Source organism: Erythrolamprus reginae, chromosome 2 (assembly GCF_031021105.1).
Source record: "Erythrolamprus reginae isolate rEryReg1 chromosome 2, rEryReg1.hap1, whole genome shotgun sequence".
NCBI lineage: Eukaryota > Metazoa > Chordata > Lepidosauria > Squamata > Dipsadidae > Erythrolamprus > Erythrolamprus reginae.
Window position 1 is genome coordinate 9,006,979 of NC_091951.1, and position 124,741 is coordinate 9,131,719.

Genomic DNA, 124,741 nt, shown 5'->3' on the forward strand with positions numbered 1-124,741 from the left:
ACACAAGGAAATCCATTAAATAATTGCGCAGCAAACTATTAGGTTATTGGTCTATTTTCTTACTTATAACCAATAAAATCATGCAGCACTTGAAAACCTCATTTGCATATGGGGTCTAAAAAACTCTGCTTTACTACAATAAAGTGTCATTCTACCCAGAGAACATTTGTGTCCATGTGGTTTCTCTAGGCTTGGTTTCGTAGTTGACCCCATTTGGCTGTGGTGTCCAAGGGTCGTCCCGGAGACGCTGTTTCCTCCGGGGACTGACCGCGACACCTCAATTCCTAACATTGAACACTTCAATTAATTGGTTGCAAGTCATTTTCTTAACGAAAAACTTCCAGTTTCTAAGTAGGGCAAAGAAGCATGTTGGGATATTGAATTTAGTAGCTGAAACAGTGAAGTCTACAATAGGCCGGAACAGAATCGTAATTGATTAGTTAGAGAGTGCTGACTCATGCATGATGCAATCTATGCTGTGATTGGTTGCTGTAGGTATAAAGGGGGAGTTTCCCTTTTTCCCCTCCTTTTTTTCTTCTGTGTGTTCTGTAAGTTTTAGATTTACCTCATGATGTCCTCCTGTTCCTGACTACATTATGTTTTTCCTTTTCTGGATGAAAAGGGGTGACATGACAACTGTATTACAATATCTGAGAGGCTGCCACAAAGAAGAAGGGGGGGGGCTCTTCCAAAGCACCCAGAGGCAGGAAAAGAAATAATAGATGGAAATTAATCAAGGAGAAAGGCAACCTGGAAGTAAGAAGAAACATCCTGACAGTGAGAACAATCAACTAACACAATGGGTTGCCTTCAGAAATTGTGGGCTGGAGGTTTTATGGAGAGACTGGACACTCGTCTTAAATGGTATAGGACTGGGGTAGGCAAAGTTGGCTCTTCTATGACATGTGAACTTCAACTTCCAGAATTTATGAGGTAGTATGATTGGCTCAGGAATTCTGGGAGTTGAAATCCACCAGTCATAGAAGAGCCAACTTTAGAAACATAGAAACATAGAAGACTGACGGCAGAAAAAGACTTCATGGTCCATCTAGTCTGCCCTTATACTATTTCCTGTATTTTATCTTACAATGGATATATGTTCATACCAGGCATGTTTAAATTCAGTTACTGTGGATTTACCAACCACGTCTGCTGGAAGTTTGTTCCAAGGATCTACTACTCTTTCAGTGAAATAATATTTTCTCACGTTGCTTTTGATCTTTCCCCCAACTAACTTCAGATTGTGTCCCCTTGTTCTTGTGTTCACTTTCCTATTAAAAACACTTCCCTCCTGCACCTTACTTAACCCTTTGACATATTTAAATGTTTCGATCACGTCCCCCCTTTTCCTTTTGTCCTCCAGACTATACAGATTGAGTTCATGAAGTCTTTCCTGATACGTTTTATGCTTAAGACCTTCCACCGTTCTTGTAGCCCGTCTTTGGACCCATTCAATTTTGTCAATATCTTTTTGTAGGTGAGGTCTCCAGAACTGAACACAGTACTCCAAATGTGGTCTCACAAGCGCTCTATATAAGGGGATCACAATCTCCCCCTTCCTGCTTGTTATACCTCTAGCTATGCAGCCAAGCATCCTACTTGCTTTCCCTTCTGGTGTTGTACTGTCCCACTGTGTCCATCAAATTAGTCTGGACTCATTGCCTACTTGAAAAGGGGTTAGATTACAAGATCTCCAAGATCCCTTCCAATTGTGCTATTCTGTTATTGGGAGATTGACCCAGGGTTGGGGGAGGGGAGAATCCTCCTACCTTTGTTAGAAGCTCAACCGCTGTTAATCCTTCATTACAACTTGAGGCTTCAGGAGATGAAGACAAGGCCGTGAGAGTGTCTAACAGTGAAAAAAAATCAAGAAATAATTTTCTGTCAAACAACCTTGCAGCTACAGTGCAGAAGGCTGATTTTAGTCTATTTCTAAGCTAACTAGGAAAGCACTTTGAGTGCCTTCAAGCTACAGCAACAATACATAGAAGCTCACCCTGGGTGAGAAGAAAATGGAAAGGTGTGGAAGGTATTTGATGGAGAGGCCACTCTTTCAGCCATGAGTGTATTATAAACTTTAATACCATATCTCTTTTTATTCGTTTTTAAACTAATAGAATATATATCATACAACTCATCACTACTAATACTTACTAACAATGATTACAATTACTATACTTTCTTTTTCTTTTATATACAAAAATACATTTACTATACTATACATATACTCCTCCCACTATCTTCCCACATAATGTCGTGCATCGAAACGTCTGCGTTACACGCAGATTCTTTTCTTCTTTTTCATATTTTTCATATTTTTCCTTTTCTCCTTTTCATTTTCTCCTTCTTTCCCCCTTTTACCTATCTCCCTTCCTACAAATCTGGTACCTTTCTCTTTTTACATTTAGAAAATATTCTCATTTATTTGTTATTACCTAATATATATAGATACGGGATGTAACATTTATTATTGAAATTTAAGAATTTTTTTTGATAATACTAAGGATATTGTTTAGTTACTGTCTATTTACAATGTTTAAGAAATACAACAATGATATTAAGAACTATATGTATTATGATTCACAACCTATAATGTACAATCTTATCACTTACCTGAACCCCTTGATTTTGTATTTCCCTTCCCCATCGCCCCTTTTTCATCCTTCCCCCCTTTTTTTCTGTTCATTCCTTCCCACTCCCTACCTCCCTCTCCCTTTTTTCTTATATTTATAAATAAAGTATATTTAAAAAAAAAAACTCTGTTAAACTGTGATTCTATAATGTTCACCTTCCCTTATCAGATAATAAAAGGAAGACAACAAAAACTCTTTTCACACCTGGGACTTGTCTTTTGGAATAGCCTAAGCGAGAAGTGGGGAACTGGGGCCCTTTTGTGACTGGTGGACTTCAACTCCCAGAATACCTGACACAGATGGCTGAGGAATTCTGGGAGTTGAAGTTCACCAGTCCTAAAAGGGCCATACTTCCCCATCCCTGGCCTACAGCAATGTTTTGCCCTCTTTAGGTGGACACTTCAACCCACACTTGAAATTCTGGGAATTGAAGCCCACAGTATCACAAAATTGTATATATAAAATTATACTGTTGACTATATAAAATTATATAGTCTCCCCTTTATCTCGTATTTCTTCTCTCCTATATCCTCTATATAACCTTCATTGTGTATTGGACAAAATAAATAATAAGGTTGAAAAACAATGGCCCACAGGAAAAGGGCGATATATTTTTAAATACAAAAGCTTTTAAAATAGAAACATAGAAGGATGAGGGCAGAAAAAGACCTCCTGGTCCATCTAGTTTGCCCTTATACTATTTCCTGTATTTTATCTTAGGATGGATCTATGTTTATCCCAGGCATGTTTAAATTCAGTTACTGTGGATTTATCTACCACGTCAGCTGGAAGTTTGTTCCAAGCATCTACTACTCTTTCAGTAAAATAATATTTTCTCATGTTGCTTCTGATCTTTCTCCCAACTAACTTCAGATTGTGCCCCCTTGTTCTTGTGTTCACTTTTCTATTAAAAACACTTCCCTTCTGAACCTTATTTAACCCTTTAAGGTTAAATAAATACACACAAGACTTTAGAAATCCAGCTTCATTGAATTAAATTGAATAAAGTCAAAGGAAAATGGAAACGAGTTTAGCGACGGAAGCAACACGGGCAAAGGGATTGAAAGGCAGCCGAAAGAGGCTTTTACCCGACGCTCTCTCCGGAGGCGGCTCGTCCTGAACAACGGCCTGAAACAACGGCTCCTGGGAGGGATCGCTCCCTTGTCCTCCGGCCGCTTTAGCCGCCATGGAACTTCCACGCCCCCTGAAACAGCAGCAGAGAAAAGGAAGCGACGGGAAACGGTCAGGAAGGGCCGGCAAAAATCAATCAATAAAATAAAAGGATAATAATCTCCCCAGGGAGAAAGTGGGGGCTGCGGGAGAGCTCGGAGCAGCCCCCGCAGAAGCTGCATGGAAGGGTCTCCTGGCCAAGCTTTTCCCCCGGTGGGAAGACGGACGGAGGGACGGAAGGAAGGAAGGAAAGGAGCGAGCTTTTTACCCGGCGCCGGCAGGGAAAGGTGGCTGGGTTCCTCGTTCCGAGAAAAATCCACTTTCCTCGCTGTCCCGGCGGCGAAGTTTTCTTCCTTCCGCCACGCACGTGAACCTCCCCTCCCCGGAAACACCCCAGCCAGGAGTTTGCTGATCCCAAGCAGGAAGCGCTTATAAGCTCCTCCCCTTTCCGTCCAGCTCCTACCATTAAGCAATGTTTTCCAACCTTGGCAACTTGAAGATATTTGGACTTCAACTCCCAGAATTCCCCAGCCAGCGAATGCTGGCTGGGGAATTCTGGGAGTTGAAGTCCAGATGTCTTCAAGTTGTCAAAGTTGGGAAAGACTGCGTCTAAAGGTCGGAGTGCGCCGCCCACTGGGGAGTCCCCGTTTGCCTCTTCCCCTGCCCTCCCCCATCCTGGATGTGATGGGCAGCGAACTCCATTGCTTCTTCGCCCCTGGCAATCAGAGAAACGAGACAGAGAATGGGGATTGGGCCCAGGCATGGGAGGAGGGAAGCGATTGCAGAGCAGTACATAGAAACATACAAGATTGACGGCACAAAAAGACCTCGTGGTCCATCTAGTCTGACCTTATACTATTTCCTGTATTTTATCTTACAATGGATATATGTTTATCCCAGGCATGTTTAAATTCAGTTCCAACCACGTCTGCTGGAAGTTTGTTCCAAGCATCTACTACTCTTTCAATAAAATAATATTTTCTGACGTTGCTTTTGATCTTTTCCCCAACTAACTTCAGATTGTGTCCCCTTGTTCTTGTATTCACTTTCCTATTAAAAACACTTCCCTCCTGAACCTTATTTAACCCTTTGACATACTATTTCAAAGTTTCAATCATGTCCCCCCTTTTCCTTCTGTCCTCCAGACCAGTGTTTCCCAACCTTGGCAACTTGAAAGATATCTTTGCTTTTTGTTATTATGTTATTATTCTCTTCCTTACTAGTATCTAGTACGAGTCCGCGGAGAGGGGCGGCATACAAATCTAAATAATAAATAAATAAATAAATAAAATCTATCTCTTCATACTTATTTTATTATTTCAATTTCTATGCCTCTCTCCTCCAGAGACATTACTATAACCAAATTACTTGTATCTTTCAATTATATTGTCTTTATTTATTTCCTACTGTAGTAAGATTGGATAGCTTATTAGTAACCTTGACTATCATTAAATGTTGTATCTTTTTATTCTTGAAGAATGCATTTTATTTTCCTTATGTACACTGAGAACAGATACAAATTCCTTGTGTGTCTAATCACATTTGGTCAATAAAGAATTCCAGTGTTAACAACTGCAATGATTTACATAACAACTATAGTAAGAAATATAAAATGGGACAAAAATTGAGTGATCAAATTTCTCACTTCACAACATTTTTGTGAGTTGAGGACAACCTGTGTTTGAAGTGTTGATGGGGTGTGTATGAGAACAATATGATTTTGGGATACATTCAACAATTGTGCAGGCCAAAATGTCTTTCTCCAAGAGAATAAAACTATAACAGGAAACAACAATTACTTAATCTGCTTTCTTTTTGACATTATCCCCAAGAAATGCAATCAAAAGCCCGCTTAATGCTTCATATGAGAGTCCCATTAACTATTCCATTTTGAAGGGGAAGAAAATGTCTATGCTATGAAATATTTAACTATTTAAAAGGCCTGAGCTAGAAAGATGTAATTCCTCCATTTAAAAGTATATGAAGTTCCCAAGAAAAACTGTGAGTACACAGTACAGGTAGTCCTCCCCTTACTACAGTTATTTTAGTGACCGTTCGAAGTTTCAATGGCACTGAAAAAAAGTAACTTACGACCCTTTTACACACTTATGACAGTTACAGAATCCCCATGGTCAGGTGATCAAAATCCAGACACCTGGGAACTCAATCGCATTTATAAACACTGTAGTGTCCCGGGCTCATGTGATCCCCTTTTGTGATTTTCCGACAAGCAATGTGAATGAGAAAACCAGATTTAACAACTGTGTTGCTAATTTAACAACTGTGGTGATTCGCTTAAGAATCATAGCAAGAAAGGTCACAAAATGGAAAACAATTCACTTACGAACCATACCACTTAACGACAAAAGTTTTGGACTCCCTTGTGGACGTAGGTTCAGGATTACCTGTACAAGATATTTCTCCTATAGTAAAACAGCTTCAAGCCTAACAGAGCCTGCCTCAAGTTTGCAGAGAGGGTTCCTGGCATATTCCCCATTTCCTTCTAAAAAATTGCTCTTCCAAAGTGGTTGAAAGAAGGAAAGAGATCCTTTTGGACCCCAAGTTACTTCTGGTTTTCTTTACTTTTCCTACTCCAGGAGTGTTACCAGATGTGCCCATGCCTCCAATTGATCACACTGAAGACAAGGCTGTAAGAAAAAACTTTATTGTGTAGAAAAAAATAACACAAGGAAACGTCCCTGAAAGCCTTTGCACCCCACCAACATCCACTGGAGGGCTTTACCCAGCATTCAACATACTCAAACTCAACCCAGATAAGACGGAGTGGCTGTGGGTTCTGCCTCCCAAAGACAATCCCATCTGTCCGTCCATAACCCTGGGGAGGGGGAATTATTGACCCCCTCAGAGAGGGTCCGCAACTTGGGCATGCTCCTCGATCCACAGCTCACATTAGAGAACCATCTTTCAGCTGTGGCGAGGGGGACGTTTTCCCAAGTTTGCCTGGTGCACCAGTTGCGGCCCTATCTGGACCGGGACTCACTGCTCACAGTCACTCATGCCCTCATCACCTCGAGATTCGACTACTGTAATGCTCTCTACACTTTGAAAAGTGTTCGGAAACTTCAGATCGTGCAGAATGCAGCTGTGAGAGCAATCATGGGCTTTCCTAAGTATGCCCATGTTACACCAACACTCCGCAGTCTGCATTGGTTGCAGATCAATTTCCGGTCACAATTCAAAGTGTTGGTTTTGACCTATAAAGCCCTTCATGGCATTGTACCAGAATATCTCCGGGACTGCCTTCTGCCGCACGAATCCCAGCGACCGATTAGGTCCCACTGAGTTGGCCTTCTCCGGGTCCCGTCGACTAAACAATGTCGTTTGGCGGGACCCAGGGGAAGAGCCTTCTCTGTGGCGGCCCCGACCCTCTGGAACCAGCTCCCCCTGGAGATTAGAACTGCCCCCACCCTCCTTGCCTTTCGTAAACTCCTTAAAACCCACCTCTGCCATCAGGCATGGGGGAACTGAGATAACCTCCCCAGGCCTATACTGTTTATGTATGGTATGTTGTGTGCATGTTTTTTTTAATTATGGGTTTTTAGTTTTAATTATTAGATTTGTATTATATATTGTTTTCTGTTACTGTTGTGAGCTGACCCGAGTCTATGGAGAGAGGCGGCATACAAATTTAATAAATAAATGTCCCCTTCTCCCTATCTCCTCCTCCCATCTGTCTCTTCCTCTCTGTATCTCTCTCACCCTCTATCTCACCCTTACTCCTATCGCCTGAGGCTGTTAGCACCACCATCAGACAAAAGGGGAAGATTGCTTGTTGGAGTTACAGTAGATTCTCAATTATCTGTCCTTTGGTCATCTGACATTCTGGATCATCTGATGTCGTCGCGGCTTGGGGGCATGGCTGTAGGCATTTCCACACACCCCAGACATGCCCCCAAATATGGCAGGCGCGATGGGGAAGCAGTCCCAAAGGACTGACTTCTCTCTGCAAAGCCTAATTGGGGGGAAAGAGGCGGGAAAGTGGAAATGGTGGGAGGGGGGAGGGCCACTTCTCACCCCTCCTCCGTACACAGCTCCTCTGCAGGCACTGGCTGCCCAGTCAGGAGGAATGTGCTACATAATCCTCCTACCGCCCCGTTCCCAGGCACGTCAACCTGGCACCCCAGTGCCACCTTCCTGGCAGAAGGGTGATGCTAAGAGGAGCCAGGGCGGGGGAGGTTCAGGCTGCTGCAGTGTCCAGGCGGGTGGGTGGGTGGTGAGCGAGCTGGGAGGAGCGAAGTGGAGGGCAGCGCACTTCCCCAGGCAGGAAATGTTCATGCCGGCGGGAGTAGCAGTGGCTTGGGACAAGCGGAGGAGGGAAGGAAAGAGCGTGCGAGGGGCAGACAGAATACCCATAGGCTTTTAGTAGTTCTCTTGCCTTGATTTTGAGTCAGGTCAAGGCCACATAGAGTCTGGATCAGGGGTCCCAAACTCAATTTACCTGGGGTCCGCTGGAGGTAGAGTCTGGGTGAGGCTGGGCCGCATCAGGTTTTCCCCAAGAAAAGCTCTTACAAAAACATTCCAATGTTATCAAATGTCTTTACTTTTTCATCTTATTTTGTGTTTAAAAATAAAAACAAATTAACAAATTTATAAGAAAAAAGTAAATAAATCAGTCATAAACAAACAAATGAAATATTATTATTAGAAACATAGAAGACTGACGGCTGAAAAAGACCTCATGATTCATCTAGTCTGCCTGTATACTATTTTCTGTATTTTATCTTAGGATAAAATTATTCAGAATCAAATGTCTGTATTAACAGTTCTTTAACATTTAACTTTCTGAACATGTTTTTAACATGGCTTCTTCTGCCTACTTCTTGCTGCTAGAGATCCGGCACCGCTTACTCTCGCATAGCCGAGCCACATTTGGCTTAAGGGAGGAAGCAGTTGAGACCCTCAGTAGGGCTCGAAGATGCTCCTCAGTAAGTCTGGACCTGTACTTGGACTTATTGAAGTTCAAGGTAGAGGAGAGCTTTTCGCACAAGTATGTGCTCCCAAAAAGACATAGGGTCCGCTTGAACATTTGGGAAAGCTCAGGGAAGCTGGGGGCCAATTTTCTCAAAAATTTCCCAAGCTTGTCTGCTTTCCCACTCATCTCCCTGAACTTGGCTTTGAGTTTGGAGTTGCACTGCAGGTCAATGAGCTCCATTTGAAGCACAGGAGGGGCATCTTGCACATCGAAGGAGAAGGGGTCCGCAAAAATTTGAAATGTGGCTCTGTGCGTCTTGAAGTCTGCAAATCTGTCATCAAATTCCTCCTGCAGCTTCAAAATGGCATCCACATACTCCTCACCACTGAATGGTGTGCCTGCATCCATGAGTTCCTTGCATGCTGGGAAATGGCAAAGGTTTGCCTGAGAAAGCTGGGATTTCCATAACATAAGTTTTGTATGGAATGCTCTCATGTTATCATAGGCAGCACTGACAAGTTGCCCCTGGCGTTGTAACTTCTTGTTCAGTACGTTAAGCTCATGTGTGATATCAACAAAGAAAGCTAAGTCCATAAGCCATTTGGGATCACTTAGCAGAGGAACAGCAACCCCATCTTTCTCCATGAAGGCTTTCACGTCCGCTCTCAAGTCAAAAAATCTCTTCAATGTGTGTCCCCTGATGAGCCAACGTACCTCGGTGAAGTAGAGCGCATCCCCATATTCTGACTCCATTTCCTCTAAAAAACCACAAAGCCTTCTGTGCTTTAAGCCCCTGGATTTGATTTCGTCGATGCATTTCACAACGAAAGACATCACATGGTCAAACTTCATGCATTTGCTGCAAAGTTCCTCCTGATGGATAATACAGTGCAGAGCAATGGCCTCCTCCTCCACACCTTCCTCTTCCAGTTTTTTTTGAACAAGGGCCACCAGTCCATTTTCCCTCTCTGTCATTGATGGCGCTCCATCCGTTGTTATTCCAACAAACCTCGTCCAAGGCAAACCGGCATTCTCAATAGCATCGCACAGCTGGTGAAATATCTCCCGAGCGGTGGCCTGGCCATGCATTGCAATCACAGTGAGCAACTCCTCTAGGACTTCAAAATTGTCATCAACACCCCGGACATAGATTGCGAGCTGGGCAGTGTTGGCGATGTCTGTGGTCATATCGAGAGCGACCGAGTATACACGGAAACGTTTTGCTTTCTCACACAGTTGATCGTAAATGTCACTTGACAGGTCCGAAATGCGCTCTGCTACGGTGTTGGCAGAAAGGCTGATGTTGCTAAACTGACCATTCTTTTCTGGAAAGACAATACTTGCAGCCCGCAATATGCAGTTTTTTACAAATTCGCCTTCTTTGAATGGCTTTCCTGCTTTAGCAATCATCTCACTAACCACATAGCTCGCTTCGACTGCGGCATCGTTCTCTTTGGTTGCTTTCTTAAAGAAATCTTGTTGCCTTAGTAGATATGTTTTAAGATTAGCAACCTGGTTTGCTCTCTCATCTCCCTGGTATTTTGCATACTCCTCAGCATGTCTAGTTGTGTAATGACGTTTCAAATTGTATTCTTTGTGCACTGCAACTTTCTCTGTGCAAATAAGACACGTAGGGATGCCCTTGTGCTCAACAAAGAAATATGGCACTTCCCACTTTGCCTGAAATTGTCTGTGGTCACCACCAACCTTTCTCTTCACTGCAGGCTTTGAAAAAGACATGTTTGGGGCTGTGTCCCGGGGAGTAGCAATTTCCGCGGCCACATCTGCTTCTGAGCCCGGGGTGATGGCACAAGTTCGCAATAACCCTGTAAAAAAGGCATATCTTGAAATTACATGACTGTGTCTCATTTGAGGGGTTCTTTCTAAGGGGTGTGTGTGGTTTTTTTTTGGTAGTTTAGTTTTTGCTGGGCGAAATGACTTACACTTGTACTCCTCCGGGTCCTTTTAGACCCGGAGTAACAAAAAGGTTGGCTTTAGTCTTTGGAGAGGGGCGGCATACAAATTTAATAAATTATTATTATTATTATAGAAACATAGAAGACTGATGGCAGAAAAAGACTTCATGATCCATCTAGTCTGCCCTTATACCATTTTCTGTATTTTATGTTAGGATGGATCTATGTTTATCCCAGGCATGTTTAAATTCAGTTACTGTGGATTTACCAACCTCGTCTGCTGGAAGTTTGTTCCAAGGATCTACTACTTTCAATAAAGTAATATTTTCTCATGTTGCTTTTGATCTTTCCCCCAACTAACTTCTTCTTCTTCTTCTTCTTCTTCTTCTTCTTCTTCTTCTTCTTCTTCTTCTTCTTCTTCTTCTTCTTCTTCTTCTTCTTATTATTATTATTATTATTATTATTATTATTAACCTACTGGGCATGTTTTTTGAATACTTTTTTCACTAGTATACTTATCTGAACATTTCTGAACACAAAGAAATGAAAAACGAAATGAAAAAATTAATGCTTATTTGTTTATTTTTCTCAGAAAAGTCTCCCCCCAGCTGTGTGCAATTTTTCAATTGGTAGATTAGCCTGCAAAATCAGAATTTTGAGCAAAATAAACAAATAAGCATTCATTTTTTTCATTTCATTTTTCATTTTATTGTGTTCAGAAATGTTCAAATTAGTATACTAGTGACAAAATGTTCAAATTAGTATACTAGTGACAAAACCTTTCATCCATATTTTCAGTTTACTGTAAAATCTTGTAAAACCCTTCTGTTTCTAGTGGTCAGGCTGTCCTTTGGGAGCAGCTAAACTATTTTATTTATTTATTTATTTATTTAATTTGTATGCTGCCCCTCTCTGTAGACTCGGGGCTTTGATCGTTATAGCAGTCTTTTTGGCATCAGCCAGATAAGAAAGGAATTTTTTCCAAAATTTGGTCACCACAAGCCTTTGAGGAGTGCATTTGTAAAGCACAGATATTTTGCTTTTAAAAACAAAGACATTGGATTTGGGAACACAGTAGATTGGGACCTCCAAATTTGGACGCCGCCCAGAATTCACAAGGTGTTGACGGGCCCTAAAAGTCTAATAAATTAAGTTACACCAACACTCCGCAGCCTGCATTGGTTGCAGATCAGTTTCTGGTCACAATTCAAAGTGTTGGTTATGACCTATAAAGCCCTTCATGGCACCGGAGCAGATTATCTCAGGGACCGCCTTCTGCTGCACGAATCCCAGCGACCAATTAGGTCCCACAGAGTGGGTCTTCTCTGGGTCCCATCAACCAAACAATGCCGCTTGGCGGGACCTAGGGCAAGAGCCTTCTCTGCTGCGGCCCCAGCCCTCTGGAACCAACATCCCCCCAGAGATTAGAATTGCCCCCACCCTCCTTGCCTTTCGTAATCTACTTAAAACCCACCTCTGCCGCCAGGCATGGGGGAATTGAGATACTCTTTCCCCTAGGCCTCTACAATTTTATGCATGGTATATGTGTATGTATGTTTGGTTTTTATAATAATGGGTTTTTAATTGTTTTTAGTATTGGATTATTATTGTATGCTGTCTTGTTATTGCTGTTAGCCGCCCCGAGTCTTCGGAGAGGGGTGGCATACAAATCAAATCAAATCAAATCAAATCAAATCAAATAAATAAATAAATGTTGGGAGGAGAGATGTGCCGAAAAAGAAAAGTCGAAGAAGCGGGTGGGCAGGTCGGCAGGAGAGAAAAGTGGAAGAAGAAAAACTGAAGAAGCGGGCGGGCAGGTGGGGAGGAAAGCCAGAGCCACAGGCCTCACCTGCTGCCAGGGGGCGCCGGCGGTAGCAGCAACCTGCAGAGGAAAAAGGGAAGCGGTATTTGTGATTCAGGAGGAACCACAGCATGCTTTCTGCCCCAAAAACCTGCCGTGCGCAAGTGCCCTTGAGTCGGCAATTAGATTTATTAGATTTGTATGCCACCCCCTCTCCGGAGACTCGGAGCGGCTATTGCCGATCTGGGGTTGTCCCCAACCCCTGGTCACCTCGGGCTGCACTAACATTATTTAGGCGGGGGCCACAAACTATTGTCCTGCGGGCCGCAGGTTTGATACCCCTGGTCTGGATTATTCAACATTTTTGGCCATCCGACTATCAGCCTGCCCGTTTATGTCGGATAATTGAGACTTTAATGTACTTTGCTCCCCCCCCCCACACACACAAACCTTCCATTCCTGCTAGCTTCAACATTCCCCCTCCAAACCTTTTGGATGTATTATTCCACCAGTATGTGCACAAATCAAAGCAACATTCCCAGTAGATTCCACCAAATTAAACTTCCAGGATTTAATTGTTTACTAAGTACATTCATGATTAGTTCCCAGGAAAAAAAGAGTGGAGGGGGGAAAGGAAATAGGCAAGGGTCAAGATGGAGAGTGAAGGCTGCTGCTCCCCTATGGAATGAAGGGAAACAGCCCTTCCCCAGTGGGCCGACCTCTAGGATGGCACAGGATGCCATAATTGCCACATCAAAGTGAAGCAGTGGAGAATATTTTCTCAGTGAGATGACCTTGATTGAATTGAGATCGCTCCTTTTATTGTACAGTGTTCCCTCGATTTTTGCAGGTTCGAACTTCGTGAAAAGTCTATACCACGGTTTTTCAAAAATATTAATTAAAAAAAATACTTCGCTGCTTTCCCCTATATTACGGTTTTTCCCGCCTGATGACGTCATATGTCATCGCTAAACTTTTGTCCGCCTTTACTAAATATTTTTAAATAAACTTTAATAGATAAACATGGTGAGTAATAATCTAAATGGTTGCTAAGGGAATGGGAAATTGTAATTTAGGGGTTTAAAATGTTAAGGGAAGGCTTGCGATACTGTCCATAGCCAAAAATAGTGTATTTACTTCCGCATCTCTACTTTGCGGAAATTCGACTTTCACGGGTGGTCTCGGAACGCATCCCCCGCAAAAGTCGAGGGAACACTGTATTTCACTTTTCCTGACATGTGGTACAGAATAACCAATCCGCAAATGCTGTATATCAAGTTAATTATTTTCCACGTGATCATGGATTTTGCAGCTTGCTCCCTTTCTATAGAGGAGGAATAAGGTTTTTCTCAGCACCCATTAGGCTAAAACATCACCCTGCAGTAATATTTTATCCCAGTGTTCAGTGCCTAAGAACCTATGATTACAACAATGGAAGTCAATTCTAACCAAACAAAGCCAGACTTTCAGCCCAAGGGACACGAACTGGGTAACCATGACTTAAATTTCCACTTCAATTCCAAGGTTGATCCTATGTGGCACTATTTCCCAGAGATTCAGACTTTTGCAGCACAAGGAGGTGTTCAAAACCCTCACCAACTGACCCCCTTGCTGCGGGTTGTCTTTCCCACTTGGTGACTTTTAAAGTACCCCCCGGAAGGGTAAGGAAAGTTGGCTCTTTTATGATTTGTGAACTTCAACTCCCAGAATTCCTGAGCTAGCAGGATTGGCTGAGGAATTATGGGAGTTGAAGTCCACAAGTCATTAAAAACCCCCAATTTTTCCCACCCTTGCTGGCACGGAATGCAATGAAGTGCTTTATTCCTGCTTGGGGGAAAAAAAATCCTGCCCAGATTCGTACGAAAGGCCCACAAGATGTCTTGCTAAGCTCTCACCTCGCTTGCCCGGGACTCTGCTCTCATTGGAGGAAGCTGCAAGACTCACACTTCACCTGAAAATCTCTGATTTCACCAAGCACTTCCTAAGCGGGGCGTGAAAATACCACATGCGTGCCTGCACATGGAAGAGCAACACTCTAGGGGCCAAAGAGCCACATGCGGCTGGCGAGCTGTGATTTTCCGATCCCTGCCCAGGTCTAGGACTGTTTGCCTCCTCTTCCTGGCCACAGCTGTTTAGTCTCCAGGCTTTCGCTTTGGACAATTGGGCGCTGCCTTTTCTCCCTTGCTGAAAGGCCCCTAGCTCTTTGGCCCAGCCTTCTGTCACAGCCCCTCCTGTCACAAGCACACCATTCACCCCGGACTTTAGGCTGCACGGGACACTTTGCCGCCAGCCAATCAGAGCAGTGCTCACATCTGAAAGCTAATTTGGAAACGAAAAAGGAACTGGAATACTGTGTTCAGTTCTGGAGACCTCACCTACAAAAAAATATTGACAAAATTGAACGGGTCCAAAAACGGGCTTATATACTGTATATAGCTTAAAAGACTTACTGAAGATTTAGAAAGTCATAAATAACATTTTTTCCTTTTGGCGGAGGTGTAATAGTTAAAGGAATTATATAATACCACTCTTGAAATTTGAGAGAGGAGATACTCTGGAAAGATTTAAGAGGATGAAAGAGGACGTAGAAAGGGGGGAGGAGGAGAGAGAGGTAGAGAAGGAGTGATGAAAGAAAGAGGGTAGTCTGAGAGAGAGTGATGGAAAAAATAGACTGGGGGCAGCAAAGGAAGAAGGGAAGGGAATTATGACTCTAAAGTGTGCAATAGGGTTGATATTCCTGGAGGCATCTGCAATATGGTAAATGATTTAACTTTACTAGATAAATGGTCAAAGCAATGGAAACTGCAGTTTAATATTTCCAAATGTAAAATAATGCACTTGGGGAAAAGGAATCCTCAATCTGAGTATTGTATTGGCAGTTCTGTGTTAGCAAATACTTCGAAAGAAAAGGATTTAGGGGTAGTGATTTCTGACAGTCTCAAAATGGGTGAACAGTGCAGTCAGGCGGTAGGGAAAGCAAGTAGGATGCTTGGCTGCATAGCTAGAGGTATAACAAACAGGAAGAGGGAGATTATGATCCCGCTATATAGAATGCTGGTGAGACCACATTTGGAATACTGTGTTCAGTTCTGGAGACCTCACCTACAAAAAGATATTGACAAAATTGAACGGGTCCAAAGACGGGCTACAAGAATGGTGGAAGGTCTTAAGCATAAAACGTATCAGGAAAGACTTAATGAACTCAATCTGTATAGTCTGGAGGACAGAAGGAAAAGGGGGGACATGATCGAAACATTTAAATATATTAAAGGATTAAATAAGGTCCAGGAGGGAAGTGTTTTTAATAGGATAGTGAACACAAGAACAAGGGGACACAATCTGAAGTTAGTTGGGGGAAAAGATCAAAGGCAACATGAGAAAATATTATTTTACTGAAAGAGTAGATCCTTGGAACAAACTTCCAGCAGACGTGGTAGATAAATCCACATTAACTGAATTTAAACATGCCTGGGATAAATATATATCCATCCTAAGATAAAATACAGAAAATAGTATAAGGGCAGACTAGATGGACCATGAGGTCTTTTTCTGCCGTCAGACTTCTATGTTTCTAATTACAGTATACCAGTCTGCAAACCTGAGAGGGGAGATGCTCTGGAAAGGTTTAAGAGGGTGGAAGTAGAAAGGAAGAGAAGGAGAGGTAGAGGAGGAGTGAAGGTGTAAGTAGGTAGGAGGAGTTGATGAAAGATAGAGCGGAGTTCGAGAGAGAGAGAAAGATAGAAAAAAATAGACAAAAGTGAATTTTTGATTAAATGATAAGAAAAATGTTTTTGTATACAAATTCTGTAATATTTGGATAATATATGAATTTGTGTATGGTGAAGAAAACAAAAAATTCCAAAAAAAGAAAAAGAAAAAAAGAAAGCTAATTTGGGAATGAAAAGCTCCCTCTCTGTGTGTGTCGTGCGTGAATGGGAGGGGGAAGCAGATCCATGAAAATCCCACCCACTTCTCTTTCCTTCCACGAAGAGTGAGAGAGGACAGTGGGAGATTCATCCCTTAGAGCAGTGATGGTGAATAGTGATGGGCGAACCCAACGGTGTTCGGGTTCGGCAAGTTCGGATGAACTTCACACAAAGTTCGGCCGAACCCGAATGGTCCATGTCACCCAAGCTCCGCCTCCGGAATCCCATCGTTTTTAAACGGATTTTTTATTTTTATTTTTACAAAAAAGGACGCCGCAGCGGCGCCGCAAGCAAAGGGAGGTCCTTCCACGTAAATATATATATATATTTATTTTTACGTGAAAAGACCTCCCTTTGCTTGCAGTGCTGCTGCGGCGTCCTTTTTTGTAAAAATATATATATTTTAACATGAAAAAACCTCCCTTTGAAGGAGCTGGGGAATCCCACGAAGAGATTCCGGGGGCGGAGCTTTGACGTCACGTATACCGGCAGGTTGCTAAGGATGCCAAGGTGATCCCTTCCTGGATTCCATGGAATCCAGGAAGTGATCACCTTGGCGTCCTTAGCAACCTGCCGGTATACGTGACGTCAAAGCTCCGTCCCCGGAATCTCTTCGTGGGATTCCCCAGCTCCTTTGGTGCCTCCCTCCCAGCCGACAGCTCCCCGGTGTTCGCCTTCCTCCGCCGCCACCAGCGCCCGGCTCCTCCTCCTCTTCTCAGCAGAGGACAGCCAGGCGGTGGCTTTCGCGGTGTTCAGCACGAACGCCGAACCGAAGCACAATTTTTTTAAAAAAATTCGGCTTCAGGTCCGGCATGCCGAACATCACAAAATTCGGTATGGACCTGAATTGTGCAGGTTTGGTTCGCCTAACACTAATGGTGAACCTATGGCACGGCTGCCACAGGTGGCACGTGGAGCCATATCTGCTGGCATGCAAGTTGTTGCCCTAGCTCAGCTCCAACGTGCATGTGTGTGCTAGCCAGCTGATTTTTGCCTCACAGAGGCTCTCGGAGGGTATTTTTGGCCTTCCTGAGAGCCTCCGGGGGAATGGGGGAGGGCATTTCTACCTTTCCCCGGCTCCAGGGAAGCCTTTGGAGCCTGGGGAGGGTGAAGCACAAGCTTACTGGATCCCCAGAACATGGGGAACAGGCCGTTTCCGACCTGCAAAGGACCTCTGGGGAGTGGGGGAAGCTATTTTCGCCCTCCCCAGGCATTGAATTATTATTATTATTATTATTATTATTATTATTATTATTATTATTATTTGTATGCCACCCCTCTTCGTAGACAATTATGGCCGTGGGCACTTGCACATGGGCAATACCATGCAAGCACGCTCTTTTGGCACTCAAGGAAAAAAAGGTTCGCCATCACTGCCTTAGAGGTTCACACTATGTTAAACATATACCAGAAACAAGGTCACTTAAAACCAGCCTTTATTAATCTATTTGGTAACTGTCTGCAATGGCCCGCAAATAATCAATATGGTTCCGGTTGCCATATTCACTGACAATCTTGGCAATCCTTTGGTCTGCTTTGTAGTATTTCCTCAGTTTCAACGGAGGGCTTTCTCCCGATAAGAGTTTTTCATAAAACGCATCCCTGCCTCGTTGGACCTTGCGCAGGCCGTCCATAAATTTCCAAATGGTTGGGTGGCACAGCCCCAACTGAGCTCTAAGCCTCCGGTGAGCTGCTTCCGATTGATTGTTCGTACAATCCTCTGCCATCTGTGTCCTGTTGAAAACATTCCACACGGCTGCTGGGAACAAAGGCGTCTGCCTTCCAGGATGCCGCCTTGTAGGACGACCGACGTAGGTATCCTCAAACCAGTGCAGGAGATGGAGCAGCGGTTCCGGAAGATAACTTTCCAGAGCAGAAATATAGTCATCCAAATCTGGGACAGACACGAAAGCCAAGGCCAGGACCATTTTGGCCCGCACAGCAAACTCAGGATCTGTATTGTAGTCATGTGCCATTCCATCTCTAATCAAACGCTCCCTTATATTTTCTGCTAGATGAAAAAGGGACCCTTTCACAGCTACCTCGGGAAAGCATTTCCTAATGGCAGGAATAGCCGCCAGTTCAAAGTCACAATGAATGTTCCGTAGCTCATTGTGAGGTATCAGGTTCTTAACAAAGTCAAAAAGCCTTTCATATGTAGCCGTCTGTTTATTTGGCAGAAGTGCATATAAGACCGGATGCACTTCTTCGTACTTCTTGGCTAATATGACATACACCTGTGAAAATAATTTTGGAGCTCTGGCAAAAGTCCCATCCACGAACCAGGTGTCGGATGACTGCAAGATGTTCAGCCAAGTCCTTCTTCCAAATACTAGGATCCTCATTGGTCCCTCTCCAAAATCGCCTAGCAAGAAAGGCTCTTGCAACCCTGGAATTGGTGAATATGTCTTGTACTCCTCAGATAAAATGAAGTTATCAAGGCTTAGTGGGTCTGCGGGTTCTACCTTTATTTTGTTCCTTTTTCTTTGAATGGTTTTTCGTAATGCTTGCATTCCCGGCATTGCAGAGTACACCGCGGGGCTCACGTTGGCAAGGCATGTATGGATGACCTCGGAAGGGCCCTCCATTGTCTCCTCTGCCCGTTGTTTCATACCGCTCAATAAATGGGCAACGGCAACACGTTGGGCAGAGGCAGGGTGAGAATGGTCATGGATTCTTTTTATTACTTTTCCAAGCCTTGTGTGAATTCTGGCATGGCACCTATCATGCTGCTCACAGCGCCAAAAGGTAAGGCAAGAATCGACCACGCTCTTCTTATCAAATACGTACAGGTAGCCTTCCGAGGCAAACTTCTCTCTTCCTCTCTTGCTTCTTATAGTCAAATCTGTCTTGCAGGCTGGCAGGCTGGCAGGAGCAGTAGCAGGAGAACAAATGCTTGTCCTCGGTGAATGCGACGGAGCTGTTGGGAGGAAAATGACTGCGGATGAGATGAGGATTCTTTCATCTGGGAAACAATGCTTTATAAACAGAATAGTAAAACACAGCTGCAGCAAAGAAGTCATTTAATGACAAGAAACCAAGAGGAGCGACAATCAGCAACGTTTCTTGGATAGCGAGGCTGACTGCCTTCCAAATGCGAGGTTATCTTTATCTTTATCTAGATTTGTATGCCGCCCATCTCCGCAGACTCGGGGCGGCTCACAACAAAGTGGAAACAACAGTTTATAACAAATCTAAATTTCTACTAAAAACATTTAAAAAACCCCATTTTCTAAACACGCATACATACACACATACCATTCATAAATTGTATATGCCCGGGGGAGCTGTCTCAGTTTCCCCATGCCTGATGACACAGGTGGGTCTTAAGAAGTTTACGAAAGGCAAGGAGAGTAGGGGCAGTTCTAATCTCTGGGGGGAGTTGGTTCCAGAGGGCCGGGGCCGCCACAGAGAAGGCTCTTCCCCTGGGGCCCGCCAACCGACATTGTTTAGTTGACAGGACCTGGAGAAGGCCCACTCTGTGGGACCTAATTGGTCGCTGGGATTCGTTATATACAGTGTTACCTTGTCTTACGAACTTACTTGGTTCTGGGAGGAGGTTTGTAAGATGAAAAGTTCGTAAGACGAAACAATTTTCCCATAGGAAACAATGGAAAACCGATTAATGCGTGCAAGCCCCCCCCCAAAAAATAGCAAAAATGGGCGCTCTGCTGGGTGCCGCCGCCCGGCTGTCACCTTCTGAAATAGCTGGGCGCTTCTCGGTGTTCTCCTGAACCTGAAAAGTTTGGCAAAAGTTCAGGAGAATGCCAAGAAGTACCACCGCCTGGCTGTCACCTCCTTCCCGGCCGGTCGGGAGGCTCAAACGGAGGTGGGGAATCCCAATAGGGAATTCCAGGGGCGGAGCTTTGACGTCACGGAGACGTCCTTCCTGGTCGGCCAAAACGGGGACTCCAGGAAGGACGTCTCCGTGATGTCAAAGCTCCGCCCCTGGAATTCCTTATTGGGATTCCCCACCTCCGTTTGAGCCTCCTGACTGACCGAAAGCTCCACGGCTCTTCTGAGAAGGTGGCAGCCGGGCAGCGGTGCTTCCCGGCGTTCTCCCGAACTTGAACCTTTGCCGAACTTCCGGGTTCAGCGTTTGGGAGAATGCCGAGAAGTACCCCGGCTGTTTCAGAAGGTGACAGCTGGGCAGCGGCGCCCAACGGAGCGTCCGGTGGCTGGGCATCCCGGCAGCGGCGGGTTCGTAAGGCGAAAAAAGTTCGTAAGAAGAGGCAAAAAATTTCCGAAACCCAGGTTTGTATCTCGAAAAGTTTGTATGATGAGGGGTTCGTATCACGAGGTACTACTGTATACAGTGATCACTCGATTATCGCGAGGGTTCCGTTCCAAGACCCCTCGCGATAATTGATTTTTCGCGATATAGCGGTGCAGAAGTAAAAACACCATCTGCGCATGCACGCCCTTTTTTCCATGGCCGCGCATGCGCAGATGGTGGAGCGACGACAGTTCGGAGGCTGGCAATGGTTGTTTTTCATGCCGGCCACCCCCCCCAGCGCCTCCGGGCTCCTCGCCGCTACCCCCCGCCCGCCCGATTCGCCCCTCTCACCGGCTTTCTTGGGGCACGAGTCCTCCTTCAGCAGCGCTTGTGGCAACGGCTTCTCGGCTTTTTCCTTCCCTCCCTCCCTCCTTCCTTCCATCCCTCCCTCCTTCCCTTCTCTCCCTCCCTCCTTCCTTCCTTTCGTAAAAAGCACTTAAAACAATGACAGAATAAAAACCCCCAGCCCTCACCTGTGTTTGAATTTCAATCACTCAGTCATTCATTCATTCTTCTGTATGCCACTCAGTCCCAACACTTTCAACCCACAAATTACCATTTCCCATCCCCTTAATGTACTGTACTGTACCTCTACCTGTACCTGTACTGTACACATTGAATAACACACTTAGTCATCCTGATAGAAACAATAACAATATTTATTTACATTTTTACATTTTTTGGGGGGGGGGTTAGCATAACTAGGATAAATCGGGATCTTCTTCTATCACCATGTCTACAATGGACGCTGCAGGTGATGGTGTGACAGACCTCGTGGTTTTTGTGACAAACATAGTTATGGGCAGTTGTTGGCACATTTTCTTTTTCTTGGCTAACATGGCTCTGTATGGTGCAAAGGTGTTGTCAAGGGAGGCCTTAAATTGTATAGAGCGAGTCATGTTGGGATCCCAAAGTTCCACCATGCGTTGTACATTTGCAGCAGCTCTGTTCAGTTCTGCAAGCCGCTCAAGCGTTAGGCCAACATCTTCTTCTTCCTCAGCTTCTTCAGCTTCCTCTTCCTCAGCTTCTTCACTCGCTGACCTGGTCAGCTCCTCCAGATCTCTGTCTGTCAGCGGTAGGCTATGCTCATCAAGCAAACCATTGACTTCCTCTGGTGTCATGTCAACGAAGCCTTCTCCACCCAGTGCCTGTGCCAGCTTCACAGAGTTCTGGACTGCAGCATCTTGAATTTCTTCGGGAGCAAATCCCCTGTAATCATGCACCACTTCTGGCCACAATTTCCTCCAGCAGGCATTCATTGTCTGTGACTTCATATCCATTAAGGCATTCTGAATGTTCTTCAGACAAGATGCAATTGTGTACTGACGCCAGTAGGCCTTCAATGTGAAGTTTTCATCAGCATCCATTGCTTCCACGATGCTTCCAAGAGAATTGCGCGTGTACAGTGCCTTAAATGCGCGGATAACACCTTGATCCATCGGCTGGATAAGCGATGTGGTGTTTGGTGGCAAGAATTCGACTTGCACCCCATCATGTTCATGTGCCAGGTCATCATGGCCTCCAGCATTGTCCATTAGGAGAAGCACTTTGAAATTGAGTCCTTTGGCAGCCAAATAATCCTTCACCTGTGGGATGAAGCACTGATGAAACCAGTCCCGCGTGAGGGGTTTTGTAATCCATGCTTTAGGATTATGCATCCAGTACACTGGCAATGCATTCTTATTTCTGTTCTTGAGGGCTCTTGGATTTCGTGACTTATAAATTAGCCCTGGCTTCATCAAAAAGCCTGCTGCATTCCCACACATGATCAAAGTCACCCGATCTTTCATGGCCTTAAAGCCAGGGGTTTTGGCTTCATCTTGCATCAAGAAAGTCCGTGAAGGCATCCTCTTCCAGAACAGGCCTGTTTCGTCCATGTTGAACACCTGTTCTGGAAGGTAGCCCCCTTCTGCAATTAGGTCTTTAAACGTGCGCTGGACAAAGTCGGCTGCACCTGTATCTGCTGAGGCAGCTTCTCCATGCAATGACACACTCTTCAGGCCATAGCGCCGTTGAAATCTGTCAAACCACCCTTTGCTTGCTGTGAATGTGGCTGGGGCTGAAGAAGCGGAAGATGTTGATGGCTGGGGGTCTTCAGAGTCACCAGCACCTTCATCTACAGAGAATGACAGGAAAGGGAGAGAGAAGTGACTTGAATGAAAGCATACAGTCCTTCCTTCCTTCCCTCCTTCCCTCCATCCCTCCCTTCTTCCATCCCTCCCTCCTTCCATCCCTCCCTCCTTCCATCCCTCCCTCCATCTTTCCTTAAAAAACACTTAAATAATGACAGAATAAAAAACCCCAGCCCTCACCTGGGTTTCCCTCATCTGCATCGCCTCCTTCTGTGTCTGCAAGACGGTTGTACAGTTGCTGCGCCTTGGTTCGTATAGTGTTCGTATCCAAAGCAATGCTCTTTTTGCGGCAGTCTTGTACCCACACGGACAAAGCAGCTTCCATCTTCATATGGTGTTTGTTTCTAGGCGTCACCATTCTTTTTGCAGCCTTGTTGAATGTTATCAGAGAAGTTTGCCTTATCTTCTTTTCGGCTTTCCGAATGTATCGCACAGTCGATTCGTTGATCCCATAATGCCGACCAACATCTACATTAGAACGTCCCGCTTTCAGCATGTCCAAAAGTTCAATCTTCTCCCTAATTGTCAGCATCTTCCTGCTCTTTTTAGCATCGCCGCCTCCACTCCGCATGCAACGTTTAGGAGCCATCTTCCAAGAAATGTTCACAAGTTCCAACAGCTCCAACAGTTCTAAAAGTTCCAAAAGTTTCAAAGCAAAGCACGCTGAGCAAACAACACTGATTGGCCGAGATTTCTGTCCATCAGCATTGTCGGGCGAAATGTTTGCAATGACAACGCTGATTGGCTGAAATTTTGCTGTATCACCGTTGCCGAGCAAACTTATTGCAACGGCAAAGCTGATTGGCCGAGATTTCGGTCAACCAGCAATGGTAGACGTCAGTTTGGTGATGACGCGTGACATCATCGGGCGTCAACCGCGCACGTATTTTTAATTTATTATTTTTTGAAAAATCGCGATATAGCGTTTCGCGAAGATCGAGATCGCGAAAATCGAGGGATCACTGTATACTCTTTCTGAGCCTTTCATCTTACCATATGCTTTTGATAATTTGGTGATTTTAATTACATATTTATTGATGATCTTGTTTCTGGTATGTGTTTAACATAGTGTGTACCTCTAAGGCAATGTTTCCTAACCTTGGCAACTTGAAGATATTTGGACTTCAACTCCCAGAATTCCCCAGCCTCATTACCTCGAGGTTCGACTACTGTATTACTCTCTACATGGGGCTACCTTTGAAGAGTGTTTGGAAACTTCAGATTGTGCAGAATGCAGCTGCGCGAGCAATCATGGGCTTCCCTAGGTACGCCCATGTTTCACCAACACTCCGCAGTCTGCATTGGTTGCCGATCAGTTTCCGGTCACAATTCAAAGTGTTGGTTATGACCTATAAAGCCCTTCATGGCATTTGACCAGAATATCTACAAGACCGCCTTCTGCTGCACAAATCCCAGTGACCAGTTAGGTCCCACAGAGTTGGCCTTCTCTGGGTCCTGTCGACTAAACAATGTTGTTTGGCGGGACCCAGGGGAAGAGCCTTCTCTGTGGCGGCCCCAACCCTCTGGAACCAGCTCCCCCTGGAGATTAGGATTGCCCCCACCCTCCTTGCCTTTCGTAAGCTCCTTAAGAACCACCTCTGTTGTCAGGGATGGGGGAATAGAGACATCTTCCCCAGGCCTATATAATTTATGTATGGTATGTTGTGTGTATGTTTTTTAAATTATGGGTTTTTAGCTCTTTGAAATATTAGATTTGTATTTTACATTGTTCTTTGTCATTGCTGTGAGCTGCTGAGTCTACGGAGAGGGGCGGCATACAATTTAATAAATAAATAAATAAGTTGCCACGGTTGGGAAACACTGCTCTAAGGCAGTGGTTCTCAACCTTTCTAATGCCGCCATCCCTTAATACAGTTCCTCATCTTGTGGTGACCGCCAACTATAAGTTTAGCACCAATCCTTCCAACAGATCTTTAAGCTGATTGGCAAGGTCAGAAGGACAGCCTTCTGTAAATGCCCGATTGGTTGGATTGTAAAAATATGTTCCGAGATGCCAGAATAGAAGCTTTAGTTACTAACACCATTGGAAATTTGTCTTTTCCCATGGTCTTAGATGACCCCTGGGAAATGGTCGTTTGACCCCCAAAGGGGTCCTGACCCCAAGGTTGGGAACCACTGCTCTAAGGGATGAATCACTTTCCTCTCTCGCTCTTCCTGGAATGAGGGAGAAGGGGGTGGGATTTTTGTGGATCTTCTCCCCCCCTCCCACTCACGCATCAGTGAAAGAGAGAGAAAGAGAGAGAGAGAGAGAGAGAGAGAGAGAGAGAGAGAGAGAGAGAGAGAGAGAGAGAGACCCTCTTTCATTTCCAAATTAGCTTTTGGATGTGAGCACCACTCTGATGACAGGAGCAAATATATAGTTGGTTCCGGGAGAAGTAGCCTAGCCCAATCCAGCTGGTCGTTTTCCCCTCTCTTCCTTTTTCAGTGCTACTTCCTTCTCTGGATTAATTTCTCCTCTCCTATCATGAGCTGTTCGTTCAGCCTCTCCCCACCTCTTCCTCTCCCACCCTGCCACATCAAGCCCAGCAACGTCTTTTCAGGTGGGAGTAATTAGGAGCATTGTTTTGGAGAAAGTTTAGCTATTATTCTAAAATTGTTTAAGCTCATCCTTCCTTTGGGCAACCGCGCCTTATTTATTTTTATTTTATTTATTTATTTTGTCCAATACACAATGAAGGTAATAGGGGACACCTTCGAGGAAATAGAATTAGAGAAAGAATAGAAGAGAGAGTATAGGATAAAATAATCAATGAGAGAATAGAAGAAAGATATAGGGATAGAAGAGAAGATATATGGCATATAAGAGAGACAATAGGGCAGGGGTCGGAAGGCACTGTAGTGCACTTCTGCACGCCCCTTACTGACCTCTTAAGAATCTGGAGAGGTTAACCATGGACAGTCTAAGGGTAAAATGTTGGGGGTTAGGGGCTGATACTATGGAGTCCGGTAATGAGTTCCACGCTTCAACAACTCTATTACTAAAGTCTCAGAGTCTTCGGAGAGGGGCGGCATACAAATCTAATAAATTATTATTATTAATTATAAATTATTATTATTAAAGTCGTATTTTTTACAGTCAAGTTTGGAGCGGTTAATATTGAGCTTGAATCTGTTATGTGCTCTTGTGTTGTTGTGGTTGAACTCTTCTTTTCCATCTCTCTCTCTCGCCTCCTACTCACGAACTAGAAAGAAGAGAGAGAGAGACCCCCTTTTGTTCCCAAATTATCTTTCAGATGTGAGCACCACTCTGATTGGCTGGTAGCAAAGTGTCCTGTGTGGCCAAAAGCCCAGGGTGAATGGGGGAGCTGTGATGGGAGGACTGGTCCGAAGAGCTAGGGGCCTTTCAGCGAGGGAGAAAAGGCAGCACCCAATCGCCCAAGGCGAAAGCCTGGAGGCCAAACAGCTGTAGCCAACAGGAGGAGGCAAACAGTCCTATTCTGCTCCTGCCCTAGGTCAAACACAACCCTGATGTGGCCCAAAATGAAATTGAGCTTGATACCCTTGTTCTAAAGGTAACTCGGAGTCCTTGGAGAGGGGCGGGCGGCATAAAAGTCCAATCCATCCATCCATCAATCAATCAATCAATCAACCAATCAACAAACAGAACTTTCTTTTTTGCTTGAACATGTTTTTGCTTCTCCTCCAAGAAGCTTCTTCAGTTCTGACTCTTTCTGACCAGGCGTGCAAATCCTAGTGATAAACCCCGTCTTAAGTGTAAACATTACAGTGTTCCCTCGATTTCTGCGGGGGATGCGTTCCGAGACTGCCCGCGTAAGTTGAATTTCCGCGAAGTAGAGATGCGGAAGTAAATACAGTGATACCTCAAGATACGAACCCCTCGTCTTACGAACAACTCGTGATACGAACCCGGGGATTCAGAAAAATTTTGCCTCTTCTTATGAACTTTTTTCGAGTTATGAACCGGCGTTCGGAGACTGCTGGGAAGCCGCGCGGCTGTTTTAAAAGGTAACAGCCAGGCGGCGGGGCTTCCCAGAAGCCTCCCGAACGCCGGTTCGTAACTCGAACAAAGTTCGTAAGAAGAGGCAAAATTTTGCTGAACCCCGGGTTCGGTTTGGGAAGCCCCCCAGGCCGGCTGCGACCTTTTAAAACACCCGCGCCGCTTCGCAGCTGTCTCCCGAAGCCGAACGCGGAAGTTCGGCTTTAGCGTTCGGCTTCAGGAGACAGCTGCGAAGCGGCGCGGGTGTTTTAAAAGGTCGCAGCCGGCCTGGGGGGCTTGCCAGCACTCCCCCGAACCCCGAACCCGGGTTCGGGGTGGTGGTGGCAAGCCCCCCAGGCCGGCTGCGACCTTTTAAAACACCCGCGCCGCTTCGCAGCTGTCTCCCGAAGCCGAACGCAGAAGTTCGGCTTTAGCGTTCGGCTTCAGGAGACAGCTGCAAAGCGGCGCGGGTGTTACCTTCCCTCCCAGGCAAAAAGATGCCGGGGAGAGGGGCACGCCTTCCGCCTGGGAAGTCCGGCCCCATCATCCCAGAATGCCGGCATCTTTTTGCCTGGGAGGGAAGGTGAAATGCCGCTCGTGGCAACTGCTAGAGCCGCCGGCATTTCACCTTCCCTCCCAGGCAAAAAGAAGCCGCGCTGCTGCTCCAGTCGCCCGGTCCTCTCCTGCCTCCCGCGCCGATGTTCCCCACTGCGTCGGGGGCCGCCAGCCCCGAATCGGACGCACCCTCGCCGCTACCGCTGCCGCCGCGCCCACTGCCCGCCCCATTCTCACTGGAGGTCTAGCCGGAGCCGGGTCCGCTCGGCCGCGCCTCCTCGCCCGCCGCCGGCCCGATCCTGCGCCTCCTGCTTCCCCCCCCAGCCAAAAATACAAAGGCGGTCTGCCGCTCCCGCGGAGCAATGGGAAGCTGAAGCCGGCGGCGGTTTCAGCCTCCCTTTGCTCCACGCTGCTCCGCCCTGCCTGTCTTTGTGTTTTTGGCTGGGGAGGGGAGCAGGAGGACCTTCCTGACTCCCTCCCCCCAGCATTTCACCCAGGACAACAGGCAGGGCGAAGCAGCGTGGGGCAAAGGGAGGCTCAAGCCTCCTTTGGTGGTGGCGGCCGGCTTCCCGGTTTCTGAGTTTTGGGCTTGCACGCATTAATTGCTTTTCCATTGATTCCTATGGAAAACAATGTTTCATCTTATGAACTTTTCACCTTACGAACCTCCTCCCGGCACCAATTAAGTTCATATCTTGAGGTACCACTGTACACTATTTTTGGCTATGAACAGTATCACAAGCCGTCCCTTAACACTTTAAACCCCTAAATTACAATTTCCCATACCCCTAGCAACCATTTAGATTACTACTCAACATGTTTATTTATTAAAGTTTATTTAAAAAAATATTTATTAAAGGTGGATGAAAGTTTGGCGATGACATATGACCTCATCGTGTGGGAAAAAATGTGGTATAGGGGAAAAACCGCAAAGTATTTTTTAATTAATATTTTGGAAAAACCGTGGTATAGACTTTTCACAAAGTTCGAACCTGTGAAAATCGAGGGAACACTGTATAGATTAAAACAAACAAACAAATGGAAGCAACCTCTAAAAAGTTCTCTAGAAAGTGGCTAGGATTGAAAACTTCATGAAGAATATATGGAGGTTTTAGGCTATTATATCAGACTAATTAGGAGTGTAAAGAAAGACACTCTTATCTACTGCATACATCAAACAAATTAGCCTTTTATCTGAACTGCTCACCTCCACTACCTTTTCAAACCAGGGGGAAATATCTGTCAGGGAATTGATCAGTCGGTATCCAAATGAAGTCAGAGAAGTTTGCTGACACAAACTTTATATAAATGAATGTATTTTACTGGCCAATTAGGTCCCACAGAGTTGGCCTTCTCCGGGTCTGTCGACTAAACCAATGTTTTTCAACAAGTGTGCCGCGAGACACGGTCAGGTGTGCCGTGAAGAAGGAAGCTCAGGTTTCAGTCTCACAACTTTTTGCTGAGAGAAAGAAAGCGAGAGAGAAAGCAAGCAAGAGATAGAGAGAGAAAGAAAGCAAGCAAGAGAGAGAGCAAGAGGGAGAGTGTGTGAGAGAGAAAGCAAGAGAGAGAAAGAAAACAAGAGAGAGAGAAAGAAAGCAAGAGAGAGAGAAAGAGAGAAAATGAGAGGAAGGGAAGGAGAGAAATGAGCAAAAAAGGGAGGAAAAAAAGAGAAATGAGAAAATGATTGAGACAGAATGAGAGGAAAGAGAGAGAAACAAAAGAAAGAGAAGTGACTCTTGATTTAAAGCATATGATAAAAAGCACCCAAAGAATAAGGGAGAAACCCCCCCCAGCCCTCACCTGTTTTTGGAAATGGTTCAAGAATGTGTATACACACACACACACACACACACACACACTGGGGGGAGGAGACGGGGATGGAAAAAGAGAGGAGAGTGTCTTAGGGTGTCATTTTGTATCATTTTGGTTGGTAGTATGCCCCAGGATTTTGTAAATGTAAAAAATGTGTCGTGGCTCAAAAAAGGTTGAAAATCACTGGACTAAACAATGTCGTCTGGCGGGTCCCAGGGGAAGAGCCTTCTCTGTGGCGGCCCCGACCCTCTGGAACCAGCTCCCCCTGGAGATTAGAACTGCCCCCACTCTCCTTGCCTTTCGTAAACTCCTTAAAACCCACCTCTGCCGTCAGGCATGGGGGAATTGAGACATCTCCCCTGGGCCTATACAATTTATGTATGGTATGTTTGTGTGTATGTCTGCTTTAATAACGGTTTTTTAAAATGTTTTTAAATTATTAGATTTGTCTTGAATTGTTTTATTGTTGTCGTGAGCCGCCCTGAGTCTACGGGGAGGGGTGGCATACAAATCTAATAAATAAATAAATATTCTCTCTGTGTGTGTTTTTTACAGTAAATAGCATTTCAAAATTGCTGCCTGCCTTTGCCTCAATCAGATAAAGACTAATGGGACTTCTTTTTGGGATCTGATCGTCAATCCAAAACAGAAGGAGTTTTTGAAATGAAGCCTGTTTCTGTTCCTGGAGCTGATTTAATTGCCTTTTTTATTTTTCATTTACTCTTAAGAATCCTGCGTATGCGGAGAGGGGCGGCATACAAATCTAATAAATAATAATAGTAATAGTAGTAGTAGTAGTAGTAGTAATAATAATAATAATAATAATGAGGCCAGTTCTTCTTCTTCTCCTAAAGTCTTTACCTTCTTCCCCACCTCATGGGCTTTAATTAAAGAATAGAAACTTAGAAACATAGAAGACTGACAGCAGAAAAAGACCTCATGGTCCATCTAGTCTGCCCTTATACTATTTTCTGTATTTTATCTTACAATGGATATATGTTTATCCCAGGAATGTTTCAATTCAGTTACTGTGGATTTACCAACCACATCTGCTGGAAGTTTGTTCCAAGGATCTACTACTCTTTCAGTAAAATAATATTTTCTCATGTTGCTTTTGATCTTTTCCCCAATATATTTTAAAGTCCAAATTGACATTTTTCCTTTGTTTCTTACCTTCATCTTGAGCCAAGATAGAATTTGGTTGCTTCTCTTGGGAAGATTCTTCCAGCCTAAGAAAGAGTTGATCGAAAAGTCCAGTATCTTGTCCTGTAGAGAGAGAGAGAGGGAGACTGGGTCAGAGGTGTTTCATAAGATCAATGTTATGGTGAGTGGAGGCAGTACTGTAGTGCAGGAATGTGTTTTCCTTCTCTGTGGACCATTTCTTTCTCTTGACAAAAGCACAGCAATGGTCACTGTTAGCAGCCGTTTAGTGCACAATATTTGAAAGTCTTTTATTTACAGCAGTGTATTAAACTTTGGTTTATATATTTATTGATTTTATTTATTGGATTTGTATGCCGCCCCTCTCCGGAGACTCGGGGCGGCTAACAGCAACAATAAAGCAGTGTACAATAGTAGTCTGATGTTAGAAACAATTAAAAACCCATTAATATAAAAAAACCAAACATACATACATACATACCATGTATAGAATTGTAAAGGCCTAGGGGGAAGGGTCTCAATTCCCCCATGCCTGATGGCAGAGGTGGGTTTTAAGCAGCTTACGAAAGGCAAGGAGGGTGGGGGCAATTCTAATCTTTGGGGGGAGTTGGTTCCAGAGGGCTGGGGCCGCCACAGAGAAGGCTCTTCCCCTGGGTCCCGCCAAGCGACATTCTTTAGTTGACGGGACCCAGAGAAGATCCACTCTGTGGGACCTAACTGGTTGCTGGGATTCGTGTAGCAGAAGGCGGTCCCTGAGATAATCTGGTCCGGTGCCACGAAGGGCTTTATAGGTCATAACCAACACTTTGAATTGTGATCGGAAACTGATCGGCAACCAATGCAGACTGCGGATATTCCATCTTTGATCTTAACATGCTCCACATGGTTATTTTTCCCCCTTCATACACAGCATGTGTGGGAAGAAGAGATCGCTGCTTAATAACGATCCCTTGTTCCGGTTCCGTGATCTCAACCCAGGGTGGTGGTGACGAGTGTAATTCTGGCCGTGGGCTCAGGCTGCTGCTACTCAATGCCAGATCGGTGGTAAATAAAGCTCTCCTCTTCTGGTATTTGATCCTGGATGGAGGCCGACCTGGCATGTGTGACTGAAACCTGGCTGGGCCCAGAGGGAGGAGTTCCTCTCTCTGAAATTTGCCCAGCCGGGTTTCAGGTATGGCATCAGCCTCGACCCCAGGGAAAGGGGGGGGGGAGGAGTGGCTATTATACCCAGGGAGAGCCTTTGCCTGCGTACTCATTGCTCCAGAGATTGCGGGTTGTGAGTCCCTCCTGGTGAAATTGGACTTAGGGGTTCAGGTGGGCTTGTTGCTTATCTACCTGCCTCTCAGCTGCATGTCAACAGCTCTGCTTATGTTGCTCGAGGGGGTGGCCGGGTTGGCGGTGGAGTTCCCCGGCTGGAGGGGTTGGGAGTGGGAGGCACTGTTCTCCAGTGGTTCTCCTCCTACCTCTCCTGTCTGTCGCAGTCGGTGTTAGTGGGAGGTCAGAGGTCGATCTCTAGGCTTCTCCCTTGTGAGGTGCTTCAGGGATTGGTTCTCTCCCCCCTGCTATTTAATATCTATATGAAACCGCTGGGTGAGATCATCCAGGGGCATGGGGTGAGGTATCATCAGTATGCTGATGATACCCAGTTGTACATCTCCACCCCATGTCCAGTCAACAAAGCAGTGGAAGTGATGTGCCGGTGCCTGGAGGCTGTTAGGGTCTGGATGGGTGTCAACAGACTCAAACTCAACCCTGATAAGACAGAGTGGCTGTGATTTTGCCTCCCAAGGACAATTCCATCTGTCCGTCCATTACCCTGGGGGGGGGGAATTACTGACCCCCTCAGAGAGAGTCCGCAACTTGGGCGTCCTCCTCGATCTACAGCTAACATTAGAGAAACATCTTTCAGCTGTGGCGAGGGGGGCGTTTGCCCTATCTGGACCGGGAGTCACTGCTCACTTATGCTGTCATCATCTCGAGGTTCGACTACTGTAACGCTCTCTACATGGGACTACCTTTGAAGAGTGTTCGAAAACTTCAGATCATGCAGAATGCAGCTGCGAGAGCAATCATGGGCTTCCCTAGGTATGCCCATGTTACACCAACACTCCGCAGTCTGCATTGGTTGCCGATCAGTTTCCGGTCCCAATTCAAAGTGTTGGTTATGAACTATTATGATCTATAAAGCCCTTCATGGCATCGGACCAGAATATCTCCGGGACCGCCTTCTGCCACACGAATCCCAGTGACCAGTTAGGTCCCACAGAGTTGGCCTTCTCCGGGTCCCGTCGACCAAACAATGTTGTCTGGCGGGACCCAGGGGAAGAGCCTTCTCTGTGGCGGCTTCAACCCTCTGGAACCAGCACCCCCCGGAGATTAGGATTGCCCCCACCCTCCTTGCCTTTCGTAAACTCCTTAAAGCTCACCTCTGCCATCAGGCATGGGGGAATTGAGATATCTTCCCCAGGCCTATATAGTTTATGTATGGTATGTTTGTGTGTATGTCTTGTTTTTAAATAAGGGTTTTTTTAGATATTTTTAAATATTAGATTTGTTATTGTACATTGTTTTTATTATTGCTGTGAGCTGCCCTGAGTCTACGGAGAGGGGCGGCATACAAATCTAATAAATAATAATAATAATAATAATAATAATAATAATAATAATAATAATATATTAGATTTGTATGCCGCCCCTCTCCGAAGACTTGGGGCGGTTCACAACAATGATAAAAACAATATTATAGCAGCACAAATCTAATATTAAAAGAAATAACTAAAACCCTATCATATTAAAACCAAACAACACATACATACCAAACATAAATTATAAGGAGCCTGGGGGAAAGATGTCTCAAATCCCCCATGCCTGCCATACAAACAATAATAATAACAATAACAATAATAATGTGCAAGATTGAATCTGACTCTTAACAAATGGGACCGAGTGAACTGTGAAGGACAGTAATCTCCATACTGTCCATTTGTGAAGGAAAGCCAAGCTTCATAGAAAAAAGATGAAAACCTCAGATAAATAGCTTGCAAATTTGAAAATCAGCAGTTTACAGAAGAATACAGTAACAAAAAGCAAATAATAATGCTGGAGGACTACACGTGTGTTAATTTTTAAAAAAAATACTTTGCACTACATTATCCTAACGGAATCCCTTACCTAAGGAGGCCAAGTTCCTCTTGTGTTCCAGCATGACCTCTCGGTACAGGGCTTTTTGCTTAGGATCCAGCAGGGCCCACTCTTCCATGGAGAAAAACACAGCCACATCCTCAAACGATACCAAATTCTGATACTGGCAGAGGGGAAAAAATCCACAACGTATTCCATGACACAAGACATGATTTCAGTCTTTGCTTATTGGGCCATATCAAAGTGCAAAATTCCAGAAACAAATTGATATCGCTTACTAAGGATAGCTATATCATTTTATTTATTTATTGGATTTGTATGCCGCCCCTCTCCGTGGACTCGGGGCGGCTAACAACAGTGATAAAAACAATACGTAGCAATCCAATAATAAAACAACTAAAAACCCTTATTATAAAAACCAGACATACATACTGACATATCATGCATAAACTATAGAGCCCCAGGGGGAAAGAATATCTCAGTTCCCCCATGCCTGACAACAGAGGTGGGTTTTAAGGAGCTTACGAAAGGCGAGGAGGGCGGGGGCAATTCTGATCTCTGGGGGGAGTTGGTTCCAAAGGGTCGGGGCCACCACAGAGAAGGCTCTTCCCCTGGGTCCCGCCAAGCGACATTGTTTAGTTGACGGGACCCGGAGAAGGCCAACTCTGTGGGACCTAATCAGTCGCTAGGATTCGTGCGGCAGAAGGCGGTCCTGGAGATAATCTGGTCCGGTGTCATAAAGGGCTTTATAGGTCATAACCAACACTTGGAATTGTGACCGGAAACTGATCGGCAACCAATGCAGACTGCGGAGTGTTGGTGTAACATGGGCATTTTTGGGAAAGCCCATGATTGCTCTCGCAGCTGCATTCTGCACGATCTGGAGTTTCCGAACACTCTTCAAAGGTAGCCCCATGTAGAGAGCGTTACAGTAGTCGAACCTCGAGGTGATGAGGGCATGAGTGACTGTGAGCAGTGACTCCTGGTCCAGATAGGGCCGCAACTGGTGCACCAGGCGAACCTGGGCAAACGCCCCCTCGCCACAGCTGAAAGATGTTTCTCTAATGTGAGCTGTGGATCGAGGAGGATGCCCAAGTTGCGAACCTTCTCTGAGGGGGTTAGTGATCCCCCCCCCAGGGTAATGGACGGACAGATGGAATTGTCCTTGGGAGGCAAAACCCACAGCCACTCTGTCTTATCAGGGTTGAGTTGTGGTTCTACATCCTTAATTTTTTGGACAGACCTTTTTTTGAGTTGTTCTCACACGCAAGTGACAAGAGGGCCACGGCTTCTTACAAAACTTGTTAGTTTGGTGATCTGAGAGATTTGTGATTGTAATTTTGTTTGCTCTAGTAGACATAACCTGGGGCACATATCATTGATTTTCCACCGGTAGTTATATGCCCTAATTTTGGATAGTGCATAAATTCTATAAATTCTCGATTCAGCTTTAACAGCTGTAGCAGATGTTCTTGTATCTACACCCAAAAAACATCTCAAATGCTGTGACTGTGGTTGAGCATAGACCAAAACTCTGCTCCATACAAGAGCATAGGGGTAACCTTAACTTTATAAACTTTAATTAATGGAGCTAGGGATCCTGAGTAACTGTGATTCAGTAAATTCAAATGAGCTTTTTGCTCTAAATGTACTCCGTTGATGGCAAGCCCAAGATCCAGTCTTTGAAAAGGTTACGCCTAAATATTCAAAATAACCTGTTCAATTGGTTCACCATCTAATTGCCACCTAAATTGCACCTTCCAAAAACACCATTATTTTTTATTTAGATTTACTATTTATTTATTTGATTTTTTTAAATGCCACCCTTCTCCTTACTCAGGCCGGCCCTCTGGAATCAACTCCCCCTGGAGATTCGTACGGCCCCCACCCTCCTTGCCTTCCGTAAGAGTGTGAAGACTCACTTATGCCACCAGGCCTGGGGATATTCGATCTTTGCCCCCTGCCCAATGAATGTGTGAGAGAATGTGGAGTGAATGGAATGTTTTTTATGGGGTTTTTTTTGGTGTGTGTGTGTGTGTGTGTGTGCGTCTAGAATTTTAATTAGTTAATTGCATTATATTATTTATTTATTGGATTTGTATGCCGCCCCTCTCCGGAGACTCGGGGCGGCTAAGAGCAATAACAAAACAGCATATAATAATAATCCAATACTAAAAACAGTTAAAAGCCCATTATTATAAAAAACCAAACATACATACAGACATACCATGCATAAAATTATATGCCGTGAGCCACCCCGAGTCCTCAGAGAGGGGCGGCATAGAAATCCAATTAATAAATAAAGAATAAATAAATGTTAGCAGTAGCGCTTTTTAACAGAGCCAGCATATTAGGGAGTTATCCTGGCAATAAGAGTCTCGGTGATGCTGTGGTTAAGAGTGCCATATTGCAAGCTACTTCTGCCGATCACCATCTGCTGGCAGTTTGGCAGATTGAATCTCAGTAGGCTCAAGGTTGACTCAGCCTTCCATCCTTCCAAGGTCGGTAAAATGAGGACCCAGATTGTTGGGGGCAATACGCTTACTCTATGTAAACTACTTAAGAGAGGGCTTTAAAGCACTGTGAAGGGGTATATAAGTCTAAATACTAAATACAAAAGCAGCAAAAAAGGGTCTCCTTTTATATGATTAATGATTAAATTGGATCAATGTGGATGATTGTATAAGAGTTTTCATCAGGAGTCTAGGTTGTATTTTAAGAAATTAGAGCACTAGTTTACTCCACAGTATTTCTCCGTTTATAATATCAAGGGGTCTCCTTTTATACGTTTAAATTGGATCAATGTGGATGATTGTATAAGGGTTTTAGGGTGGTTTTTTTTTTTTTACTAATTTCACATATGTTTTTAAATAATTAGAATTCTCATGTATATTGTTTGTGTTTACAATGTTGTACGCAGCCCTGAGTTGCTTCAAGAAGGGCGGCATGGAAATCTATTTAATAAATAATAATAAATAAATATGCATATTTGGCAATTAGATGGTTCAAATCAGTTATCAATAGTAGGTGGGCTTTGTCTAAAACCTGCTTGTTCTTCTGTGAAGATATTGTTTTCTTCTACCCAGATTTCAATTTCTCTTCAAAAGGTACCTACCATATCTGTTTGCTGCAATGTCAATCGAGCAGTGGAAGTGATGTGCTGGTGCCTGGAAGCTGTTGGGGTGTCAACAGACTCAAACTCAACCCTGATAACACGGAGTGGGTGTGGGTTTTGCCTCCCAAGGACAATTCCATCTGTCCGTCCATCACCCTGGGGGTGGAGTCATTGCCCCCCTCAGAGAGGGTCCGCAACTTGGGCGTCCTCCTCGATCCACAGCTCACATTAGAGAAACATCTTTCAGCTGTGGCGAGGGGGGCGTTTGCCAAGGTTCGCCTGGTGCACCAGTTGCGGCCCTATTTGGACCGGGAGTCACTGCTCACAGTCACTCATGCCCTCATCACCTCGAGGCTCGACTACTGTAATACTCTCTACATGGGGCTACCTTTGAAAAGTGTTCGGAAACTTCAGATTGTGCAGAATGCAGCTAAGAGAGCAATCATGGGCTTCCCTAAATGTGCCCATGTAACACCAACACTCCGCAGTCTGCATTGGTTGCCGATCAGTTTCCGGTCACAATTCAAAGTGTTGGTTATGACCTATAAAGCCTTCATGGCATTGGACCAGAATATCTCCGGGACTGCCTTCTGCCGCACGAATCCCAGCAACCCCAAAGTTGGCCTTCTCCGGGTCCCATCGGGGCCCAGGGGAAGAGCCTTCTCTGTGTCGGCCCCAGCCCTCTGGAACCAACTCCCCCCGGAGATTAGAATTGCCCCCACCCTTCTCGCCTTTCGTAAGCTCCTTAAAACCCACCTCTGCCGTCAGGCATGGGGGAACTGAGATACAATTTATGCATGGTATGTTTGTTTGTAGGTATGATTAGTTTTACAATAAGGGGTTTTTAGTTGTTTTAGTATTGGATTTACATGTTGTTTTTTATTATTGTTGTTGGCCGCCCCGAGTCCACGGAGGGGTGGCATACAAATCCAATAAATAAATAAATAAATAATTACTAGGGTCCTTTTTAAAACGTAAGAACATAAGAAGAGCCATGCTGAATCGAGCCAAAGCCCATTCTGTGTCACTCAGTGGCCCGCAAATTGTACATGGGAATCTTGAGCAGAAAGAGAAGGCAAAACCCTCCCTTTCTCTTGACTCCCAACAAATACCCAAGGGAATCCTGCCTGCCTCAACCAACATAGAAGCGGCACTTGAACCATTTTTATTTCCTGTTATATATACAGAATAGAATAGAATAGAATTTTATTGGCCAAGTGTGACTGGACACACAAGGAATTTTGTCTTGACAACTATATATCGGACAACTATTGCCATCCTCCACCCATCTGGTATATGGCAGGTATTATTTATATGTGTTAAAAAAAACTGCCAATATTGGACCCCACCAACTGGGAAATTTCTTGAATAATTCTGCTGGTAAAAAATCCTCACCTGGGACTTTATTGTTCTTTAAGCTTTTAATGATGGGTTGTATTTCCTTTTCTGAGATTGGTGGCTAAAGGGGGGGCAGTTCTACAGTTTACTAATCACTGCTTAAAGACAGGTTCCGTGAAAGCAAACAAACACTGATAATTCTCATATGAACATTCCTAACAATGAAAACTTCCATGAATTACATGTGAGTCTTCTCAATGAAAAATCTCCAGACCTTCCCAGTAGAGAAGGGGTCCCCAAACTTGGCAACTTTAAGACTTGTGGACTTCAACTCCCAGAATTCTCCAGCCAGCTATGCAGTCCACATGTCTTAAAGTTGCCAAGTTCGAAGACCTCTGCAGTAGAGCAAATGAGCATATTGGATATTGGATTTAGTAGGATATTTTGTAGGGCATTGAATTTAGTAGTTGGAACATTAAAAGGTACCCGGGGGGAGGAGAGAATCCTCCTACCTGCATTGGAAGCTCAACCGCTGTTGATCCTCCATTAGAAAGAACTGAGGTTTCAGGAGATGAAGGCAAGGCCATGAGAGAGTCTAGGAGTGAAAAAAAGAGCAAGGGAATAATTTGGTATCAAACATCCGTGAGAAAATATTATTTTGCTGAAAGAGTAGTAGATCCTTGGAACAAACTTCCATCAGACGTGGTTGGTAAATCCACAGTAACTGAATTTAAACATGCCTGGGATAAACATAGATCCATCCTAAGATAAAAATACAGGAAATAGTATAAGGGCAGACTAGATAGACCATGAGGTCTTTTTCTGCCGTCAGTCTTCTATGTTTCTAAACATCCTAAGGATACTCTTGCAGCTATAGTGCAGAAGGCTGATTTTAGCCTATTTCTAGGCTAGCTAGGGAAGCACTTTGTTGGAGTTCCTTGCAGCCACAGCAACAATACATAAAAGCTGGGCGAGAAGAAAACAGAAAGGTGTGGAAGGGATTGGATGGAGAGGCCACTCTCTCAGCCATGAATGTATTAAACTCTGTTAAACTGCGATTCTATAATGTTCACCTTCCCTAGATCAGACAAGTGATCTAGGGAAGGTGATAAGGGAAGTGTTTTTAATAGGAAAGTGAACACAAGAACAAGGGGACACAATCTGAAGTTAGTTGGGGAAAAGATGGAAAGCAACATGAGAAAATATTATTTTACTGAAAGAGTAGTAGATCCTTGGAACAAACTTCCAGCAGACGTGGTAGATAAATCCACATGCCTGGGATAAACATATATCCATCCTAAGATAAAATACAGAAAATAGTATAAGGGCAGACTAGATGGACCATGAGGTCTTTTTCTGCCATCAGACTTCTATGTTTCTAAATTAATATCTAAAATGTTCTTCACAAGTAAGATAATTTCAATAACTTTTTATAGACAAGAATTGGAATAGTTTTATAAAATGGTTATATATTCAGGAAGACTACAAAAATTCTTTTCCACAGCTGAGACTTGCCTTTTGGAATAGCCTATCCCAAAATGGGGAACTAGGGCCCTTTTATGATAGGTGGACTTCAACTCCCAGAATACCTGAGCAAGCTGACTGAGGAATGCTGGGAGTTGAAGTCCACCAGTCCAAAAAAGGCCACACTTCCCCACCCCTGGCTTACAGCCATGTTTAAAAAATAAAAATAACTTGGAAGCTGTAAAATACATGGATTTCAACCCACATGGGGAATTCAGGAAGTTGAAACCCACAGATCATAAATTTGCCAAGGTTGAGAAATAATGGTTCCCAGGAAAAAAATGACGATACTGCTGTGCGGGTCTGTGAGACCCGAAATCAAAGTTTGAGACCCTGTAAAAAAATTTCCCTGCATATCTGAAACTTGAAATTTCATGACTTTGCATCATTTCAGGAGTTCTCTCTATGATAATTTTTTTGGGGGGGTGTGGGGGCTTCTTTCTTGCTGAAAAAAAAAGTCCCTAGAGTTCTGTTCCTGGGTCACCCTGACCCGGACCGAAAATTTTTCATTTGAGGTGCTTATGTTTGGTCAATTTGAAAACTTTTTTCACTTGGAAAGTAGTCTGAATATTTCTGCACACAATATGAAAATTGAACTGAAAAAATTATGCTTATTGGTTTATTTTGATCATAAAAGGCAGTCCCCCCCCTTTATTTGTGAACTTTTTTTCAATTTATAGATAGTTTAGCTTGCAAAATGCGTTCAATTTTACTAAAGTTGTTGTGGGATTGGTAGTTTGAATATTTCTGAACATAAGAAAAATATAAATGAACTGAAAAAAATGATGCTTATTTTATGTGCAAAATAAACAAATAAGCATCCATTTTTTCCAGTTCAATTTTTATATCATTATGTTAAGAAATGTTCACGCTACCATTTCCACACCAACTTTAGTAAAATAAAATGCATTTTGCAAGCAAAACTATCTATAAATTGAAAAAAAAATTCACAAAAACAGGGCGGGTGCATTTTATCAGCAAAATAAACCAATAAGCATTGATTTTTTCGTTTCAATTTTCATTTCATTGTGTGCAGAAATTTTCAAACCTGTTTCCAAGTGAAAAAAAGCTTTCAAAAAGACCAAATGTATTGAGCAGCACACCAGGGTTAAATGCACTTAAGGCTATTTAAATGCACACAAGTTTAGCAATGCAGTTAAACTGAATTAAATTGAGTTAAATTAAATGGAAGGGAATTTAGCGATGAAAGCAACGAGGGTAAAGGGATTAAAAGGCATCAGAAGGAGACTTTACTCGACACTCTCTCCGGAGGCGGCTCCTCTTGACCAACTCCCCCAAACAATGGCTCCTGGGAGGGATGGCCCCATTTTCTTCCCGCCACTTTCGCAGCCATTAAACCTCAAGCCTCCTGGATCTGAAACAGACAATTGAAGCGACGGGAAACGATCAGGAAGGACCAGCAAAAAAAGCAATAGATAAAATAAAAGGATAATCTCCCCAGGGAGAAAGTGGGGATTGTAGGAGAGATATTAGCAGTTCCCCCAAGAAGCTGCATTGAAATGTGCAAGCATTTCCCCAGATGGGAAAGAAGGAGGGAGCTTGTTACCTGGCGCCCGTAGGAAAAGGCGGCTCGGTTCCTCGTTCCAAGAGATGCGCGCGCCGCCTAAGCGTCCTTCTTCCTGACCCCCCTGACCGGAAAGACCCCAGCTAAGGGTTTGCAGAGCTCATTGCAACTGGAAGGCCTGATAGCTCCTCCCCTCTCCGTCTAGATCCTCCCATTCCCTTAAAGGGCGGAAAGCGCCGATCACTTGGCGTTCCCTTGCTTTTCCCGCCTTCTTCCCCGCTCCTGAGGGCCAGGGAAGGGTCAGCCTGGCAGCGAGTCCAGAGTTCCTTTGTCCCCGGCAGTTAAAGAAAGAGGGGGAGAGAGGGAGGGGACGAAAGTTGAAACCCAGGGAGGAGAGAGGCGGAGGGAAAGGGAAGCGGGGCCGCAAAATTAAGAAGGGGAATCGCCCTTTAATAGAATAAGAGTTGGGAGGGTCCTTGGAGATAGAAACATAGAAACATAGATCTTTTAGGTCTAGAGCAGTGTTTCCCAATTTCACAAAATTGCACACTAAAATGTGGTAGGAAGGGAAGATTCCCCCCCCCCCCACGCTCCTGCACCCAGCCCTTGCCTAAAATGATGGAACTGTGCCCCCAAGTTCCTTTCAGTGGGACAACAGCCCCAGTCCGCCCAGCCCAACCCATTAAACGGGGGAAGAGGGACCTATGGGGGAGCCTGTTAAGGAGTCCATATGTTGCCTGTTTTATTTATTTATTATTTATTTATTTATTTATTATTAGAGTTGAAAGGGACCTTACATGTCATCGAGTTCAACCCCCTGCCTGAGCAGGAAATCCTTCATCACCCCAGCCAAATGGCAGTCCAATCTCCTCTTGAAAGTGTCCAAAGTTGGGGAGTCCACAACCTCCGCTGGCAGGACGTTCCACTGGTTGATTGCTCTCATCTGCCTATCTTTAACTGACCCCAGTTTCACCAGTTCCCTGAACAAATGACTTCTGTTTGGAGTAAAACAGCATTTACTGACCTAGAAAGGAAGCAAAACAACACATGCTTACATTACGGAAACTCACATAAGGCAAAAATCATAAGGAGGATTTTTCAAAGGGCTGTTCAGTTTAGTGGTCTGACTGAAAACACTTGCTTTCTCTTGTAGTGTGTTAAAAGGTTTCCCCTGTTGCTAGAAAGCCTAACAGTTGAATTTTGCAAAGTCCTAAAGTCAGCTGGTCTGTTCTATTCCAGGTGATGCCAAGCTGGCTGGGGAATTCTGGGAGTTGAAGTCCAGATATCTTCAAGTTGCCATGGTTAGGAAACACTGGTTTAGAGCAGGGGTAGGCAAAGTTGGCTCTTCTATGATATGTGGACTTCAACTCCCAGAATTCCTGAGCTTGCCTGATTGGCTCAGGAATTCTGGAAGTTGAAGTCCACAAGTCACTGAAGAGTCAACTTTGCCTACCCCTGGTCCAGAGGGTCATTAGAAGCTCTCCAAGGTTATTTTATTTAATTTGTCCAATACACAATGAGGGGTTTAGTAGGTGTGTGTGTGTATATATATAGACTTCAACTTGTGGACTTCAACTCTCAGAATTCCTGAGCCAATCAGGCAAGCTCAGGAATTCTGGGAGTTGAAGTCCACATGTCATAGAAGAGCCAACTTTGCCTACCCCTGCTCTAGACCTAAAAGATCTAGACCATATTTGGACTTCAACTCCCAGAATTATATATATATATATACACACATAGTATATATATACTATATACATATATATACATATACACACATAATATATATATACACACATAGTAAAATACATGATGAAGGTTATAGAGGAGATACTCATAGTAAAATATATCCAAGAAAGAATAGAATAGAAGTTATAGGAATAGAACATAGCAATGAAAGAATAGAAGAAGAGATATAGGAATAGAAGAAAGGTATAGGAGATATAGGAGAGCAGTAAGACGGGACAGAAGGCACTCTAGTGCAGTGTTTCCCAACCTTGGCAACTTGAAGATATCTGGACTTCAACTCCCAGAATTCCCCAGGAGGAAGGAACTATAAGCATTTCTTGCTTGGGCTGTGCAAAGTCCTAGCTGGGGCATCCACGTGCGAAGCGGAGAAAGGAAGGAAGGAAGGAAGGAAGGAAGGAAGGAAGGAAGGAAGGAAGGAAGGAAGGAAGGAAGGAAGGAAGGAAGGAAGCGTGGCCGGTGGGGCTGCGAGGACAGAACCCTGTGGTACCCCACTGCCTACATTCTTCCATGTGGATTTGGAACCGTTGAGGACAACTCGTTGGGTGATCATATTATCTTTTAATATCCAGCCTATTGTCTTGTAGTTTACTAAATATTTATACACCTTCCCAATCAGTTTCCCTTGATTTTGGATTAATAATTTCCCTAATACTGTATATTATTATCTTTCTTAAATATAAATATTCTTACAGGACTTCCAATGTTAGTAGAGGGAGCCCTCTAGTGGCTTTTGCTGCTAAGAATTGCCAATATTGCAGGAATATTGCATGTGTGTGAGAGTGTGATAAGGAGAAACAGTGCTTTTATTTCTCAAGCGTTTCTCACAATCAAAATTAGCAACTGAGAAAATGAATTATGGGTGTGGGCACTCGTGCAGGCATGATAGTGTGTGCGCATGCGCTTTCGGCACCTGGGGGTAAAATGGTTCGCCATCACTGACCTAGGTGCTGGAAATGCAAAAAGGAAAATAGATCATTCTATCGGTGTCCAAAAACAAGAACTTATTGGAACATGATAGGGAACTGGTTGAAAGAAATTATGAAGGAGGAAATTGAGAAAAATCCAGAATTTTTTCTATTAGGAATTTCTTCTTCTTCTTCTTCTTCTTCTTCTTCTTCTTCTTCTTCTTCTTCTTCTTATTATTATTATTATTATTATTATTATTATTATTTAGATTTGTATGCCGCCCCTCTCCGAAGACTCCAATAAAATGTATAAAAAAGAAATCAAATAATTTTATAGCAGCAAGGATAACCTATGCCTAGTTAAAAAGAAACGATAATTAAAACAATAATGGAATGTGCCAAAATGGACATTTTGACCAAGAAATAGAAGGGAAGGAGGACTGAGACTAATTTTATAAATTTTATAATTGGCTAAAAAAGAGAAATGTACGAAGGAAGTGAAAACAGAAAGCCAAAAAAAAGATTTATAATGGATTTTCATATTTTGAATTGCAAACAAAAATTATGCAAGCATAAACATTAACAAAACAAACATTATGTATATGTATATGTATATACACACACACACACACACACACACACACACACACACTATCTCCATTAAAGCTTCTGATTGAAATTGGGATGTAAATATCCCAACTATGTGTATTTTGTGTTTGTCTTGTATGTGTGTTTTGTTTTAAATTAAAAAAAATTAAAAAAAAGAAACTCTAGAGAAAGTGCAGAGGAGAGCAACCTGGATGATTAGGGGACTGGAAACTCAACCTTCCGAAGAGCGGTTACAAGAACTGGGCATGGCTAGTCTGGAGAAGGATCAGGGAAGACATGATAACAGTGTTCCAATACTTGAGGGGCTATCACACAGAGGAGGGGGTCAGACTGTTTTCCAAGGCATCAGAAGGCCAGACAAGGAAAAATGGATGAAAACTGACAAAGGAGAGATTCAATCTGCAAATAATAATAATAATAACAACAACAACAATAATAACAACAATAATAATAATAAGTGGAACACTCAAAAAGGAGACAGAAGGACTAATACTGGTGGCACAAGAACAGGCCATTAGAAGAAATGCTGTCAAAGCAAGAATTGAAAAATCAACAGACGATCCAAAGTGCAAACTCTGTAAAGAAACAGAGGAAACAATCGATCACATACTCAGCTGCTGCAAAAAGATCGCACAGACTGACTACATGCATAGACACGATGCTGTGGCATAGACGATCCACTGGAACTTGTGCCGGAACTACCATTTACCAGTGGCAAAGAACTGGTGGGATCATAAACCCGAAAAAGTGGTCGAAAGTGAGCAAGCAAAACTACTGTGGGACTTCCGACTTCAGACTGACCGAATTCTGAAGCATAACACACCAGACATCCTGATTGTGGAGAAAAAGAAAATATGGATCATCGACATCGCAATCCCAGGAGACAGCAGAATTGAGGAGAAGCAGCTAGAGAAATTAGTGAAATACGAAGATCTAAAAATCGAGCTGCAACGACTCTGGCATAAGCCTGTGAAAGTGGTCCCAGTGGTACTTGGCACGCTGGGCGCAGGGCCAAAGGATCTCAGCGGACATTTGAAAACCATCGGAATTTATTGCAAAAGGCCGCTTTACTGGGATTGGCAAACATAATTCGCTGCTACATCACACAGTCCTAGGTGCTTGGGAAGTGCCCGACTGGTGATGAAATACGAAATCCAGCATAGTGATCTCGTTTGCTGTGTTGTATTGACATAATAATAATAATGATGATGATGATGATGATAATAATAATAATAACAATAACAACACAAAAACAACAACAACAGAGTTGAAAGGGTCTTCTGGAGGTCTTCTAGTCCAACTCCCTGCTTAGGCAGGAAACCCTACACTAGTGTTTTTCAACCAGTGTGCTGCGGCACACTAGTGTGCCATGAGACATGGTCAGGTGTGCCGTGGGAAAATTAAACATGGGTCCCCAAAGTACGGCCCGTGTGCCGGATATGGCCCGTGGAGGCCATTTATCTGGCCTGTCGCCAGCTGCCTCCGTCTGAACATAAACATTCCCCTCACAATCCCTCCAGCTATCAGCGACAGAAAGAGTGGAGGCACAGGGAATGCTCACTGACCAATCACCTTCTAAGATTCATCCCAATCACTAGTGATGAACCAATAGCAGGCTGCCTCTCATCCACACTCAGGAAGGTCCCCGCTCGGGCTGCCATGCACTTGTCATTGTGTGGTCGCTGCGAGTAGTTGAAACTGCTACTCTTCCCCATGGTCCCAATTTCTAATCCCGGTCAGGACTGGAGGTAAATGTTGCCACCACTAGATGAAGCTTCAGAGGGCCTCAGCTGGTTATGTCTATCGTGATGGTGTATATAGATATTTGACCTTTTTCTTTTTATAAGAGGCCCCTGCAGAGGGTGATATACAATGCATCACAATGTTATCTATATTGTATATGGCCTCTTGAAAGGTCATCTTCTTAAACAGCTTGTGTCATTTTGGTTGATGGTGTGCCCCAGGATTTTGTAAATGTAAAAAATGTGCTGCGACTCAAAAAAGGTTGAAAATCACTGCCCTACAGTACTTCAGACAAATGGTGAGAGACCTCTGGCCACCTCTCCATCCCCATTCTGCACCCCGTCCCCTAATAACTCCACATCCCCGCTCCTTGCAGCCTGCCAAGACAGTCCTCTTCTAAATGCAGGAAACGTTAACTTACCTGGTATATTCTGGCCCATTTTACCCTGTGAGAGGCCTGCTTGCTTGCTCTGATCTTCAACCTCCTTTCTCTTATCCTCCCTCACCGCCTTGAGAAGATAGCATGCAGGCAGTGTGGGGAGCAGGCTGGATGGCCGGAGCTCAGCGCTGCCGCTGTTGCTGGACCTGGACCTCCTGAAAATCTTGCGGTCGCAAACATCAAGTGAAATTACGCTTCCTGAGCATGAGCAGGAAGCAAATCTCACTTTGGGCACATGTGCCTGGCCACCAGTCAGCAGGATATGCAAGCACAGTACCATTTCTGTTACCAGAATGGCATCTCCCCCGTCCGGCCAGCGGTCCCCTCACTGTTTATATCCCACCTTTGTTGTTTTTACACATAACTCAAAGTGGCACACCCATCCAGCAGTGTTCCCTCTAATTTTTTGGGGGGGTGGGCAGAAAAGTATAGTGTCTGAGTGGCAGTCCCTTTGGGACTGGGCGGCACAGAAATAATAACTAAATAAAAAACAAACAAACAAACAAACAAACAAACAAACAAATAAAAAACCCACCCTGTTTTGCCTCAGAGAATTTCAAAATAAAATACTGTACTGTGTGTCTATAACAGTGAGCTCATAATAGGGCAACTCTATCAATATCAAAATGCCACTTAAATAGTTGAGCTAGTTTCAAACTAGATTTTGATTTTCTTTCTCTCTTCCTTACTCCCATTCTTTTTCTTTCTCTTTTCCTTCCTTTCTTTTTTCTATCTGTTTCTCTCTCTTCCTCTCTCTCTCCTTCCCTCTCACTCTTTCCCTCTTGGCTTCTGGACAGGTTTGGAAAACTCTGAGTTGATGATGATTTTTAAGTGAGCGATTGTTCACTGCTCAGCTTAGAGGGAACTATGCCATCCAGCACATTTTCCTCCTGTTTTCATCAAGACAATAACCCCGTGAGGTAAGGTGGGCCGAGAGAGAGTGATTGGCTCAAGGCCACCCAGCTCGCTTTCATGGCTAAAGCAGGACTTGAACACAGGTTGTTGTGTTTTTTTCCCTGACAACTTCTGGAGACAAGCTGTTCTACTGATTCATTGTTCTCAGAATCAGGGCATTTCTTTTTAGTTCTAGGTTGGTTCTCTCCTTGATTATGTTCTGCCGGCGTGTTTCAACCGCCCGTAATTACAGGGTAATTATTCCAGGAAGACACACACCACACGATAAAAGGAAAACCCAAAAGTTTTTATAAACAGAAAAACAGAAACAGCTCCCTTTTTAAATGTCAAAAGGATTTTCTGGTACACACAAGGCACAGGTTAAATGCAATCCAATTGCTCACCCAATAACTGGGAAATTGAGTCCAATTCTAAAGTCCAGAGAGTCCACACACAATCTTGAACAGCACAAGAACCATGATCTTGATGAAACAATGAATCAGATAAACTGCCACGAGGCTAAACCAGCACGCTGTTCTTTTTATCTGTAGCACTAATTACAGCAGCCCCACCCAACCACAGGTGGCCTCATTTTCTCTTGTAATAATCCTTCAGTTGTTGTCTTCTATGCATCACTCTACGCATGCGTGGATGTGTCATTAATTCTTGTTCAGAATCCAAGGATGATACAGATGATTGATCTCCTCCTGGGCTGTCTGCCAAACTCCCCTCTTCTCTGTCACTCATGCTTCCTTGGTCAGAGGAGGCTTTGTCGACAGATTCCATCGGGAGCAAAACAGGCCTGTGGCACGTGGATGTTTCCCCCACATCCACCTGCACATTCCTTGGGGCAGGAGCTGGACCAGAGCTAACCACAACAGATTAGTTTCCATTCATTGCTTCTTCTCCTGCCTTCAGATGCTTTAGAAAATAGCTTGAGTCTTCTTGTGGCAACCCCATAAATATTGGAATGCTGCTCTCATATCATCCACTAATTCTTCTTTTTATTTAATTACACGTGCCCAACCCTGAAAGAGTTCTTCATGTGTTTTAGCCTTCAGTCCCCCAATCATCTTTGTTGCTCTTCTCTGCACTCTTTCTAGAGTCTCAACATCTTATTTATATCATGGCAACTCAACCTGGATGCATTATTTCAAGTATAATCTTACGAAGGCATTATAAAGTCATTCTATAGTAATTGTTCAGCTTTTGGGTAAGAGATTCCTCTATATATAATCACCTAGAAAAGCAGGCTCAGAAACATAGAAACATAGAAGACTGATGGCAGAAAAAGACCTCATGGTCCATCTAGTCTGCCCTTATACTATTTCCTGTATTTTATCTTACAATGGATATATGTTTATCCCAGGCATGTTTAAATTCAGTTACTGTGGATTTACCAACCACGTCTGCTGGAAGTTTGTTCCAAGGATCTACTATTCTTTCAATAAAATAATATTTTCTCATGTTGCTTTTGATCTTTCCCCCATCTAACTTCAGATTGTGTTCCCTTGTTCTTGTGTTCACTTTCCTATTAAAAACACTTCTCTCCTGGACCTTATTTAACCCTTTACCATATTTAAATGTTTCAATCATGTCCCATTTCCCTTCTGTCCTCTGGACTATACAGATTGAGTTTATTTATTTATTGTTAGAGTTGAAAGGGACCATGCAGGTCATCAAGTCCAACCCCCTGCCTGAGCAGGAATCCTAAAGCACCCCAGCCAAATGGCAGTCCAATCTCCTCTTGAAAGTGTCCAGAGTTGGGGAGTTCACAACCTCCGCAGGCAGGTTGTTCCACTGGTTGATCACTCTGACCGTCAGGAAGTTCTTCCTTACTTCTAGATTGAATCTCTCCTTGGTCAGCTTCCAGCCGTTGTTCCTCGTCTGGCCCTCTGGTGCTCTGGAGAATAGAGTGACCCCCTCCTCTCTGTGGCAACCCCTCATATACCTGTATATAGCTATCATGTCCCCCCTGGCCCTCCTTTTCTCTAGGCTATCCATGCCCAGTTCCCAGTTCATTAAGTCTTTCCTGATACGTTTTATGCTTAAGACCTTCCACCATTCTTGTAGCCCGTCTTTGGACCTGTTCAATTTTGTCTTTTTTTTTAAAATATAATTTTTATTGATTTTTTTAGAATTTTACAAAAAGCAAAAGCATAAAACATAAAAAATGTACCATCACCAAACAAGAGAATAAAAATACCCTTCACCGGGGAAGATTCCATTCTGTATCATTCATTTGCTTTATCTCTGGATTACATTATTCATTCTTTATAAAGTGATTGAATTTTATTTTTTACATTTGCATCGCTTGCTGATGTTGTTAATATATAATTCTTAACCTTCTCCCACTGCCTCATTGTAGGTGATGTCTCCAAAAATATATTGACAAAATTGAACAGGAACAGACTTTCCCCTGAAAAATAATTAATGAACTGAAACACTGGGTGGGAATTATGCTGTTAAAAAAGTTGCATCAGGCTCAGTTTCCCATTTTGTTTTTCAATATTAGCTGCTCTTTTGTATTTAGATCTGGTCTTAGTAAAATAACATAGCACTTTGGGATGAAGATACATCCCAGCAGACCAGCACTGGAAGCCAAGATGGAGAAGACCTGCACTGCCACCATATACTTTCCCTTGGTGCTCAAGTAGGTGGGTACAAAGGATATCCAGACGCTGCAGAAGACCAGCATGCTGAAAGTGATCAACTTGGTTTCGTTGAAGGCCCCTGGGAGGTTTCTAGCTAGGAAAGCCACTATGAAACAGATGATGGCCAGGAAGCCCATATAGGTGAGAGCAACGTAAAACATAACAGTGGAGCCTGCATTGCACTGCAGAATGATCTCTCCAGACTGTGAATGCATGTCAGAACCAGGAAATGGGGGAAAGACTCCTAACCAGATGGAACAAAGGATGACCTGGATACTAGAACAGGAAATAATGATAGAATTGGCCAAACGTTTCCCCAACCATGTCCTCACTCTGTTCCCTGGCTTTGTGGCTAGGAAGGCCAGCACCACCATGATTGTTTTGGCCAAGACAGAAGAGACAGCAACTGAGAAGATGATGCTGAAGACAGTTTGTCGAAGAAGGCAAGTGGCTCTCCTTGGCCGACCAATGAAAAGGAAGGAAGTGCCGAAAGAAAGCAGTAGGGAGACCAATAGAACGTAGGAGAGATCCTGGTTATTGGCCTTGACGATTGGAGTTTCTCGGTATTTATTGAAAATTCCCAAAACAAAACTTGAGGTTAAGACTAGGAAGAGGGCAAAGGAGGTAAGGACGACCCCCAAATTCTCCTGATATGATAGGAAGGTGATGGTTTTGGGGATACATTGGTCTCGGTTCTTGTTCTGATGTTGATCTTCTGGACATCTGGTGCAGTGGTCTGCATCTGCAAAGGACAATAACATCTTCCATAAATGTATATAGTGGGAATTATAATTTATAGTACAGGAGTCATATTTTGAGCTCAGAAAACTCAAACCTAATATTTCACTCATAAGAGCCCTTCACTCCTCCACTCGAAATAGAATACTCTACGAGACTAGACTTTCAATCCTGGGCCTAGAACGTTTAGCACTAAGACGCCTTAAACAAGATCTAAGTATTGCCCACAAGATCATATGCTGCAACGTCCTGCCTGTCGGCGACTACTTCAGTTTCATCCACAACAACACAAGAGCACACAACAGATTTAAACTTAATATTAACTGCTCCAAACTTGACTGTAACTCATTACCGGACTCCATAGTGTCGTCCCCAAACCCTCAATACTTTATCCTTAGATTATCTACGGTTGACCTATCCAGATTCCTAAGAGGTCAGTAAGGGGCATGTACAAGTGCACTAGAGTGCCTTCCGTCCCCTGTCCTATTGCTCTCCTATATCTCATATACCTTTCTTCTATTCCTATATCTCTTCTTTTATTCTTTCATTTATATGTTCTATTACTATACCTTCTTTTCTATTATTTCTTTTTTACTATGAGTATCTCCTCTATAACCTATGAGTATCTCCTCTATAACCTTCACCATGTATTTTACTATGTGTATACAGATATATACCCACTAAAACCCTCATTGTGTATTGGACAAATAAATAAATAAATAAATAAATAATAAAATAAATACTTTGTGTGTCAGGAGTTATGAGTGCATGTTGGTGTATGTCTGCACAGGTAAGTCACCAAAGCTAATAAAGAGAGAAAGAATAGCTGGGTGATGTAGGGACAGAGTTTGAAGAAAGACATACAGTGGTACCTTGGTTCTCGAATGCTTTGGTTGTCATACATTTCGGATATCGAACAAAATTTTCAGCAAAAATTTCCTTTGGTATCCGAACAAAAAATTCGGATACCGAACAGCCACAGAAAATTTTGTTCATTATCCAAAATGTTACTGCCGGGGGCGGCTGCAATCCCGGCAGCTTCGGGGGGCTGAGGAGCTCTATAAGTGCTCCAAGCTGCAAGAAGGGTGGGGGCGGCTGCAATCCTGGCAGTTTCAAGGGCCTCCTTTCCTCAGTGCTTTGTCTTGTTACAGTACCTGTAGGCAGCTGCACTAATTTTCTCCTTCCCGGCGGTGGCAACGGCGGCAACTTCCCTTCGAGGAGCAACAGTGCCGGGAACGTCACACGATGAAGGGAAGCCACCGGAGCCATCTCAGCAGTTGCCGCCGCTCCAGCAACTTCCCTTCATTAAGTGATGTTCCTGACGCTATTGCTCCTCGAAGGGAAGCCGCCGCCGTTGTCGCCGCCGGGAAGGAGAAAATTAGTGCAGCTGCCTACAGGTACTGTAACAAGACGAAGCACTGAGGAAAGAAGCCCCCCGAAGCTGCCACGATTGCAGCCACCCCCACCCTTCCTACAGCTTGGAGCGCTTATAGTGCTCCTCAGATTTTTTTATCCCATAGGAAATAAAGAAAATAGATTTAATTGGTTCCCAGCGAGTCAACAGGGGCTGGGAACCAATTAAATCCATTTCCATTATTTCCTATGGGATAAATTAATTCGGTACTCGACCAAATAGGTTCTCGACCACACTTCTGGAACGAATTGTGGTCGGGAACCGAGGTACCACTATACTTTGTTTGCCAAGAAGTCTTGTTTTCTGGGGGATTTTTCTGCCTTTTGCCTTCTCTGGAGGAATTTAGGACTAAAATATGAGAAGTTAAATATAGGAAGAGGAAGAAAAGCAAGGAAAAAATATCTCAATGACAAAAAGGTTTCCTAAAAAAGATCTCTGCTACTTTGCCAAAGACTACCTTGAGTCTTTAGCCACCCACCTTCCTGAGTGGAGATGCTTCCTTCTGCACAGGGGATGCAGTCATAACAGCAACTTGGTTTTCTCTCCTGGACCACCTTAAAGTATCCAGGTTGACAAGCCTCCACACACCGAGAGTATGGCCAGGGCTGAAAGTGAAGAGAATTGGCATTGAGAACCATCTGCACAACTGATCAGTTATGAAATGAGACATAGAGTTGGAAGGGTGTCGACAAAATAGGAACAAACTGTAGTGGAGCAGTGGTTAGAATGCAGTATTCCAGGCTAACTCTGCCCACAGTCAGGAGTTTGATCCTGATGGGATCGAGATTGACTCAGTCTTCCATCCTTCCAAGGATAGTAAATTGAGGACCCAGATTTTTTACAACATCACCCAATACATTGATGTTGAAAACTGTCCAGAGAGTGCTGTAAAGCACTATGGAGTGTTATATGAATCTAAGTGCCATTGCTAGGTTGTGCAAAATCGACCATTCCAGAAATGGAATATTCTGGAAAACACTGGAAGATTCATTTCTCTTTAGGACCATATTATGCTGGCCATTCCAGGTTTGGTCCAATAATTTTCTTGAAAGTCATTCTTGAACTTGGAAAGCATTTGTGATATCCTGGACAACGAAGACCTGTTTTGGGGTTGGCCTATGTTTGGAACAGTACCAACTGCTTCCCATTTGGAGGGCTAACTTTTTGGAATATTGCCAAAGCAACTCTGGAACAACTATAGTATTATTATTCTGAAAAGAAATGGAAATTCTAGAATTCTCCAACTCCCGTTCTATCAAATCTCTGACTACAGCTTCAACTTGTTGAATCTATACACAATCAAATGAACAAATACAGTTTTACTTCTCTTAAATCTTCCCTCCGTTTCCTTTTATTCTTATGTAATTTCTCCGTGTCTTTGGGACAGAGAGCTTTCTTCTTTGAGTCTAGAAAACACCTTGCCCATTGTTGATGTTTAATAATAATAATCATAATAATAACCATAATAATAACCATAATAATAACCATAATAATAACCATAATAATAACCATAATAATAACCATAATAATAACCATAATAATCATAATAATAATAATCATAATAATAATAATCATAATAATAATCATAATAATAATCATAATAATAATAAGTTGGGGGAAAGATCAAAAGCAACATGAGAAAATATTATTTTACTGAAAGAGCAGTAGATTCCTGGAACAAACTTCCAGCAGACATGGTTGATAAATCCACAGTAACTGAATTTAAACATGCCTGGGATAAACATATATCCATCCTAAGATAAAATCCAGAAAATAGTATAAGGGCAGACTAGATGGATCATGAGGTCTTTTTCTGCCGTCAGTCTTCTAATAACAACAACAACAACAACAACAACAATAATAATAATAATATATTAGATTTGTATGCCGCCACTCTCCGCAGACTCAGAATGAAAGGAATATTAATGTACTTCAATTATTGCTGATGCAAGCTACATAATTGGGGAAGCCAAACAATACTAAGAAGACAGTATCAATTATTAAAAAAACCCTTTAAATTGTGCCAATCGAAACAAGCTGTGGAATCTGTCCTTAAAAATGAAATTGTCTTCGTTTCTCATTGTCTTCATGAAAAACGTATACACAGATCAGAAGGACTGGGGTGATATGATAGCAGTTTTCCAATATTATAAAAAAGATGTTGAGACTGGAAAGAATTATTACTATTATTATTATTATTATTATTATTATTATTATTATTATTATTAACTAGATTTGTATGCTGCCCCTCTCCGTAGACTCGGGGCGGCATACAAATGCAGAGGAGAGTAATAAAGATGATTATGGGGCTGAAGGCTAAAATATATGAAGAACAGTTTCAGGAATGGCATCTTAGTATAGTAAAAAAAAAGGACAAGGGATGACATGATAGCAGTGTTCCAATACTACTACTACTACTACTACTACTACTACTACTACTACTACTACTAGTGAAATACGAAGATCTAAAACTCGAGCTGCAACGACTCTGGCATAAGCCAGTGAAAGTGGTCCCAGTGGTACTTGGCATGCTGGATGCAGTGCCAAAGGATCTCAGCGGACCTTTGGAAACCACCGGAATTGACAAAATCTCCATCTGTCAATTGCAAAAGGCCACTTTACTGGGATCGGCAAACATAATTCGCCGCTACATCACGCAGTCCTAGGTGCTTGGGAAGCCCCCGACTGGTGATGAAATACGAAATCCAGCATAGGGATCTCGTTTGCTGTGTTGTATTGACATAATAATAATAACAATAACAACAACAACAACAATAATAATAATAATAATTTATTATATTTGTATTTATTATATTAGAGGGGCTGCCACAAAGAAGAGGGTGTGTGTGTCGACCTGTTCTCCAAAGCACCTGAAGGCAAGACAAGAAGCAATGGATGGAAAGTAACTAAAGAAAGAAGCAACCTAAAACTAAGGAGAAATTTCTGGACAGTTTGAACAATTAATTGGTGGCCCCGGTTGCCTCCAGAAATTGTGGGGACTGCATCACTGGAGGCTTTCAAAAAGAGATTGGATAGCCACTTGTCAAGAATGGTATCCTGTTTGAACAGGCTGTTGTACTAAAGACCTTCAAGGCCTCTTTCAACTTTGTTATTATTCCTTCCTTCCTTCCTTCCTTCCTTCCTTCCTTCCTTCATTCATTCATTCATTCATTTATTTGATTTGTATGCCGCCCCTCTCCGTAGACTCGGGGCGGCTTTATGTTATTATGTTATATTATGTTATTCTTCACCTGGTTGTTCCATTTAGACCACACAATGGCTTCCTTGTTAATGCTGAATTTGACACCTGCAGATTTCTCTCTTGCTAGACTTCCAAATTTTACACTGGTGGTTGATCTGTTATGAAACCACAACCACCTCAGGATGTCAAAGTCAGCCATCAGATTTCCATTTCCATCCGCATACATTCCCTCCATGGTGTTATTGTAAATCTGGGGGTTCTTCAGGAAAGGGTGGAGCTACAGACAGAAAATGGAACAATGTAGAAGGCACATTATCAGTTTTGTTATCTTAGTTGTGGAAATGCCACATCTACATCTCTAATGGTGTCATATCTATGGAAACCCATTAATGTAGAAAAGGGACGGTTTCATTCTGAATTTTATTTATTTAATTAATTTATTTATTGTTAGAGTTGGAAGGGACCATGCGGGTCATCAAGTCCAACCCCCTGCCTAAGCAGGAACCCTATAGCATCCCAGCCAAATGGCAGTCCAATTTCCTCTTAAAAATGTCCAGAGTATTGGAGTTCACAATGTCTGCTGGTAGGTTGTTCCACTGGTTGATCGTTCTTCCTTATTTCCAGGTTGAATCTCTCCTTGGCCAGCTTCCAGACATTGTTCCTCGTACGTCCCTCCGGTGCCCTGGAGAATAAAGTGATCCCCTCTGTGGCAACCCCTCGTATACCTGTAGACTGCTATCATGTCCGCTCTGGCCCTCCTTTTCTCTAGGCTATCCATGCCTAGTTCCCGCAGTCTTTCTTCGTAAGTATTGGTTTCTAGTCCCCTGATCATTTTGGTTGCTCTTTTCTGCACCTTCTCCAGAGTTTCCATGTCTTTTTTGAAGTGTGACCAGAACTGAACATAGTACTCCAGGTATGGTCTGACCAGGGCGTAGTCTTGGAGTGTATTCCCCTGTTGATGCAGCTTAGGATTGTATTGTTTTGAATTTTCAAATGTGGGTGTGTCTGAAATTTGTACCTGTGAATTTTTGGGAGGATTCTACCAGAGAGCCCGACAGAACAGATGCAAACCATCCCTCTTAAATAACTCTCTATTAGACCACCTACTAACATCATGGCTAACATGGCCAAAAAGTTCAGCTTTAGCACACTGCCTTAACCACACATTAAACTCTGCGATACAAGTTATCTTATCCTTCTGACCACAAACTGGTAACACCTCTGAGAAAGTCACTGAATTAGTTATTTTGCCCAGTCCCACTCTAAGACATTGGAAATCTCTTTTTACTAGATTAATATTTCTCTGGGACAAATCATTCATAATTAACAACAAGGAGTGTTGATTTACCACTGGCTGATCAGTGGTATGCATAGAACAGCTTGGAAGAATAAACCTGTGGTCTTGGTGACTGAATCAGATTGGATCCTGCAACATCATCCTGATGTTTATACATATATATTTAATCTCAGGTTGGCAAAAGAGGGCTTAGTTTAAGTGAATTTTCATTATAAAGAACATTGTTTTGTATTTTCAAACGTGTGTGTGTCTGAAATTTATACCTGTGAATTTTTGGGAGGAGTCTACCAGAGAGCCCGACAGAACAGGGAATATTAAAAGTTTTTAGTGCCCCCAGGCTTGTTGACAGAGATGTGTTTTCAGGACTTTGGGAAAGACTGAGAGGGTGGCTCCCCCCCCAAGTTGATGGATGGACAGGTGGGATTGTTATTGGGAGGCAGGACCCACAGCCACTCTGTCTTGTCAGGGTTGAACTTGAATCTGTTGACACCCATCCAAACCCTAACAGCCTCCAGACACCAGCACATCACTTCCACATTTTGCAATATCCTTTCCCCTGGATTTTGCAGTATCCCTTTTGCGGTATCCTTCCCCCTGGAGCAGGGAGGGAATGGAGGTTTTGCAATATCCTTCCCCTGCCACGCCCATCAAGCCACGCCTACAGAACCGGTAGGGAAAAAAATTGAATGTCACCAACCCATATGTTTCACCCTTTTGTAAGAGATGGGGAAGGGAATACCTGCCACGGCTGAAGCTTTTGAACTTCCAACCTATCTTTTCTCGCCATCATCGTCCTCAGGGATTGGGAGGAATAGGCTGCATTTAAGGCATGGGCCACTGTCCAGATGCCATTGTAAGTTAAGGAATTATCTAGTGAAAAGATCCTCTCAATTGTCTCTTGAGCTAGAGTCTCCAAGTTCTCTTTCTCTGAACACCTTGTCCGGCCTTTCACAGAATGGGCAGACTTTACATATGAACAGTGAAAATGTTTATGAGTGAACTGCTGCATAAGATGGTAGAAGTATTTAAAACCATTATATCTGGTCCTTTTCTTTGTCTGGATCAGAAAAGAAAAAATACTATGGGTATTTCTGAAAGGGAAGTCACTATATATTATCTCCATAGTTAGGTCCCATGAAGCTGTTGTGATCCAGACCTTCTCTAGAACACGTTCTCTCAAGAGCTTAAATATATAATCGGTAATAAGTATTCCATCTAGGAAAGTGGTAAACTCTGTGTAGTAAACAAATACATTGATTTGCCCCCATTTGTGGAAAGCAGAAATCAGATAGTCAAAGTTCTTGGTATTCAGTAAGGTGGGTTGTGCGAAAACAACACAAATGCCATTCTGGGCCAGAACAGGAGGGAAAGTCCTAATGAAATGTTCTCCATTATCAGTGTTTGCAGCAAAGAGCCCCGTGAATGTCCACCGAAAGTATTGGAGCAATTTAATAATGCCCAAATATTGGGTACCTTCTTTGGGGACGGTGCGGGAGAAAAAAGGAAACTGACGTTTATCACTTATGGATGGTGCAGTAAAAGTGTAGCTGATCTGAAATAGAAAACAGCAGAACATGGTATGATGTTAGTAATGATATGGTAGGAAAAAAAAGTAGCATTAGAGCTTAGATAATGATTGGATGAGTCCAGACTAATTTGATGGACATAGTGGGACAGTACATCCATTTATAATATTGTTTTTATCGTTGTTGTGAGCCGCCCCGAGTCTTCGGAGAGGGGCGGCATACAAATCTAATAAATTGAATTGAATTGAATTGAACACCAGGAGGGAAAGCAAGTAGGATGCTTGGCTGCATAGCTAGAGGTATAACAATCAGGAAGAGGGAGATTATGCTCCCGCTATATAGAGTGCTGGTGAGATCACATTTGGAATCCCGTGTTCAGTTCTGGAGACCTCACCTACAAAAAGATATTGACAAAATTGAACGGGTCCAAAGACGGGTTACAAGAATGGTGGGAGGTCTTAAGCATAAAACGTATCAGGAAAGACTTCATGAACTCAATCTGTATAGTCTGGAGGATGGAAGGAAAAGAGGGGACATGATCGAAACATTTAAATATGTTAAAGGGTTAAATAAGGTCCAGGAGGGAAGTGTTTTTAATAGGAAAGTGAACACAAGAACAAGGAGACACAATCTGAAGTTAGTTGGGGGAAAGATCAAAAGCAACATGAGAAAATATTATTTTACTGAAAGAGTAGTAGATCCTTGGAACAAACTTCCAGCAGACGTGGTTGGTAAATCCACAGTAATTGAATTTAAACATGCCTGGGATAAACATATATCCATCCTATGATAAAATACAAGAAATAGTATAAGTGCAAGCTTGATGGATCATGAGGTCTTTTTCTGCCGTCAGTCTTCTGTTTCTATTATTTTACTGAAAGAGTAGTAGATGCTTGGAACAAACTTTCAGCAGATGTGGTCGGTAAATCCACAGTCACTGAATTTAAACATGCCTGGGATAAGCATATATCCATCCTTAGATAAAATACAGAAAATAGTATAAGAGCAGACTAGATGGACCATGAGGTCTTTTTCTGCCGTCAATCTTCTATGTTTCTAAGACAAGAAGCAGTGGATGGAAACTAATCAAATAGAGAAGCAACCTAGAACTAAGGGGACATTTCCTGACAACAATAAATGAGTGAAACAACTTGCCTTCCAAAGTTGTGGGTGCTCCATCACTGGAGGCTGTTTTAAAAAGCATCTCATCAATAGACATTATGAGGGCTAAAATTGAGAGGAAATCCATGTCTCTTGTAGGAGATGACCAGACTGAGCCCAAGGAAGGAGTCAAACATGCAAACAGCTTCAAGTTACTTCATGCCCACAAATGATCTACAGCAAATTCAGGTTCGCCTGGTGCACCAGTTGCGGCCCTATTTGGACCGGGGGTCACTGCTCACAGTCACTCATGCCCTCATCACCTCGAGGCTCGACTACTGTGTCTGCTGGAAGTTTGTTCCAAGGAACTACTACTCTTTCAGTAAAATAATATTTTCTCATGTTGCTTTTGATCTTTTCCCCAACTAACCTCAGATTGTGTCCCCTTGTTCTTGTGTTCATTTTCTTATTAAAAACACTTCCCTCCTGAACCTTATTTAACCCTTTAACATATTTAAATGTTTCGATCATGTCCCCCCTTTTCCTTCTGTCCTCCAGACTATACAGATTGAGTTCATTAAGTCTTTCCTGATACGTTTTATGCTTAAGACTTTCCAGTATTCTTGTAGCTTGTCTTTGGACCCGTTCAATTTTGTCAATATCTTTTTGTAGGTGAGGTCTCCAGAACTGAACACAGTACTGTATTCCAAATGTGGTCTCACCAGCGCTCTATATAGCGGGATCACAATCTCCCTCTTCCTGTTTGTTATACCTCTAGCTATGCAGCCAAGCATTCTACTTGCTTTTCCTACCGCCTGACCGCACTGTTCATCCATTTTGAGACTGTCAGAAATCACTACCTTAAAGTAACTTAAAGTAAACTGCTCTAAACTCGACTGCAGGAAATATGACTTTAGTAACCGAGTAGTTGATGCATGGAACTCACTACCTGATTCTGTAGTTTCATCAACTAACCCCAAAAGCTTTATCCATAGACTATCCACTGTCAGGGCCGCTGTCAGGAATTTTGGGGCCCCATACAGCCTAAGTGTCTGGGCCCTCCACCACCATTTTAAAACTACTTTATTTTGCAACATACCAATTATGTATTAAATTTACCTTAAAAAAAAATTAAACCCTGCCACTACAACAAGGTACACTTGTTTGACAGGTTAATAATATGTTAATAATGCAGAAAATATATTCAAGTGACATCAACATATTACATACATATAAATAATTAACCAGAACAGTGCAAATACACCAAATTAACAAAATATTATTAATTTTGCCATCAACAATATTAAAAGCAGCAATAAGATGGCACAAAGGATAAAGACAAAATACTCCTGCATCACACTAGAAAACTATTTGTTTTCACAATAATACCAATAAATAACAGGTAACCAGAAGATAAATTATATGCAATAATGTTTAAAACTATAGTAAACTCCACCATAGGTGTAAAAAGCACGGTGCAAGAAAAAAGAAGAGAAAGAGGAGGGAAGAGCAAAAAAACCTTCCCTCTTCTTCTCATTAACCTCTCCACCTATCTCCTTATAGCATTTTCCAAAGTTTGCAAAATTTTAAAATTGCTTTATAAAAAAGAACATACCCTCATGTATCATCAAATCCACATTATGCAGCAAATGTGCAAAAAATCCACGATTCTTTCTCATACATGTACCTGCTATTGAGTTCCATAACTTAACATATTTAAGCTTTTAAATGTGTAATGTATAATGTCTCTTAACAAATAGCATGTCCATGGCTCTAAGGGCAACACCTTTTTTCCCTCTTTATTCTTTCTTCTTTTCCTAGGATGTTATCATATCTATTAAACGTATGGTGAGATATTACTGTGTATGCATTTAATATAATTTAGAATGTGAAATTTAAAATACCAAACTCCCACTTCAGATCTTCTCTGCACAAGTCTCAAAATATGATGTGGTTGTTTGTTTTTTGAAAATACTTAATCCTTAGCTCTACATAGCTTTTTCTTTGCATATTCAAATCTTCCTATTTCCCAGAATGCTTGCTTCTCGAATCCAGGATGGTGTTTGTTCTCAAATCTAAAATGGCGAGATGGCTCCAAAAAACATGTCAACTCCAAAGCAACACATCTTTTCCTCACACTTAGAAGGGAACAATTTCGCAAAAAACCTAACAACATAATCAAAATGTACACCAAATTAGCTCTGATCCAAACTTCATCTTTAACAGCTATGAAGCTCTTCAGGCAGAATAGAGAAAATTAGGCATTTTTGCTGACTTGTGCTCTTGCCTGCTCCCGATTGTAACAATTTTGCAACTGAATCCACGCTCGCCGCCCCCCCCCTCATTTTTCAATTTGGCCGGGCCCGTGATGCCTGTACCAGTAATACTGCCCTATCGGCGGCCCTGTCCACTGTTGACCTCTCTTGATTCCTAAGAGGTCAGTAAGGGGTGTGTATAAGTGCACCAGAGTGGCTTCTATCCCCTATTCTAATGTTTCTCTTTTACTAGTATCATGCATATAAATATTATTACATCTTTGTATTCCACAAATACATACAACAAACAAATACATAAATAAACAATTTTGTTATTATATGTATGTCTTGAGGTTAGGAATGTAATTCCATAAATGCCCAGCATTTGTAGACATTTCTGAGTAAAAATCAAATTTAGGAAAACAGTAAACATTCCTCCACTCGAAACAGAATACCCTACGAGACTAGACTTTCAATCCTGGGCCTAGAAAGCCTAGAACTAAGACGCCTTAAACATGATCTAAGTATTGCCCACAAGATCATATGTTGCAACGTCCTGCCTGTTGGCAACTACTTCAGCTTCAACCACAACAACACAAGAGCATACAACAGATTTAAACTTAATATTAACCGCTCCAAACTTGACTGGGAAAAAAAGCGTGGAACTCATTACCGGACTCCATAGTGTCATCCCCAAACCCCCCAACAATTTACCCTTAGATTATCTATGGTTGACCTATCCAGATTCCTAAGAGGTCAGTAAGGGGCAAGTACAAGTGCACTAGAGTGCCTTCCGTCCCCTGTCTTACTGCTCTCCTATATCTCCTATACCTTTCTTCTATTCCTATATCTCTTCTATTCTTTCATTGATATGTTCTATTCCTATATCTTCTTTTCTATTCTTTCTTAGATATATTTTACTATGAGTATCTCCTCTATAACCTTCATCATGTATTTTAATATGTGTATATATATATAATTCTCTCCCTTACAAGGCAAAGGTTGCAGGTTCAAGTCCCAGTGGGTATGGCTAGCTGATGAGGCCAAAATAAGGCTGAAATAGATCTAGCCTAATCTCCCTTAATTTTCAAATTCAGCTTAAACATGTGACACATACAGAGAGAATTGTCGGCTATCAATAAAATTAACTGCCTTGGAAATGGCCCTGGGTTGGGCCGAGAGGCAAAAAAGGAGCTGTGATGTTCCTTCAATATACCAGGGTGATTCGACACAAAATGTAACCCTTCCCTGGTACAGAGCTGAAGGGATTGGATACTGTAGCCTAGAGGATAATTCTCTGCCTTACAAGGCAAAGGTTGCAGGTTCAAGTCCCAGTGGGTATGGCTAGCTGATGAGGCCAAAATAAGGCCGAAATAGATCTATCCTAGTCTCCCTTAATTTTCAAATTCAGCTTAAACATGTGACACACACATACACACATATATATTTGTTTTCGTAGATTTTCACGGGTATATGTATGTAGATTGTTCTAAGTTCGGGTTTTGCCCCGTGTAATATTTTGAGTGTCTATGCGACGTTTCGGTGAAATCACATTCACCATCATCAGGCTGAAGTTTTAAGCTTCGTGCTGCTGTAAATATGGAATGTTTGCAACTGCCATTTGTTCCTTATATATAGTGTTGGGGGTGGAGATTTGGTTTGAATGTAGCAAATAGATTGGGTGACTATGTTTTAGTGATTTGATTGGTTGGTCGAATCACAATTACTTGAAGGATTGACATGGTGATTATTATGATATGTTTTTTTGTTTAAGGCTGGTTTCCAAATTTCTGGTAGGCGGGACGTGTCATCCCGTTTGTTCATGCTGAAGGGGTGCTTCTCTATTTCTATGGCTTCCATAGTAATTCTTCTGTATAAATTTTCTGTTTTGGAAAGTAATTTAGTTTTTTCAAAGTCAATTTCGTGCCCTGTTTTTTTAATGTGCTGGACAAGGGAGGAAGTCTTTTCTTCTTTTTTAACTGCAATGTGTGCGCTCACTCTTCGATTGGTTTGTCCAATGTATGTGGCTGCACATGTTTTGCAAGGGATTTCATAGATTCCTTGGTTTTCGAGTTGGATTTTATCTTTTGGGTTTCTCAGGATGTTTGATATTTTTTGGTTAGTGACAAATGAAGTTTTGATATTATGTTTGTGTAGAATTTTACTAATTTTGTCTGTGGTGCCCTTGATGTAAGGGAGGAGGGTGGTACCATTATCCTGTTCTTGGTCTTGATTTTTGGGGGGTGTCTCTTTTTTGATTAGGTTTGGAATTGTTTTCCTTTCGAATCCATTAGAAATTATATACCCACTAAATATATATACCCACTAAAACTATAGTGGGTATATATACCCACTAAAATTATATACCCACTAAATATATATACCCACTAAAACCCTCATTGTGTATTGGACAAAATAAATAAATAAAATGAAATAAATAAATTCCATTCACCTACCTGTGCTATTTTGTATATGCCCAATAAAGCAGCAATGTGGATGGATGTGTCAGAATCAGCCTCTTCCAGGAGAACCAGTGTGTTTTTCTTCCTTCCACAACTATAGTTGGGAACATTGACATCTCCAGTTGACAGAAGGTCCAACAGACCATCCAGAGTCATTCGACTGTTTCTAAAGTTGTCTTGGAGACTGTATCCCAGAGTGATGTTGGGTAAGAGGTGGGAATCTTTGTTGATCTCCTGAATGGCAAAAAGGAAGGACAGAATTTTCCAGTACATCACATCTCCTTCCCTGAAAATATATGCACATTGTGTCATCATTCTGCATTGAGGAAAATTAATGTTCCTGAATTAAGGATTAATTAAGGATTAAACATAGGGGAAGGTTTGGTAGGGAATGTTTGCCTATTTGCCGATGACTCTAAAGTGTGCAATAGGGTTGATATTCCTGGAGGCATCTGTAATATGGTAAATGATTTAGCTTTACTAGATAAATGGTCAAAGCAATGGAAACTGCAGTTTAATGTTTCCAAATGTAAAATAATGCACTTGTGGAAAAGGAATCCTCAATCTGAGTATTGTATTGACAGTTCTGTGTTAGCAAAAACTTCAGAAGAAAAGGATTTAGGGGTAGTGATTTCTGACAGTCTCAAAATGGGTGAACAGTGCAGTCAGGCGGTAGAGAAAGCAAGTAGGATGCTTGGCTGCATAGTTAGAGGTATAACAAGCAGGAAGAGGGAGATTGTGATCCCGCTGTATAGAGCGCTGGTGAGACCCCATTTGGAATACTGTGTTCAGTTCTGGAGACCTCACCTACAAAAAGATATTGACAAAATTGAACTGGTTCAAAGACGGGCTACAAGAATGGTGGAAGGTCTTAAGCATAAAACGTATCAGGAAAGACTTAATGAACTCAATCTGTATAGTCTGGAGGACAGAAGGAAAAGGGGGGACATGATCGAAACATTTAAATATATTAAAGGGTTAAATAAGGTCCAGGAGGGAAGTGTTTTTAATAGGAAAGTGAACACAAGAACAAGGGGACACAATCTGAAGTTAGTTGGGGGAAAGATCAAAAGCAACATGAGAAAATATTATTTTATTGAAAGAGTAGTAGATCCTTGGAACAAACTTCCAGCAGACGTGGTAGATAAATCCACAGTAACTGAATTTAAACATGCCTGGGATAAACATATATCCATACTAAGATAAAATACAGAAAATAGTATAAGGGCAGACTAGATGGACCATGAGGTCTTTTTCTGCCGTCAGACTTCTATGTTTCTATGTTTCTAATTCCACATCTCTGCATCACTGAATTAAAAACAGAAGTCTAGTCCAGAAGTCTTCAAACGTGGCAACTTTAAGACTTAAGAACTTTCCATTTTGCTTAGTTAAAAATGGGGGAGAAATATAACTCAGAAATCACTGAACTATCCAAAGTTTTATGGTCTTTCCTACATCAGTTGAGTGAGGAAACCAAAAAGTTGTAGAAGATAGAAGATAACCAACATAGCAGTGTAAAATGTGGACAGCAACAAAACAATGAACTACAAAAAATATTGCTGTAACTTAAAGAGCAAACTCACGAAAGGGAAACATGTACTGGAAACACAAGCCAACTCCAAATCTCAATTAGCAAATGCTCTGTCCTACACATTGGGAAGAATCTGAACTCCAAATACGAACTGAATAATCAAATTATCACAGATAATCCCCACTCGGTTAAAGACCTTGGTATACTAATAGCAAAAGATTTAAGTGCCAAATCCCACTGCAGCAATATAGCCAAGAAGGCTTCAAGAGTTGTAAACCTAATCCTACGTAGCTTCTGCTCTGGCAATCTCACACTACTTACCAGAGCTTACAAATCTTTTGCCAGACCCATCCTCAAATACAGCTCATCTGTTTGGAACCCATATCGCATCTCAGACATTAACACCCTTGAAAATGTCCAAAGATACTTCACCAGAAGAGCCCTTCACTCCTCCACTCGAAACAGAATACCCTATGAGACTAGACTTTCAATCCTGGGCCTAGAAAGTTTAGAACTTAGACGCCTTAAACAAGATCTAAGTATTGCCCACAAGATCATATGCTGCAACGTCCTGCCTGTTGGCAACTACTTCAGCTTCAACCACAACAACACAAGAGCACACAACAGACTTAAACTTAATATTAACCGCTCCAAACTTGTCTGTAAAAAATATGACTTCAGTAACCGAGTTTTTGAAGCGTGGAACTCATTACCGGACTCCATAGTGTCATCCCCAAACCCCCAACACTTTACCCTTAGATTATCTACGGTTGACCTATCCAGATTCCTAAGAGGTCAGTAAGGGGCGAGTACAAGTGCACTAGTGTGCCTTCTGTCCCCTGTCCTATTGCTCTCCTATATCTCCTATACCTTTCTTCTACTCCTATATCTCTTTTTCTATTCTTTCATTGATATGTTCTATTACTATACCTTCTTTTCTATTATTTCTTAGATATATTTTACTATGAGTATCTCCTCTATAACCTTCATCATGTATTTTAATGTGTATATATATATATACCCACTAAATCCCTCATTGTGTATTGGACAAAATAAATAAGTAAATAAATAGGAAAATCATTGTGTGCAATGCGATTGCCTCTTCTGAAAAGTTCAATTCAGCAATTATTTAATAAATATTTGCATTTTAAAAAGAAAACCAACTTCACACAACACCGGTTTGCTTTAGACATAAAAATAGTAATACTGCCAAGGTCAGATAAAAAGTGCAGGCAATGCTGTAGCTCCATGGGATGACTTACCCATAAAATTTTGTAGAGGGACTCACGTTGAAACTAAATGGCTGAATTGTAGCAAGATTGGTTGCAGAGAAGAGTCCGCTAATGAGAGAGTGTCCTGGCTTGTAATGATTGAATGGGTCTACTGCGTCCCTCCCCAAAGTCAAGAGGCATTTGGCACTGAGCATCCTACAGGTAGCCTGTGGCAACAGGAATAGCAGCGTGAGGAGCAGAAGCAGCAAGACCATTTCTGATCTGATGGATTGTATCAAAAGTCTTTCAATGGGTTTTCTAGCCCGCATGAAGTCCAGCAAGGCTTTTCCAGGGATAGAACCAGTGCCAATACAGTCACACTATACCTGTTGGCTGTGAGGCTCAGTCCAGCTTCCCAGTGGAATGGGATGTATTTATGCACTAACTTTACTGCTGGTAAATATTACTATATGTTGTCCCCGAGTCTGCTGTTTATTTTAAGACCAGTTTCCAGAGGGGAAAAGAATCCCTTGGCATAAAGGCAATGAAGAAAACGGAGTTGTGTTAATAATTACAAGGAGGAGTGTGACCTTTGTGAAATCTTCAGGCTTGGGTGAACCCACATGCTGGAATCAGCTGGAAAATTACTAATGCAACTCTTACTACAAACCAAGGAAGGAAGCCGGATGAGTTTGGGCCAATTTTTTCTGGTGGAACTCTTTCAAAATGGGCAAGACCAAGGGTGTCAAACTGGCAGCTTATGGGCCGGATGCGTTGTGTGCAAGTCACGCCCATCCCTAGCTCAACTCTAACATGCATGTCTGTGCCAACCAACTGATTTTTGGCTCACACAGAGGCTCTAGTGTTCCGTCAAACTCTCTGGTAGAATCCTCCCAAAAATGCACAGATATAATTTCAGACACACACACGTTTGAAAATTCAAAACAATGTTCTTTATGATGAAAATTCACTTAAACCAAGCCCTCTTTTGGTATAGCAAAGAGCACTTGTCTCCAAACAAACTGGTAATTTGTACAAGTCCCTTATCAGTTCTGTGATATTTATCTTGCAGTTGTGAGGCAATTCACAGTCCTTCTTCTTTCACAAAGTGAAACACACTTTGCCCTGGTTTAGTTTCAAAGAGGGGAAAAATCAGCACACAAAAGGTCAGTCAGTAAAGCAGTCACGAAACACAACGATCAGATAATCCTCCACAATGGCCAAACCCACAGGCTGCTATTTATAGCAGCCTCACTAATTACCACAGCCCCACCCAACCGCAGGTGGCCTCATTTTCTTTGATAATAATCTCTCAGTTGTTGTTGCCTATGCATCACTCTCCGCATGCGTGGCTGTATCATTAACTCTTCTTCTGAATCCAAGGAGGAGCTAGATAATTGATCTCCTTCTGAGCTGTTTGCCACACTCTCCTCCTCCCTGTCGCTCATGTCTTCTTGGTCAGAGGAGCCTTCATCAGCAGATTCCACCAGGGGCAAAACAGGCCTGCAGCATGTGGATGTCTCCCCCACATCCACAGTCCTTGGGGCAGGTGCTGGGCCAGAACTAACCACAACATCTAGGAGGGTGTTTTTGGCTTCCAGAGGCCCTCAGGGAGATGGGGGAGGGCATTTTTACCCTCCTCTGGCTCCAGGGAAGCCTTTGGAGCTTGGGAGGGTGAAACACAAACCTATTCAGCCCACCAGAATTTGGGAAACTGTCCATTTCCAGCTTCCAGAGGGCCTCCGGGGGGGGGAGCTGTTTTCACCTTCCTCAGGCATTGAATTAGTGGGTGTGAGCACTCAGGTATGTGTGATAGCACAAATGCACACTTTTTTTGCACCCGAGGAAAAAAAAGGTTCACCATCACTGCCCTACTCCTTCATTTCATTAAATGAGACATACCCAATTCCTGGAACTCTTCTTCATATACAGCGATACCTCGTCTTACAAACTTAATTGGTTCCGGGACGAGGTTCGTAAGGTGAATCAATGTTTCCCATAGGAATCAATGGAAAAGCGATTAATACATGCAAGCCCAAAACTCACTCCTTTTGCCAGCCGAAGCGCCCGTTTTTGCGCTGGTGGGATTCCCCTGAGGCTCCCCTCTGGACTTCTGTGTTTTTGTGATGCTGCAGGGGAATCCCAGCAGGGGAATCCCAGCAGCACAAAAACAGGCAATGGAAGTCCAGAGGTGGGGTTTCCCAACAAGGGGAGCCTCAGTGAAATTGCAGCATCGCAAAAACATGGAAGTCTGGAGGGCGGCATCCCAGCAGTGGTGGCTTGGGTTTGTAAGATAAAAATAGTTTGGAAGAAGAGGCAAAAAAATCTTAAACCCCGGGTTCGTATCTCGAAAAGTTTGTATGATGAGGGGTTCGTAATATGAGGTATCACTATATTTTATCCTCCAGTCCCCTAATCATCTTTGTTGTTTTTCTCTCCACTCTTTCTTAGACTCTCAACATTTTATTTATATCATGACAACCAAAACTGAATTAGTTTTCATCCATTGTTTCTTGTCCTGCCTTCAGGGGCTTTGGAGAATAGGTTAATCTGACCCTTCTTCTTGGCAGCCCCCTAGATATTGGAATACTGCTATCATGTCATCTCAGGCTTTTTTTCATTAAACAAGACATGCCCAATTCCTGCACCCATTCTTTGTATATTTTACCGTAGCCTTTGTTGCTCTTCTCTGCATTCTTTCTAGAGTCAAAACATCTTTTTTATATCATGGCAACCAAACTGGATGCAACTCATTCGAGACAATGATGAATCCGCATACAGACGGGAAGTTGAACAACTATCCTTGTGGTGTGACCAGAACAATCTAGAACTGAACACACTCAAAACCGTAGAAATAGTGGTAGACTTTAAGAGAAACCCTTCCACCTCTCACAATACTAGACAACACAGGATCAACAGTAGAGCCCTTCAAATTTCTAGGTTCTATCATATCTCAAGACCTAAAATGGTCACCTAACATCAAAAACATCATCAAAAAAGCACAACAAAGAATGTTCTTTCTGCACCAGCTCAGGAAGCTCAAACTGCCCAAGGAGTTGCTGATACAGTTCTACAGAGGAATAATTGAGTCTGTCATCTGCACCTCTATAAGGACCGACACAGACTTCAGAGGATAATCAGAACTGCAGAAAAAACAATTGCTGCCAACCTGCCTTCCATTGAGGACCTGTATGCTGCACGAGTCAAAAAGAGGGCGAGGAAAATATTTACTGAGCCCTCACATCCTGGACAAAAATTGTTTCAACTCCTACCCTCAAAACGTCGCTACAGAGCACTGCAGACCAAGACAACTAGACACAAGAACCATTTTTCCCCCCGAACGCCATCACTCTACTAAACAAATAATTCCCTCAACACTGTCAGACTTTCTACTAAATCTGCACTTCTATTCTCCTAGTTTTTCTCATCATTCCTTTCACCCATTTCCTCCCATGTTGACTGTATGACTGTAACTTGTTGCTTATATCCTAAGATTTTTATTAATATTGCTTCTTCATTGCTTCTTTGACCCCTACAACAATCATTAAGTGTTGTACCACATGATTCTTGACAAATGTATATTTTATTTTATGTACGCTGAGAACATATGCACCAAGACAAATTCCTTGTGTGTCCAATCACACTTGGCCAATAAAAATTCTATTCTATTCTATTCTATATTCCACATGTGTTCTTAGCAAGGCATTACAAAGTATTACTAACACTTCACAGGATCTTGATTCTATCACTTTCTTAATGCAGTCTAGAAGTAAATTCTGTTTCTTACATACAGTTGTGTGACCTCATGAGGTAAGTCCAAAAAGAGTGGATTTTTTGTCATTACTGTGAGTAAAAATGGGCACATGTGCAGGATGCTAATATTGCTGGAGAGAACATAACTCATCTCATGATGTGGTTAAGTTTTTCTATGCTGTGGTTGAGTTTTCTCATGCTTTGGTTGAGTTTTTCCAATTCTTGCTCTTTAGTTTAACAGATACCAAAGTTACCAAAGCACTTCCTGTCCTATCTCTGATATTGTCAATAGGGGCCAATAAAAGAAATGGCAGAAAATGGGTGTGAAAATTAAAATTGAAAACAAAAACCCAAGCAAAACATAAATACTTAAGTGCTTGTTAATATTATTTTTACTAGTTATTTTCAGATAAATATGTATACACTCCACAGGCTTCTGTTGTTACTTAAATGAAAAAAAAAACTCCTAAAGCAAAATTCACTGTTGGTTGTTCTAAAGTAATCAACTTTAGATACTAGTATTCCACACCAATTCTCACAATTCTATGAATGTTGGAATCTACTCTACCACTGGTTAGAAAATAGAAAAAATCCTTGCTAAGTACACTACGAACATGTAATTGAAAAAAAAAATATACCTGATGAAAGCAAACAGAGCAAATAAGATAAAGGTATGAATTTCTAAACGAACATCTGATCTCTATGTTACTTATATATTCCGCTTCTATTTTCTTTTATATGTTATTTTAAAAAAAAGACAAATTGAATTTTGATACTAACTGTAACTGGCTAAAGAAAATTTACATAGTTTCGGAAGAATTTATAGACTGACCCCGTACTCGCCCATATTTTAATATGCATTTGTGATGTACTGTTTTTCTTTCTTTCTTTCTTTCTTTCTTTCTTTCTTTCTTTCTTTCTATATATGTTTTTTTCTTTCTTTCAGTGTATTATATTTGTAAATAAAATTTATATATTAAAAAAAACACCTAGTATTGTGAAAGCATTCCGCCCTCCCCCGGTGGGTCGCCCTCTAGGGAGGCACAGCATGCCATGATTGCCACATCAGAATGAAATGACAGAGAGAAAGTTTTCTTGATGGGAGGACGACCTCAAATGAATAAAGGTCTCTCCTATTTATTGTGTTTTCACAGTTCTGACATGTGGTACAGAATAACCAATTTGCGAACGCCACATACATTAAGCCAGCACCATATAAAGCAAACTTCTCTTGTGGCTTCCCTATAGATAATTAATGGAAGCTACATTCTTTGCCCCTTTCCTGGAATGTGTGTTTACTGGTGATTAACAAAGGAATGTGTAAGGCATATATTTCCTTATCATGATTCTGCAGGATGCTTGCTCAGCCTGGACTTTGCTTCCTGCCTTTCCATAGAGGAAGAATAAAGATTTTATTCAGCACATAATTTAGGCTTAAAACATCACTCTCCAGCAATATTTTATTCCCAAATTTCAGTGCTTAAAAACCTATGATTACAACAGTATTCCACACCAAACTTGGACAATTTACAAAGTGTTTTAACTCAGTGGGTAGGACTCTGCCGGCTTCTTGTGTTTTCAATGTTTACCTTAAGCTTTGAATCAGATCCAGTGATTAAGCACAATATTCTGGAGGGCATATACCATATTCTCCTTAACACCATTTTTGGGACTCGTCAACCCAAGGTGGAGGTTCAGAATAGCTTGGAGTGGCAACCTTCAATCTTTGCAAAATTCTAACTTTTGTCCAGTGATTCTACTTCCTCGGTGGTGGGATTCAGCTGGTTTGCACCAGTTTGGACAAACCGGTTGTTAAATTACTCCTCCCGCACACTATCAAAGTGGATCCTAGGTGCTATGTCACACTGCAATGTAGAAAAAGCAGCAAAGCAGCTGATGCAAGGGTAGGAGAAGGCCACTTTCCCCCTTTCTTCTCCCTACACCTCCTTCCTTCCTTCCAGCCGGCCACTCCATTACCCATTTATCCATTTCAGTTCAGCTCAGCACCCAGGATCCACTTTGATAGCAGGATGGGGCAGAGCGGGGTAATTTAACAACTGGTTCACCCAGGATCAGGTTGGGCTATGCACAGTAATGGGCAGACAAAATTTTTACTGCCACTTTGTGGGTGTGGCTTATTTTGTGGGGGTGGCTTAATGGTCATGTGAGTGGGTAGGAATGGATTGCCAGCCATGTGACCAGGTGGGAGTGGCTTGAACAATCATCGTTCAGGTGAACTGTTAAGTCCTCGACTTACAACCTTACCAGTGTCACTTGCTGGGTGACAATTTGCTTCGCGTTTCCCGCACTTTCTTTTCTAGGTCACCCCCCCAGCCGCCTCAGGTGAATGGGTGCTGCCAGAAGTATAAATGATGCCAGTGCCACCTCCAACCATGCCTTCTGCTTGCACCTCAGGCAGGATGTGGCCGTGTGAGGCTAGAGGGGCAGAAGCTCGTCTGAGGCCAGGAAGGAGGAAAGAGGAAAAAAGCAAGGAGCGCAGACGCAGCAGGAGGAGCAGTAGGGGAAAAAAGGAGAGCCAAGCCGAGAAGGGAGCTGAGAAGCCGAGCCAGGAAGCGACAGCTGCCAATCAGCTGGAGCTGTGCATGCATCTTCATTTCTGCCGGTGGAACTGCACTCCACCCCGTCCTTCCTGCTGCCCACCCCTTGGTATGCATCCTCCTTCTACAATTCTGGGCATCGTCCCAAAGATACTTTAGAAAAGTTAACTGGATTTTCTTTGTTTCTTCTTGAAAACATTTTGCTTCTCATCCAAGTAGTTTTTCCATTTCTTCAGAACCTAAGAAGCTTCTTGGATAAGTAGGAACATATTTTCAAACAAACAAACAAAAAACCCTAGTCAACTTTTGATCTGAATGATTGAGAATCGCCAGAGACAATTCTGGGTATCCAATCTGGATCCTTAAAAGAGCCATGGTGGTGCAGTGGTTATACTGCAGTACTGCAGGCTATTTCTGCTGACTGCCAGCAATTTGGCAGTTCAAACCTCACCGGCTCAAGGTTGACTGAGCTTTGCATCCTTCTGAGGTTGGAAGGATGGAGTGAGGACCCAAATTGTTGGGGGCAATATCAGATAGATAGATAAATAGATAGATAGATAGATAGATAGATAGAGATAGAGATAGAGATAGAGATAGAGATAGAGATAGAGATAGAGATAGAGATAGAGATAGAGATAGAGATAGAGATAGAGATAGAGATAGAGATAGAGATAGAGATGGATGGATGGATGGAAGAAAGGAAGGAAGGATGGATAGATAGTGATAGCGATAGCTCGAACTCTAGATATATATGGCTAAGTGCTATTGCTATCCTATTGAAGAAACTGCTGAGCCATGGAACTTCTCTGAGCTGTTGCTGTCCATGGGGTAAAGCACTTCTTAGTGAGCTATGCGCTTAAAATGGCAATGGAAGCTAACCATACCCTTTAATAAAATTTGTTATTAGAATGCATTTGTTTGATTGATGACCCTATGTATCTCAATCCTTCCTATCCACAGCTCATTGGGACTTCCTGGATGATGTAGTACTTAAAACCTACATAAAGGCTCTGCTTTGGATCAGAACTAAAACATCAACATGAAAAGAGAATTCATAACATTGTAAACAGGATTTAAGGTCCTTGAGAAGTCTGTCTTTCTATCTATTGTACCTATTATGTACCTGTCATCGTTTTTTTTAAAAAAATTAAACTTTCAATATTGCTAAAATGCCCACTAGTGGCTAGGAAAACAAAAGTAATAAAAATCTTAGATGTCTTTCAGATAGGAAGAAAAGCAAACAATTTCTTTTAATTGAGCTATGTCTTGATAAATCCAAGCCATTGAATGTGGACAAGGGAAAGAAGCAGCAGAAGAGAAAGAGTTCTGCTGTTTGTGATATAAGAAGCATTCATTAGAATCACTTTTCAATTTTAGCTTTCATGATTAGTTGTTCTTTAGTATTGAGGTCTGGCCTCAAAATAATAATGTAGCATTTTGGGAAAAAGATGCAGCCCAGCAGGCCAGCACCGGAGGCCAAAATGGAGGCGACCTGCACAGCTACCATGTACGTCCCTTTAGTACTCAGATAAGTGGGCACAAAGGACACCCAGACACTGCAAAAGACCAGCATGCTGAAAGTGATCAGCTTGGCTTCGTTGAAGGTCCCAGGGAGATTCCTTGCCATAAAAGCCACCGTGAAACAAATGGCAGCCAGGAAGCCCATGTAGCCGAGAGCACAGTAAAACATGACGACAGATCCTTCATTGCATTGCAGGATGATCTCTCCAGGCTGAGAGTGTAGGTCAGAGTCAGGAAATGGGGGAGATGTGATAAGCCAGCTGCTGCAAATGACGATTTGAAGACCAGAGCAAGAAAGGACAATAGAGTTGGCCAAGCCCTTCCCAAGCCATTTTTGAACTTTATTCCCTGGTTTTGTGGCCAAGAAAACCAGCACCACCATGATTGTTTTGGCTAGGACAGAAGAAATGGCAACTGAGAAGATGATGCTGAAGGTTATCTGTCGGAGAAGGCAGGTGGCTCTCCTTGGCTGGCCGATGAAGAGGAAGGAAGTGAAGAAGGAAAGCAGGAGAGAGACCAGGAGGATGTAGGAAAGATCTCTGTTGTTGGCTTTGATGATTGGAGTGTCTAGGAATTTAATGAAGATTCCCAAGACAAAGGCTGTGGTTAAAGACAGGAACACGGCAACAGAAATTATAATGACCGCTAAATAGTCTCCATACTTTAGGAAGGTTTCAATCTTAGGAATACAGTCATCTTGACTGATATTTGGATGCTGGTCTTCAGGACAAGGGGTGCATTTTTCCGAATCTGGAAAAAGTAAGAGTATTTTTTGCCCATTAAGAAAGACTGGGCCAATCTATTCACAAAGAAAACACTGTAGCTCCAGCTGATGGACAGGACAAGACTTTTAGGACACAATAGGATTAACCCATCACCATTAGAACAGTAAAAGGCACAAGGCTCACTAAATTGCACAACCCACTGCAGCATCTCAGTACCTTAAAAAATCCATTTACACATCAAACCAAATTTGTAGCTGTCCCAGAACTACATGCTGTTGTTCGTTCTGTTCATCAATAAATGATGAACATTTGTCTCAGACTGGTCTAACACCTGGCAACTTCAAATAACAACCAATAAATGATCTACCCTCCACATTGGCAAAAAGAATCCAAACCGCACATACGAACTGAATAAACAATCTCTCACTGCCAACCCACACTCAGTAAAACACCTTGGAATACTAATATCGAATGACCTAAGTGCTAAAGCCCACTGCAACAATATGGCCAAAAAAGCTTTTAGAGTTGTTAACCTGATCCTACTTAGCTTCTGCGCAGGAAATCTCACACTGCTCACAAGAGCCTACAAAACTTTTGCCAGACCCATCCTAGACTACTGCTCATCTGTTTAGAACCCATACCACATCTCAGACATCAACACCCTCGAAAATGTCCAAAGATATTTCACCAGAAGAGCCCTTCACTCCTCCACTCGAAACAGAATATCCTACGAAAATTGACTAACAATCCTGGGCCTAGAAAGTCTAGAACTACAGCGCCTAAAACACGATTTGAGTATTGCCCACAAGATCATATGCTGCAACGTCCTGCCTGTCAATGACTACTTCAGCTTCAACTGCAACAACACAAGAGCACGCAACAGATTCAAACTTAATACGAACCGCTCCAAACTTGACTGTAAAAAGTATGATTTCAACAATCGAGTTATCGAAGCGTGGAACTCATTACCGGACTCAATTGTGTCAACCCCTAACCCCCAACATTTCTCCCTTAGACTCTCCACGATTGACCTCTCCAGGTTCCTAAGAGGCCAGTAAGGGGCGTACATTAGTACACTGGTGTGCCTTTCGTCCCCTGTCCAATTGTCTTTCCTTTCTCTCACATCATATATATTTTCTTTCTTTCATATATCCTCTCCTCTAAGTTCACTTTTACCCTTATATATATTACTACATGTCTATTTTTCTTCCTATGTATTTGTGTATTGGACAAATGAATAAATAAAATAAAATAAATAAATAAATAAATAAATAAATGGAGTCCTTCTTTCCAGTTCGCCTCCATTTTATTTCCAGCACCTTTCTCCCGACTTGGAACCAGACCAGATATTTTCCCCAACAATTAGAAGACCAAAAAATAATAACACTGAATCATGCCCTTCATCCACACAGCAATATTGATGTACTCTATTTACAAAGGAGACTAAGTGGGCATTGAAGAAGAAAAAAGGGCATTTGGAAGATTATCTGAAGAATGATGAAGAAGAAGCATGCTTACTAAGTCATTTGAAAGACCAAACTGGCTTACAGGAAAGACCAAATGAGGAGCAGAAAAGAGACATGGCCCGTACACACACACGCGCACACAGAGAGAGAGAGAGAGAGAGGGAGGGAGGGAGGGAGGGAGGGAGGGAGAGAATAGCAAGACCTGGCAATGGTTATGAGCAGGGCATTTGAAGAGCCAGAGGGGCTAATTCTGGCTGCACAAAACAAAGCCTTAATGATGCAAATGGTGGCTCTGCAAAGAAGCTGACAAAGGCGATCCTGGAGATATTCTGGTCCGATGCCATGAAGGGCTTTATAGGTTATAACTAACATTTTGAATTGTGACCGGAAATTGATCGGCAACCAATAGAAACATAGAAACATAGAAGACTGACAGCAGAAAGAGACCTCATGATCCATCTAGTCTGCCCTTATACTATTTTTTGTATTTTATCTTAGGATGGATATATGTTTATCCCAGGCATGTTTAAATTCAGTTACTATGGATTTACCAACCACGTCTGCTGGAAGTTTGTTCCAAGGATCTACTAATCTTTCAGTAAAATAATATTTTCTCATGTTGCTTTTGATCTTTCTCCCAACTAACTTCAGATTGTGTCCCCTTGTTCTTGTTTTCACTTTCCTATGAAAAACACTTCCCTCCTGAACCTTATTTAACCCTTTGACATATTTAAATATTTCGATCATGTCCCCCCTTTTCCTTCTGTCCTCCAGACTATACAGATTGCAGACTGCGAAGTGTTGGTGTAACATGAGCATACCTGGGGAAGCCCATGATTGCTCTCGCAGCTGCATTCTGCACGATCTGAAGTTTCCGAACATTCTTCAGAGGTAGCCCCATGTAGAGAGCGTTACAGTAGTCAAACCTCGAGGTGATGAGGGCATGAGTGACTGTGAGCAGTGACTCCCGGTCCAGATAGGGCCGCAACTTGTGCACCAGGCAAACCTGGGCAAACGCCCTCTCGCCACAGCTGAAAGATGATTCTCTAATGTAAGCTGTGGATCGAGGAGGACACCCAAGTTGCGGACCCTCTCTGAGGGGGTCAATAATCCCCCCCTCAGGGTTATGGACGGACAGATAGAATTGTCCCTGGGAGGCAAAACCCACAGCCACTCTGTCTTATCAGGGTTTAGTTTGAGTCTGTTGACACCCATCCAGACCCTAACAGCCTCCAGGCACCGGCACATCACTTCCACTGCTTCATTGACTGGACATGGGATGGAGATGTACAGCTGGGTATCATCGGCATACTGATGATACCTCACCCCATGCCCCTGGATGATCTCATCCAGAATTTTTATGTAGATATTGAATAGCAGGGGGGAGAGGACTGACCTCTGAGGCACCCCACAACCTAGAAGTCGACCTCTGACCCCCCACTAACACTGACTAAATATTATCAACATTGACAAAATTACACTCAGTCAATTGCAAATGGCAGCTTTACTTGGAACAGCTTACATCCTGCTATGATACCTATAAAATTATATTAAAGGACATCTGCCTATCTGAGGTCCCAATGTCACCCACCTTCCTGAGTGGAGATGGTTCCTTCTGCACAAGGAATACAATCATAGCAGCAGATGGGCCTCCCTTCCTGAGCGACCTTCTTGAATCCAGGATGGCAACTTTCCACACACCTTGAAGGAGGCAGAGGCTGAGGAGGAAGAGGAAGAGAATCCAGAACATGAATTTATTTTAAGAAAAGTAGGGAAGGATTGACAACCTCATCTAAAGAATAACCTGCAGGCTACTCGCCAATATATCCTCCATCTAAAGTTGAGAACACATATACGTTTTAGAATTAGTTTAAATAATGACTTCCTCAAGGAAAAGTCAAGAAAAAGTATAAATTTCTGAAGTAGAAACTGGCAGTCTTTTAAGCCACTATCACCTTATTAGGAGAATAGCAATAGCATTTATAGCAATATGATGAAGTGGACAAGGCCATTGGAGCTGTGAGTTCCGCCACCTGTTTGCTGGATCCGTCTCCCTCCTGGCTGGTTGCGGCCAGCAGGGAGGTGACACGGAGCTGGGTCCAGGAGATTGTCAACACTTCTTTGGGGAGGGGGTTCTTTTTGGCTCCCTATAAGGAGGCACTTTTGCACCCTCTCCTCAAGAAGCCTTCCCTGGACCCAGCCATTCTCAACAACCATCATCCAGTCTCCAACCTTCCCTTTATGAGGAAGGTTGTTGAGAAGGTGGTGGCGCTCCAGCTCCAGCCGTCCTTGGAAGAAGCTGATTATCTTGGCCCTCAGCAGTCAGGATTCAGGCCCGGCTACAGCACGGAAACTGCTTTGGTTGCGTTGATGGATGATCTCTGGCGGGCTCGGGACAGGGGTTTATCCTCTGTTCTGGTGCTTCTCGACCTCTCAGCGACTTTCAATACCATCGACCATGGTATTCGTCTGTGCCGGCTGGAGGGATTGGGAGTGGGAGGCACTGTTCTTCAGTGGTTCTCCTCCTACCTCTCCGGTCGGTCGCAGTTGGTGTTAGTGGGGGGGTCAGAGGCCGACCTCTAGAATTCTCCTTTGTGGGGTGCCTGAGGGGTCGGTCCTCTCCCCCCTGCTATTTAATATCTACATGAAACCGCTGGGTGAGATCATCCAAGGGCATGGGGTGAGGTATCATCAGTACACTGATGACACCCAGCTTTACATCTCCACCCCATGTCCAGTCAATGAAGCAGTGGAAGGGATGTGCCAGTGCCTGGAGGCTTTTGGGGTCTGGATGGGTGTTAACAGACTCAAGCTCAACCCTGATAAGACAGAGTGGCTGTGGATTTTGCCTCCCAAGGACAATTACATCTGTCCGTCCATCACCCTGAGGGGGGGGGGAAACTATTTACCCCCTCAGAGAGAGTCCACAACTTGGGCGTCCTCCTCGATCCACAGCTCACATTAGAGAAACATCTTTCAGCTGTGGCAAGGAGGGCATTTGCCCAGGTTCACCTGGTGCAACAGTTGCGGCCCTATCTGGACCGGGAGTCACTTTTCACAGTCACTCATGTCCTCATCACCTCGAGGCTTGACTACTGCAATGCTCTCTACAAGGGGCTACCTTTGAAGAGTGTTTGGAAACTTCAGATCGTGCAGAATGCAGCTGCGAGAGCAGTCATGGGCTTACCTAGGTATGCCCATCTTTCACCATCACTCCGCAGTCTGCATTGTTTGCCGATCAGTTTCCGGTCACAATTCAAAGTGTTGGTTATGACCTATAAAGCCCTTTATGGCATCGGACCAGAATATCTCCGAGACCGCCTTCCGCCGCACGAATCCCAGTGACCGGTTAGGTCCCACAGTGTTGGCCTTCTCCGGGTCCCGTCGATTAAACAATGTTGTCTGATGGGACCCGGGGGAAGAGCCTTCTCTGTGGCGGCCCCAGCCCTCTGGAACCAGCTCCCCCCAGAGATTAGGATTCTTAAAACCCACCTCTGCCGTCAGGCAAGGGGGAATTTAGACATCTCCCCCAGGCTTATATAGTGTTATGTATGGTATGCTTGTATTGTATGTTTATTTAAATAATGGGTTTTAAAGATATTTTTTAAATATTAGATTTGTTTATTGGATAATGTTTTATTCTTGCTGTGAGCCGCCCCAAGTCTGCCGAGAGGGGTGGCATACAAATCTAATAAATAAATAAAATAAAATAATAAATAAAATATCTATTGCTATTTATATAATGACAGAAAGCATGAAAAAAGAGGTTTCTTCACCTTGTTTATCTTTTCCATCTGAGCAATCTCGTTCTGGCGGATCACGAGGTTGGAACCCTGGATTCCCTGTTTTTCTAGACGCCCGGATTGCATCCTGGTGACGGAGTAGTTGGTGTAAACCATCCAGTTCACAATGTCCAAGTCAACAGCCGGGTCTCCATTCTCATCAAAATAAACCCCATCAATGGAATGATTATAAAACTGGGGGCTTTGAAGGAAAGCATGAAACTGGAAAGGAAGAGAAATTGGGAATATTTTGCAAGGACACCAGAAGTCATATGGTAAGGTTTTCCCAGAGGTGCTTTCTGCTCTGCACAGCTCCGGAATGCATGAAGGGACTGGCAGGCTGCAGCTCCCCAAGCTCTTCCAGGGGGTCCAACTGGGCTGATCACTCTGTGTTTCCCTGAAAATAAGCCCTAGTGCTTATTTGGGGATCCAGAAAGTAATAAGACCAGGTCTTATTTTGGGAGAAACATGGTAGGTACATAGGTATCACTTTGGTGAGGAAGGCAGGCTCGTGCTCTATGCAGACAGTTTAATCCCTGATAATTCAGATTCTTCTCAATTGTGTCACTCATTTGAGATGCAGCTGCAGGAAGGCAGGTGGCTTTGGGTGATGCTGCAGAAAGAGATGTTCCTCATTCTCTCTGGTATGAAGCCAGGTCACCCTTCCACGAACATATCGGAAATGCACAATCGTTTCCTATAACAGGGCTGATACCTTGGCAAGCCAAACTCCTACACTGCAATAGTGTTGTGGTCTCCAGTCTACTGTAACAACGCCATATGATAATAATAATAGTAATTAATAATAATAATAATAATTTTAATATTAATTTCTGTAAAGAAACAGATGAAACAATCAATCATATGCTCAGCTGCTGCAAAAATATCGCACAGACTGACTACAAGCATAGACATGATGCTGTGGCACAGATGATCCACTGGAACTTGTGCTGGAACTACCATTTACCAGTGGCAAAGAACTGGTGGGATCATAAGCCCAAAAAAGTGGTCGAAAATGAGCAAGCAAAACTACTGTGGGACTTCCGACTTCAGACTGACTGAATTCTGAAGCATAACACACCAGACATTGTGATCGTGGAGAAAAAGAAAGTATGGATCATCAACATCGCAATCCCAGGAGACAGCAGAATTGAGGAGAAGCAGCTAGAGAAATTAGTGAAATACGAAGATCTAAAAATCGAGCTGCAACGACTCTGGCATAAGCCAGTGAAAGTGGTCCCAGTGGTACTTGGCACGCTGGGCGCAGTGCCAAAGGATCTCAGCGGACATTTGAAAACCATCGGAATTGACAAAATCTCCATTTGTCATTTGCAAAAGGCTGCTTTACTGGGATCGGCAAACAATTCTCCACTACATCACGCAGTCCTAGGTGCTTGGGAAGTCCCCAACTGGTGATGAAATACAAAATCTAGTATAGTGATCTTGTTTGCTGTGTTGTACTGACATAATAATAATAATAATAATAATAATAATAATAATAATAATAATAATAATAATAATAAAAATGGATGCCAACTGTTCAAATTGTAATGTTCCCTTGTGCAATTTGGCTTCCGCTCATGCTTGGTAACTTGAATCGGCCTGAAACACAGCTGAGGATCTGATCAGCTGTACTTCAGGTGGAGGAATAAAGGTCAGTGTATAACAGGGGTCGGGCGGGCGGGCCCTTTTACAAGCAGCAGAACAGGAAAAATCTTCAAAACAATTAAAAATTCACCAAAAATTCTGAAAAACGATAGCAGGGCCCATGGACGGTCACTAACTGATCCAGATCCATTGTCACATCACCAATATCTCGCTAATGGGTTGGGCGATCTGATAAAACTGGGAAGAACCAATCCCTGCTCAATATGCTTTGAGACTGACATGCACCAAAATACCTGCCAAGCTTTCAGCCTTGGACCTGCCATGTTCTCACCACTGCTTCTCACTGTCCGCTTGGATCTGGAGAAATAGGCCGTATATAAGGCCAGCCCAACAACCCAGATTATGTTGTAAGTGAAAGAGCTGTCAAGAGACAGGATTTGTTGCATCTCTCGCTGGGGTGGTAGGTCCAATTCTTCTCTTTCTCTGCACTGTCTCCAGACTTTCACAGACAAGGCATCCTTGATGGAGGAACATGTAAAGGATTTCTCTATAAAGTTTTTCATGGAGGAGTGAAATTGCTTAAAAGAGTCCAAGGCCACTCTTTTATTTGTCTGCACAAGAAAAGAAAAAAATCCAGACATGTTTTGGAAAGTAGAGATACTACTTTCCATGAAATCCCAAGTGAGATCCCAGCAGGCTGCCATGATCCAGACTTTTCCCGCAATAGGTTCTTTAAGATGTTTAAGCATGAAGTGCAAAATGAATATTCCTATCTGGAATGAACTAATCTCTGTACCGTAAAGAAAGACGTTCACTTGACTCCACTTGGCAAATGGTTCCAAATTCAATACCAAGTTCCTGATTTTTATGGAAAACACTTGAGACAAAACTGGACAAATGCTATTCTTGATCAGCATGGAAGTCATTGTCCTCATGAACCTGTCCCCCTGCTCAGTGTCTGGAGCCATCAGGCCAACCAAAGTCCACTTGAAATGCAAGAGCAGCTTGACCATCCCTGGGTACTGGACTCCTTCAGTGGGGAGCATCGGATAGAAGAAAGGAAACTGAGTTTTATCCCTCAGAATTGGGGAAACAAAACTGTAGCTGATCTGAAAAAGAAAGACAAATTCATTAAGTGACCCATCCAGCCCCCGAATAGCAATTCTCTTCCCACTGAACAATTCTGAAATAGAGATCCTTTTTGCTGTGACTTTATTTCTTTGCTCAAGTATTGCTTTTTATCCCACTTACTGCCTAAGTGCACAATTTGATGTTTCAAGATGTTAGAACAATCCTCATATTTATTTATTTTTATTTACTTATTTTATCCGATACACAATGAGGGTTTTAGTGGGTATATATATATATATATATATATATGTCACCTTTTTTTGCTGAATTTGAAAATTAAGGGAGACTAGGATAGATCTATTTCGGCCTTATTTTGGCCTCATCAGCTAGCCATACCCAATGGGACTTGAACCTGCAACCTTTGCCTTGTAAGGCAGAGAATTATCCTCTAGGCTACAGTATCCAATCCCTTCAGCTCTGCACCAGGGAAGGGTCACATATTTTTGTGTCGAATCACCCTGGTGTATTGAAGGAACATCACAGCTCCTTATTTGTCCTCTCGGCCCAACCCAGGGCCATTTCCAAGGCAGTTAATTTTATTGATAGCTGACGATTATTCAGGTTTCTTCCTACACGGGAAGAAACCCGAATATACCAAGACCGTCATATATACACATAGTAAAATACATGATGAAGGTTATAGAGGAGATACTCATAGTAAAATACATCTAAGAAAGAATAGAAAAGAAGATATAGTATTATTATTATTATTATTATTATTATTATTATTATTATTATTAATTGGATTTGTATGCTGCCCCTCTCCGTAGACTCGGAGAGAACATATCAATGAAAGAATAGAAGAAGAGATATAGGAATAGAAGAAAGGTATAGGAGATATAGGAGAGCAATAGGACGGGGGACGGAAGGCACTCTAGTGCACTTGTACTCGCCCCTTACTGACCTCTTTGGAATCTGGTTAGGTCAAAAGTAGATAATCTAAGGGTAAAGTGTTGGGGGTTTGGGGATGACACTATGGAGTCCGGTAATGAGTTCCACGCTTTGACAACTCAGTTACTGAAGTCATATTTTTTACAGTCAGGTTTGGAGCTGTTAATATTAAGTTTGAATCTGTTGTGTGCTCTTGTGTTGTTGTGGTTGAAGCTAAAGTAGTCGCCGACAGGCAGGACGTTGCAGCATATGATCTTGTGGGCAATACTTAGATCTTGTTTAAGGCGTCCTAGTTCTAAGCTTTCTAGGCCCAGGATTGAAAGTCTAGTCTCGTAGGGTATTCTATTTCGAGTGGAGGAGTGAAGGGCTCTTCAGGGTGTTAATGTCTGAGATGCGATATGGGTTCCAAACAGATGAGCTGTATTCGAGGATGGGTCTGGCGAAAGTTTTGTAAGCTCTGGTAAGTAGTGTGAGATTGCCAGAGCAGAAGCTACGTAGGATTAGGTTTACAACTCTTGAAGCCTTCTTGGCTATGTTGTTGCACTTAGCTCTTTTGTTATTAGTATACCAAGTATATCAGTCCTGAAGAAGCTTCTTTGATGCAAAGTGAATTGTCTTTAAAGAAAGGCAAGGTCCAATTGCCCTTTTAAAAGACTGGAAGACTGAGAATCTCCATAGACAGATGTAGAGGTCTATTCTCTTTATTCCCTTTAACAGAACAATAGAGTTTATTTATTATTTAGATTTGTATGCCGCTCCTCTCCGCGGACTGTTGGCAGGGACCTTGAAGATCTTCCTGTCCAACCCCTTGCTCAGGCAGGAAACCGTACACCACTTCAGACAAATACATATTGTTGTCCAATCTTTTCTTAAAAACTTCCACTGTTGGAGCATTCACAATTTCTGGAGGCAAATTGCTCCACTGGTTAATTGTTCTGCAAGAAAATTTGTCCTTAGTTCTAGGTTCCTTCTTTCCTTGCTTAGTTTTCATCCAATGTTTCTTAACTTGCCTTTGGAAACCCTAATACCTCATCCACAATGCTCATGATAAAACTCTGCTCTTGAATTTAAATTTCTATGGCAAAATATTATCCTCCCAGTAAATAAGTACCTGTGGGACTTTGTAGGTGCCCAACATGTTTGAAATGAGGATGGAGATGTCAGCATTGGCCCCTTCAAAAACAACGAGTGTGTTTTTCTGCTTCCCACATCTGTAGTTGGGAACATTGGCCTCTGCATCTGAAAGCAGGTCCAGAAGAGCATCCAAAGTAATTTGCTCACTGAAATAGTGTTCATAGATACTATAACCCAGGGTGATGTTAAGTAAAGGACTCCTAGAATCATGGTTGAACTGGTGGACACCAAAAAGGAAGGAGAGCATTTTCCAGTATTTTGTATATTGTCCCCTGCGTGTATAGATGTATTAGAAAATGAAACAAAAGGACATTTTACTGAAACAGCATTCAATATTCTGTTACACCTGGTATTAAGAGTTCTTATGTGAGAATAAAAACATTCCAAAAATATTAATATGGAAAACTAATTAAATTAAGAAATAAAACCAGTGAATAAGTACATTCTTAACTGTGACTCTTTCATTTCAATATCTATGGAGATTCTCAATCATCTACGTCATGGATGTCCCAAAGGTGTTTTTCAAAAGGCAATTGGATTTTTTAAAAATAATTTTCTTGGAAAACTTTGTGCGTCCCATCCAAGAAGCATTTTCAGTTGCTTCATTAGTGACATGATAGCAGTGTTCCAATATCCAAGAGCTGGCCACAAAAAGAGCAACCTATTCTCCAAAGCAGCTGAAGACAAGACAACAGTGGATAGAAATTAATCAATGGAGAGGAGCAATTTAGAACTAAGGATACATTTCCTGTTAGTGAGAACAATTAATCAGTGGACTGTCTTTCCTCCAGAAGTTATGGATGCTCCAACGCTGGAAGTTTTTAAGAAGAGATTGGACAACCGATTATCTAATATGGTATAGGGTTCCCGGCCTGAAAAAGACCTGCCTCCAAGGCTTTAATTCTATATTCTGCTGCCTTTTAAAAAGCATTTTATATATTTAACCACGATGTTATAATACAAATGTTGAAGTAGATATTATATTATAATAGTATATTAAGAAATATTATGAATAAGCTTATAGATTTATTAATTGATTTTAATAATTTTAATTACAATGTTAAAATGGAAATGTTGAAATAGACGTTATATTATGGTAGCATATTAAGAATTATTTTTCTGTATTGATCTGAATTAGTTTTCTTTATTGTACTAGTAAGACTTCTATACTTAGTGGAGCAATGGTAGCTCCTATAAATGTTAAATGTTGTTTGTTTTGTTTGTCTTAAAGAAAAATCAATACAAAATATTTTTTAAAAAAGAAAGATAAAAATGTAAACTCAAAAAAAATATAAAAAATAAAAATAAAATAAAAGCATTTTTGGGATTGTCATCTCAATAGTGAGTCTGAGTGTAGAAAAGGAATTGTGAAAGTTTTCCAATCACCAGTTCAAGAAGAAAATAGTATTTCTGAGAACTTGAACCCATGTCATTCTCAGGAGTCAAGATCTGTTTGAGGATGGCTTTCTTCCTTTCTTCCATGGGCCAGAGAGGAGTAAGGAGGGACCATTCCATACCCCATGGCCCCAATGTAGCTCTCCTTAAAGGAAGTGAAGAGAGGGAATTAACCTTCGCGCAGTGGTGGAAAAATGAAGATATACCCCCAGAAGATGCAATAATAAAGAAAATTAAATACTGTGCAGAGATGACTAAGTTAACTATGGCAGTTAGAAATGAAACCGAGAAAGACAAATTCATTAAGTGACCCATCCAGACCCCCCAATAGCAATTCTGTTCCCACTGAACAATTAGGAAATAGAGATCCTTGTTGGGTTGACTTTACCTCTTTGCTCAACTGTTGCTTTTCTTTCCACTTACTGCCTAAGTGCACAATTTGATTTTCCAAGGTGTCAGAAGAGTACTAATATCAGTTCTGAAGAAGATTCTTTGATGCAAAGTGAGATGTCTTTAAAGAAAGACAAGGTCCAGTTGCCCTTTGAAAAAGCATGTTTGGAACAGCCACGGCCTGGAAGACTGAGAATCTCCATAGACAGATGCAGAAGTCTATTCTGTTTTCTCCCTTTAACAGAACCATAGACTTGGAAGGGACCTTGGAGGTCTTCCTGTCCAACCCCTTGCTCAGGCAGGAAACCTTACACTACTTTAGACAAATATTGTTGTCTAATCTTTTCTTAAAAACTTCCACTGTTGGAGCATTCATAATTTCTGAAGTACTGAAGTATTTCTGAGTATTGTATTGGCATTTTTGTGTTAGCAAAAACTTCAGAAGAGAAGGATTTAGGGGTAGTGATTTCTGACAGTCTCAAAATGGGTGAACAGTGCAGTCAGGCGGTAGGGAAAGCAAGTAGAATGCTTGGCTGCAGAGGGAATGCTTGGCTGCAGGAAGAGGAAGAGGGAGATTGTGATCCCGCTATATAGAGTGCTGGTGAGACCACATTTGGAATACTGTGTTCAGTTCTGGAGACCTCACTTACAAAAAGATATTGACAAAATTGAATGGGTCCAAAGACGGGCTACAAGAATGGTGGAAGGTCTTAAGCATAAAACGTATCAGGAAAGACTTAATGAACTCAGTCTGTCTAGTCTAGAGGACAGAAGGCAAAGAGGGGAACATGATTGAAACATTTAAATATGTCAAAGGGTTGAATGAGGTATTTTTCTGCTGTCAATCTTCTATGTTTCTATGTTTCTAATAAGTACCTGTGGGACTTTATATGTGCCCAACATGTTTGAAATGAGGATGGAGATGTCAGCATTGGCCCCTTCAAAAACGGCGAGTGTGTTTTTCTGCTTCCCACATCTGTAGTTGGGAACATTGGCCTCTCCATCTGAAAGCAGGTCCAGAAGAGCATCCAAAGTAATTTGCTCACTGAAATAGTGTTCATAGATACTATAACCCAGGGTGATGTTAAGTAAGAAACTCCTAGAATCATGGTTGAACTGGTGGACACCAAAAAGGAAGGAGAGCATTTTCCAGTATTTTGTATATTGTCCCCTGCATGTATAAATGTATTAGAAAATGAAACAAAAGGACATTTTACTGAAACAGCATTCAATATCCTGTGAGACCTGGTATTAAGAGTTCTTATGTGAGAATAAAAACATTCCAAAAATATTAATATGGAAAACTAATTAAATTAAGAAATAAAACCAGTGAATAAGTACATTCTTAACTATGACTCTTTCATTTCAATATCTATGGAGATTCTCAATCATCTACGTCATGGATGTCCCAAAGGTGTTTTTCAAAAGGCAATTGGATTTTTTAAAAATAATTTTCTTGGAAAATGTTTTGCGTCCCATCCAAAAAGCATTTTCAGTTGCTTCATTAGTGACATGATAGCAATGTTCCAATATCCAAGAGGTGGCCACAAAAAGAGCAACCTATTCTCCAAAGCAGCTGAAGACAAGACAACAGTAGATAGAAATTAATCAATGGAGAGGAGCAATTTAGAACTAAGGATACATTTCCTGTTAGTGAGAACAATTAATCAGTGGACTGTCTTTCCTCCAGAAGTTATGGATACCCCAACACTGGAAGTTTTTAAGAAGAGATTGGACAACCGATTATCTAAAATGGTATAGGTTTTCCAGCCTGAAAAAGACCTGCCTCCAAGGCTTTAATTCTATATTCCGTTATTATGCTGCCTTTTTAAAAGCATTTTATATATTTAACCACAATGTTATAATACGAATGTTGAAGTAGATATTATATTATAATAGTATATTAACAAATATTATGAATAAGCTTATAGATTTATTAAGTGATTTTAATTATTTTAATTACAATGTTAAATGGAAATGTTGAAATAGACGTTATATTATAGTAGTATATTAAGAATTATTTTTCTGTATTGATCTGAATTACAATTAGTTCTCTTTTTTGTACTACTAAGACTTCTATAGTCTTAAAATTAAATATAGTGCAGAGATGACTAAGTTAACTATGGCAGTTAGAAATGAAACCGAGTCTTCATTTAACAATTGTTGGGATCCCTTCTACAGTTGGTTAAAAAAAAGAGAACAATTTGCTTAAATAAGGAAATGAACTGTATATATTTGATTAGATACAAATCTGATATAAAACCTTTCCTCTTTTTTCCAATAGTTGTAAGAGATATTAGATATATAAATATGAAATATAACTTTTATTTTCAAAATCTCTATACCGTGATTTATTCAATGCTTGCTTTTACCTACCCATACTACCAATTTTGATGTAAGGTAATGAGCTACTAAATTTAAAACTGGTTCATATTCTTAACACAGCTCCACTGTACACTCGCCCACCCTTTTCTTCCTCTCTGTTTTCTCTCTTCTCCTTTGTTTCCCCCCCCTCTATTTTCTCTCTATCCTTTCTTTGTAAGTCTATATGTTTACTGATTGTTGTATTTTTATATTCAGACATATCGTTCAAATTTACAATGTAATGTATTAGGTTTCAATTGTCAACTGTTATTATTGTCTTTTATGTATTTATTGTATAGTTGTAAATAAAAACTTTTATAATTAAAAAAAAGAAATTAAAAAAGAGAGGAAATGCATGTTGAAATGATAGCAAAGATCTCTGCTTTGATCTTACTTGATAGGTGTTGAGGAGCCTCTTCTATTGCAGTGTGTAAAATGTGTCCGCAAGATATAATAGGACAGAAAGAGAGTGTAAGTAGCAGTTCAAAAAGACAATAGCTGTTTAATTTCAGAGGGCTGGAACTGACTTACAAAGATAATTGAATGGAAGGAGCTTTGTTGAAGCTAAATGGTAGAAACCTAGCTTGGGTTGCAGAGATTATGCCACTAATGAGATAATCTCCTGGTTTGTAATAATTCTTCGAATAAACTTCTTCCTGCTCCAGAGTCAAGAGGCATTTGGCTTTTGGCAGCTGAGAAGCTCCTTGAGGCCACAAAAGAAGCACGAGGAGAAGCAATAGCAACATGACTTCTTGGCTTGATTCACTGTAGTGCATTGCAAACCTCTCAAAGAAGTTTACCTTTCCTAATTCAGAGGCCAGACATCTGAAGGAGAGGGAAATAAACACAGCTCCTGTCTGCCTTAAAATACCCCCATGCTCTTTTTTCCTTCCATAACCATTTGTCTACCAACCTTTCTAATGAGGAGATGCAATGCAGGATTACTCTGGTGCCTGGTTTTCACATCAAAACATGTTTTTGATGTTGCTTGTTACTCAACTAGAAAGATCTCTTGAGTCTTGATAGAAAGACAACAAATAAAACTCAATGATTAGGATAATTGTAACAAACAGAAAAATCTCCTCTTTGAATTGTTCAGTAGGAAAAGGTGCCCAAAGGGAGAACTTGCAGATGCGACTTCAAACTTATAAAATGGGACAGTGGAGAATTTGTGCCCAAACTTTTGGCATGGTCACGAATATGAACAGTCTCACGGCTATGCAAATTCATGTCCTGTACATATTCTTCTATACGGCTGTAGAATTGAAAAGAAAGATTCAAGAGTGTAGGTAGTCCTCGACTTACAACCACAAACTTTATGTTGCTAGATGAGACATTTGTTAAGTGAGATTTGACTCATTTTATGACCTCTTTTGCCACAGTTGTTAAGTGAATCATTGCAGTTAGAAACATAGAAACAGAAGATTGACGGCAGAAAAAGACCTCATGGTCCATCTAGTCTGCCCTTATACTATTTCCTGTATTTTATCTTACAATGGATATATGTTTATCCCAGGCATGTTTAAATTCAGTTACTGTGGATTTACCAACCATGTCTGCTGGAAGTTTGTTCCAAGGATCTACTACTCTTTCAGTAAAATAATATTTTCTCATGTTGCTTTTGATATTTCCCCCAACTAACTTCAGATTGTGTCCCCTTGTTCTTGTTTTCACTTTCCTATTAAAACACTTCCCTCCTGAACCTTATTTAACCGTTTAACATATTTAAACGTTTCGATCATGTCCCCCCTTTTCCTTCTGTCCTCCAGACTATATAGATTGGGTTCATTAAGTCTTTCCTGATATGTTTTATGCTTAAGACCTTCCACCATTCTTGTAGTCTTGTTAAATAAGTCACACAGAGAAGGGAAGGACTACCCGTAGTTGTTTTAACTGGTTTTAACTACCAAAAAACCAATAAGTTCCAAAGAATCTTGAAAACTGAATAAGAAAAATGCCTGTCCTTTATCAGTGAATTCACTGAGTTGTGTGAACTTTTTTCCCAGCTTGTGAAACTGGGGGATGATGTGCTCTTTTCTCCGATAAGATGAAACCTGAATCTGATTGTCGTTTTTAATTATTTGAGATTTTCCTATGACCTTTTCTGCCCCCTAGTGAGTCTCAGAGCTTTCTCTTCTATAATCTCTACAGATTATAATGTTTAGGGGATTTAAGCTACATCTAGTTAGCAGAGAAGGTTGAGCAGCTGAGAAAGTCAGTAGCTGTTGTTTTGAATAGCAATATTATTATTATTTATTATTATTAATTAGATTTGTATGCCACCCCTCTCCAATGCATTACCCAGTAATGGGCAGCCAATTTTTTTACTGCCACACTGTGGGTGTGGCTTATTTTATGGGTGTGGCTTAATGGTCATGTGACTGGGCAGAAGTGGCTTGCTGGCCATGTGACCAGGCGGGAGTGGCTTGAATGATCATCATCGTTCAAGTTAACTGTTAAGTGCTCAAATTATAACCTTATCAGTGTTGCTCGCTGGGGTGGCAATTTGCTTCTCATTTCCCATGCTCTCCTTCCTGGGTCTTCCCCCTGCTCCAGGCTGGGTAGCTAAGCAAATGGGTGCTGCCAGAAGCATAAATGCTGCCAGCATCACTTCCACCCATGACTTCCGCTTGCACCTCAGGTGGGTGGTGGCCACGTGAGGCTGGAGGGGAGCCAGGCAGGAGAGAGGGAAGCTAGTCCAAGGCCATGAAGGAGGAAAGAGGAAAAAAGCAAGGGGCGCAGATGCAGCAGCAGCAGCAGGGAAAAATGGAGAGCCGAGCCAAGACCAATAATCCAGCCGCCGATCAGCTAGAGCTGCACATGCATCTTCATTTCCACCAGTGGAACTGCATTTCACCCTGTCCTGCCTGCTGCCCACCCCTGGACTTACCACTTCACATTGCGGTATATAAAAGTCAGCATACTACCGAACACATCTAGTTGGCATCATGGCAAGATCAGACATGAGGAGCGAGTCTCTGTGCTCCCATGCCACATTCCCCCAATGGTGGGCTCTGAAAGGAGCCAAAACCTCCATGTAGGGGAGGGCAAGGCAAAGAGGGGTGCCCCGTGTGGTTGCAGAGAGTCGCAACTCTCCTGCCTGACCCAAGGTCTTTCTTTCCCTCTCAGCCACAATGAGAAGAGGCAGCCTAAGCAAGGCTGCCATGAAGCTGAGACAGCCAAGACTGGCGCTGGAGTGGAGTTTCTGAACAATGATTGGAGCTGGGTAAGAAGATTCTTTTGTTTTTTTGCATTTAGTTCCTAAACTTAAAGGAAAAAAAAGAAGAAAATCAAGAAAATGAGACTCTTAAAATTATCCTTTTCAAAGCAGCGAACAACTATAGAGAGAAAAATCCTAAACCTGAATGAAAGAAACTGAGAAAAGACCTTTTAATCAAAGAAAATTGGATTTTAACCTGGTAGGCATTGTTATGGAAAGGCATTATAAAATGCTAGAACTATGCAACTGAATTTATTTGAGTATTTAATTTTGTCTCTGTAAACTGAATTAAATTTGGATTTTAATTTATCATGCTTGAAACAGTGCTGAAACCTCTGTTGAAGCTGCCATCTACTGCTGAATGGAATATAATGGGTTTAATCTGTTTTTTAATACTGGATTTGTACATTATGTATTGTGTTGTGAGCTGCCCTGAGTCTTCGGAGAGGGGCGGCATACAAATCTAATAAATTATTATTATTATTATTATTATTATTATTATTATTATTATTATTATTACACTCCTACAAATCTAGAAAAAATTTGATAGACGAAACAAGGTCCTCAGTTAGTCCAAGGACAATTTGTCTCATTCTATAAAAAAACAACAATAAATAGCCTGTACTTGGTTTTAAAAAAAATCACTGCTTTTTCTGAAGCTAGAAGAAATCTTAATTGTATATTTCTTCAATTAATCAGGCTTTTATTAACTATAGTGCCTATAGCAGTGATGGTGAACCTATGGCACGGGAGCCAAAGGTGGCCCCCAGAGCCATATCTGCTGGCACCTGAGCCATTGCCCTAGGTTACTTCCAACATAAATGTGTGTGCCGGCCAGCTGATTTTTGGCTTGCACAGAGGCTCTGGGAGGGTATTTTTGGCTTCCAGAGAGCCTCTGGGAGATGGGGGGCATTTTTACCTTCTCCTGGCTCCAGGGAAACCTTTGGCATCTGAGGAGGGGGAAACATAAGCCTACTGGGCCCACCAGAAGTTGGGAAACAGGCCATTTCCGGCCTCCAGTGGGCCTCCAGGAGGCGGGGGAAGCTATTTTAACCCTCCCCAGGCATTGAATTATGTTGTGGGCACTCGTGCATTAGCGATAGTGCACATGCATGCTCTTTCAGCACCCAAGGGGAAAAAAATGTTTGCCACTACTGGCCTATAGTAACAATTTAAAAGATAACTGACCCTTAAATTAAAGAAATGTATGCACGGAGATGTATATAATTGTAAGCACTCAGCTGAAATATATACATGGACAAATCCATTATTTATTTATTTTTGGTGAAAATTCACTTGGACATCAATGATATTGTTAAGAAGTAATTTATAATAGTAGTTACTATTTTATTTTAACATAGAAACATAGAAACATAGAAACATAGAAGTCTGACGGCAGAAAAAGACCTCATGGTCCATCTAGTCTGCCCTTATACTATTTTCTGTATTTTATCTTAGGATGGATATATGTTTATCCCAGGCATGTTTAAATTCAGTTACTGTGGATTTATCTACCACATCTGCTGGAAGTTTGTTCCAAGGATCTACTACTCTTTCAGTAAAATAATATTTTCTCATGTTGCTTTTGATCTTTCCCCCAACTAACTTCAGATTGTGTCCCCTTGTTCTTGTGTTCACTTTCCTATTAAAAACACTTCCCTCCTGGACCTTATTTAACCCTTTAATATATTTAAATGTTTCGATCATGTCCCCCCTTTTCCTTCTGTCCTCCAGACTATACAGATTGAGTTCATTAAGTCTTTCCTGATACGTTTTATGCTTAAGACCTTCCACCATTCTTGTAGCCCGTCTTTGGACCCGTTCAATTTTGTCAATATCTTTTTGTAGGTGAGGTCTCCAGAACTGAACAAAGTATTCCAAATGTGGTCTCACTAGCATTCTATATAGTGGGATCATAATCTCCCTCTTCCTGCTTGTTATACCTCTAGCTATGCAGCCAAGCATCCTACTTGCTTTCCCTACCGCCTGACTGCACTGTTCACCCATTTTGAGACTGTCAGAAATCACTACCCCTAAATCCTTTTCTTTTGAAGTATTTGCCAACACTGAACTGCCAATACAATACTCAGATTGAGGATTCCTTTTCCCCAAGTGCATTATTTTACATTTGGAAACATTAAACTGCAGTTTCCATTGCTTAGACCATTTATCTAGTAAAGCTAAATCATTTACCATATTACAGACGCCTCCAGGAATATCAACCCTATTGCACACTTTAGAGTCATCGGCAAATAGGCAAACCTTCCCTACCAAACCTTCCCCTATGTCACTCACAAATATATTAAAAAGAATAGGACCCAGAACAGATCCTTGTGGCACACCGCTTGTAACCTGACTCTGCTCAGAATACTCGCCATTAACAATAACTCTCTGATGTCTATGCTTCAGCCAGCTGCAAATCCATTGAACTATCCAGGGATTAAGTCCAATCTTCACTAATTTATCTATCAGCTCTTTATGTGGAACCGTATCAAAGGCTTTGCTGAAGTCCAGGTAGGCAATATCCACGGCACCACCTTCATCCAACACCTTTGTGACATAGTCAAAGAAATCAATGAGATTAGTCTGACATGATTTGCCTTCAGTAAAGCCATGCTGATTTGGGTCTAATAAGTTATTGTTTTTTAGGTGCTGATTTATCCTCTTTTTGAGTAGAGTCTCCATCATTTTAACTACAACTGATGTCAAGCTAACTGGCCTGTAGTTACCAGCTTCTTCTCTACTGCCCTTCTTGTGAATAGGCACAACACTGGCCATTCTCCAATCCTCAGGAACTTCTCCTGTTAACAAGGATTGGTTAAACAAATCAGTCAGGGGGGTAGCAATGACAGATCTGAGTTCTTTAAGAACTCTGGGGTGGATGCCATCTGGACCCATTGCCTTATTTATCTTTAATCGTTCAAGTTCTTCTAACACATCGGCTTCTAAGATCACTGGAGCTGAATCCGTACAGCTGGAAGCAATGCTATATCCCTCTATAGTATTATTTTGTAAGGTGTCTTTTGAGAAAACTGAACAGAAGTAGCTATTGAAATGGTCAGCGATCTCCTTATTCCCATTAATGCATGTATTATTCCCGGTACTAAGCTTCGTGATGCCGCAGTTTTTCTTCTTCTTATCATTAATATATCTGAAGAAGGTTTTATCCCCCTTCTTTACAGATTTGGCAATTTCTTCCTCTTTTGAGGCTTTAGCAGCATATATTATCTGTTTCGCCTCCTTCTGTCTCATTTTATATACCTCCCTATCAGCTATACTTCCAGACTCTTTATACCTCCTATAGGCAGCCTTTTTTTCATTGACTATAGCCCTTACATCATTGCTAAACCATAGCGGTTTCTTCTTCCTTTTACCTTTAGTTATTTGTCTTACATACAGTCCAGTGGCTTTTAAGATGGCCTTTTTTAATACAGTCCACTGGATGCTCGCTCCTGCCATTTTATCCCTCCCCTTTAATTCATTATCTAAATATTCTCCCATTGCATTAAAATTTGTTTTTCTGAAATCCAATACTTTGGTTGCATTATAGGATTGCTCACAATGAGTTTTTACATCAAACCACAAACATAGATGGTCACTGCAACCTAAATTTTCTCCCACCTTGACATCTGAAACCCAATTCCCATTCGTAAAAACTAAATCTAGAATATACTCCCCTCTAGTTGGTGTCTTAACCAGCTGTGCCAGAGCTGCTCCTGTAAAGGCCTCTACTATATTCTTACTTTTGCATGTAAGAGCACTGGGGATATTCCAGTCAACATCAGGCATGTTGAAATCACCCATAACCACAATATCTCCCTTTACTGCCATTTGGGTAATTTCATCCACCATCTTGTTGTCATATTCCTCGGATTGCCCTGGAGGCCTATAGATCACCCCAATTCTAATGACAGAACCTTCTTTATTTTGCATGCAAATCCAGAGAGTCTCTAGATCTTGACACGTATTTTGAATTAGTGTTGTTTTTAGACTTTCTTTAATATAAATGGCTACTCCACCTCCCCTTCTCTCTATTCTATCCTTCCTATACAGTGTATATCCTGGTATGGATATTTCCCATTCATTAGAATCCTTAAACCATGTCTCAGTTATGGCAACCAGGTCCAAATTATCTCTAGATATTATGGCCATTAATTCACAGAGCTTGTTGCTCAAGCTTCGAGCATTTGTGCACATTACCCGAAGAACATTATTTTCGTTATTAGTTTGCCCCTTATCATCAACAACTACATCTATATTATTTGCAGCTCCCTTTTCATAAGCTTCCAAAAACTGCTTTATCCTCATTGGTCGGGGACAGAAATCACTCACATCAGTTACATCTCTGTCCCCTTTACCTAGTTTAAATGCCTGTCCAAAAAAGTTCTGAATTCCTCACCGAGCACCTGGGTACCTCTGTATGATGGATGCAAACCATCCCTCTTAAACAACTCCCTATTAGACCACCTACTGACCTCATGACTTACATAGCCAAAACCTTCAGCTTTACACCACTGCCTTAACCACACATTAAACTCTCTGATACACGTTGTTTTATCCTCTTGGCCACAAACCGGTAACACCTCTGAGAAAGTCACTGAATCAGTTATTTTACCCAGCTCCACACTTAGACATTGAAAATCTCTTTTTACTACATTAACATTTCTCTGGGACAAATCATTTGTGCCAAGATGCACCACCACATCAACGTTATTACCTTTACTCACAGTCTTAACAATGTTTGTAATCCGCCTCCTGTCCCTGCTGGCAGTGGCCCCTGGGAGACACCTCAGCACCTTAACCACATCCTTGCTCTGTCCCAAATCAACACCTCTAACGGTCGAATCACCCACAAGAAAATGTGTCCTCTTTTTATTTCTACTAACTGTACTTGATGGTTTGGTGACATTTACGACAACTTCCCCTTTGAACATCCCCTCATTCTCTGCCTGAGGGACCTTGCTAATATCTCCAACATCCTTACTATTGAAATCCGCAAGAACACTATAGGAATTCGATACAGAGAGACCAAAATTGCTATGTTTTTGCTCAACTGCACGCAATCTTCCTGAACCGACAGTTGTCCACACAGCCCTCCTCCTCGGGGGGCACTGTGGAAGTGGAGGCTGGACACATGGCTGCATTACAGCATGTGGCTGGGACAATCTTTCCACTTCTGACTGCAAGCTACAAACTAAGGACTGCAATCTAGAGATCTCGCCATCTAACCTAGATGTCCTTATGCAAAGAGGGCAGTACCCCAAGTTCCACAAGGTACTACGGAAGACAACAGCCAAACAAATGTTACACTGCACCAAGCCAGTCATCTTAACAATGTATTGAAATACAAGTACTTAGCAGGAAAATCAACAATCCCTATTGCTACCAAACTTTGCTGATTTTGGTTTATAGTTATAAATGCCCCTTCTCCTTGAATTCAAAAAATGCAAATGCAAAAAGTAAACAGCACTACCTTCTTCTCCTTCTCTGTGATCTGAAGTGCAAATTAAAATGGCTTTTTCCTGCCTTTTATACTTCCCAGTCTAATCCTGCCCCAGCCTAATCTGATTGGTCTGTGTTTGAAAACAAACTGCTAATAAAATTGTCTGTAACAGCCAGTTATAAATGCCCCTTCTCCTTGAATTCAAAAAATGCAAATGCAAAAAGTAAACAGCACTACCTTCTTGTCCTTCTCTGTGATCTGAAGTGCAAATTAAAATGGCTTTTTCCTGCCTTTTATACTTCCCAATCTAATCCTGCCCCAGCCTAATCTGATTGGTCTGTGTTTGAAAACAAACTGCTAATAAAATTGTCTGTAACAGCCAGTTATAAATGCCCCTTCTCCTTGAATTCAAAAAATGCAAATGCAAAAAGTAAACAGCACTACCTTCTTCTCCTTCTCTGTGATCTGAAGTGCATCAAATGTTCTCTTGTTTATCAGATTTGGCTTGAGAATAATAATATAGCACTCGGGGATGAAGATGTAGCCTAGCACGCCAGCATTGGAAGCCAAGATGGAGAAGATCTGCACGGCCACCTTGTACTTCCCTTTGGTACTCAGGTAGGTAGGCATGAAGGATACCCAAACACTGCAGAAGACCAGCATGCTGAAGGTGATCAGCTTGGCTTCATTGAAAGCACATGGGAGGTCCCTGGCTAGGAAAGCCACCATGAAGCAGACAGCAGCCAAGAAGCCCATGTAGAGCAACATAAAACATAATAGGAGAGCCTTGCAGAATGATCTTTCCAGGTTGAGAATGCAGGTCGGAGTCAGGGAATGGGGTAGAAGTGGCCAACCAGCTGATGCAAATGAAATCTTGGACACTGGAACAACAAAGAATGATGGAGTAGGCCAAGCTCTTTCCCAGCCATTTCTGAAATTTATTCCCTGGTTTTGTGGCCAAAAAGGCCAGTACTACTGTGATAGTCTTTGCTAGGACAGAAGAGATGGCAGTTGAGAAGATGATGTTGAAAACTATTTGCTGCAGGAGAAATGTTGGTTTGGTTGGCTTACCAATGAGGAGAAAGGGGGTCAAGAAAGAAAGCAGGAGTGAGATCAGGAGGATGAAGGAAAGGTACTGGTTGTTTATTTAATTGTTTATTTAATTGGATTTATATGCCGCCCCTCTCCGAGGACTGTTTTGACAGTTGGAGTTTCTAATAATTTAATGAAGATTCCCAAAACAAAGCCTGTAATTAATGACAAGAAGAGGAAAATGGTTGCTAGCACAGTTCCCAAAGAGCTTTTATAGGATAAATAGGTTACAATTTTTGGGATGCAATGATCTTGGTTTATGTTTGAATGCTGACTTTCTGGACATTTTTCTGCTTCTATGAGGAACATCAATAACATAAAGAAAGAAAATAAATATTCTTACAGGTACATAAACTGCATCGTTTGGGTGAGAGGTGATGGTGAGAGATTGGAAAGGCAAAAATGATTTTATAAATTAATGTATTTGGAGGAAGACCTTAAAAATATCTCCATTAAGGAAGCAAAAGGAAAGTTTTGCTTGGTGATGGCCAATGATTCTGGAAAAGGAATGGAATGAAGAACCACTTCCTCTCTTCTCCATACCCTTAAAGGAATCTTTCTCTTTTGAAGTAGAAAGAGATTTTTAGAAAGCATATGGTAAAAGTACAATTAATCAGGAGACTATAGCATTAGTACAAAGTGGTTATTCGACTGTTGATGAATACAAGTTCATATAGTTTGCACTCATGCATTATCTAGGGTGCACCATACGAGGCAGAGTAGCTCTGCACTAGAGGGACAAGTGGCAACATCTAAGGCCTCATCATCACTGATGTCACCTTGCAGTTGGGTGTCACATAAGGGAAAGTCCAGCATCAGCAGGGATCTGACCATCCACATGAAACACTGCCATGTTTCTCTTTTTTAAAAAAAAAATATTGTAAAGAGGATTTAAGATCCTTGAGAAGTCTGTCTTTCTATCTATTGTACCTATTATGTACCTGTCATCATTTTTTAAAATTAAATTTTAAATATTGTTAAAATGCCCATTAGTGGCTAGGAAAACAAAGGTAATAAAAATCTTAGATGTCTTTCAGATAGGAAGAAAAGCAAACAATTTCTTTTAATTGAGCAATGTCTTGATAAATCCAAACCATTGAATGGGGACAAGGGAAAGAAGCAGTAGAAGAGAAAGAGTTCTGCTGTTTGTGATATAAGAAGCATTCATTAGAATCATTTTTCAATTTTAGCTTTCATGATTAGTTGTTCTTTAGTATTGAGGTCTGGCCTCAAAATAATAATGTAGCATTTTGGGAAAAAGATGCAGCCCAGCAGGCCAGCACCGGAGGCCAAAATGGAGGCGACCTGCACAGCTACCATGTACTTCCCTTTGGTACTCAGGTAAGTGGGCACAAAAGATATCCAGACACTGCAAAAGACCAGCATGCTGAAAGTGATCAGCTTGGCTTCGTTGAATGTCCCAGGGAGATTCCTTGCCATAAAAGCCACCGTGAAACAAATGGCAGCCAGGAAGCCCATGTAGCCGAGAGCACAGTAAAACATGACGACAGATCCTTCATTGCATTGCAGGATGATCTCTCCAGGCTGAGAGTGTAGGTCAGAGTCAGGAAATGGGGGAGATGTGATAAGCCAGCTGCTGCAAATGACGATTTGAAAACCAGAGCAAGAAAGGACAATAGAGTTGGCCAAGCTCTTCCCAAGCCATTTTTGAACTTTATTCCCTGGTTTTGTGGCCAAGAAAACCAGCACCACCGTGATTGTTTTGGCTAGGACAGAAGAAATGGCAACTGAGAAGATGATGCTGAAGGTTATCTGTCGGAGAAGGCAGGTGGCTCTCCTTGGCTGGCCGATGAAGAGGAAGGAAGTGAAGAAGGAAAGCAGGAGAGAGACCAGGAGGATGTAGGAAAGATCTCTGTTGTTGGCTTTGATGATTGGAGTGTCTAGGAATTTAATGAAGATTCCCAAGACAAAGGCTGTGGTTAAAGACAGGAACACCGCAACAGAAATTATAATGACCGCTAAATAGTCTCTATACTTTAGGAAGGTTTCAATCTTAGGAATACAGTCATCTTGACTGATATTTGGATGCTGGTCTTCAGGACAAGGGGTGCATTTTTCTGAATCTGAAAAAAGCAAGAGTATTACCACAGGTTCTTTCACCTTTTGCTGAAGTTATTATTTGTATAAAATCAATAAGGAATGAATGTTGACAGATAAGTAGTAAGAATGAAGGTGCAAGTTCTGAGATCAGATATAATTGAGCTAAAACAGACTAAAGAGAGGAAGCTGAAAAACAAGGGAAAAAAGTTCAAGAAAAATCACCTAGAAGTCAGGAAAATCAAGGCAGCTCTGCCAATAATCAAGTTGCAAAAAATTCTGAACTTTGATGTTATATATGTTGATAACAGCAAGATTACTTTATGCACAGAAATGGAAGGTCAATTTGATCTCCACAATGGATGTATGGCTGCAAAAATTGATGGAGTTAGGAAAGATGACTAAATTGATTGTTTTTTAAAAAGAAATGTTAAATCTTGGCTGATTTGTTGAACTGAAATGCCAGTTCTCAAGAGACTTGGATAGTTTTTATTGGTCACCCCCCCCCCAGCTTCCCGATAAATAAGGAAGCTTGTCAGCCCCGGTTATTAACTGTTTGAGTTGAGTCTTTGAATAAACGGCTATTTTTATGCAAAGCTGCCTCCTCCCTTTTTTCCTTCAAGGTAGCTGACTTCCGGCTTTAACAAAAATACTTTTGTTTCTACCTGGAAACCACTTCTAAACTTTGTGCTTCATGGGGAAAAATGAAACTTTGATTTTGGGTTTTATTGATTAGATGGATTTGTTGTTATAGAAATGGATAGTTTACACTATTATGCATACTATTTATACTATTATGTGTTTTGTTTGGGCCTGGGCCAGCCATTGCTCCCACAGATGGGAGAGACGCGGTACAAAGTGAATGCGAAAGCCTGGCTGACAGCCAGGAAGATGTGGCAGACAGCCAGGAGGACGAGGCCACTGGTACGCAGGATTCAGGAGACAGCCCAGTGGATTTGGCATGCAGTCCCTCAGACAGTCTTTTGTCCCTGGGTTCTTCTGCAGATCAATATATTGATCTGCGTAGCCGAAGAGCTATGCAAAGAAGAGATCGATTGAAGGAGTATTACAAGTCATAATAGTAGCACCTGGGCTGGGTGTGGTTCTTATACTGAGGGTTGGGTGTGGTTCCCTTAATGAGGGCTAAAGGGATAAAAGGGAACAAAGGCCCAAGGCAAACTGTGGCTGTTTATCTGTGTTATTTTGTGGTTCCTGCTCTGAAGTTTCTGTTCCCTGCCGTTGGAGTTTTCAACCCAGCTTTTTCAGACAAGTGGGAGGTGAAAACTCTGGGACTTGCTATTTGCTTCAAAGATTCAAAAGGACTCCTGAAACGTCTTTGCTCATTCCAGGTTATCTTTGTTTGTTTTTTCCTGTGTTTTTGTATGCGGCTGAAGTAAGCCTTGCACTATCATTGTTTTTGGACCCTACGAACTGTTTTGAGTAACCCTTTTTTGTTTATTAAATACAAGTTTACTGATTAGCAGAGCACTTGTGTGTTTGATTTCTTTTCCTTGAACTGTTACGCATTGCCTGAACCCAGTCAGGCAGAACATTATGTAAAAGTAAAAAGTTGAGGTTTGATGTTAATGCCTTATTCTACTGCACCAAAGGGAATCAGAAGTCAATGCCCTTTTTTTCTTTTCCCCGTTTTCGTTCCCTATTTTTTCCCTTTACTTTCCCTCCTAATATTTACTCTTCTGTTTTCTTTATATGCTATATTATAAACTAATAAAAACTATTTTTTTTAAAAAAGGAAAATTATTGGCAAAAGGGGAAATTGTAGGAATTCCCCCTCCCCCACCGAAAATGAAATATTTGTGGGAATATTCAAAGCAGCAGAATATTATATTTCCCCAAAGCAGAAACAGAGAAATATGTTCTTAAAGGCAGAAAGCAGCCCCAGTCTTTCTGCATAGTAAAACAGACTCCAGAAAATGCCTGAAGTCTTTAGACATGGATATATTGTGCCCATTAAGAAAGACTGGGCCAATCTATTAACTGTAGCTCCAGCTAATGGACAGGGCAAGACTTTTAAGACACAATAGGATTAACCCATCACCATTAGAACAGTAAAAGGCACAAGGCTTATTAAATTGCACAACTCCCTGCAGCATCTCAGTACTTTAAAAAAAATCATTTACTCATCAAACCAAATTGTCAGCTGTCCCAGACCTACATGTTGCTGTTTGTTCTGTTCATCAATAAAGAGAATCCTTCTTTCCAGTTAGCCTCCATTTTATTTCCAGCACCTTTCTCCGGACTTGGAACCAGACCGGATATTTTCCCCAAAAATTGGAAGACCAAAAAATAATAACACTGAATCATGCCCTTCATCCACACAGAAATATTGATGGACTCTACTTACAAAGGAGCATAGGTGGGCATGGAATGTTACTTTAGATGGTTGAAGAAGAAATAAGGGCATTTGGAAGATTATCTGAAGAATAATGGAGAAGATGCATGCTTACTAAGTAATTTGAAAGACCAAACTGGCTTACACACACACTGAGAGAGAAAGGGTGGGGGGAGAGAATAGCAAGACCTGGCAATGGTTATTGTTGTGGTTAGCTCTGGCCCAGCTCCTGCCCCAAGGACTGAGGAAGTGGATGCAGGGGAAACATCAACATGTCATAGGCCTATTTTGCTGCCCACAGAGTCAGACGGTGAATTGTCCTCTGCAGAAGGAAGTGATGGTGAGATGGCGGAGGGGGGTTTGGATGACAGCCCAGGAATAAGTCAATCATCCTTATCCTTAGATTCGGATGAGGAAATAATGATAGACCCACGCATACGTAGAGCTATGCATAGGAGTGTACAGCTTCAAAAGTATAGGAGATAATTGAGTCCACCTGTGGTTGGGTGGGGTTCCAGTATTAGGGCTGCTGTTAAAGTGGCAGCGTGCTGCCCTCGCAGTGTGGAGATTATCTGATCGTACTGGTTTGGACCGTGACTTGCTGTTTCAGGACTCTGTTGATTTTTCAAGACTTTGAAACCAAGGCAGAGCAAAGCGTGTGTGTTTCAACTCGTGGAAGAAGAAGGGCTGTGATGTTTCTTCACAGCTGCTAGCTAAGTACTTAAGGACTGTTTAATGGGTGTTTACAGCCTACACGTTTGTTATGGGAAAAACGCTCTTTGCAATGCAAAAAGGGTGCTTTGTTTCTTTTAAATTTTGTGATTAAAAAATTGTTTTTGAATTTTCAAGTGTGTGTGTGTCTGGATTTTTTACCCTTGAATTTTCGGGAGGCTCATACAATAGAGCCCGGCTGAACAGTTATGAGCAGGGCATTTGAAGAGCCAGAGGGGCTAATTCTGGTTGCAATAAACAAAGCCTTAATGATGCAAATGGTGCCTCTACAAAGAAGCTGACGAAACAATGGACAGCCTGGTTAGCTGCTGCAAGAAGATCACCCACATTTACTACCCATAACGGCATGACAAATTAGCAACAATGGTGTATTGGAAGATCTGCAAGAATTACCATTTGTCTGCAAGCAAGAACTGGTGGGTGTATAAGATAGAGAAAGCAGAAATATAAAATGAAGAAACCAAAGTGCTCTGGGAGTTTAGAATTCAAACAGATAACCATATGCCACGTAAATCAGACTTAACAATTGTTGGTAAGAAAGACAAACATTTTGGATAACAGATGTGGCAGTACAGTAGAACAAAAGAAGGGAAATGGAAGAAAATCATAAAATATAAAGACCTGCAAATAGAAGCACAACCATGGCAAAAGAAAGCAAAGATAGTAATCAGCTCTTTAGTGCAATCCCAAAACATCTGGAGTACCACTTGAATATTATCAACATTGACAAAATTACACTCAGTCAATTGCAAATGGTAGTTTTACTTGGAACAGCTTACATCCTGCTATGATACCTTTAAAATTATATTAAAGGACATCTGCCTATCTGAGGTCCCAATGTCACCCACCTTCCTGAGTGGAGATGGTTCCTTCTGCACAAGGAATACAATCATAGCAGCAGATGGGCCTCCCTTCCTGAGCCACCTTCTTGAATCCAGGATGGCAACTTTCCACACACCTTGAAGGAGGCAGAGGCTGAGGAGGAAGAGGAAGAGGAAGAGCATCCAGAACATGAATTTATTTTAAGAAAAGTAGGGAAGGATTGATAACCTCATCTAAAGAATAACCTGCAGGCTACTCACCAATATATCCTCCATCTAAAGATGAGAACACATATACGTTTTAGAATTAATTTAGATGACAACTTCCTCAAGGAAAAGTCAAGAAAAAGTATAAATTTCTGAAGTGAAAATTGGCAGTCTTTCAAGCCACTATCACCTTATTAGGAGAATAGCAATAGCAATTATACCAATGTGATGAAGTGTATAAGGCCTTGGAGCTGTGAGTTCTGCACCTCTTTACTGGATCCATGTCCTTCCTGTCTGGTTTCGGCCAGCAGGGAGGTGACACGGAGCTGGGTCCAGGAGATTGTCAACGCTTCTTTGGGGAGGGGGTTCTTTTTGGCTCCCTATAACGAGGCACTTTTGCACCCTCTCCTCAAGAAGCCTTCCCTGGACCCAGCCATTCTCAACAACTATCGTCCAGTCTCCAACCTTCCCTTTATGAGGAAGGTTGTTGAGAAGGTGGTGGCGCTCTAGCTCCAGCTGTCCCTGGAAGAAGCCGATTATCTAGGCCCTCAGCAGTCAGGATTCAGGCCTGGCTACAGCATGGAAACTGCTTTGATTGCATTGACGGATGATCTCTGGTGGGCCTGGGACAGGGGTTTATCCTCTGTTCTGGTTCTTCTCGACCTCTCAGCGACTTTCAATACCATCGACCATGGTATCTTCTAAGTCGGCTGGAGGGGTTGGGAGTGGGAGGCACTGTTCTTCAGTGGTTCTCCTCCTACCTCTCCTGTCGGTCACAGTCAGTGTTAGTGGGGGGTCAGCGGCTGACCTCTAGGCTTCTCCCTTGTGGGGTGCCTCAGGGGTGGGTCCTCTACCCACTGCTATTTAATATCTACATGAAACCGCTGGGTGAGATCATTCATTATATAGCGTTATGTATGGTATGCTTGTGTTGTATGTTTTTTTAAAATAATGGTGTTTTTAGATATTTTTAAAATATTAGTTTTGTTTATTGTATGAGGTTTTATTGGTGTTATGAGCCACCCCGAGTCTGTGGAGAGGGGCAGCATACAAATCTAATAAATAAATAAAATAAAATAATAAATAAAATATCTATTGCTATTTATATAATGACAGAAAGCATGACAAAAGAGGTTTCTTCACCTTGTTTATCTTTTCCATCTGAGCAATCTCGTTCTGGTGGATCACCAGTTTGGAACCCTGGATTCCCTGTCTTTCTAGACGCCCGGATTGCATCCTGGTGACGGAGTAGTTGGTGTAAACCATCCAGTTCACAATGTCCAAGTCAACAGCTGGGTCTCCATTCTCATTAAAATAAACCCCATCAATGGAATGATTATAAAACTGGGGACTTTGAAGAAAAGCATGAAACTAGAAAGGAAGAGAAATAGGGAATATTTGGAAAGGAAACCAGAAGTCCTATAGTAAGGTTTTCCCAGTGGTGGCTGTGACCAGCATAGAAGACGGTGAGTGTACGCAGGCTGGTAATTTCTGACAGCAGCGACAGCCCATGCAACAGAGTGATTTGAGTACCTGTTTAAGCAGGAGATGGAAGTAGAAGCAAACGATCTGGCGGCATGTGCCACTGGAAAGATAAGTGCCAGTGGGCCAAAGTGGTAGGTGGCCACAGGATACTGATGTTTGCATGGTGACACCAGCAGCAGACAGAAAGAGGCACTGAGGAGGGTGGGGAGTATGCAATCGGGACGCACTGTGCGGGCTATAGAAAAGCCAAATGACAGTGGGCCAGAGCAATGGCTGGCTGCAAGAGGCTCATTGCCATATGTCTCGACTTGCCTGCATCATGCGTGGTGTGTCAGGATCACCCGTCTTCCACTCTGCATGTTGGGATTGCCTGCCTTTTGCTCCGTGCCTTCTGCTCTGCACAGCCCCGGAGTTCATGAAGGGATTGGCAGGCTGCAGCTCCCCAAGCTCTTCCTGATTCTTGTGTGTGCACTGGGGGTGGGGGTACCCAACTGGGCTGATCACTCTGTGCTTCCCTGAAAATAAGCCCTAGTGCTTATTTGGGGACCCAGAAAGTAATAAGACCAGGTCTTATTTTTGGAGAAACATGGTAGGTACATAGGTATCACTTTGGTGAGGAAGGCAGGCTCGTGCTCTATGCAGGCAGTTTAATTCCTGATGACTCAGAATCTTCTCAGTTGTGTCACCCATTTGAGATGTAGCTACAGGAAGGGAGGTGGCTTTGGGTGATGCTACAGAAAGAGATGTTTATCATTCTCTCTGGTATGAAGCCAGGTCACCCTTCCACGAACATATTGGAAATGCACAATCGTTTCCTATAACAGGGCTGATACCTTGGCAAGCCAAACTCCTACACTGCATTAGTGTTGTGGTCTTCTGTCTACTATAACAATGCCATATGCTAATAATAATAATAAAACGGATGCCAATGGTTCGAATTGCAATGTTTTTTGGGGGTGTGCACGTTCCCTTGTGCAATTTGGCTTCCGCTCATGCTCGATAACTTGAATCGTCCTGAAACACAGCTTAGGATTTGATCAGCTGTACTTCAGGTGGAGGAATAAAGGTCAGTTTTAGATATTTGCCTGGGTGACCTACCCAGACAGGGTAAAAGTCAAAAGTTCAGATTTGTTTATTGCATGTTGATTGGTTGACTTCTTTTGACTCTTAAAATGCATCTTTGTAAAACTGCCTGTTGCTGGGCTAGATTGTATAAATAGGAGAACTGTCATTGTAGAGAGCTCTCAATACTCCATTGCTTCTTGAATGAATTGATTTCCTTGTCCTGTTAGCAAATAAACCTTGCTTGATTCAACCTTGCTTTGAGAGTTATTACATTGGCGACGAGGAGACCGACCCTCCGTGTGCTATCATGGCTACTCAGTCGGTAGTCCAGCCACCTGAATTCTTCGACCCAGAAAGAATGACCTGGACAGCCTACATGGCGAAGTTTGAAATATTTTTGGAAGCGGCCGGCATGAAAGATGCCGACAGCGGGCGCAAGCGTGCCCTTTTCCTCAATTACTGTGGCACACAGATTTTTGAGCTGGCAGAAACCCTCACTGATCCTGAACCGGCGAACTCAGTTTCCTGGGATGCTTTCTCGTCCAAGCTAGCCGCTCACTTCAAACCTACAAAGCCAGCTAGAGTTTTTCGCCATCAATTCTCCTGGATGTCACAAGCAGAGGGGGAAACAATCAATCAGTTCGCGACTCGCCTCAGAACTGTTCTCTCTAAATGCCAATTCGATAATCCAGAGGCTTGTCTCACTGATGCCTTAATCTTTGGCATGCGTAACATTACGATCCGGAACAAGCTCCTCTCTGAGAAGGAATCCTCGCTACAGGATGTCATTACAGCCGCACAAACTTTTGAAGTTGCCCAAGCCGCGGCTACAAAGCTAAAGAGCAATGACAAGCCAGTGTATAACAGGGGGTGGGCGGGCAAGCCCTTTTACAAGAAGCAGAACAGGAAAAATCTTCAAAACAATTAAAAATTCACCAAAAATTCTGAAAAAAGATAGCAGGGCCCATGGACAGTCACTGACTGATCCAGATCCATTGTCACATCACCAATATCTCGCTAATTGTTTGGGCGATCTGATAAAACCGGGAGGAACCAATCCCTGCTCAATATGCTTTGAGACTGAGTTGTGCACCAAAATACCTGCCAAGCCTTCAGCCTTGGACCTGCCACGTTCTCACCACTGCTTCTCCCTGGACGCTTGGATCTGGAGAAATAGGCCGAATACAAGGCCAGCCCAACAGCCCAGATTATGTTGTAAGTGAAAGAGCTGTCAAGAGACAGGATTTGTTGCATCTCTCGCTGGGATAGTAGGTCCAATTCTTCTCTTTCTCTGCACTGTCTCCAGACTTTCACAGACAAGGCATCCTTGATGGAGGAACATGTAAAGGATTTCTCTATAAAGTGTTTCATGGAGGAGTGAAATTGCTTAAAAGAGTCAAAGGCCACCCTTTTATTTGTCTGCACAAGAAAAGAAAAAAATACAGACATGTTTTGGAAAGTAGAGATACTACTTTCCATGAAATCCCAAGTGAGATCCCAGCAGGCTGCCATGATCCAGACTTTTCCCGCAATAGGTTCCTTAAGATATGTGAGTATGACGTGCATAATTAATATTCCTATCTGGAATGAACTAATCTCTGTACCATAAAGAAAGACGTTCACTTGACTCCACTTGGCAAATGGTTCCAAATTCAATTCCAAGTTCCTGATTTTTATGGAAAACACTTGAGATAAAACTGGACAAATGCTATTCTTGATCAGCATGGAAGTCATTGTCTTCATGAACCTGTCCCCCTGGTCAGTGTCTGGAGCCATCAGGCCAACCAAAGTCCACCTGAAATGCAAGAGCAGCTTGACCATCCCTGGGTACTGGACTCCTTCAGTGGGGAGCATTGGATAGAAGAAAGGAAACTGAGTTTTATCCCTCAGAATTGGGGAAACAAAACTGTAGCTGATCTGAAAAAGAAAGATAAATTCATTAAATGACCCTCACTCTGTCAAAGACTTTGGAGTATTCATATCCAATGACCTGAATGCTAGAGCTCACTGTAACAACATTGCCAAAAAAGCACTAAGAATTACAAGCCTAATCTTACGTAACTTTTTCTCTAGAAACACTGAACTGCTAACCAGAGCATACAAAACATTTGTCAGACCTATACTTGAATACAGCTCACCTGTATTGAATGCACAATGCATAACTGACATTGCTACAATTGAGAGAGAAAGACTTCACAAGAAGAGTCCTTCACTCCTCCTCTTGAAACAAACTGCCTTACACCTCCAGCCTTCAAATACGATGGTTAGACAATTTACAATTACGTCGCCTCCGAACTGATTTAACTGTTGTTCATAAGATCATACATCATAATGGCCTTCCTGTTAATGACCACTTTACCTTCAACAACAACACAAGAGCACACAATAGATACAAACTAAATGTAAATCGCTGCAAACTTGACTGCAGAAAATATGAGTTTCAGCAACAGAGTGATCAATGCCTGCAACTCACTACCTGACTCTGTTGTTTCTTCACCTAACCCCAAAATCTTCAACCTTAAATTATCTGCTGTTGACCTCTCCCCTTTTCTAAGAGGTCTGTAAGGGGCGTGCATAAGTGCACTATTGTGCCTACCATCCCTGTCCATCTGTCCTATTATCCTTTTTATCAATTATTTATACTTTGTTATGTTAACACAAACTATAATTCTATACTTGACAAATATATATAAATAAAAAATAGCTCCACTGATTAATTGTTCTGTCAGAAAATTTGTCCTTAGTTCTAGATTGCTTCTTTCCTTGATTAGTTTTCATCTAATGGTTCTTATCTTGCCTTTGGGAATCCTGATACCTCATCTCCAATGTTCATGATAAAACTCTGCTCCTGAATTTAAAATTTTATGGCAAAATATTGTCCTCCCAGTAAATAACCTGGTGTATCACAAGGATCTGTTCTGGATCCTATTCTCAGTGTGCCACAAGGGTCTGTTCTGGGTCCTATTCTTTTTAATATGTTTGTGAGTGACATAGGGGAAGATTTGGTAGGGAAGGTTTGCCTATTTGCCGATGACTCTAAAGAGTGCAATAGGGTTGATATTCTTGGAGGCATCTGTAATATGGCAAATGATTTAGCTTTACTAGATAAATGGACAAAGCAATGGAAACTGCAGTTTAATGTTTCCAAATGTAAAATAATGCACTTGGGGAAAAGGAATCCTCAATCTGAGTATTGTATTGAAAGTTCTGTGTTAGTAAAAACTTCAGAAGAGACGGATTTAGGGGTAGTGATTTCTGACAGTCTCAAAATGGGTGAACAGTGTGGTCAGGCAGTAGGAAAAACAAGTAGAATGCTTGGCTGCAGAGCTAGAGGTATAACAAGCAGAAAGAGGGAGATTGTGATCCCGCTATATAGAGTGCTGGTGAGACCACATTTGGAATACTATGTTCAGTTCTGGAGACCTCACCTACAAAAAGATATTGACAAAATTGAACGGGTCCAAAGACAGGCTACAAGAATGGTGGAAAGTCTTAAGCATAAAACATATCAGGAAAGACTTAATGAACTCAATCTGTATAGTCTGGAGGACAGAAGGAAAAGGGGGAAACATGATCTAAACATTTAAATATGTCAAAGGGTTAAATAAGGTTCAGGAAGGAAGTGTTTTTAACAAGAAAGTGAACACAAGAACAAGGGGACACAATCTGAGGTTAGTTGGGGGAAAGATCAGAAGCAACATGAGAAAATATTTTACTAAAAGAGTAGTGGATCCGTGGAACAAACTTTCAGCAGAGGTGGTTGGTAAATCCACAGTAACTGAATTTATGTTTGTTTGTTTATGTTTATTTAGATTTGTATGCCGCCCCTCTCTGTTAAACATGCCTGGGATAAATATATATCCATCCTAAGATAAAATACAGGAAATAGTATAAGGGCAGACTAGATGGACCATGAGGTCTTTTTCTGCTGTCAATCTTCTATGTTTCTATAAGTACCTGTGGGACTTTGTAGGTGCCCAACATGTTTGAAATGAGGATGGAGATGTCAGCATTGGCCCCTTCAAAAACGGCGAGTGTGTTTTTCTGCTTCCCACATCTGTAGTTGGGAACATTGGCCTCTCCATCTGAAAGCAGGTCCAGAAGAGCATCCAAAGTAATTTGCTCACTGAAATAGTGTTCATAGATACTATAACCCAGGGTGATGTTAAGTAAGGAACTCCTAGAATCATGGTTGAACTGGTGGACACCAAAAAGGAAGGAGAGCATTTTCCAGTATTTTGTATATTGTCCCCTGCATGTTTAAATGTATTAGAAAATGAAACAAAAGGACATTTTACTGAAACAGCATTCAATATTCTGTGACACCTGGTATTAAGAGTTCTTATGTGAGAATTAAAACATTCCAAAAAACATTAATATGGAAAACTAATTAAATTAAGAAATAAAACCAGTGAATAAGTACATTCTTAACTGTGACTCTTTCATTTCAATATCTATGGAGATTCTCAATCATCTAGGTCATGATTGTCACAAAGGTGTTTTTCAAAAGGCAATTGGATTTTTTAAAAATAATTTTCTTGGAAAACGTTTTGCGTCCCATCCAAAAAGCATTTTCAGTTGCTTCATTAGTGACATGATAGCAGTGTTCCAATATCCAAGAGCTGGCCACAAAAGGAGCAACCTATTCTCCAAAGCAGCTGAAGACAAGACAACAGTGGATAGAAATTAATCAATGGAGAGGAGCAATTTAGAACTAAGGATACATTTCCTGTTAGTGAGAACAATTAATCAGTGGACTGTCTTTCCTCCAGAAGTTATGGATACCCCAACACTGGAAGTTTTTAAGAGGAGATTGGACAACCGATTATCTAAAATGGTATAGGGTTTCCAGCCTGAAAAAGACCTGCCTCCAAGGCTTTAATTCTATATTCTGTTATTATGCTGCCTTTTTAAAAGCATTTTATATATTTAACCACAATGTTATAATACGAATGTTGAAGTAGATATTATATTATAATAGTATATTAACAAATATTATGAATAAGCTTATAGATTTATTAATTGATTTTAATTATTTTAATTACAATGTTAAAAGGGAAATGTTGAAATAGACGTTATATTATAGTAGTATATTAAGAATAATTTTTCTGTGTTGATCTGAATTACAATTAGTTTTCTTTTTTGTACTAGTAAGACTTCTATACTTAGTGGAGCAATGGTAGCTCCTATAAATGTTAAATGTTGTTTGTTTTGTTTGTCTTAAAGAAAAATCAATAAAAATATTATTTAAAAAAGAAAGATAAAAATGAAAACTCAAAAAAATAGAAATAAAAGCATTTTTGGGATTGTCATCTCAACAGTGAGTCTGAGTGTAGAAAAGGAATTGTGAAAGTTTTCCAATCACCAGTTCAAGGAGAAAATAGTATTTATGAGAACTTGAACCCATGTCATTCTCAGGAGTCAAGATCAGCGTGAGGATGGCTTTCTTACTTTCTTCCATGGGCCAGAGAGGAGTAAGGAGGGACCATTCCATACCCCATGGACCCAATGTAGCTCGGCTTAAAGGAAGTGAAGAGAGGGAATTAACCTTCGCGCAGTGGTGGAAAAATGAAGATATATCCCCAGAAGATGCAATAATAAAGAAAAGTAAATACTGTGCAGAGATGACTAAGTTAACTATGGCAGTTAGAAATGAAATCGAGTCTTCATTTAACAATTGTTGGGATCCCTTCTGCAGTTGGTTAAAAAAAAAGAGAACAATTTGCTTAAATAATGAAATGAACTGTATATATTTGATTAGATACAAATCTGATATAAAACCTTTCCTCTTTTTTCCAATAGTTGTAAGAGATATTAGATATATAAATATGAAATATAACTTTTATTTTCAAAATCTCTATACCGTGATTTATTCAACGCTTGCTTTTACCTACCCATACTACCAATTTTGATGTAAGGTAATGAGCTACTAAATTTAAAACTAGTTCATATTCTTAACACAGCTCCACTGTACACTCGCCCACCCTTTTCTTCCTTTCTGTTTTCTCTCTTCTCCTTTGTGTTTTTTCTTTTCTCTACTTTCTCTCTATCCTTTCTTTGTAAGTCTATATGTTTACTGATTGTTGTATTTTTATATTCCGACATATCGTTCAAATTTACGATGTAATGTATTAGGTTTCAATTGTCAACTGTTATTATTGTCTTTTATGTATTTATTGTATAGTTGTAAATAAAAACTTTTATAATTAAAAAAAAGAAATTAAAAAAGAGAGGAAATGCATGTTGAAATGATAGCAAAGATCTCTGCTTTGATCTTACTTGATAGGTGTTGAGGAGCCTCTTCTATTGCAGTGTGTAAAATGTGTCCGCAAGATATAATAGGACAGAAAGAGAGTATAAGTAGCAGTTCAAAAAGACAATAGCTGTTTAATTTCAGAGGGCTGGAACTGACTTACAAAGATAATTGAATGGAAGGAGCTTTGTTGAAGCTAAATGGTAGAAACCTAGCTTGGGTTGCAGAGATTATGCCACTAATGAGATAATCTCCTGGTTTGTAATAATTCTTCGAATAAACTTCTTCCTGCTCCAGAGTCAAGAGGCATTTGGCTTTTGGCAGCTGAGAAGCTCCTTGAGGCCACAAAAGAAGCACGAGGAGAAGCAATAGCAACATGACTTCTTGGCTTGATTCACTGTAGTGCATTGCAAACCTCTCAAAGAAGTTTACCTTTCCTAATTCAGAGGCCAGACATCTGAAGGAGAGGGAAATAAACACAGCTCCTGTCTGCCTTAAAATACCCCCATGCTCTTTTTTCCTTCCATAACCATTTGTCTACCAACCTTTCTAATGAGGAGATGCAATGCAGGATTACTCTGGTGCCTGGTTTTCACATCAAAACATGTTTTTGATGTTGCTTGTTACTCAACTAGAAAGATCTCTTGAGTCTTGATAGAAAGACAACAAATAAAACTCAATGATTAGGATAATTGTAACAAACAGAAAAATCTCCTCTTTGAATTGTTCAGTAGGAAAAGGTGCCCAAAGGGAGAACTTGCAGATGTGACTTCAAACTTATAAAATGGGACAGTGGAGAATTTGTGCCCAAACTTTTGGCATGGTCACGAATATGAACAGTCTCACGGCAATGCAAATTCATGTCCTGTACATATTCTTCTTCTTCTTCTTCTTTTTTTAAAATAATTTTTATTAGTTTACAAAAAGAAAAGTATGTACAAAGGGAGGAAGAGTAAATATCTCTTAATTGCCATCATTATGATAACATATACTCGCAAGTGTAATATGATTATTCTGTTCAATTGAACTTTATCCAGTCAGTATACATATCAAACCCAGAACCAATTATGGAAATTTCGTTATCATTTAAGTCCTCTGACTCTTCCTTCCCTCCCCCCTCCCCCCCAGTGAACTGTAACAGTTCTGAAAGCTTTAAATTACTAATTGGGCGGCATATGGGTGCCGCGGTTTTGTTGTTTTTTGTTTTTCTGTTGTTATTTTATTTTTATCAATACATTTCTAGATTACACTTGAGATAAAGTCATATTGAGTTGATCAAGGTGTTCATAATAATCTGATAAAACCGTTCAGAGTTTTATGTTATGTCGCTATAAAGGTTTCTCCACTATCCGTTAATGTATTTTTGATCTACGATTTGTGTTGTTTCCTTGTCTTTTTTTCTTTCTCCATTTGTTTTTTGATTTTTACCCAGTCGTAAAATTTTTCCCAATTCTTATAGAATCTCGAATCTTCTTTATTTTTAAGTTTTTGGGTGAGCCTATCCATTTCTGCACAATCATAATTTTTTTTAATAATTTCTCTTTCACTTGGTGTATTGTCTTTTTTCCAATTTTGTGCTATTGTGATTCTTGTAGCTGTAATTATATGCTGTATTAGGTATAGGTCTTCTTTTTTATTTTCCAAATCCATTATGCCCAGGAGGAATTTAATGAAATTGCTGTGATTTGTTGTATCCATGTTTGAAATTTTTTTCCATAGTTTTTTTTTATGCGTGGGCATGTCCACCATAGGTGATAGAAGGTTCCAGTTATGCTGTTGCATCTCCAACAGTTTGGTTTTAGGTTGGGGTACATCTTAGCCAATCTAGTTGGGGGTAAGTGCCATCTATAAAACATTTTTTGTAGATTTTCTTTGTATGGTATTGATTTAGTAATTTTCAGGTTTCTTAGAAAACTTAGAAAATGGGACAGTGGAGAATTTGTGCCCAAACTTTTGGCATGGTCATGAATATGAATAGTCTCACAGCAATGCAAATTCATGTCCTGTACATGTTCTTCTATATGGCTGTACAATTGAAAGAGAAAGATTCAACAGTGTAGGTAGTCCTCGATTTACAACCCAAACTTTATGTTGCTAAATGAGACATTTGTTAAGTGAAATTTGACTCATTTTATGACCTTTTTTGCCACAGTTGTTAAGTGAATCAATTAGTCACACAGGGAAGGGAAGGACTACCCATAGTTGTTTAAACTGGTTTTCACTACCAAAAAAAACCCAATAACTTCCAAAGAATTTTGAAAACTGAATAAGAAAAATGCCTGTTCTTTATCAGTGAATTCACTGAGTTGTGTGAACTTTTTTCCCAGCTTGTGAAACTGGGGGATGATGTGCTCTTTTCTCCGATAAGATGAAACCTGAATTTGATTGTAATTTTTAATTATTTGAGATTTTCATATGACCTTTTCTGCCCTCTAGTGAGTCTCAGAGCTTTCTCTTCTATATAATCTATAATCTCTATATTATTATTATTATTACTTATTGGATTTGTATGCTGCCCCTCTCAGTGGACTCGGGGCGGCTAACAACAGTGATAAAAACAGAATGTAAAAATCCTATACTAAAACAGCTAAAAATCCTTGTTATAAAACCAATCATACATACAAACATACCATGCATAAATTGTAGAAGCCTATGGGAAAAGATTATCTTAGTTCCCCCATGCCTGACGGCAGAGGTGGTTTTTGAGGAGCTTACGAAAGGCAAGGAGGGTGGGGGCGTTGGTTCCAGAGGGCCGGGGCTGCCACAAAGAAGGCTCTTCCCATGGGCCCCACCAACAGACATTGTTTAGTTGACGGGACCCGGAGAAGGCCCACTCTATGGGACCTAACTGGTCACTGGGATTTGTGTGGCAGAAGGTTATAATATTTAGGGGATTTGAGTTACATTGGTCTAGTTAGCAGAAAAGGTTGAGCAGCTGAGAAAGTCAGTATCTGTTGTTTTGAATAGCAATAGCAAACTTTACAGTGCGGTATATAAGAGTCAGCATATTGCCGAACACATCCGGTTGGGATCATGGCAAGATCACACATAAAGAGTGGGTCTCTGTTCTCCCATGTAGCATTCCCACATTGGTGGGCTCTCAAAGGAGCCAACGACTCCATGGAGGGGAGGGCAAAGCAAAGAGGGGTGCCCTGTGAGGTCGCAGATAGTCACAACTCTCCCGCCTGACCCGGGGTCTTTCTTTTCCTCTTAGCCATAATGAGATGAGGCAGCCTAAACATGGCTGCCATGAAGCTGAGACAGCCAAGATTGGTGCTGGAGTGGAGTTTGTAAACAGTGATTGGAGCTGGGTAATGTTGTGGTTAGCTCTGGCCCAGCTCCTGCCCCAAGGACTATGGATGTGGGGAAGCCATCCACATGTTGCAGGCCTGTTTTGCCCCCGGTGGAATCTGCTGATGAAGGCTCCTCTGACCAGGAAGACATGAGTGACAGGGAGGAGGAGAGTGTGGCAGACAGCTCAGAAGGAGATCAATTATCTAGCTCCTCCTTGGATTCAGAACAAGAGTTAATGATACAGCCACGCATGCGGAGAGCGAAGCATAGGCAACAACAACTTATCAAAGAAAATGAGGCCACCTGTGGTTGGGTGGGGCTGTGGTAATTAGTGAGGCTGCTATAAATAGCAGCGTGTAGGTTTGGCCATTGTGGAGGATTATCTGATCGTTGTGTTTCGTGACTGCTTTACTGACTTTGACTTTTTGTGTGCTGATTTTCCCCCGCTTTTAAACTAAACCAGAGCAAAGTGTGTTTCACTTTGTGAAAGAAGAAGGACTGTGAATTGCCTCACAGCTGCAAGCTAAGTATCACAGAACTGATAAGGGACTTGTACAAATTACCAGTTTGTTTGGAGACGAGTACTCTTTGCTATACCAAAAGAGGGCTTAGTTTAAGTGAATTTTCATTATAAAGAACATTGTTTTGAATTTTCAAACGTGTGTGTGTTTGAAATTTGTACCTGTGAATTTTTGGGAGGAGTCTACCAGAGAGCCTGACAGAACAGGTAAGAAGATTCTTTTTTTTTTCATTTAGTTCCTAAACTTAAAGGAAAAAAGAAGAAAATCTAGAAAAAGAGACTCTTAAAATTATCATTTTCTTTTTTGGGGGGAGGTGTGTGTGTATAAATCTTTTATTGTTTTTCACACCTTACAGAGATTCCAATTCACATACCTCAAACATAATACAATATATTATCAAATGACAAATTCTTAGTCAAAATTAATCAAAATTTTCTAATTATTTATCCAATTTATTCTGGTACATATCATTCATCCTGTGCTGCTTCCTTTCTAAATACAGTCATCTGGATTATAGTTATTGTTCTTCGCCTTCATTTGCATTTAAAGTGCTATAGCTATCTAGATTTCTCTTGGCTATTTGCTGTTTTTAATAACTATGCCACTGTGCTTTAGTCCATTTCCAACATTCTACTAGATTAATTCCTGCTCTTATTTAAAAAAAACCCCCTCATTTTATCGTAGCTGCCCTTCACAAAAAAAATATCCAAATTTACTTCTCTTTGAGACCTAGGAAGGAAAGAAAAAAAAAAAAGAAAAAAGAAAAAAAAAGAAACACCATTTATATCATGTCTTAATCTAATTATAACAATGTCAATATATATAGGAGGAAGGGTTGTTATTATAAATTTAAAATGTATTTCCTATCCAATTCATTTCTTTCATTATATCTATATATCATTTTAACTTTAACAAATCAAAATTAATATAAATCATATTATTCCATTGTTTTCTCTCTCTCTCTTTTTTTTACCAAATATATCTTCCATTAGAAAAATCAATATAATATTATTCTTCCCTAATTTAGGTATTTTCCACTGCCGTTCTTAGTGTGATTGTCTTCCCTAATCTATAAATTTCACTGCCAATCCCAGTGTAATTTTCTTCCCTAACCTATATGTCACTGTCATATCAGTGCAATAATGTTCCCTATTCTAATTGCTTTCACTGCTAAATTTATTTATTTATTTATTATTTAGATTTGTATGCCGCCCCTCTCCGCAGTGCAATAATATTCCCTAATCTATATATTTTCCCTAATTCTATATATCTTCCACTATCGAACTCTTCCCTAATCTGTTCAATTTAGCTCTTCCTTGTTTCATCTGTCTTTCCTTATAGCGCCTAACATAATTGATACTAATTATTTATTTATTTGTTCATTTTTCTCTTTCTTCTGATTGATTGAATTGTAAATTGATTATCTGATTATAAATTGATTATCTGATTTATGGTGATAAATAAAATAGGAAGATGGGGGAGAGGAAAAGGGAAGAGATATAACAGGATGTTTTTTAAATTATGGGTTTTTAGTTTTAATTATTAGATTTGTATTGTACATTGTTCTTTCTATTACTGTTGTGAGCCGCCCCTAGTCTACGGAGAGGGGCAGCATACAAATTTAATAAATAAATAAATAATTAGTATCAACTATGTTAGGCATTCTGACAGAAGAAACAAGGTCCTCAGTTAGTCCAAGGACAATTTGTTTTATTCCATAAAAAACCAACAATAAATAGCCTGTACTTGGTTTGAAAAAAAATCACTGCTTTTTGTGAAGCTAGAAGAAATCTTAATTGTATATTTCTTCAATTAATTAGGCTTTTTTTAACTATAGTGCCCATAGCAGTGATGGTGAACCTATGGCACGGGTGCCACAGGTGGTCCCCAGAGCCCTACCTGATGGCATGTGAGCCATTGCCCTAGGTTATCTCCAACATTAATGTGTGTGCCGGCCAGCTGATTTTTGGCTTGCACAGAGGCTCTGGGAGGGCATTTTTGGCTTCCAGAGAGCCTTTGGGTGAAAGGGGGGGTGTTTTTACCTTCTCCTGGCTCCAGGAAAGCCTTTGGAGCCTGAGGAGGGGGAAACATGAATCTACTGGGCCCACCAGAAGTTGGGAAACAGGTCATTTCTGGTTTCCAGAGAGCCTCCAGAAGGCAGAATAAGCTATTTTCACCCTCCCCAGGCATTGAATTATGGGTGTGGGCACTCACACATGAGCGATAGTGCACATTCACGCTCTTTCGGCACCCGAGGAAAAAAAAATGTTCACCATCACTGGCCTATAGTAACAATTTAAAAGATGACTGACCCTTAAATTAAAGAAATGTATGCATGGAGATGTAGAGACACACAATAATTCTAAGCACTCAGCTGAAAAAAAATACACGAAGAAAACATTATTTATTTATTTATTGGTGAAAATTCACTTGGACTTATCAATGACATTTTTAAAAAGTAATTTATAATAGTTACTGCTTTATTTTAACATCAAATGCTCTCTTGTATTCAGATTTGGCTTGAGAATGATAATATAGCACTTGGGGATGAAGATGCAGCCTAGCAGGCCAGCATTGGAAGCCAAGATGGAGAAGATCTGCACGGCCACCATGTACTTGCCTTTGGTACTCAGGTAGGTAGGCACGAAGGATACCCAAACACTGCAGAAGACCAGCATGCTAAAAGTGATCAGCTTGGGAGGTTCCTGCCTGGGGAGGTTCCTGGCTAGGAAAGCCACCATGAAGCAGATAGCAGCCAGGAAGCCCATGTAGCTAAGAGCAACATAAAACATAGTAGGAGAGCCTTGATTACATTGCAGAATGATCTCTCCAGGTTGAGAATGCAGGTCGGAGTCAGGGTATGGGGCAGAAGTGGCCAACCAGCTGATGCAAATGAAAACCTGGACACTGAAACAACAAAGAATGATGGAATAGGCCAAGCTCTTTCCCAGCCATTTCTGAAATTTATTCCCTGGTTTTGTGGTCAAAAAGGCCACTACTACTGTGATAGTCTTTGCTAGGACAGAAGAGATGGCAGTTGAGAAGATGATGCTGAAAACCATTTGCTGCAGGAAACATGTTGGTTTGGTTGGCTTACCAATGAAGAGGAAGGGGGTCAAGAAGGAAAGCAGGAGTGAGATCAGGAGGATGAATGAAAGGTACTGGTTGTTTGCTTTGACAATTGGAGTTTCTAAGAATTTAATGAAGATTCCCAAAACAAAGCCTGTAATTAATGACAAGAAGAGGGAAATGGTTGCTAGCACAATTCCCAAAGAGCCTTTATAGGATAAGAAGGTTATAACCTTGGGGATGCAATAGTCTTTGTTTATGTTTGGATGCTGACCTTCTGGACATTTGGTACACGTTTCTGCATCTATAAGGAACATCAATAACATAAAGAAAGAAAATAAAGATGTTACAGGTATATACAATGCATCGTTTGGGTGAGTGGTGATGGTGAGAGATAGGAAAGGCAAAAATGATTATATGAATTAATGGATTTGGAGGAAGACCTTAAAAATATCTCCATTAAGGAAGCAAAAGGAAAGTTTTGGTTGGTGATGGCCAATGATTTTGGAAATGGAATGGAATGGAGAGCCAGTTCCTCTCTTCTCCATACCCTTAAAGGAATCTTTCTCTTTTGAAGTAGAAAGAGATTTTTAGAAAGCATATGGCGAAAGTACAATTAATCAGGAGACTATAGCATTAGTACAAAGTAGTTATTCGACTGTTGATGAATACTAGTTCATATAGTTTGCACTCATGCACTATCCAGGGTGCACCACAGGAGGCAGAGTGGCTCTGCACCAGAAGGACAAGTGGCATCATCTAAGCCCTCATCATCACTGATGTCACCTTGCAGTTGGGTGTCACATCCGGGAAGGTCCAGCATCAGCAGGGATCTGACCATCCCTATGAAACACTGCCATGTTTCTCATCAAAGTGGTACCTACTGATCTACTCACATGTAGCATATTTTCAAACTGCTAGATGAGCAGAAGCTGAGGCAAATGACAGGAGCTCTCTCTGCCACATGATGCTAGGATTTTTTTTAAAAATAATAATAATAATAATAATAATAATAATAATAATAATAATAATAATTTATTAGATTTGTATGCCGCCGCTCTCCATAGACTCGGGACTTGAACACACTGAAGCAAATATCATCTGCAGAATTTTTTAGTCACTGAAAACTCCACCTCTTTTTCTGAGTAAAAGAGGCCTTAGATTCTGTCTGGTTCAAACTCTTGGCAGTGGGCAGAATTAGCTTACAATACTGCATTCTAACCAGTGTGCCACCTTTTCTTATAATCCCAGGCCCTTTTTGCCCCATGATATTTTTATGCACTTCCCAAGTTTGTTTGTTTGTTTGTTTATTTATTTATTTATTCATTCATTCATTCATTCATTCATTCATTCATTCATTCATTCATTCATTCATTCATTCATTCAATTTTTATGCCGCCCTTCTCCTTAGACTCAGGGCGGCTTACAACATATTAGCAATAGCACTTTTTAACAGAGCCAGCATATTGCCCCCACAATCCGGGTCCTCATTTTACTCACCTCGGAAGGATGGAATCTCAGAGAGGGTCCGCAACTTGGGCGTCCTCCTCAATCCACAGCTCACATTAGAGAAACATCTTTCAGCTGCGGCGAGGGGGGCGTTTGCCCAGGCTCACCTGGTGCACCAGTTGCGGCCCTATTTGGACCAGGAGTCATTGCTCACAGTCACTCATGCCCTCATCACCTCGAGGCTTGACTACTGTAATGCTCTCTACATGTGGCTACCTTTGAAAAGTGTTCGGAAACTTCAGATCGTGCAGAATGCAGCTGCGAGAGCTATCATGGGCCTTCCTAAATATGCCCATGTTACACCAATGCATTCTGCATTGGTTGCCGATCAGTTTCCAGTCACAATTCAAAGTGTTGGTTATGACCTATAAAGCCCTTCATGGCACCGGACCAGAATATCTCCGGGACCGCCTTCTGCCGCACGAATCCCAGCGACCAGTTAGGTCTCACAGAGTTGTCCTTCTCCGGGTCCCATCAACTAAACAATGTCGTTTGGCGGGACCCAGGGGAAGAGCCTTCTCTGTGGCGGCCCCGACCCTTTGGAACCAACTCCCCCCCAGATATCAGAGTTGTCCCCACCATCCTTGCCTTTCGTAAGCTCCTTAAAACCCACCTCTGTCATCAGGCATGGGGGAATTGAGACTTCCCCTTCCCCCTAGGCTTATAAAATTTATGCATGGTATATCAGTATGTATGATTGGTTTCTTAAATTGGGGTTCTTTTTTTAAAATTGACTTAAATATTAGATTTGTTTACATTGTATTATTACTGCTGTTAGCCGCCCCAAGTCTACGGAGAGGGGCGGCATATAAATCTGATTAATAAATAAATAAATAAATAAATGGAAGGCTTAGTCAACCTTGAGCCAGTGATGAGATTTGAACCACTGACCTACAAATCTACAGTCAGCATCACTAGCCTGCAGTACAGCACTCTACCTGCTGCGCCACCCTGTTAACATCCAATGCCATCTTTTCCTTTTTAGTCTCCATATTGTGAAATAAATTCTTCATATGCCTTTTAAAAATACTGCATTTACAAGAAAAGAACCAAGTTTAGAATTCCCTTCGTATAGCTTTTCCATGGAGAATGTTGCTCGATGGATTTCCTTAAGAGTTGCCTGTTTTCCCTACTGCCACCCACCTTCCTTGGTTGAGATGGTTCCTTCTGCACATGGAAAACAGTTGTAGCAGCAAATGGGTTCTCCTTCGCGAGCCACCTTCACAAATCCCGGATGACAGCTTTCTACACACCTGGAAGGAGGCAATGGCTAAGCAGAAAAAAAAAGAACATCCAAGAAATGAATTTGCTTCAGCAGAGAGAGTGAAAGCAAAGTAAGGAATGAATAATGCTCTTCAGTTTAAGGTTTAGCTTTGTTTAATTTGAAGCCTATCCAAAAACTGATTTAGCTACATATTGCTTATTGGACTATCTTCTGTGAAATTTTACACGATGCTTTCTAGATTTAGGAGATCTTTCCTTTGTAGGATATTGGTTCCTCCTTCATTTTTAAATACTGTATATTTTTATATTGTATTGTATTGTATTGTATTGTATTATTATATTGTATTGTATTGTATTAGAGGCTGGAGGCTGTTGGGGTCTGGATGGGTGTCAACAGACTCAAACTCAACCCTGATAAGACGGAATGGCTGTGGGTTTTGACTCCCAAGGACAATCCCATCTGTCCGTCCATTATCTTGGGGGGGGATCATTAACCCCCTCAGAGAGGGTCCGCAACTTGGGCATCCTCCTCGATCCACAGCTCACATTAGAGAACCATCTTTCAGCTGCCGCGAGGGGGGCATTTGCCCAGGTCCACCTGGTGCACCAGTTGCGGCCCTATTTGGACCGGGACTCACTGCTCACAATTACTCATGCCCTCATCACCTCGAGGCTCGGCTACTGTAACACTCTCTACATGGGGCTACCTTTGAAAAGTATTCGGAAACTTCAGATCATAGAGAATTTATGCATGGTATGTTTGTATGTATGATTGGTTTCTTAAATTGGGGTTTTAAAATTACTTTTAATATTAGATTTGTTTATATTGTTTTTTACTGTTGTTAGCCGCCCTGAGTCTCCAGAGAGGGGCGGCATACAAATCTAATAAATAAATAAATAAATAAATAAATAAATAAATAAATTAGAGCCGGGGTGGCGCAGCAGGTAGAGTGCTGTACTGAAGCTGACTGTAGATCTGAAGGTCAGCGGTTCAAATCTCATCACCGGCTCTGTTGTGGTTAGTTCTGGCC

At 41.7% G+C, this 124,741-nt stretch overlaps 5 protein-coding genes across 8 annotated transcripts in view; all 5 read right to left on the bottom strand.

Moving 5' to 3' along the window:
* LOC139159664 (zinc finger protein 665-like) overlaps window positions 1–4,270 on the bottom strand; it is a 9,992-nt gene extending 5,722 nt beyond the window's left edge. The window contains exon 1 of the mRNA XM_070736985.1: window positions 4,072–4,270. Coding sequence (XP_070593086.1) covers window positions 4,072–4,269 — 198 coding nt within the window. The 5' untranslated portion in view covers window position 4,270. The remainder of the gene's footprint in view (window positions 1–4,071) is intronic.
* A 4,076-nt stretch (window positions 4,271–8,346) lies between these two features.
* On the bottom strand, window positions 8,347–41,115 carry LOC139159661 (tigger transposable element-derived protein 1-like). 4 transcript variants are annotated; one of them, XM_070736978.1, is made up of 7 exons: window positions 40,959–41,098; window positions 40,646–40,766; window positions 38,380–38,462; window positions 33,445–33,577; window positions 30,286–30,378; window positions 12,502–12,534; window positions 8,347–10,562 (listed from the first exon to the last, which is right to left on the bottom strand). In XM_070736978.1, the coding sequence occupies exons 2-7, from the start codon at window positions 40,743–40,745 to the stop codon at window positions 8,638–8,640; spliced, it is 2,367 nt and encodes a 788-aa protein (XP_070593079.1). In that variant the 5' UTR covers window positions 40,746–40,766; window positions 40,959–41,098; the 3' UTR covers window positions 8,347–8,637. The 4 variants fall into 4 exon arrangements, with proteins under 4 accessions (XP_070593079.1, XP_070593080.1, XP_070593082.1 ...); XM_070736980.1 differs by lacking the exons at window positions 8,347–10,562; window positions 12,502–12,534 and adding exons at window positions 21,296–22,771; window positions 22,968–23,417 and having other exon boundaries at window positions 40,959–41,095; XM_070736979.1 differs by lacking the exon at window positions 12,502–12,534 and having other exon boundaries at window positions 40,959–41,115.
* An 8,625-nt stretch (window positions 41,116–49,740) lies between these two features.
* LOC139159106 (vomeronasal type-2 receptor 26-like) lies at window positions 49,741–66,921 on the bottom strand. The gene is made up of 6 exons (XM_070736467.1): window positions 66,698–66,921; window positions 63,899–64,190; window positions 57,300–58,112; window positions 55,313–55,540; window positions 52,540–52,666; window positions 49,741–50,651 (listed from the first exon to the last, which is right to left on the bottom strand). The coding sequence occupies exons 1-6, from the start codon at window positions 66,919–66,921 to the stop codon at window positions 49,741–49,743; spliced, it is 2,595 nt and encodes an 864-aa protein (XP_070592568.1).
* A 7,396-nt stretch (window positions 66,922–74,317) lies between these two features.
* Window positions 74,318–98,783, bottom strand: LOC139159107 (vomeronasal type-2 receptor 26-like). Its single transcript, XM_070736468.1, has 6 exons — window positions 98,472–98,783; window positions 87,877–88,116; window positions 82,353–83,168; window positions 80,463–80,673; window positions 78,261–78,386; window positions 74,318–75,228 (listed from the first exon to the last, which is right to left on the bottom strand). Exons 1-6 carry the CDS (start codon window positions 98,781–98,783, stop codon window positions 74,318–74,320), a joined length of 2,616 nt encoding a protein of 871 aa, XP_070592569.1.
* A 1,509-nt stretch (window positions 98,784–100,292) lies between these two features.
* LOC139159108 (vomeronasal type-2 receptor 26-like) lies at window positions 100,293–114,501 on the bottom strand. The gene is made up of 6 exons (XM_070736469.1): window positions 114,257–114,501; window positions 111,798–112,092; window positions 108,942–109,757; window positions 106,434–106,661; window positions 105,111–105,237; window positions 100,293–101,203 (listed from the first exon to the last, which is right to left on the bottom strand). Exons 1-6 carry the CDS (start codon window positions 114,499–114,501, stop codon window positions 100,293–100,295), a joined length of 2,622 nt encoding a protein of 873 aa, XP_070592570.1.
* Between the last annotated feature and the right edge of the window lie 10,240 nt (window positions 114,502–124,741).

Bases quoted from the DNA above. Each gene is read 5' to 3' on its own strand.
- LOC139159108 (XM_070736469.1), bottom strand. From the start codon at position 114,501: ATGCACTACAGTGAATCAAGCCAAGAAGTCATGTTGCTATTGCTTCTC. The intron at 112,093-114,256 runs GTAAGTCAGTTC...TTAAACATGCAG, and splicing joins CCTTCCATTCAATTATCTTT to GGGACAATATACAAAATACT. The intron at 109,758-111,797 runs GTACTTATAGAA...TTTCTTTTTCAG, and splicing joins GCACCTACAAAGTCCCACAG to ATCAGCTACAGTTTTGTTTC.
- LOC139159661 (XM_070736978.1), bottom strand. From the start codon at position 40,745: ATGGCTGCGAAAGTGGCGGGAAGAAAATGGGGCCATCCCTCCCAGGAG. The intron at 12,535-30,285 runs GTAAGAAACAAA...TTTCCTCTGCAG, and splicing joins TATCTTGGCTCAAGATGAAG to GTTGCTGCTACCGCCGGCGC. The intron at 10,563-12,501 runs GTGAGGCCTGTG...CCTTTTTTACAG, and splicing joins CCGGCGCCCCCTGGCAGCAG to GGTTATTGCGAACTTGTGCC.
- LOC139159107 (XM_070736468.1), bottom strand. From the start codon at position 98,783: ATGGGCTTCTTGGCTGCTGTCTGCTTCATGGTGGCTTTCCTAGCCAGG. The intron at 78,387-80,462 runs TGGAAAAGATAA...TTCCTCCTCAGC, and splicing joins CCAGAACGAGATTGCTCAGA to CTCTGCCTCCTTCAAGGTGT. The intron at 75,229-78,260 runs GTGGGTGACATT...TACTTTTTCCAG, and splicing joins AACCATCTCCACTCAGGAAG to ATTCGGAAAAATGCACCCCT.
- LOC139159106 (XM_070736467.1), bottom strand. From the start codon at position 66,921: ATGGTCTTGCTGCTTCTGCTCCTCACGCTGCTATTCCTGTTGCCACAG. The intron at 64,191-66,697 runs GTAAGTCATCCC...ATATATTTTCAG, and splicing joins CCCTCTACAAAATTTTATGG to GGAAGGAGATGTGATGTACT. The intron at 50,652-52,539 runs GTGGGTGGCTAA...TGTCCTTTGCAG, and splicing joins AAGCATCTCCACTCAGGAAG to ATGCAGACCACTGCACCAGA.